Source organism: Perca fluviatilis, chromosome 12, assembly GCF_010015445.1.
Source record: "Perca fluviatilis chromosome 12, GENO_Pfluv_1.0, whole genome shotgun sequence".
Lineage (NCBI taxonomy): Eukaryota > Metazoa > Chordata > Actinopteri > Perciformes > Percidae > Perca > Perca fluviatilis.
Genome location: NC_053123.1, coordinates 9371268 through 9515446, shown reverse-complemented (window position 1 = coordinate 9515446; position 144179 = coordinate 9371268). Strand labels below are relative to the sequence as shown.

Sequence of the window (144179 nt, the reverse complement as noted above, 5' to 3'; positions counted from 1 at the left end):
ATCTATCATCTCTTCTGCTTTTATTAGTTTTATTAAGACATTCATGCAACAAGCAGTGATAAATCACAGTGTGGATTTAATTTAATGGAATTTCTAGGTATCTTTGCTTCTTTAACTGACACTTAATTTCAGTCCAAAGCTTTCCTTTAAAGGTCCCATGACATGGTGCTCTTTGGATGCTTTCATATAGACCTTAGTGGTCCCCTAATACTGTATCTGAAGTCTTCTTTCCTAAATTCAGCCTTGGTGCAGAATTACAGCCACTAGAGCCAGTCCCACAATCAGCTTTCCTTAGTATGTGCCATTTCTGTGTCTGTAGCTATTGAGGAGGAGAGAGGGGGAAGGTGGAGAGTGGGGGTGTAGCCTATACCAACTGCCACTTTGCTCGTTTGAAAGCCATGATGTCTCTCTCTCATGGGCGGGCCAAATTCTCTGGGCGGGCAAAGCAGAGAAAGGGGAGGTAACCTTGCTCCTTATGACCTCATAAGGAGAAGATTCCAGATCGGCCCATCTGAGCTTTCATTTTCTCAGAGGCAGAGCAGGATACCCAGGGCTCGGTTTACACCTATCACCATTTCTAGCCACTGGGGGACCATAGGCAGGCTGGGGAAACTCATATTAATGTTAAAAAACCTCATAAAGTGATCTTTTCATGCCATGGGACCTTTAAGTTAACCTTTAATAACATAAAACATTGGCTGTCCTGAGGATCTGGTGCCACTGCTTTAAGTCAGATCTTTTCTTTCCAATTTTAAGGCTCAATTAAATACAAATATATGCATTATCAGGCCATGTTCAGCAATGTGAAAACTCTAAGAAAGAAGCTGTTTCTCAGTCTTGTGGTGCATGCATGTATTGTCCTTTATCGCCTGCCAGAGAGGGAGTAGTTTGGGAGGTGGTGGTTAGCAAGTTGAACTTGCTTTGTGATAAAGACGATTAGCTCCCCTTTCCAGTCTGGGGAGGATGTTAAATATTTTATCAGTTTTAGAATTAGACTTTACAGTGGATTAAACTTGCCACGCTCAAGGATATTCTACATTTTATGAGCAGGGACAGACTGGGTGAAAAATGGCGCAAAAATAAGATAACAACACCTTGCATAACATTGAAAATATGTCAAAGTAGTTATAAATACTGAAATATAGTTTACAATATCAGTCAGTATTTTCTTAAAGACAAGATATATATACAGTGTGCAGAAAAATGCAACAACATTTCAAGCTCCACTGGATGAAACTGAGTCTCTGCCCTTTACGTACTCATTGCCTTTCTTATTATGTTAGAGCAAATTGTATTCAACACACACTCAGAGGTGATTTAAACTAACTCTGATCACCTGTTCTGGAACCGAAGACTCTGAGTTCGCCATCCCGATGTTAGTCAAGTCACAGTTCAAGTTTAAGTAAGTTTGTTAAAGCTGTTTTCTTGAACAGGCCCCTGTGCCATCACTCCAATGCTCCGGATACTCCAGATGGCCAGCCCAGCTCTGGTCTGACTCACTTGATACGAGCATGTTGGTAGTGCCATAAGTTGATTAAGTGCCATGTGCTGGCATGGTGAACTGGTGGACAGATTCTCTCGTAAAGCCCATTTTATCCTCTGAAAGACTGGAATAGAGCAGTGAGGGCAGAGAGGAGGAGATGGAGGGAGTTAGAGAAGGGTTTATCTGGTCAGGACCCTCCAAATGTCACCCACTTTCTTCTCTCCATCTGTCTCGCTGTAGCTGTCTTCTCTGCAAAATTTGTGAAACAATGTACAAAATGTCAAACACAGTTTCTACAGTTGAGGTTGAAACCTGTGCTTCTGCAGATACTTGGATGATCGGTCTAATCCGGCATGAGAAGTGACGGTTTGGAGAACGAGTGAGGGATGGAAGGAAGAGCTAAACAAGGATAAAGAGTGCGACAGGATGAGGATTAGCTGTTGTTTTCTCCATGGCCGATTTGGTTGCGTGTGTGTGTGTGTGTGTGTGTGTGTGTGTGTGTGTGTGTGTGTGTGTGTGTGTGTGTGTGTGTGTGTGTGTGTGTGTGTTGGTCTTTGATAAACATTTGGAATTATTTTCCTAAAATCCATAAAATGATTATTTCATGAGACTACATTTAACAGTAACAATATTTCATGATTTGATACAAAATTCCCTTGCATGATGTAAGTGGAGTTTATTAACATTGTGTGTTAACTTTTAACCAACAGTGGTCACACTAGCCAGACGTGGGCTACTTCTTCACTGTTGGTTCAGGTGCTCCTGCTGCCTTCACTGACTTTATTAACTAGGCTCTCAGACGTCTCTTCTGACACACAACAACACACACTGCTGTCCTTTTGGCAATTCCCGTTGCATCATAGCAACTTTGCAGAAGCATGGATTCAAACCCCTTAATGTTATGGCAGGCTTGTACAGTTAGCAAAATATAAAGGGATAGTTTGGATTTTTTTCTGTGATTTAACACCCACCCATCCACCCCGGCCACCTCCCTATTTTGCCAGCCGCGTTCTTATACAGAAGCAGTCAATGTGGTGCAAACAGCAAAAAAAAGTGGAATGCTTACGAATTACAGTGCTTAACTTTTCGTAGCCTTATTTCTGAACCATTCGTTCAAAAGAATGGTTCAGGAGAACAGGCTTCTTAAATATGTTGACTATGACTATTCTGGTTTTCCCACAACACAACTTTTGTAAATACACCTTTTAAAACCTGAACTAAAACAACAAGGAAGAACAGGGCTTGCCTGGCGAGGACTTGCTTGTCATTGAAGCAAGCAGCCATCTTCACGGAACAGCGGCTGTGTGAGTGAGTTTAACACAACACAACCCCTCTAGAAGTAGGAAAGACATGCACTCATCCAGGCAAGTTTAGTCTCATTCTCTAAATGCAACATGCAGAGAAAAGGAAACGGGGATTATTTGTTACCGGCAAGGCTAGTCTTTAGTAGCTGTGTGTCTTTGTTATACAAGCCCAGGTCAGCTTAGCCTTGTAACAATACATATAACACACACATACAGTATCACATAGACTATACACAGTCTTTTGGGTCTTTTGTTTAACAGTTTGCCTGTCTTTGTTAATGCCATTCTGTCTGTTGTATTGATGCCATTCTGTCTGTTGTATTGATAGACAAAAATAGGACAAGGTGAAGTGCTTATAATTTCAGTGTTTTCATGGCAGAATGTGAAGAGAGCTGTAACAGTAACATGGACAGCTCAATTAAGAAGAAAATTAGAGCATACAAGGTCCCCTTGTCTATTTGTTACTCTGTGTCATTGTAAAGAGCATGTTTTGTCAACAGGGCTTTATGAATTAACATGACCTTAAACTTTTCATTTTCAAGGATTCTATTTTTTTAGCTATTTTGCCAGTTTGACATTGAGTTAAATTAAAATGAAATAACAAAAACAACACTTTTAAATGTTCATACTATAGCGTAAAAATCATCTGTATTTAAAACCAGTGAGTGAATGTGGATGTGGGGAAATATCTTACAGACAGAGAGGATGGCAATGGTAAAACACTACTGGGAATAGAAAATAGTACCAAGCCAGATGAGTGGTTTTGGTGTTGTATGTAAGAGATTCAGGCATCTTTACTGTATCTGTGTGTGTGTGTGTGTGTGTGTGTGTGTGTGTGTGTGTGTGTGTGTGTGTGTGTGTGTGTGTGTGTGTGTGTGTGTGTGTGTGTGTGTGTGTGTGTGTGTGTGTGTGTGTGTGTGTGTGTGTGTGTGTGTGTGTGTGTGTGTGTGTGTGTGTGTGTGTGTGTGTGTCCATTTGTATGAACAAGTGAGAGAGAGATCACTAGAAACTGTTTCCGTGTTGGGACATGTAAGTATGACAAACAACAATTTACGGAAAAAATAAGCCATTGACGAGAAAGAACAATGAAGTTGCAGAGGAAAGATCAGAGTTTGTTTGAGGTTAGGATCTCATTTTTGTTGACAATCCTTATGTGGATCAACTATAAGCTCTGAGTGTGTGCTTTGCTTTGAAAAGAGGACGTGACGTGGGGGTTTTGGTGAATTTGGGTAAAACCGGCAACAAAGCCACTTCACTTGTGCCAAACCACGTTTTGGTGTGTGCTATGATGAAAGGCCGCTGGCAATGGGCACCACTCTTTCTCATGGAAACTGATATGGAACTAATCTGTGGAGCCTAAAAGCATTTGAGATGGAGTGAGCTCCAGAGAGCTTTTTAAATAATATTCATCAGTGCTCAACCACACGAACACACACTCACACACAGAACACTGTCTCCGTGGATAAACGTTTTACACTCCACAGTCATAAGAGATTTTAAAGCGCTAGATTTGCAACAAGCATTTAAGAGCACTGATGATACTGAGAAACATTTTTATAGTCAACAGGGACTTAATTAATTTTCCAGAACGTGGCGTCCATCGCAGCTCTGCTTTGTGAGCTGATTCTGAAATGCAAATAAGCTAACAAGCAAAGTGTGACATTATTCTCTGTGTCGTTTCATTTTTAAGCTCTGGAGCAATTGTCCATTATTCACTTGAATGAATGTTGCAATGTGATAAAGTGACTGACCAAATTATAGAGAGAGAGACACACAGTGGTGAGTCTAAAGGAGGAGCCTTAAACTTCTATTTGTATTACACTTTTTGTTTTGCAATATTGTAAAATAATTGAACAGAACAATATGTTTTAAATGTGCTTGTTGAGGGTTTATTTAGTATATCCTGCATGTATGTGTGTGTGATGATGGACTAATGTTGCCTTATTCATGCTGAAGACTTTGAGTAGAGGCAGGAAGGAATGAAGGTTTCCACTGCGGTCTGAATGGAGAGTCATCAGTCTTCTGTAAGACACAAAAGTGTGTGTGCAAGTTTGTGGTTATGCATAAACATTTGTTAGACTTCTCACACGCCTCTCATCACAAACACTTAGACATGCATTTACACACATGCAGAGCAAAGACAGAGTCCAGAGGGCAAGAGACATAAGCAAGCCTGACAGGTACGTTAAGAACAAGTTGTCCAGTTAACACTAAGTGTCTTTTTTTTTTTAATGTGTCACTCGATAGTCACTCTTACTTCTATTTCTGTACGTGTTGTTTTTATCCATAGCTCAAGAAATACTTCTCTTTTTTTGTGTTGCTAAGTCGTTAAAACGTAGTTAGTTTGTGGCTTGTGGAAACGAAAACATTCACAATTGCTGGAATAAACCCAGCAAACAGATTTTTAAAAGTGATTGCTTATTGGAACAGACAAATGTTTAAAAGGAAAAATAAGCCTTTGAATGTTATATTACAGACACAGATGCCCCTTCGATCAACTTTGATTGCTGAATCCTGCCTGTGGATGAGGATGTTTTTCAAATTTAGGTGTCTGTTACATATCAGAAATCATTGATTTTGGAGGTAGGAGTAGGAAAAAGTAATCACATTTCTGTTTCATTGGTCACAGTTGCAAGCAGGAAAGCGTGATTCTCTTCTAACTACCATTATAGGGCTAGCCAGTGGACCATTAAGCCAACTCATCTATGACTTGCACACATAAAAACTAATTTTTAATATCCACAAATTGACACTGCCTGCCCCTGCAAGCTGATGAGAACTATGCCATGTGTCCAATTATGGATGCTTATTTTTCATAGCCTCATATTTTGGTGAAGGTGGAGGATGTGCATTTCATGGATCTTTTCAGCAGGATTTCTGCTCTGTGTTAAAATATACAGCCTACATGCTCCCCTGAGAACCACACTTTTATCCTTCACACAGGCATTTTACACACAGAGACACATAAACAGAACATATGTGCATATGTATATCTATACGCAGGCACAAACACACATACACACGGAGGAATCTGTGTGTTCACTCACATCTAAATACAAAAGCGTGAGAAATGGTTTTCACCTGGTGTGGATAGAGTTTCATCCTTTCAGCCATGGGAGTTTATTAGCTGCTTAAAACATTACCACAGAGGGAGTTTCCCTGCGCTCTAAAGTGCTGCATTCCATGCAGTATGCACACACACACACACACACACACAGAACAGGCGAAACCAAACCTTTACTTTCCATCCTTCTGTCTCCATCAAGCCAATCTCTCTTTTGCGCTATTACACCAGCATACACACTCCACCTTCCTCCTCCTCTCTCTCTCTCTTTGTGCCTCTTTCACTCCCTCACTCACACTTGCAGACACCCACACACCCCTGTAGGTGTAATGTTACAGTGCAACCAGCCTGTTAACATTCCCGGGCCAGCCGCTGAAGCTTTCCAGATTGTTCTGTTTATACAAACGCGGTGGAGACAGGGAGGTAAGGGATGGAGGATTGAGATTGCAAGGCGAAATATGAATAAACACACGTGTGCAAGCGTGCACCAAATGACATGAAACGAAACATCTATATACACAAATGGAGTCATACACAAACTGTGTGCCATGGGTGTGTGTTTTCACGTGCGTGTGTATTTCCAAAAACACAGACACACACACACACACAGCTTTTGTACATCCTGCAGAAGGACTCTCAGCTATCTCATTATACTGTTGAAATGTCAGCCTCGTTAAAGTGGCCGATTTGACTTAATTGAGAAGCAGAGTGTAAATAAATGCTTCAGTCCAGTTTGTTTTCACTGGTCTCTCCAGCACTCTGCTCTCATTCCAAACCAATTCCTTAAAGAACCCTTCACTCTCTCTGGCTTTCTTTATTTACTTCTTTTCTCCATCTTTTGCCTTCAGTCCTTTTTTCACTCTCAATTTGTAATGTCTTCTCTCTTCCTCACCCTCTCACAGAGGACAAAAATCAGAATATTACAGCACTGACTTTGATTCTTAGCCTTTTTTTAAGCAAAATGCCCTGAAGATGGTAAATGGCTTTAACTATTAGGAAGGGGGCAGTTCATGACTCTTAATTTTATTTTATTATTATTATTTTTATTATTATTTAACATTTTGGGTTGCACGTTTGGATCTCGCCTACACAAACCATCCATAAAATATGCACAGTTACACAAGATTTAAAATAGATGTAAAAGCACCCACAACTCACAACTCCATATACCAGGTTTAAGATTTTTATCTGGCACTCGTGTTTTCTGATCTTTTTAACAATTATTTAGAGCAAGAAAATGTTTCTTTAGGCTCATATAATGCCCAGTTTGTGCCTGGCATATCACTGTGTATGTTATTTTAGACTGTTGCATTCATACATCAACATACATACATTTTGAAGACATTTCCAGACACAGAAAATGAAAGATGTGCTTCTTCCCGTAGTCATCTTTGTTTTGTTAAAGAGATAGAGTCAGACCTTCTGAAACACTTTACTATCTAGTGGACAGCTACATTGAAATTAGTGTTAAAGGGATACGCCACCGTTTGTTGAAATAGGGCTTATCACGGTCTCCCCTAGCAGTAGATAGGTGGGCCAATGCATTTTTTGTGCATGCATCGTTTTAGTCCGGTGCAACACTGGCAGCGCCGCCGCTAGTTAGCTTAGCATAGTGAATGGAATCCTATGTTGCCGGTTAGCATGTTGTGAGTAAAAGTGAGCCAACAAAAGACAAAAAAACAACCTAATTACTTGCACTGAGACAAAAAATGCGTTGGCCCACCTATCTACAGCCAGGGTAGACCGTGATAAGCCCTATTTCAACAAACGGTGGCATGTTCCTTAACAAATGACCTGCTATGCTTTTTTAAGTTTGCCTTGTGCAGTATAAGGACAACATATCACACCTTGGAGGCTTACATCTGTAACTCATAAAAGTCTTAAATAAAAAAATTTAAATAATACTAGATATAATATTAGAAAAATACTAGAATGCCCTATTTTATTTTGAAAACGCCTTTTTAGATGGCGTTAAGGACAATTGTATAAGAATGTTTAATTTACCACCCTTTTACAACTGCAACTATACTAAAAGTGATTCTTATCAGAACAGAAAGGGATGGAGGAGTGATTTTTTCCCCTGCTTTATCCTATTTCCCCCCATCTAAACGGATCACTTCCCATCCAAATCCCATTCCAATACTTCCAATCCAATTTCAGTCCTGAGTTATTATTACTCATTTTGTGGGATGCCCAAGTGGCCCAGGGGTTAAGGCAGCGATCATGAACCGCAACGTCCCTGGTTTCAGTCCAGCCGGGATCCGTTGTTGCATTTCATCCCCTATCGCTCTGTTCCCCCCTCTTTTTCCTGTCTTTTCTCTAATGTCAGCTACCTCATTAAAGCATAAAGTGCCCAAAATAAGAAAAATAAAATGATGAGTGTAAATGGTGCTTCCATCCACTTTCAACATATGAATGCTATTAAATCTCAATGATAAGGCACAGTTGCCTCCATTCATCCAGATTTTGTTTAAAGTTACCCATTCTCCTAATTTTCTCTACCTTCTTTTTGCTTAGCTCTCCTCCTCCTCTTTTTAACTCCGTCCAGCCTTCCTTGCCTTTTTTCCCTTCCATCGACTCTTATCCCTTTCCACTTCCCCTCTGTTTATTTCACCTCCTAGAGTTACTTGCTACTGCTCTGACATACACTGAACCTTCTCTGTCTGAAACAAACACTCGCCATGAAGCAAAGAGACAAGAATGAATGCTCGATTGCTCGTTCATGCTATACACAGACCAACTCGTTGACCCTTGCAACCTCACAGACTGACAAGGAAATACGTCTTACGCTCAGACACAAACAGAGCCGTACACTCTCTTAAACGCAGGCCCAAATGTCACACTCCAAATCCTCTCATTTCCTCTTTCCTGTAGCTGGTCAGTCAGGCGTGTGTGACACTCTGAGAGTATCGATAGCAGGGGCAGGTTAAGTTAGCCCTCTGAGACACACACGCACACACACCCATACACACAAACATTCTCTGACGGCCACAGGACAAGCACACACACACACACACACACACACACACACACACATACACACACACATAGGCTTGCTTTCAGATATATGCACACAGGCCCACACACTTCCACCCCTGTGGTAGCTAGAGATGTGGTTCAAATCCTGCCCATTAACCCTTAACTGATACCAGCGCCTGAACCAGGTGTGTGCGTGTGTGTTTCCTGGATAGTCAACAGTACATTTCAGATGTGTGTGTGTGTGTGTGTGTGTGTGTGTGTGTGTGTGTGTGTGTGTTTATCCAGACAGGTTATGGACCGTTGCTCTGAACTGAACCCTGTACTACTGCCCAGAAAGCGGTCATCACCTGTGGAGGGTCTGTCTCTCTCCATTATTTTGCTCTAGCTCAGCTCAGTGTGTCCATGTCTGAACCTGTTTGTGCTCTTAATAATTTTTTTTTTCATTCATAGCCTCTAAAGTTGTTAAAGTTGATAACATGTTTTAGTTACAAATGCATGATTTAAAATTTTCCTGTAGGTTTAATGTAAACCTTTTACCAAACTCCCCCCCCGGGGATCAATTAAGTATTCTATTTGACTTTGATTAATTGATTGATTGATTGATTGATTGATTGATTGATTGATTGATTTATAAGCATATCCCTTTATGGTATCGTTTAGTGCATCCCTGTGGAGGCTGGGGGCATTGAACCCGAGTGGACAATGTTCAAAGTTTCCATTGCTGAAGCTGCGGCGAGGAGCTGTGGTCTTAGGGTCTTAGGTGCCTCAAGGGGCGGTAACCCACGAACACCGTGGTGGACACCGGTGGTCAGGGAAGCCGTCCGACTGAAGAAGGAGTCTTTCTGGGATATGTTATCCCAGAGGACTCCGGAGGCAGTTGCAGGGTACCGAAGGGCCCGAAGGGCTGCAGCCTCTGCCGTGAAAGAGGCAAAGCAGCGGGTGTGGGAGAAGTTTGGAGAAGACATGGAGAAGGACTTTCGGTCGGCACCAAAGTGCTTCTGGAAAACTGTTCGCCACCTCAGGAGGGGGAAGCGGGGAACCATCCAAGCTGTGTACAGTAAGGATGGGACACTGTTGACCTCAACTGAGGAGGTAATAGGGCAGTGGAAGGAGCATTTTGAGGAACTCCTGAATCCGACTAATACCTCTATGTTAGAGGCAGAGCTGGAGGATGATGGGGATTGTCGTCGATTTCCGGGCGGAAGTCACTGATGTAGTCAAACAACTCCACAGTGGCAAAGCCCCTGGGATTGATGAGATCCATCCAGAAATGCTCAAGGCTCTGGGTGTGGAGGGCTGTCGCTGGTTGACACGTCTCTTCAACATTGCGTGGAAGTCTGGAACAGTGCCAAAGGAGTGGCAGACTGGGGTGGTGGTTCCCCTTTTTAAAAGGGGACCAGAGGGTGTGTGCCAATTACAGGGGTATCACACTTCTCAGCCTCCCTGGTAAAGTCTACTCCAAGGTGCTGGAAAGGAGGGTTCGGCCGATAGTCGAACCTCAGGTTGAGGAGGAACAATGGGATTCCGTCCCTGGTCGTGGAACAACGGACCAGCTCTTCACTCTCGAGGATCCTGGAGGGGGCCTGGGAGTATGCCCAACCGGTCTACATGTGTTTTGTGGATTTGGAAGAGCGAGTGACCGGGTCCCCCGGGAGATACTGTGGGAGGTGCTGCGGGAGTATGGGGTGAGGGGTCTCTACTCAGGGCCATCCAATCTCTGTACGACCAAAGTGAGAGCTGTGTCCGGGTTCTCGGCAGTAAGTCGGACCCGTTTCAGGTGAGGGTTGGCCTCCGCCAGGGCTGCGCTTTGTCACCAATCCTGTTTGTAATATTTATGGACAGGATATCGAGGCGTAGTCGGGGTGGGGAGGGTTGCACTTCGGTGGGCTGGGGATCTCATCGCTGCTTTTTGCAGATGATGTGGTCCTGATGGCATCATCGGCTCGCGACCTTCAGCACTCACTGGATCGGTTCGCCGCCGAGTGTGAAGCGGCTGGGATGAGGATCAGCACCTCTAAATCGGAGGCCATGGTTCTCAGCAGGAAACCGATGGAATGCCTTCTCCAGGTAGGGAATGAGTCCTTACCCCAAGTGAAGGAGTTCAAGTACCTTGGGGTTTTGTTCGCGAGTGAGGGGACAATGGAGCGGGAGATTGGTCGGAGAATCGCAGCGGGCGTGCGGATATTCCATCTCTATCGCACCGAAAAGAAAGAGCTGAGCCAGAAGGCAAGCACTCGATCTACCGGTCGTTTTCGTTCCTACCCTCACCTATGGTCATGAAGGCTGGGTCATGACCGAAAGAACGAGATCCAGGGTACAAGCGGCCGAAATGGGTTTCCTCAGGAGGGTGGCTGGCGTCTCCCTTAGAGATAGGGTGAGAAGCTCAGTCATCCGTGAGGAGCTCGAGGAGCCGCTGCTCCTTCGCGTCGAAAGGAGCCAGTTAAGGTGGTTCGGGCATCTGGTAAGGATGCCCCCTGGGCGCCTCCCTAGGGAGGTGTTCCAGGCACGTCCAGCTGGGAGGAGGCCTCGGGGAAGACCCAGGACTAGGTGGAGGGATTATATCTCCAACCTGGCCTGGGAACGCCTCGGGATCCCCCAGTCAGAGCTGGTTAATGTTGCTCGGGAAAGGGAAGTTTGGGGTCCCCTGCTGGAGCTGCTCCCCCCGCGACCCGACACCGGATAAGCGGACGAAGATGGATGGATGGATGGTATCGTTTAGTTTAATTTAGGTATAAAATGGCCAATGTCAAAGCATGTGTGAGACAGAAATAAGCGACACATACATTGATTGTATAAAAGAAGTGGACCACCATAACGTCACCCATTGGTTTGTGGACTACCGGTTTGAAGCCTCAAGTTTTGCATTTTGGCCATGGCCGTCTTGGATTTTTGGATCCAGGAGTGACAATATTTGGGTAAGAGGGTGGAGCCAAGTTATCAGCTAGTGCTAGCACTTGCTAACTAGCTTGGTTAGCAAGGTCCATCTTTAAAGGTGCTCTATGTGATGTGACGCGTTTTTTAGGCTACAACATTTTTTGTCACATACAGCAAACATCTCCTCACTATCCGCTAGCTGCCTGTCCCCTGAACACACGGTAAAAAAACGCGGTCTCTGTAGACAGCCCAGGTTCCACAAATGGCAACAAAAACAAACTGCGCCAACCTGCCCCACGAACCATAACAAACAGTGTTCCAGCCAATAACCGACAAGAAGGAGCTGGTTGAGTCATGAATATGCATTGTGGAAGTAGCCTACGTGCTAACGCTGCTGCAGTGATGGCTCAACCAGCTCCTTCTTGTCGGTTGTTTTTTACAGTGTGTTCAGGGGACAGGCAGCTAGCCCATAGTGAAGAGATGTTTGTCACATCACTTAAAATGACGTAGGGTAATTTTCTCATGGGCTTCTTTGCAACCAGTGGAGTCGCCCCCTGCTGGCCATTAGAGAGAATGAAGGTTTAAGGCACTTTTACAAACAACAGTTTGATGAGTAACTCAATAATTGAATTGTCTGACACAAAGTGACCTTTCAATTCCCTGTGTTTCGTTATACTGTAATACTACACTGACCTACATCTTGCTTGCTTGCTCATCCTACTCTAAACACACATGTATTCATTTTTCATTTTCATTTTTACACTTACATTTAGGCACGTGTGAATGTTGAGTAACATAACGAATTGATGAAATATGCAGATGAGTACAAAAAATTACACACATGCATGCACAGTATTGATTGCTCCATATTGCACGGATCACCATATTGACCTGAATAACTTTGTTATCATTGCCACACACACACACATACAGTATGGATACATGTTACTTCCAAACACAGACACCTACAGTCTGCTGCAGGCAAACACACATTAAGCATATATACTGATACATCTTTACTTCCATACTGTCTTACCCTCGCTATTTCACTGCCCTCACTAAAATCACTTAAACTTTTCATGTTTACATTTTCCTGACAAGTGGCTTCTTGTAATTGTCTGAGTAATGACTTTCCTCTCTCAGGACAATGTTATACCATTCCAACAAGTCTTGGATGGATGGTTGGGAAAAGGTTTGTGACATCAAAACTAGAGACTGCCTGCTACATTGGAGACTGTTCTGGTTTGCATGCCGTCTCCTACCTTCTATGAATGCTCTAACTTGAACCAAGTAGTTTCAGTTTCCTCAACGTACTGTATCTGTACTATAGCTATAGAGGCAGATCAGAACATGTTTATATGGTTTCTATTAGCAGGCACTGTAAGACAACCTGTTTTTTTTCATTTAGGTATGATGTTGCTCTCTTGTTCTTGTTGTTTTCATATTAAAAAAAAGTAATAACTAACTTTGGCCATTCTCACATTTCAACCTCAGAATTAGAATCAGAAAAGGTGTATTGCCACAGTAAGTGGCAATAAATCTACTGTCCTCGGTCCAATAAAGCCTTTTAGAAACCCACTGGATTATTATTAATCCACAGTGGTAAAGTCTAAAACAAGTTTACATTTCAAAGATACAAAAAAAAGCAACAAAATAAATAAACCAAACACCACAGGTATTTTTAAGCATTGTGATTATGTATGTGTAACTATTTTGTGTCATATTAAGGTCCAAATCTTTCAAACACAACGTCTCTGTCACTTTTCTTTCTCAGTTCATCTCTTTCGTCTCTGCTGTTCACAGAAAAAAAATCAATAAGTCATCTTATCCTGTTTTGATTTACATTATAGAGAGATCCTTAAGTGCTACACCTTCTGGACATCAACTGTCAGGAAGGTGTTGAATAATATGAATGATCAAATATGCATTCCTTGCTATGTTGCTTTGTAGTTGGCATTGGTTTACATTGTTGTGCACCAGTGTTTTAGATGCCCTCCGCCTTAGCAAGCTGTGTGTAGGCGGAGACAAAGCCACTTACTAAGCCTGCTACTCTGAACTGAATGTTAACATGAGCGAGGGTACGAAGGGTTGTGTGTTTGTGTTACTCGGGTAGATAGATAGGTAGACACAGTTGTCTAATTTGTGTGTTTGGGGTCTTGCTTGCATGCATTTCTGTGTGTGTTTAATAAATGAGGAAGGGCAACAAAGGTTGAGCGCAGCACTTGCTCCCCAGCTGGCTTCGTTGTATCATAGCAACTCCACATGAATAATAATTATAAACACACACACAAACAAACACACACACACACAGTAGTAATGAGCCATTCTTCTCCAGCCACTCTGCCTAATCTCTCTCAGCTGCTTCTGCTCTGTGCTCTACACTGAGCTCCAGTTTACAGTAAACATGCATTTACTTTGGCTGAACCCTAATAATGATTTAGATTTTAAATTATTTTGGCATTTTAGCTTTAATGAGCTGCAGAAAGCTGTCTGTACTGTTTTCACCAAAAAGAAAGGTGGTTGTTTTAATGGCGGTTATATAAAAATGTATTACTTTTCAGTCAGTAATGAATATTGATTAGTTGTCCAAATGTAGAATTTAATTTATTAGCAAATGGTGCCAGTAGAAATATGAACTTTGTGACGTAAGATTAGGGGGGTACTGTATCCAACCATTTCTATAACTTTCTGAAACCAGCAATCCACTTCACGACATGATTGGCACATGATTGGATTTTTTTTCACTCTCTCTTTTCATTCTTGACACAACTATTGCTGTCACTTTGTCTTCCAGTAGAGACTGTCGTAGAAATGTGCACCTTTATCCCCATTCTTTTTTTGTAAACAATGTTTATTAGTTTTCCACTTGCCCAGACCCATCCCAATAACACATAATGAAAGCATTACACCAACAATAACGTATTACTAACAAAAGATGAATAAGTAAGTATGTAGTACTCTCAATGCCATTCCTGTCTCAAAGGAGATACTTAAGAAACTATAAGATTGTTGCCTTATGTTACGGCTCCTGCACACTGCCTGCGTGTCATGAGCGTGTCATCTGCGTAGTGTGTCCATTTTTATTTCGGCTCCCATGGTAACAGGTTAGAGCTTGCACACTGCCTGCGTGACGCACGTCTGAGGCGCGGCTCGCGAAAACACATGCATGCTAGAAATAGGACCGACGCTTATTTTTCACGCGACACGCAAGCATGTTTGAAGCATTTCCAGGCAAAATAGAATATGAAAAGATGTTTATATGTCATTTTGACACAAATACATTTAATAAATGAAAATACAATAAATCTTAAATGTGGCGATTCCGTCCTAAATATGCTTTTAATCATAAAAAGACCCTAGGTTGCATTTTGGCGAGAGTTACGCTTTAAGTAAAAGTACTATACCACACTGTAAAAATACTCTGTTACAAGTAAAAGTCCTGTAATGAAAATGTTTCTTAAATCAAAGTATGTTAGTATCATCAGGAAAATGTACTTAAAGGTGCTGTAGGTAGGATTGTGACTTAGCCAAAAAAATGGACATGCAGTCAGACATCCCTTGTAGGCCTATATGTTGTTGGGTAGTTTGAGTATAAAATATTGTATTTTATAAACTACATGTGTTTTTTAGAAGTAGAAAGTAGCATGAAAAGAAAAGACTCAAGTAAAGTACAAGAACCTCAAATTTGTACTTAATTACAGTTCTTGTACTTAGTTACACTCCAACACTGCACATCTAGGCCTATTCCTCTTTCCTTGTTTGAAGTTTGAAAAGTTCAAAATGTTAGTCTTAGGTTTGAGAGGGACCTGGTGGTTCTGTCCATCACATGTTTTACTTATTTGCCTGCATTTCGAAATACAATTATTAAAGCTTCCTTCACATTCATACACTACACACACTTAGTAAATGTGTCTGGTATATTGTTGTCTGAAATTATTAATATTTACTATACCCGTCCTTTGGAACCTGTACCTCGAGTGAGGAGAGGGTTGGAATTGTATCCTCCATATTTAAACGATAATGAACGGAATATTTTCACTCCGCCTTCCAGTTTGGAACAACTGGAAACACTTTTTGATTTCCAACGTGGTCAGACAACATGTCATATGAACTAGTTCTTCTCTGGCATAGTCCGGCCCTTACAGTCAGGATATTGTTGGCCTCTGCTGCTTTGATTTAGATAATTTTTTTAGTCTGTCCTTCGCAAGTCCCCTTACCTAATGGAAGTTCAATCCTAAACTGTTGGAGTACCTCTTCAAAGGATTACAATGGCAGTGAGTTTCTTTTTGAGAAAGAGCAGGAGTCACCCTGCTTGTTAAACATGTTTATATCACTACGTTTTACTATGGTCTGCAAATATCTGTTAAAGACATCCCTTTGGCTCTTTCTGGATACAAGAACAGTACCAGGAATGTAAGGTTCATTGCTGTTTTCTTCAACAGTGATAAAATGGAAGTCAATAAAAGTCATTTGGACAGTTGGATAGACAGAAACGAGTGAAGCAGCACTCACACTGTTTACACTGTTTTCAATCGGTCCAACACAAGTGAAAATAGCAATTTAACTGTGTTCTTAAGAGTGTGTGTGTGTTGGAAGGAAAATAGTAGTTGAATGAAAAGTGTTCTTTTACTGACCCCGCTGCCTATCTGTTTGATTTTCTGCCAAAGCCTGTAAACACACTTTGAACAAAGCCAAAACATTTAAAAGAAATCTGCTATTTCAGAAGTTAAACCAGCAGCTGCAGTTCAGCCATGGTCAGTTTCTGCCAGAACAAATAGTACTTAGTATTAGTTGTTGACAACTGTTATTGTTTAATGTTTTAAATGGCTGATTTTTATTTCTAAATTGTGTAAAAATATGTTGAATACCGCAAATGTATGTTGGCTGGATTATACATTTTCTCTCTGTCCTCCTTTTCCCACTTCCCCAGTAACCCTCTCTCTTCCTTTTCAATCCAGTTATTCTCAAAAGTAAAACTATAAAACTAAATGATTGTTTTATCTTGGTCATGTGTTTGTGCCATGAACGTACTTGTTTAACTGGTGGTGGTTGTTGTTGTTGTTGTAGTAGTGTGTGTGTGTGTGTGTGTGTGTGTGTGTGTGTGTGTGTGTGTGTGTGTGTGTGTGTGTGTGTGTGTGTGTGTGTTTTGTGTTTGTGTTTGTGTGTGTGTGTGTGTGTGTGTGTTTGTGTGTGTGTGTGTCTCTTTCCAAGTCAAATAAAAAGGTTGGGTCAGAGGGCTGGACGAGCGGGGACTGTTCCAGCAGTCAACATGACAGGAAAGAAAACAAACCCGTTTCTTAGAGAAGTTGGGAAATAAAGAGAGAAATCAGGGATTGTTTGTCTCTCACACACACACACACACACACGCACACGCACTCGCACACACTTCCTTCTTTTAAATACTTGACCTTTGCTCATCTCTCTTTTCATCTGCTGCTCTCTCCATCTTTCTCGTCTCCTCCTCCCTTCTGTCATTTTGACACCCAAGTGACTTCTCCACCTCACTGTCCACGCTCTCTGTCTGTCCTCCCACTCTGTTCCAGGATGTCATACGCTCAGACTGCACACACACGAAGTCCGACACCACAAACACACAAAAACGTGACCCTGTTTAATAAACAAGCAACAGAGTGTGTGAGCGTAAGGAAGCTTTTAGTGGCGCCTCTTATCTTGCTTCCTCTCAAAACACACACACAAGAAAAAACACTGCCTCAAATATTGAATGTCGTCTTTGAGAGTCGCTCACCCTTCTCTCTCTCTCTCTCTCTCTCTCACACACACACACACACACACACACACACACACACACACACACACAATCCTCATTCTTTCCCTCTCAGTTACAAACTCCATCCAGCAACATGGACCGGCTGTTCTGTGAAGTGGCTTAATGAAAGAACCCTACACACATGCACACAGGCCCAAATACACAAATGCACAAACAGGACCTAATGTGTGTGTGTGTGTGGGGGGGGGGGAGTCTATTATATTCATAAGTTAGTCTGCAAGTTTTTGTATTGAATTGAATGTCACAGTGTATAATTAGGTGTAAGGTTTTCATGGATCCACTCCTGGTAACTGAGACTCAAACCAGGACCAAATTATATTCAGTCTAATTGGGTCCAGGTAGGAAGCTGTTCTTTTGCTGCAGGTCTCAGGTCTGTGTGCCAATATGTCTAACACTCGAGTGGATCCAAGAGGACTCGCTATCAGCTCTGATCATGTGGTGTGTCATAGTCACCGCGGGTGAATTGTTTGGAGGCGATACGGAGTGTGAACCGTCTTAATTCTTTGGACATAAATTGCTACTCTTTGACTGCTAGTGTTTCTTAATTGAGTAATGTGTGAGTCTGTGTGAGTATGCTCACATGAAGTCAGTTAGATATAAAAATGTTTTTCTTTCAGCCCTCCGTCCTCACTAAGTCAGCGTTTTTGTCACCTAAAAATTGAGCTTTTCCAAAGCCAAAGTCTCCAGATGGGATACATCTTAAAATGACAGGTAGGTGTTTGAACTTTCTGTGTCTTCTAATGTTCTCTGTTATCATTATCTCATGAAATAATGATTTTATCACCACAGTGCAGCATCTTTGAAATGACTAGTAGTTAACTTGTACTATTTATGAGCTGTGTCTCTCCCACTCCTGGCTAGATGTGGGCTTCGATGCCCATTTTTTATTTGACAGACGAAGACTTAGCAAAGAGACAATGAGAGATTTAGCCATTTTCCACTGTAGGCAGGTCTCTAGAACTCAACCTGGAAACATTAATGTTTCATGTTGACCCAAAAAAATGCTTTTACAAAGATTAGACCGCCTTATGTAGATGTAGCCTGGTGCATACAGTATCTGTGTGTTTACATGTATGTGAAAAGATTCAGCAGAACATAGACAATTGTTTTCACTTAGATGTGTTGCCATGGAAATTGCTTCAAGCTCCTGTGCTTGTGTGTGTGTATGTGTGTGTGTGTGTGTGTGTGTGTGTGTGTGTGTGTGTGTGTGTGTGTGTGTGTGTGTGTGTGTGTGTTGTTCATTAAGCTGATTATAGGTGAATTAATTGATGTGTACACCGGGAGAAGACACAGAAAGAGATTAAAACCAAACCAGAAAGAGGATATGAGAATAAGTAAAAATGAAGGTGAGGAAGAAAAGAAAAGAAATAATGGGAGGAGAGGGGGGAGGGGGTGGGGGGGTATTTTCTGCTTCTTTGAATCCAGACTGAGGCCATGCCACAGTAATGTGAATAAAGTTGAAAGGGAAATTTATACTGTCAAAGCTTTCTGCTCATTAGTGTTTTCAGATCATTAAAAGTTTGTGGTCAACACAAAAATACCAATACAGAATCTTCAGTGTATTACATTTGTATTTAATATTAGCAATAGCAACTAAATGGTTACTGCCACCATCTGCTCAATAGATAAATAGATACATATTGTAGATGACCCACTCAGTACAGTTTTAGTCAATCACACATTACAGGTTTGTCATTGTTTTTTTTACCAGCCGCCGCAACGATTCTGGTATTGTTTTCACCTTGTGAGTCTGTGTGTGTGTGTGTGTGTGTGTGTGTGTGTGTGTGTGTGTGTGTGTGTGTGTGTGTGTGTGTGTGTGTGTGTGTGTGTGTGTGTGTGTGTGTGTGTGTGTGTATATCTGTCTGTCTTCATGGAACAATGTATTGTCACGCGGATAGTGTGCAAAGTGTAACGGCTATCGCGCGGTGACAAAACCTGGCTGTTGCAGTTAAGTTTAGCCGACAAAAGGTGACCGCCATGTGGCGACGACAGTTACGTTTAGGCACAAAAACTACGAGTTAAAAAGATCGTAGTTTGGATTAAAACATCGGTCCCCCTAAATAGTACTCCCGGGACACGGAGACACGTTTCCTGGATGAAAGTCTTGTGTTTTCCTCGGGACACAAACTCTGCTTCCCCTGCTTGAAAGCCCAAGTTGTATTACCCACCCATCCACCCCAACCTCCTCCATTTGCACAGTCAATGTAGTGCGTACGGCAAAAAATACGTGGAATACATACAAATTACAGTGCATTACTTTTCGTAACTATAGTATATACGAATGGTTCATCATCCAGTCTTGTGAGACCTTTAGTGGCCATAATTGTGACATGAGCAAAGGAGGAAGTCATGTGACATAATATAAAGAGCGTCAAAGTCTGCGTAAGGAGGAGGTTGGGGTGGATGGAAAGGTCAAACAAACAGGATTTTCAACCAGGAGACCGCTGTTCGTGCCCCGTGTGAAACCAAAAGTAGACGTACATTACACTATGTAACATACGTAAGCACGTAACAAACTTACTTATTTTAACCAAACTATGATCTTTTATGTTGTCAGATGGATTGGAGCATATTCTGCATCAACTTGTTTTAGGACTTATTGAAGTTATAGTATGAATGTCTCTGGTGAATATTCAAACCCAGGATGCCTTACTGTACATCATTTCTTTTACACTTACTGTATGTATTTTAGAATTGCAGCTTTGGTCTCTTTGGAAGCTAAACAATCTTGACTAGAATTCATGCATTTCCATTGTTTAAATGACACTTACACACACACATACAGTACATACACCCCCGTACGTACATACGTACACCACTGGTTCACACAACTGCAGTATATATAACTCACGCTGCTGCAACTGTAGTTGCTTGGCAATGTTCTGAGCTGTGTTCCAGAAAGAAACAGAATATGTGTAGTTCTAATTCCTGTAGATATATTCATAGGAAGCACAACAGGTTGAAAAAAATGAAACAAAAAGTGAAGATTATAATAGAAGGACACCAAAAGGCATAAATTGTTTGTTTGTTTTTTTTGGGGGGGCTGACTTTTAGCTTTTGAAAGAGTGAAATAAATATACATAAAGTATATGAGTGGGACAAATGCATTGGCTAGTGACTGATTTCATGAATATGGCTATACATCATTTGCTGTGTGTGTTTGTATGTCTAATTCAAACGCATACAATCTTACCCATGTAGAAATGAGTGTTGTTTGTAAGAGGGTGTTAATTGATGCATTCTCTCCTTTTGACTGTTTAATGGAAAAGCACTTCTCATTAAACTGTCACTCACAGATCTGTGCTCATGTGTGCGTGGAACGAGAGAAAGAAAGGAAGATGTGAGCAGGTCATTATAATACAGTATGAAAGGAGAAGAGGGAGGTTGTAAAAGGGGAGAGGAGAGAGCGAGCGCAGGAGAGGTGCAGAAGAACAGACCATTACAACAATTAGTGTGCCATTTGAAAAGCTTTCCTTCACAGCCTTTTGATATTGAAATGAAACAATGTGTCACTGCAGGAGGCTGTTGGCCAAATTAGCCTAACAATACATTAACTGACACGCACACACTCTCGCTCTTCATCACCTGTGGAGGGCTTGTTTCCTTCTCTCTCCCAATTCAGTCACTTCATTTAAAGCTATTTAAATTCAATTCCATTTAAATCAATTAGGTTAAATACATTTCATTTCAACTCATTTAAGTGTGCTGCTCTGATTTTTATCCCTAATTAGTCGTGTTGACAAAACATAAAGACAACATGATTAAAAAACAAAATTTTTAGATTAAATCAATTTGCTTTGGTGTGTGCCCAGTTTTTCTAAACCTAAAAGGAACAATAACCAATATTGATTATGATTTGTAACCTTGTCAGACATAAACTCCACTCTTAATACTCTCTTAGTGGTATCTTTTACAAAGTGATTGTAGAATTGTACACGGGTGTTGAAAACACACACACACACACACACATCACACTACTATAGATAGGTGAACAATACACTGCCAAGCAAGCTGTTGATCTTAAAGTTAATATACGATACAACATTTTAAACATATTCCAAATATTTGAATCATGTATTTCATCACCAATGGTGGAATAAGTACTTTGTCATACTCTGTTACGAGTAAAAGTCCTGCATTCAAAATTATACCAAAAGTAAAAGTACTCATTATGCAGAATTTAAGAGTCATATACATTACCAGTCAAAAGTGTGGACACACTTTCTCAAGTGAATAGGAGTGTTTGTTGTTGATTATTAGTATTATTAATCTGAATCTGTAAAGTAACTAAAGCTGAATTGTAGTGAAGTAAAAATTACAATATTGTCCTGGGAGATGTAGTGGATTAGAAGTATAAAGACGCATAAAATTGTAATATCAGAAGTACCTCAAAATTCAATAAAAAACAGTACTTGAGTAAATGTACTTACTGCTTACGTCTGGTGACCATTTTCCAAAACTAGGATGGGATCTGTGGAGGCTCATTAGAGAAAGTTGCCACACCTGTGCCGAATGAAACTTTGTGACTGATTGGGAAAGAGGCTGATCCGAGGCCACACCCTGTTCTAGGGAGAGGCACTCAGTATACATTACGGGGCTCCTACCCTGCCAAGCATACCATTATCGTGCACTCATTTCTGAGTGGTGGGTGCCGTTTACATGCTGGAAGAAGATTAGACGTTAGTGGGTTGCAGGGCGAGGTTCTTAAAAACGGGGCTGGTTAGCTTGGGCGGGGAGCGAGAGAGTGTTTGGCTGCTTCTCAGCATGAGGATGAGGCTGTCCTTTGCCACAGGTTGGAGCCTCACTGGAACGACAGCCCCCCTCCCCCCACCATTCACTCTTACTGTAAAAGAGCCAACACTCAGACTTGTTGATTACCACCATCACTGCTTTTATACTTGTGTTAATCTTCATAAAATGGCAGATTACACACAATCTCATGCACATACTGTTACAGTTTCAGTGTCAAACCAACAACAAATATGACAACACTGTTAAGTACCGAGATTTATACAAAATATATCAAATATACTACTCTATTTCCCACCGCCGTGAGACTTCTTTGCTGAGAGAACGGTTGATGACAGCTCAGGAATGGACAAGCTAGCTAGCCATCTCTCGGCACCCGCTGTCCTGCTGGTGGGGAGTGAGGCAGGCTGATCCAGGAGGGAAAAACGCTGTTTTGTTGTATGTATCATAGCAATGGGTTGTATATCTTGTTTCTGTTTTAGAATGATGAATAGATAACCGCTGCCTGTTGGCATGGAGAGTTGTTTCCTCTCACGCAGGCGCAGAACGTGCTAGTTGGCTGTCGACTGTAGTCTTTGCAATGTGTTCAAATGCAACTTTTTCTCCAAGCCACAGGTGACACGAGGCGACCCTAGTTCTTTGCCATCTTCCTAGTGTGTCAGCACCTTAATAGTTGCAGCCTTTCTATTCATAAAAGCGCTGTAATGTAATCTGTTGCTGAAGAGAGAGCTTTACCAAGAATCCAAGTTCTCAATAATCTTAGTGATGAGTCTATACTCTAGACTGTTTGTGTAAGCAAAAAAAGACTGTTAGTTTCCTCTGCAAGCAACACTTATCCATACTCACGCTCCCACATTTATATACTTTATACACTATTTATGTACTTTTCCTGTGGCTGTAGTATTTTTGTTTGGAGGCTTAGCAGTATAACAGACAGAGAGAACATGTCAGAGTATAAATCCTGTGGAGGGACTACATCTCCCAGCATACCTAGAAGTTCATAGGATTTGAGAGACGCTGTTGGTGAAGAAACTGTGTGTTTGTTCTGCTTCCATTTTTGCCACTGCAAACGTGACAAATGGCAAGATGGATAACTAGGTGAACAACTTTTCCATAATTAATTTCTGGGTCTGGGTTCCATTGCTTCCACTGCTCACCTAAATATAGGCCACAGAGGTTATTGAGACAGATAAAACAGCCCAGTGTTTTAGCATTTTCTCACAGCAATGATATGCTTGTGTGTGTGTGTGTGTGTGTGGTGTGTGTGTGTGTGTGTGTGTGTGTGTGTGTGTCTTCAGTAGTCATAACCCATTAGTCTTGATGAAGTGGGGCAGCAGTAGGGGGTCACACCAAGAGACCAACTGTGTTTATTAGGATCTGGGTCCAGCCATTGTTTCAGCAGGAGAAAACATTGGTCTGTATGGTAATGTATGTTTTTGGTGTCTTTGTTGTTTTGGTAACGCTCCTCAAAAGGGTCTCATAAGATCAGATTTTTTGGTGAGAAGGTTTATGTGAGTTTTGTAGCATTTAGCTTTACTGGAAAGTTGCTTCCTCTTGTTCTCTCTCCCCCTTTATGTCTTTCTTTTCTTACAAGACTTGCTAATTAAATGACACCTTGTAGACTGAATTACAGAACTGACTGCCTGGCCACCTGGTTTGGACAATGACTATTTGACTATATGCTTGACTTATCGACTGGCTAACTGACCAGCTGTAAGACTAAGTGACTACTAACACCCCCTGCAGAAGCAATTCTTCACTGACCATTTGTCTTTTGTCTGTTTTATTACAGCACCATAAAACTCTGGAGTGAGAAAAGAGCCCTAAAACGATCAAGCTGTAAATAGAAAAGCTGTGTGTGTGTGTGTGTGTGTGTGTGTGTGTGTGTGTGTGTGTGTGTGTGTGTGTGTGTGTGTGTGTGTGTGTGTTTGTGTTCGAGAGAGTGGAGAGAGAGAGAGAGAGAGTGAGAGAAAGACGCTTCATTAAATCCTTTGTATTTCATCCTGTGCCTTGTTCTAAGGCTGTCCAGAGCTATAAAGAGGAGAGAAAGGCAGATGGAAAAGAAGAAACATAAATGGTTGAGCTACAGTGATCTTTTCCATTCTCATCAACGTTTGTCTTGTCAATAAATCTGCAAAATCTACCCTTGAAAAAAAATGCATAGCTTGTTAGACATAGAAAAAGCTAAAGGAAAACAGAGAGGATTGAAAATGGGAGGGAGAACATCAGAGAGTTATGAGAGAGGCCGTTTAGAGGAAAGAAGCAGACACAACTGAGAGAGAGACAGAGAAAATGGGTCAATCAAAACCTGTACAAATGTTTTATGTCATCCAATAACACAAGTATAGGTAATATAAAAAAATCCTGAAACAGCAGATATCTTTGGGAACTCATTCAGTTAGTTAGTTAGTTAGTTTGAAAATACACCTTTTTGTGGTGCATCGTCTACTTCGCCTCATTTGTGTCAAATTGGGATTGGGATTATTACTGCCCCTTGTTGCTGATGCCACTTTAACTTTGGTTGGTTTTGGCAGTCCCTGAGATTTATTCCGCCACTGGCCACAAAGGGCAGTAACGAACCAGTTAAAGCCACACACTGTTTGGCTAAGGCTCAAAAAGATGAGACTTTTGCTTAGTTTGAAGTGTTTTTAAGTGAATATGCTTGGCTATTTACAGAGAAAAGACTTGAAGGTTGAGCAGGACTAAGTAATTGGTTTGGCACTGTACATCTGGTTAATATGCACCTCCCAATAATGCAGCACATGACACACAGTGTCATAATGCAATATGTCATACATTAAAAAGTCTTCAATATGCAGAGAAAAAAAAAAATAAATACTGACATGCACAAACCAATGTATGCACATGCATTCACCACACACACACCGTACACAAACCTGACTATTGTCACATTGAGACCAGGATCAGTGGTCTCATATGACGATAGCAAAGAGCAACCCCGAAAGAAGACTTTCCTAATCAACACTTTTCTCTCTCTCTCTTGCACAAACACACACACACACACACACACACACACACACACACACACACACACACACACACACACACACACACACACACACACACACACACACACACACACACACACACACACACACACACAGGAACCCTAGCTACACAGCTTCATAGTATTATTCTTTTAATCCTTTAGGACTGCTCTGTCCTGGTTGAGCTATTTATAATAGACAAATTAGTGAGTGACAAAGGTGTTTACAGCTTCTGTGTCTTTATATCAGAGAGAGGGAAACAGGGTGAAGGTGGAGAAATAATAGAAGAGGTAAAACATAGAGAAATATGGTGGAGCGGAGGAGGTAGAGGAGGAAAATTACAGCAGGACAAACAAAGCGAGACGGAGAGGCGATGATGAAAAAAAAGAAAAACATAAAATAATGATCACAATGAAGAAAAAGGACAGAGGGAGTGAGGATATGTATGTTCTGTATGTGTGTGAGAGCAAGAAAGAGAGGGAGATGTATGGCATTTGCTCCATGGCTTATTGGTTATATAGCAAAAGGCATTGATATATGGTTTCCCACAACACAAACACACACAACCATATTTACTTTATCCAAAACCTGATTAACATAGCAGTCAAAGAAACATTTTGACTTCAGTGACATATGCAATCTATAGATCTAGGTTTTTAATAATGCAGTCATGTCAATAAAAGCTTTTAATTTTTTTCTGTTTTTAAACAATGTGCTTTGATTCTTCATTCCTGCTCTTGTGTTCAAACAAATAATCCTACTGTGTCATACATAACTAAAGACAGCCAATCATTTGGGCAGACAGTTATTGACAGTGAGCTTGTTCAGCCATTGGAATGTAGTTCAGCTCATAAATCTTAAAAATAAATATGATACTGTTGTTCATATATGTTTTTATTGTTCAGCAATGGCGCCTGCAGCCCATCAGCAGTATTTGATGATCTATGAGTCTTTGACCCAAATTTCGGCTTGATGGATTAATGATCAGACATGATCACTCATGTCCCCTGTTAGCAATCTAAAGGTGACCTGACACCAGCACATGTTACACTCCCATGGACGTGTGTGTGTCTGTCTGTCTGTCTGTCTGTCTGTCTGTCTGTCTGTGTGTGTATGTATGTGTGTCTGTGTGTGTGTGTGTGTGTCTGTGTGTATGTATGTGTGTGTGTGTGTGTGTGTGTGTGTGTGTGTGTGTGTGTGTGTGTGTGTGTGTGTGTGTGTGTGTGTGTGTGTGTGTGTGTGTGTGTGATGACTGTTAACGCACTTTAGTAGGTCTGGGAAATGAAACAGCTGTTGGACCCCCCTCTATCTCTTCCACCCATCTCAGACGCTGTCCATCAACCAATGCTCCTCAATCAATTAGTGTCCTCTAATATCTGTGCGTGCGTGTGTGTACATGTGTGTGTGTGTGTGTGTGTGTGTGTGTGTTTGTGTGTTGGGGAGTGGGTAGTGGTGGATGCGGTCAACCATCTCATTGAAGTGGCAGCTCCAAATCAAATTTGTGGGCCAGAGCAGCAACCCCTCATTTCCCTTACTCATCTTTCCTTACACACAGACCCCCCCCCCACACACACACACACACACACACACACACACACACATACAAGCAGATACAGAAACACAGTAGACATGTTGGATGAAGACATGCAAGTACACACATTCACACAGCTAATAGAAAATATACACACACATACAAGCAGACGCACAAACACACACCCTGAGTCCAAAATCTGGTTATTTCCTCATTGTAGATTATTATGGTAATCTGAGGACTCCAGGTGCTAAATCTACCAGCTGCAGGAAATAGGATTTTACTAGAAGCAATTGCATCCATCCATCCATCCATACATCCATCCATACATCCATCCATTCAGCTATCTATCCATCTGTGCGGCTAGCCATCCGTCCATCATCCAGCCAGCCATCCTTTCCTCAGACCTAGACTGAGAAAATAGGATTGCAACTGTGTATTCCTCCCTTTCCCTCAATCCTCCATCCATTCACATGTCCCTCTATCTCTGTCAGACTGCAAAAATAGGATTTTCCCTGGAAGTAACTCCAATTATTATATCACTCCCCCTTCTGGTCCTCGTTCCCTCTTCCTCCCTCTGTCCTATAAATAAAAGCGTAACTACAACTGTACTGTATTGTTTTCCTGGTAACTCCCTCCTTAATTCAGATCATCACAGTGGTAGTCCTCACGTTTGTCATTTTTATATTTTGGTTTCTGTAGGTGGAGTTATTTACAGTATCTGCAATTACAGCTCGCACTTACTTCCCACTTCTGCTTGTATTTATTCCAAACAAAGACATGACTTCCTGTATGCCACAGGATGCATTGCCATTTTATTATAGCATAATGAATAAAGCAATATATACTTACATTCATGTACATATTCACAGATGAAGGCAAAATAGGACTACATCCTACATCCAACAATACATGCCTGCTTCCCTGCTTCACCCAGGCTATTTCCTTTTCTCTTTTTTCTACGTTCACTCCTTCCAGGTTATGTTCAGACCAACAATAGTTTGTTTTTAATTAAAAAGCTTCTTACAGTTTTTTTTCTTATTTTTTTTTTTTCGATTGGTCCACAGTGTTGTGCACGTTGTGGTTTAAGCCATGGGATAAGTGTGTAGAATTTTGAAAACTGTGTTCAAGCAATGAAAAACAAAAACTATAGTTTGGTCCACATGGACTGCTGCTATCCAGACTGTAGTTAGAGTTTTGCACATGTGACTCCAGTTGTGACCACTGTCGTTTAGAAATAAAAAAAAAACGTAAGTGGGTTTACATGCACTTAGGTTACCCGGTTACTGTCGGCTTTCTCGAGTAAGCTGATTTCTTAAACGTCGTATTAATGAGAAATCTGATTTCTGTAATAGGGGAATCAGCCTAATTGCGTCCAGCACATGGACCCAGTGTTCCCCTCTTGAAATCTGAAACGTCACGACCCGCGTGCTCCCTGTTAATGATGGGCTCATTAATCTATGTTACCCCACACCAATTTACTTCCTCTTCAGCCTCCTTCCATAACACAACAGTAATCAGTTGTAATGTATTTTTAAATACAAGAAGACCAAAAGAGCAAGTATAAAACAACATGCTCTGTACAATGGCGAAACACATATACTGTAATTATGTTAGCAAAGAATCTAAACTCTATCACACGGTATTGTGAACTGCTGTGATGTGTTTTGGCTTCTGATAAACCTATGACCTTGTGTCACTAAACTGGACTTCCTCATTTTTATTTCATCTCCTTACTGGTACCTGTAGCAGTACTCCAACACCAACACTGCCTTTTCATTTATTTTTTTATTTTCAATTCTATCCTCTATAATCTCTATATCCTCGGTATTTCTCTCAATCTCCTTCACCCCTGCACCACTTTACATTAAATCATGTGCAGATACAGAAAAGACAAGCCATTTTTTTATCCCTCGGTTTTGCCAACCTACCATCCCGTCTCACTCCTCCTACCGTCAATCCTTTCCTCCAATCCTGAGTATGGTTGCATAAAGGTCAAAATATTTTCCATTTCAGTCCCCTATAGGAGAGGGAAATGTCACACGTACTGTATATGAGCTTTACAGCTTTAGAAAAGTGTGTGTGTGTGTGTGTGTTTCCCTTCTCGCTTTCTGTCATGCTCATGGCTTGTTGTCAACCCTAACCCGAACATGATCTTTGCAACTAATAGTCCCCAGGTAAATAAAAAAACAAGCTTAAAACAGAATTATCTTTGTTAAATTCCCTAATTGACACCCTACTGTGCAAAAAAATCTGATTGTGTGTGTGTAGAAACTAGTAGCTATGCCTCCTATAAGAAAGTGAAACGAGGAAGAGTTGGAAAGGGCGGTGTGGAGGGTGTCAATTGAGGAAAGATAAAAGTGAAGTGAAGAAAGGCAGAGGAAAAAGCTCTATGCTGTAACATGACACACACACACACACACACACACTGATGCAGTCTGTGTAATCAGCCATCTAAGGGGTTAGAGGCCATTTTATCAGTGTTAGGTTTCCTGACCCGTCATCTTATCAATGATCAGAAACCACTCTGTCTCCGCATTTTGTGTGTGTGTGTTTATGTGGGTGTTGGTGCCGTGGGTGTGATTAAGCCATTACTGATAATCCTATCACTTTGTGTCATCTAAGACAACAAGGGATTCCCCCGCAAAAGAACCACTGTTATTGTGCTTTCCACAGCCCGAGGGATCCACTCCTCAAACAGCCAGACACACTCACACATGTCCCTGAGGCTGTTGTTATTGATAATGTCATTATTAACAGGGAAGGATGTGAAGATGCTCTCCATCCTGTCATTGAAAGTATGTGTGTGTGTGTGTATGTATGTGTGTGTGTGTGTGTGTGTGTGTGTGTGTGTGTGTGTGTGTTTATGTGTTTGTACTACATACTGGTGACCAGTGACCCGTGATTCACTGTACTTCCAGTGTTACAGTTGAGTGACTTGCCCATAAACAGGTCTGTCTTTTGTTTCTCTTTAACAATACCACCATACATATGACTGTACTGTCTACAATTGGAAGGTAGTGGATCGTGAAAACGGGAGTACGTGCATGTGTGCGTACGTGCATGCGTGCGTGCATGCGTATGTGTGTGTTTCCCATACACTAAAGTACAGTTAGTTCCAATTACTGAAATCCTATTGCTGGTGCCTTAAATAGAATGATATAATAGAATGAATGATGTGAATAATGAACTGATCTGAAGTTAGAATAATAAAAGAGTGAAGAGTAAGAGGAAAAAAGAAATCCCTGTAATCAGTGATGACCTCACTTAGTGTCTGTTTATTTCCAAAGTGCACAAAGATTGTTGTTCTACTAGGATCATAAAAACCTTAAATAACTAAAGCTGCACCCAGATTATGAAACCTTCTGCTGTTTGCCACTTTAAGAGTCCTATGTTCGATTAATGTGGTCAAAGAAAACAAGGTGGGACAACAACCAATCCACTGTGTTAAAAGAGTCGAGGTGGACATACTTTCTTAGATAAGCTGGCCTTCAAGGTGGAACAAAAAGCTGGGGATGGAGAAGGGCTTTTATAAGTGGAATTAGTCTTAGTCTTAGTCTAGTCTAGAAGGACCAGAGATCAATGATCAGGCTGCAGGAAATAAAATATGACATAGTTCAATTCAATTACATGGATTGATGATGAACAGAAAAGCCCATCAGTGTGCATTTATCTGCCCCAGTTGTTCAGAACTTGATCCTGATTTCAGTTACACTTCCACCTCTCCTGTGAAAGCCCAATGCCTGTAATTGCAGCCAATACCGAGGTGATCGCTGTGGTTTAGCAATTCACATTGAATTACTCACATTGAGTAGAAGAAATATGATGAAAGTGGAGAGTAGACTTGGAGCTCTGTCCATTTTTACACCTCTGCACACCTGGCCAATCGCTAACGAAAGTAGGCTATACTGACTGTTCAGTATAGCAGTTTGAGCAGTTTGAACAGATTGTCTTTTTTAGAATTTATAAACCCTCATATTTCTTATATTTATCCTTCAACTTCATCACAAATTCCGAGCAGTTTGAACAGATTGTCTTTTTTAGAATTTATAAACCCTCATATTTCTTATATTTATCCTTCAACTTCATCACAAATTCAAAAGGAAAAGACCTGACAGTGGTCACACAAACTAAAAGTTATCTCCATAAAGTGCAGTGCAAAAACATCAGCAGTGACCGCTTTGCATGAAACACATTCAGTATAAAAATTATGTTCATTTTTTTACCAAAGAAACATAAGCAAAGAAAATTCCAACTGCAACTCTTAGAAAGGTCATTTCGACAACAAAAGTTAAATGGCCATTCATCTTTTAGACTTATAATTACTGTTCAGCTAAAAGCCAATTCATTTCTAAATATGTCAAACATGAGCTGTGAGAACATACATCAAATTCAACAACTAGTTTTAGAGATATGTAACCCTTAGCCCACAGTAAGTTATGAACCCACATTCAAATATGTATTGTAAAAAGTGAGATTTCCATGTCTTTTTTATTATAAAGCAGCTTGAGGTGCTATCTAATAATGCAAATTAATAATAGTGCTATTAAATATTGTGTTTTTTGAACATTAAAGCATGTAAACATGTTCTAGTAGAAACCCAAAATACAAGTATGAACCTGAAAATGAGCATGATATGGGACCTTTAATTGCAGTCCATTTGAAAAAGACTTTGATATCACTTTGATACCTACTCCAAAAGTAGCAGTAACATTTCAATTACAAGCCTTAGACGACTAGTTACAAAGTCAGTTTGCCATCTTTGCAGCACCTGTCATTTCCCCACTGAAGAACACTAAGCTGCTAACTGCTGCTGCTGATGCTGCGCTACCAGCCGAGTCGAACATCCAGAGAGGACATCCTTATCTATGACCACACAGAGAGAAAGAGAGAGAAGACACAGCGAGAGAGAGAGAGAGAGAGAGAGAGAGAGAGAGAGAGAGAGAGAGAGAGACGGGGGGGAGGGCAAGGAAAAAAAATACGGTAGTAGAAAGCAGTAAATGAGAAAGTCAGACAGAGGGGAGACAAGAGAATGGTACAGGATAAAAGAGGCAGAAAGAAAATGCAGAAAAAGTGTGAAAGAGAGGGAAATAAAGAGAAAAAGGAAGGTAAAGATAGTTTGATGATAGAGAGAACAAAAGGGAAACGAGACATACAGAAGATATGGAGAGATAAGAGAGAAAGCTGGACAATAAAGTTATTAGAAAGAGCAAACATTTTTCACTGACTCTGCTCAGCTTTGACAGCGCACTGTGATCCCTGGACACTGCTTGTTGGTATGTATCCATGTATCAGTGAATGCCTGTGCTTGTTTATGTGTGTGTGTGTGTGTGTGTGTGTGTTTGTGGCTGTGTATATATTTGTCTCTCTCTAGCACCTCTGTGTCCTTGCTAATAGCTTAGTGGACTCCCTGCAGTCTCCACCGGCTGTACTGTGATTATCACCACTTAGTTGTGCACCCACACAGAAATGCACACATGGACATCGTATGATAGAAACAAATGTCCACACTCATGCACGCGTAAACACACAGCAGGGTAATACACAGAGTTTCCTTCAGAAACACGGGAAACTATATGTTGTCAGCTCCATGTGTGTATGTGTGCGTCTCAGATCTATTTGTCTATATCTGTACTCTGCTACTGTGTGTGTGTGTGTGTGTTTGTCTGTAGCATGTCTCAGCTCTGCTACAGCAGTAAATGAGTGTGTCAGTGCAGCCCATGTTAACTGTTGACACGCTAATTTACTGTGGCTTCCCGTAAGACCTGCTCAGTAATATGGCTTATTGATGAGGCCGCAGGGAGTGTGTATGTGTGTTGTGTGTGTGTGTGTGTATTTGCATTACCGAGTGTTTTCAGTGCTTGTGTACCCACACCGGAGATGAAATATCTGCTGCGCTACAGATAAATATGGCCAGTCCATGGGTGATGTATGCAAACATAAATATTTACTCTCTGTGTGTGAATGTGTCTGTTCGTGAGACACTTTGATAGCTGTGGGTCAGGTGAAGAGTGAATTTTTATTTTTTATTTTGTCGTTGTATAGGGGGTATGCTATTAGGTAGAATATTGTTTTTCCAATGATTAGATATGTCTAACTCTGCATTTGCTCTAAATTTATGACACTAGAAGAGAAGAGGAAACATGATCGGTGAGCTGGGAGAGATCTTGAACAGGAAATTGAACAGTGGTGAAAAACTGGACGAAATGCAGCCACAGCAACATCCCTGGAGTCTGGAGGTGCCAACAGGTTGACACTACACACACTTATGTGAAAGCTAAAACAAAAAAAAATGAATATACAGAAGAGAGCTTCCAACTATGCACTCAGAAAGACATCTTTTAACTCTCCGGCATGCAGACACATACGCAAACATTTATTCCTAGGCACACACGCATATGCGGAGAAGTGAGGAGAGGTTGATGGATGCAGAGCCGTTGGTCCCTCTGAGATCACCGCAGTCTCTATGTGCCATTAACCTCAAAGATGAATTGGGGGAGGAAAGAGGCATTAAAGTGGTAATCAGGAAGATTGGGACAAATCTCTGCAGACCGGTAACATCTTGGTGATTACTTTGGATGTCCTAACATTGAACTGATGCATGCACGTACAGACACACACGTACACACATGCACGTTGTTAACATCAAAACAAAGTGTACAGTGTAGTATTTTGATATTATTTTGTAGTATTCTAAAGGTGTTAAAAGTCCTCCAAAACCTGCGACGATATAGGTTGTTTATTTCTTCCCTCTAATATAACCCACAGGAGCGTTTTCCATAACGGTCATGGTTTTGCATGTCAACGTAAAATGATTGATATTTGTTACGTTACTGCACTTCCGGTTACGCTTATAAGTGAGTAAGCAAGTACCTTGACACATTGCTATTATGATGGCGGATTTACACCGTAATATTTTTATTTGTAATCTTTTGCATGTTTGTGTGCTGCTGCGCTTCCCTGTGTGTGTGTAACAAGCATAGTGTGCACGCGCTGTGCAGCCTAGGCACATTTTACTAATTTGCTGTTAAAATAACAATGAAATTAAAATCTATTGACTTTAGACCAGGTTTTTGTTGGTCAATGGCGCGATCACTTCCCGCTGCCTCAAGATAGCAATGCGCCAAGAATGCACCTGAACACACCTCCCTGTAAGACCAGCACGCACCATGGGCGCAAAGATGGGCGCAGGTGCATTTGCTATTTAAACGACGCGGGCGCTGGACGGAAAATTGACAACTGCCTCGGTCTTAAACTAGCAAAGACACTTGCGTTGGGCTTTGCGCTGCACTGCACCGGGTGCAAGATACAGTATATAGGGCCCTTTGTCTGTTTACTTCTTGCTTGCTTCCATCATAATTACTACAGCCACTAGAGGGCATTGCCACTATAAACGGAAATAGGACTCGTTATTGCTGCTTGAACAAACGACTTACAGTATGTGCGCCATTCTCAGGGGAGGACCGTCTCCAAAATACAGAACCAGAAGTTGCAAATATTGTAACAATTTTATTATGTCACATTTCATTTTAATTTTATCCCTAGTTGGCTGCTGAGCCATCGTTTCATATGCCTGACATTATAATTACAGGAATCCTTAGAAACTGATATTGTGGTGAACAAGGTGAAAGCGAGCAGTGACTTCCTGCAAAGACTCCTCGTGTTTTAAATAGCACAGTTTCTATTTGTGAAGATTTGATTGGAGGTTACTTGCAATATAAGTTCAAAGTGGATCTTAGATGCTAGCCGGCTCAACTGCAACTAAGAAAATGATAGCTCAGTGCTGGCTCCCCCCCCCCACTCGCTTTGTATAAAACAGTGGTTGGCATACTTTCTGGACATAGTTATGCTTGAGCTCTCTACAGCAAGGATTAACAAAGCTAAATCATCAACTATCAACCTATCAGGCCTGATGACATCAGCGCCACAAGAACTAGAGGAGAGTGACTAGGCAAGGTGTGATTTCTGTTTGTTTATTTGTTTTTTTGTTTTTTATTCTTCCTCGAGACCGCAGAGGGTGGGGGGTGGGTGAGGGTTTTTGTCCTTGTTCAGTTTTTATTTTTTTATAAAAAAGTGGATCTTAAGATTTGAAGGTTTTTTTCTACAGTAGTTTTTAAGTTGATTTTCAATTTAGTATCAACATGTTTTTTTTAGAATTGGGTCAAATAGCGGATCTTATTGGTTTGTGGTGTGCTTCCAATGGCCTGGGCTGGCGTCATTTCGAGGGGCTTTTAGAGGAGATTTGCTTTGGGGGGCCCTTCACAAAAACACTGATATTGCTGATTTCTTTTTTTTTTTTTCGTTTAAAAAAGAAAAACAGCTTTATGCGTGGGGGGTCTCAAGTCTCAAGGCAGTTGGTCTGCATCGTTTAACTCCCAAAAGTGAATCTCATGTGGCCCCTGGAGGGACAGAGAGGTGGAAAAGGGAGTGGAGAATGGCAATGTGTGGAGAGAAGAGAGGAAAGGAAAGGAAATGAAAAGAAGGACAAAAAATGGGTAAAAAAAAAAAAAAAAAAAAGTATGAGTGAACAAGGAAGGGAAACTTATGAATGAACAGGTGGCAAAAATGACAGATACACAGAGATAGTGCCGAAAAAAACTTTGATGAAATGAAAGAAATGAATGCATAAAATGATTAATCAAATCAACAGAACCAGAGAGAGTGATAGAGGATGCGGTGTGTTGGAAAGGTGTGGACAGGGCCAGTAGTGCTTGTCGTCAGGCCAGCAGACAAGTTCTTCCCCTGACGCAGCGCAAGGATCACCTTACCCTCTACTGGTTTCACAGCTCTGTTGCAACACACGCTCGAAAACGTTTTCATATGCATTTGTTTTTTACTTTTTTCCATTCAATGACTAAACCCAGTAGTGTCAGGTAAGAAATAAAGTTGAAGAAATACAACTTTGGCACACAAGGGGTCATGCTACCTGTCGAAAATCTAGCTGTAAGACTGCCGATCAGGAGATGACCATACAACCTTTGAGTAGAATATCAGCTTCATAATCTGGCAAAACGCATCACTGTAATGCCAAGTTAAGATGTTTGAAAAGAGTGGCATCACATAAACATAGTCCTACAAATTCATCTTAACATGCGATGACATAAGAACTCTGCACACTGTAAAAATGATCAGGGTGGTCCTACTTAAAAATGTAAATTCAATTGCTGCCTTAAAAATGTGAGTAAAGCCAACATTAAGAATAGTGTTGTTTCAACCCACAAAGTTAGATTATAGAATATGTTTAATTAATGATCATTTATTGTTTGAACTTGATACTGTGATTTAAAACAACTATCAATACTACATTGTCCACTCAAGGAAACTTGCTTCCTCTTGTCAAGCAAAAATACAATTGTATGCTATTTCAACTCACGAAGGTAAGTTAGAGAAGATGTTTAATTAATAATAATTTATTGTTAGAACTTGATACTGTGAGTTAAAACAACCATCTATTTTACATTGTATATTCAAGGAAACTTGCTTCCTTTTGTTAAACAAACATACAATTTTACACCATTTCAACTAACTGTATTCATACCAACTGTCTTTTCAAGTTAGGTGTACTCATGTTTTTAAGGCAGCAATTGAACTTATACTTTCAACTTAAGCAGACTAATGTTTTTACTAAAAGATCACACACTGTAATAAATTTCATGGTAGTTTAACTTGGAAATGCAAGTTCACCTGCTGCCTTGAAAATCGAAGTGCACTCAACTTGAAGACTGCTTTTGTTTCAACTTAGAAATTAAAGTTAATGAGGTTGATGTAACTACAGTGTTCTAGTTTTGTTAAAGTTGTTATTTTAGTTGATTTAACTTTTTATTACTTGGTTTAACTTCATACTTTAAGTTAAAACAAATAACTTACTTTCTTTAATAATGCAAGAAACCTTCCTTGCCTAGTATAACAGACATACTTTTCTGCTTTATTACAGCTCACAGTTTAAAGTTATACTAACAAATCCACATTTATAGCAGAGATAGTGCAGGTGCTTGAGTGCAGCCACCCCAGGGCCCCGTGTGAAATAGGGGTCCCTCTAAAGCCACTGATTTTGCGTCACTTGGGCTAGTGAAGTGACACACCGCAGATTAACGGCTGAAGGAAGCCTATTACTGCTCAACGTTTTGCACCGTTGTACTCCAGCTCTTCTTATCAAACATAACAGTCACTTAACTCATGGTTACAAATGTAAACCAGCACAACAATGACAATTACCAGGCAACAAAACACTACATTCTAAGCACACGTTTAATAAACGGAATTCATAGTTACACTTGTATTTCGAACAAACTGCAAACTTTTCAGCAAATTTTAACACAACTCTATTTACCGACTTGCATCATGGGAATTGACCAACCAATGACCCAATTGCACCTGACTGCAGTACGTAGATTGGGGTTGGGCTAAATGTGGGTGGAGCTAAACGTTTGACTTTTGAAAAGTACTTTTCAAGTGCATTTCAATTTGAGAAGAGTGAAATGCCAAATTCACAATTCACAAGCCTTTGACAGGTACTCCCTCCTCCCACTAGTGCTTTCTTGTTTGCCACAACACGTGTTATATTTTAGTAGAAATTTGCAAAGGCTACATCACCTATCTGCGGTGTATAATTAATTTATTGTGTCCATGCTTTAACTATGCCGTGAAGACAGATTATTTTAAACTCGAAAGGCAACTCTTTTTTGTTGCAACACACACACTTTTTTTTTCAACTGATAACTTACATACCCAAGTTCAATCAACACATACATATCTGATAAAAAATTTAAATAGTCGACCCAATGAATACATGCAAGTTTAACCTTCAAAAACTCATAAAGTTGAGTTCAAAATCCAAAACTTGTATAAGCTTTGTTCAGTTAAAAATAAGAAATAAGTGGACATAACTAAATGGGTCTGTACTTTTTTACAGTGCAGGTAGTTTCCACTCTGGTAGAAACACTGTCTGTGAGCACAAGCAGCAATTCTGTCCATTTCCCTAAAATGGATTCTCAGTTGTGACTTCTGGGAATCCCAGTCCACTGCTTGGCAAGCAGAAAAAGGTGTCATGGATTAGCATATCCTAGTTTCACAACATACTGTTGCAAGTTATACAAAAGAATGTGTGAAGGGAAAGTCCAGAAGGCATGGGTCCATGTGGGTTGGTGTGAATTCAGAATGATTCTCACAGGTTATGGCTGACTCTTGCTGTCCAAAGTCTCCCTGCCAACTTGTGGATACTAAGATTTAACGTACTTTTTTTTTTTTTTTCATTCAGCGTGCTCTGTTCCCATGTGAAAGCAAACCTTGAACTACAATCTTACACTATTTTAATTATTTCACTTCACTTAAAGACTGAATGCCTCTCTGTGGAGTAACGTAAACATGTTAATCTTTAAACACCACTACAAAAACTTATGTTACAAAAAGGCTGTTTTTCATTCCTAAAAGGTTGACGATTTCAAAGTCCTATATTGTAAAAAGTGAGAGAAAAAGTGAGAGAAATGCACACAGCCCTTATTCAGAAACAGTGAGTTTAAATGAGCTATCAGGACTTCTGTACGTTTGTTATGTCACAACTACGTATACTATATATTGAAAGTGCCATTACAGTCATTCCCCGGCTGCAATGACGTTGCAGAGAGGCTAAGAGTGCAGTTGTGGAAGACCCGGAAACATTGAGCAATCAGAGCAGACTGGGCTTTTTCTGGAGAGGGGGCTTAAAAAGAGACAGCCGCTAAAATGGAGCATTTCAGACAGAGGGTGAATACATTTATATTCAGACAGACCGTATAAGAAAGATAATGTGTTTTTTTGAACATCAAAGCATGTAAACATGTTATAGTAGAAAATTAGCATAATATGGGACCTTTAAAGGAGTTTAATATATAACTCACAGAGTGGTGTGTCTACCTGATCTCTATTGGTCAAAATGAGACATTTCTAACAGCTCAGTGGAATGTTATATTGATATTAGCATGTGATTGCTCTATGCTCTCATCACTTGACAGATTCCAGTGGGCCAGGGTGGGTTTAGTTTCAGTAGAAAGACACAGGATGAGGGGAGCAAGCGGGGTAAGAGGGACAGGTTACAGGGGTCACACGACTAGAGGGACCCAAGGAATGAGTGACTGTTACTCTCTCTCTCTCTTACACTCACCCAGGCATGTCATGGAAAAAGAACTTAATACCTTCAGACCTCCAGAGATGTTAGGAAGCATCTGAGTGACAGTTTGATGATGTGTATCTGCGCCTGTGTGTCACTGTCCTGAACTGAAACCAGTGAATCACCTGCCTACTGGTAATTGTAGGCCTGTTACAGTAAAAGTAAAACTGATCAGGACATGAGATTATAACTGATTAACCTTCCTTCATTCCTCCCTCGGTCACATGTTGCTGTTTAAGATCCCTTGTTTTAGAGAAATTTGTGTCAGAAAAGTTCAAGGTGCTATAAATAATTTTCACATGACGTTAAAAAAAAGAAGAAAAAAAAGCCTCGGCAATCGTGTGACTTTCTTGTCATAAAAGAAAAACAGGTTTGAAAGGGATTTCCTTCCCACGAGATAACTCAGTGCACAACATGATTTTAACTGAGCGGTCAATGGGGAGTTCAGCTGTGTCATTATGGCCTATATGTGTGTGCATCTGTGTGTGAATGTGTGCAGGGTGTGTCATGGGAAGGCACTGCGAGAGCCATGGTTTGGTTAGTTTTTTAGACCACAAGCTTTGGTGTCGTACAGGCCCTAAAACACACCTCCCACTGACATCCTCCCTGTATTATACTACTCAGAGAGAGTGAGAGAGGGAACCAGAAAAAGAAAGAGAGGGAAATACTAGTTTTAGACAGCAAGTGTCCAGAAATTCAGCCAAGTTAAATGCATTTTTCCCATGAGATTATCCCCTGGCTATTTGCCATTTAATCCTGTTTGTGTGTGTTTGTGTGTGTGTGTTGTGTGTGTGTGTGTGTGTGTGTGTGTGTGTGTGTGTGTGTGTGTGTGTGTGTGTGTCAGCATTGTATTGCTGTCTATATTGTCCTTCCCTTATTTAGATTCTGTTTGCTACTGACCCATGTGCCCTTGGTTAACAGCTTTTTTTCCCCTGTCCTGCAGATAAGTGTGTGTGTGTGTGTGTGTGTGTGTGTGTGTGTGTGTGTGTGTGTGTGTGTGTGTGTGTGTGTGTGTGTGTGTGTGTGTGTGTGTGTGTGTGTGTGAGAATATTTGCATCCAAGAGCTCAACCATCATTACCACAATGGCTGCAAATAAATCTGTCTTTTTCACAGAAAAGAAAATTATGTTGTTAGTTAATCAAATAATATTAGTAAAGCATTTTTGGTAATTATTAATTAGATTCCGTTCCATTTTCATTAGTTTATACAGTACATGCACATGGTCAGTGTTTCCGCAGTAATGCTGTAAACCAGCACCCGGTTCCTTTGAAAGCTCCCAGCACTACTACAAAGCTCATAAAGCTGTGCTGTGGGTCTCCCTGTTTTCTGCCTTTCTTCTTTCCACCTCCCTCTAGTCTATATAATACTAGACACTGAGAAAAAGGTGGGGGAAGAATAGAGAGAGAGAAAGAGAGGAAATAAAAGAGGAAAGGATGAAATATCTAAAAAAGAGAAAGGAAATAAAGCGGAGGGAATGGAAGAACGACTGGGAGAAAATTGGTATGGGCCTACATGAATCAGAGGGACAGATAGAGAGGGTGAGGCAAAAAGAGAGAGAGAGAAGAGAGTGAGAGGGGGATGAAACTGCTCTTTAATCAGTGAGGGGCTATATGGAGGCGGGCCGAGGTGCCTACTGTAATCCGATACACGCTCGCTCGCACGGCGTGCACGCACACCGAGACAGGGGACTGAGTGAGCAGTCCTGCTCACTGCTACAAACCCGGCGGAGATCGGAGGGGAAGGAGCGCACTGAGCGAGAGAACGAGAGAGAGACTGCGAGAGAGAGAGAGAGAGAGACATATCCTGAGCGTCAAGGAGAGAGAGCGAGAGAGATAGGAAGGAGCGGGGATAGAAGAAAGTGTTTCAGCGAAGAAAAAGCACAGTTTGCAGGAGGAGCGCGGAGAGGCTGCACGTTTATTTGCTCCGGATCAGTTTTACGCACGCACGCTGGAGCTGCCTCTTCCAGGAGATCTTGTGTTATCTTTTGCGCAAGAACGGACAGTATATTAAGAAAATCGTCGATGGGAAAATGTTTTTTTCTTTTTAAATCATATGTCCTTTTACCAAGCAAATGCGCAATTGGGAATTGGGATATTTTATCGAGACGAAGAGGAAACACTTTTGTTCATGTTATGTCAAACTTAATAGTCCTCGGCAAAGGTTTCTGTTGGTTCGTGGTGGTTTTAACCAATGATTTCTACTTTGTTTGAAATTTTTGATTTTGACTGTCAACAGTGTCAGTGAGGTTTATATTGCCACGCGCGTTGAGACTGACGGGGAAACGGTGCTGCCGACTGTGCGCACAGCAATGGATTCTGAGGCTTTAAATATGTGTTTAGAGTAGATATTGCGCAGATTTCAGATCCTTCCGATCTTTAAAAGAAGAAGCACACGTGGACAAAGCTCGTACAAATAGTGCACAAACTTTGCGATATTCTTGGAGAGCCCAGTGAACGCAACCCGGCATTTGTGTTGGATGTTGGCCACTACTTGTGTTGCGCCTCAAAGAAAAAGAGAACTGTGAAAAGGGAGAGGAAAGGTGGACTTTGGACTGCAGCGTTGTCTCAGATAAACAAAATAAAACCACAGAGGAGGAGAATAGCTGTTTTTTTTTCTCCACATCCGAGGGAAAAAGATGGATTTATTCATATGGCTTTGTGGATGTTTACTGGCTTTTCTCTCGCCTTCAGCAGTCCAAGCAGACGAAGGAGGTAAGTTTGACACTTTTGCTGCCTGCTCAAATCACACTGTCACACGTAGGTGTTAAATGGAAATTTAACCGCTTTTTTTGAGAGAACATGTTCCCAATCCACATCACAAGTATGGAGTCTATTAAACTCATTAGAGATGAGGTGTTTCGGTAAGCAAAAGTGGTGTTCCCACGTCAAGCCAGAATGCGTAATGAAAAATTAACATTTTAGGGACACCAAAATCATTACGCATTTTGTGACTGCAAGGGCTACCTTAGCCTTTACCCCCTTAATACATAATGCGTTGATAACCACAGTGCCGAGGGACACTGATTGTAGTCCACAGTAGGAAGGAGATAAGCTACAGCATGTCCAGTTTTCTTTTAACGCAGCTTTGCCTCATATCGCGGTCGGCATCAGAGGTGGAAAGTAAAATGAAAAAAAAAAAAAATAAAGTATGTAAACGACTTGTAATGAGTCATCATCGTGAACTAAATCAGTTGTTGTTTTCTCTAACACAAGCCTTAATTATATTTTGCATCAGGGTTAATGCTTGATATCGCCCGTTTCTATCCGGACAACTTTGTGACAGATAAACGGTAATATTATCATTAACGGCAACGTTTTCATCGCCCCGCTCCACTGCTGGTTTCACTCCGTCCTATAATAACTGAGGCATGCTGGCTTGGTATCAATATTGATTTTTTTGTTCTTCTTGAAAAACATCTTAAACATGCTGCCGCTTAATCAATGGATGCTCTCAGGAGAGCCGTTCAATAATGAAAAATCACTATAATGTTTCCCTATTATTCCTACCGGGACTAATGCCAGTGCCAGCTTTGGTCAGTAAGGTGGCTGCTCAGTAGAGTTAATATCGCGCTTGTGGTAGCCTGTCTCGTGCGGTGCCACGATGGTGAAGTCTCATAAGATTCCTTGAAAGATTTTTTACCTCGACGCTTGCAGCTTCATGCAACGGGGCACCCCCGGCTGTGTGAAGAGGTGGCGCTGAGTGTGACCGGGCTCCTGTCTCCGTCTATCGGAGGCCAGCACCGGCGCTCCACACTCACGGAGGTCCGAGGCTGCGGACGTCTTGCACTTCCCCAGTCCGTGCGCACCGATGGGGTTTGTGGATGCGTTCTGATGTGAGAAACGGTGCGATTTACCCTCGATTAAAGGTGGCAAGGCAAAAAAGGGTACGCTCATTGGTCTGGTCTGATGAGTTACGTTACGTTTTTGTTGTGCGTAGGCTATAAACAAATTCAAATTCAGCAAAGGGAGAAAACTAGAAAACTCTTCGAAGCACCGATCTTTTCTGCTACACAGAACAGAGAGGTGTTTTAGTTGGTTAAAACAAACCCCCACGTCGTGACTCCCGTCATGTAAAGTCATCAATACTAAAATTCGCTGAAGCGGCCACAGTTTTGCGTCTCCCTAGAAGTGTCTCAGCCAATGAGAATTAAGAACCAGGACTAGTTGTATTATAAACCAAATGAGCTTTAAGAAAGTAGAATTCATAGCCTACACGATTTCACAGTGATCACCTTCATAGATTTAGAAGCAACAAAAAAAAACCTTGTCTATGGTTTCTAATAGCTATCTATGAAAAAAAAAGACAGAGAAATTGGCAGAATGATTTTTTTAATCTCACCTCAAGGCCCACTTTCTGCTTTGAGATCCATTTGTGTGTACACAATTGACAAAAGAGGGAGTTGAGAAAGTGGAAGCTGTGGGGAAGTTGGTTGCATTCTAGGTTTTATTGATTTAGGGCTTATTCAGGAGGCTAGCTGGGGCTTTTGCAGATCTCATGACTTGGATTGAGTGGCCCTTCTGCCAAATGTTGTTTTGGAAAGTAACAGCATACAGAGAGCACAGTGGAGGCATTCTTTACATCACACTACACCGCTCATCTGAGAAGATACAGTATGTGCCCTGCCACTGCAAACAGATGATATGGGTGATGTCACCTCTAAGTGCTTAGATTATCACAAATAATTGATAACTGCTGAGATTGTAAAATCTATAGTATTTCAGAGACGACCCTATCCAGACAATTGTCCACGTATACATCCACAGCCGAAGTAGGAAGTATAGAGTCAGGATCTTTTGAAAAGCACACATACCGAGACCGGGGTTTCTCTTCCGCCTCCTAGCAGTAGTCATCATCGCTTTTTTTAACCATGACCACAATCTTTCCCAGTAACAAAGTAGTACCGCTTTAACCCATTACCACCACTACCTTAAGCTCCCTTTTGAGATCTCTCCGCTGGTACCTCGAGAACCACTGGAGCACACACACACACACACACACACACACACACACACACACACACACACACACACACACACACACACACACACACACACACACACACACACACACACACACACACCCACGCGCATGCTCAGCACTAGGCTATGCATGAAGCTTCCTCAGCAGTAAACTTTTATAGATGCCTCTGCTCTGCTGTCTCCAGAGAGATGAGCAAGAAAAGCATAGTGAGATGAAGAAGTGTGTGTGTATATATATATATATATATAAAGAGAGAGAGAGAGAGAGAGAGAGAGCGAGAGAGGCAGGAGGATGGGATGGAAGTACAGGGGGAGGAAGTTACAGAGACAGAAACAGGCAGAGGGAAGCTGCAAAAAGAAGTGAACGAAACGGAAGAATGATTTTTAGCCCCGCTGTTTGATCCTGTTTCTTCATTCCGTTTGATCGCAGCTGTGCCTGCAAGGGAGATAAACGGACATAATTGGCCACTCAAGACCAGCTGTCTGCCTCTATAGTGTATCTGCTGAAATATGCTGGATGATGAAACAGGCTCACTGTGATGCACAGTGAGAGAAGTAAGCTGACAGTGGGGTGACTTGCCCACAGGTATGCACTAAGGACTGGTTTATGAGTTTTTGAAAGCTTTAACCAATCCAATGGGATTTTTAAAAGTCAGAAACAGAGGGGAAGATATTTCTTGTCCAGCTTTTAGGGTGAAAAAGTCAACAACTCCACCTACACAGAGGGAAATAACGTTGTGGCATCACTTACTAATTCTGCAAATGAATGTATTTCGGTTGTGCATGCATACAACTAGACTTTTGTACTCCATGTATCCTAACTGTGACTGGACTTCCTAATGCATTAGTTATTTTCTAGCCCTGAGCTTTTGCCCCACATCTAGCACAACCTGGCGCTGTGTTGCCCCGTGGGGGCCAGCTTGTAATAATTAAATGTTACATTGGTGGAGGTCATAATGCCTTCTATGCTTCAATTGGCCATCAATAAAACAAACCATCCATGTTATTTGTTCACAAAATGGGGTTATACCCTGTTTTAGCTCACTACATAATGAATCAACTCACTGCCTCTAACACAGTCGTATTATGTAATTACTTTGCTTTAGAAACATAAAGTTATTAGCCGGAAATATTACAGATATTGTATTCTATGAAAATGAATTTAACTGTTACTGTTTGTGTTTTCCGTGGATAATTACTCAGTGCATATGAAGATTGGCAAGCGTACTTCAGCAAAGCTAGAAGTACATATGCGTATAATGGCAAGTCAAACAACAGAGTAGAAAAGAGTGAGTCAGTGAATGCTTATTATTAGGAGCAAAAATATATTGCAGCCGACTATAAAAAAAGGGGCAATTAGTGCCTCTGAAATCAGCTCATCCATACATGTTTGTTTCCCATATTTCCCATATCTTCTCATCATTTTCTATGATTGTTTTTTCCCCCCATTGAGTCGTTCTTTATTACTGCTGTATTATCAGATGTGTTTAGATGATTCCCTGCTACAGAGGGCCAGGGAAATCTTTATCAATATGGCTTGCAAACTTCAATCCCAGCAAAGCACACTGAAACAATGAAAGAGAAAGAGTGAGCAGCAGAGATGGAGAGTAGGAGTAAGGGGTGGAGAGAGCAAGGAATCGTGAGCATTTGGTAGTGCCAAAAGAGAGGGAAAAGGTGAAGCAAGGGAGGGAGAGAGCAGGAGAGGACATTAGTGAAATAAGAAGAAAGCAACAGAGTGTGAAGCAGTAGTTTGAGTGGAGCCACCTGCAGTAAACCAAACTAGATTTATCCCTCTCCTCTGTCGAGCACAGGAGGGTTTCTGGCCAAGGTAAAGCATATCATTAATAAATACTCTGATAATAATATAGGTAAAAGATATAATTTTCAAAATGATTATCTTGAGAATGAAATTACATTATAGTTAAAATTGTGATTTAGCTTCTTTTTCAGCTTCCACTCGCGTATTAGAGGCCATTATATTGAAACCATAGAACAGACCAGACAGCTTTGTTCACAAAGAGGTCATGCCATTTAGTAGCCGACTCAAATTAAAACATTTCAAGCAGTCCCTCTTCTGTGATGGTTGGATTTAAATCTTTATATGTGACAACTGTGAGTATGCTAAACTGTGGCAGGTGACACTTTGCTGAAGACCTTTTTCAAAACTAATTTCATTTTAATTATCCTGCAAGGTAGCAGGTGTTTTCCACCAGGTTTCAGGATTAAGGGTTATCCTCATTCATCTAGTGATTCGCACTGCCGTGTTTTTCCATTTCCTTTTGGCTTTTAAGGTAATTTCTTTCAAGAAAATACATTTAAATAAGCCATACAACTTTAAAAAGAAAAAGAAAATTGGGAATCAAATGAGAGGACATTAGTGTTCCCATCATTAGAATAATAGTGGTTGAACACCAGAGCGGCTGGTCCACTGACATCAACAACCTAGTTTGCAGTGAGTGAATAAACATTAGGCAAATTAATCTTCGGCACAGTCTCTCTCTACCTCCCCCTCTCCCTTTCGTCTGTAAAAGGGAAAGGACAATTAGTAGGTCCAGCAGGATTTTCTAATTACAGTTATCATGTCATTAGTAAACTGTTAGTATTGTCTTCATTGGCCATTGGTAATGACTGAGCGTAATTACAGAGGAAGGGGAGATCAGTGTGTGTGTGTGTGTGTGTGTGTGTGTTCTTGTATTTGTACACTTTGAACCAATGTCCTCAGGGGGAAGAGGAGATCATGGACATCCTTCAAATGAGGACATTTTGCCTGTCCTCACTTCTTTTATAACCTTCACCCACACACAGAAAAACGTTTGTGTGTGTTTTTGTGTGTAAGTTAAGCCTTCTGCGTCCTCAGTAGTCCCTCCAGAGCAGTGCCGTGTGAGGCCACAGGTTGTTTTCCTTCTTCTCTCTCCCTTCACGCTGAATCATCCTGTTGTTTTTCCACTTTTCGTGTCACTTCACCTCTCCTTTAATAGCGCGCTCTGTCTCCTTCACCACACCTCCCCGTCAGTGTTTTCCCTCGCTCCGATTAAGAAACCTCCCTCACCTTTCTTTTGCCCCACTTTGCACGGTGGTAAATCTTTTTATACTCTTTCATCCACTTTTTTTTACTATTCTCTCTGACTCTGTCAATCTATGTTTTCTCACCATTGTTCTCTCTGCCTGGAAGGGAATAAAGCTCAACTGTTGGAAATCCATTCACATGGTTTGTTAGGGTGGCTTTATTCATACAAATCTTAAAAGGCTTATGTATAGCACTAAGTAGGCTGCTTTTACTATTTCTTTTACAATCGATTCAAGGATTATACACGATTTAAGTTCCACTGATCAACACACATTAAGAAACATTTGTTAATTAAAACCTGAAGATGCAGCTAGGATTGTATTTGCATGCAACAGTATACAACATTGTTTTAAGTACTTTTTTGAGCAAGAAGAAGATTCTGAGGAAGACATTTCCAAACAAGTTGTCCCAAACAGGATGCCAGGAACCTACTGTACCAGCACCTGTGTTTATTTAACCTTTATTCACATAGAGTGGATAGAGCATACAGGTTCTTTTACAGCAAGGCCCTGTTAACTGATGAAGCAGGTACATACAGAGTTGTAAACTACAAACAGCATAGCACTTGACCTCATGTTCGATGGTATGATTAAAGGTCATCTTGAATGCATAAACACAATGTCAACTGAAGTTAATAAGGAAGATATAGTAACCTAGGGGCCTTCATGCTCTACAGGACATCAAAAACAGATAGTAATGCAGGGGCCCTTTTAAGGCTCCTGTGATTATAGTTGATAGTGAGAGACTGTCCTCCCAAGAACAATAACAGAATGAACCGTTTCAGGGAGTGCCCCAAGATGACATATGTTTACGCTCAAGTCCCAAAGCCCAAAGTTATAGAGGTCAGGCCGTAGGGTTGTCACGTCATAAAACAGATTTGTCTTTCAACAGTGATTTGTGACGGTTTTGAAAGGCACCGTTGATGTCATCCTGCCGATGATCATGCGGGGGGGGGGCAGACAACATTTTTTGAAGTTTAATTTGGAGGACTGGTTGGATAGTGTACCTGAATGGTGCATAGTCTACACACATTTCCATTTATTCTGATTACCACAAATTGTTTATCACAGTTAGCTGTAAAATTTAAATATGATTTGTATTTTGTGAAGTAATGTCTGTGTGTGTAATGTGATGTCGTAAATTGTATTGTCCCACGACAGATTGCAGGACCCCAGGAAGAATAGCTTTTTAGCCTATGCTGGAGCTAATGGGGATCCAAACAAAACAAACAAACAGTAAAGATGTGGACATCGAGGATAGTAGTCCAGTTTGGCTGATCAGCCATGGGAGCATGACTTGTCCCAAACCAATTCATTTAACCTACAGTGCTTCTTCTCTTGTCATACTTGGACGATATATCAACTTTTTCCTGTTACACTGTTCTTTGTTGTCCCCTTTCTCACACTGTTCTCCTCCAGTTAGCTTTCCACTTACTGTTATTGATCTAAAATCTTTCTCTGTACATCTTCTTTTGTCCACTGTCATATTCTCTCTCCACTCACTGAAGCCCCCATAGATCAGGCAGTGTCTTTTTTCCTGAGTTAAGAAGCCTGTTTTCATGTCAGTTCCTTTTCTGTATCACATACTCTAACTTCTGTTTCAATGAGTCCCTGTCTCTCTTCTCTCCATTTTCCCATCACTCCTTTTGTTTCTCAGACCCTTTGTAGTCCTCCGCCATCTTTCTCTCTGTTTTACAGACACACACACACACACACACACACACACACACACACACACACACACACACACACACACACACACACACACACACACACACACACACACACACACACACACACACACACACACACACTTGCACACACACTTTTCTCTCTGTAGTTTTCCACTGTGGCTTAATGCAGGGCACCTGGAGAAAAGCACTACCCCACCTGTTTGTGTGTCTGTGTGTGTGCGAGAGTTGTTTTTTTCTGTCCAGTGAGCTTTCCTGAGCTGCTGACTTTCTCTTTTCAGATGATGAGAGACAGATGTTCTGGCATTATGCTCTCGTTCTCTCTTTCGTCCTGATCCGCCTCTTTCTTCTTTTCTTTCTCTCTGTGTCTGTCCATTCCTGAGCTTTCCCAGGTTTCAATGACTAAAAGCTCCTTGGTTCTGATCCAAAGAAGACATTTCAGCCTGTTATTTTCAGTGTTTCTCATATTCCCAGAGTCACACAAAAGCTTTTGGCTACAAATGCATCTGTATTTCTACCGTTTAAGGTAACAGTGCCGGAAGGGTTTTGTGAGTAGTTTATGATGCTGGTGCCAAGCCATCCTACCGAAAATGCATTGTAAACAGTAACAAATGCATAGAAATCAATGGGGAAATTAGCATTTTCCCCTTCTCAGTCATTGATGCAAATGCTCAGAAGATATTGATTGTTAAATTCAGGGTCCTGTTTCCAAAAAAAATTAGGACGTGAGACTCACTGTACTGTTTTGAGTATTGGCTCTCTGGCTCTCTGGTTAGCATGGTGAGACACCGCTTCTCACCTTCATACACAAACACTTACTAAAACCACCAATACTTTCATTTTTGGCTCTGGCCAATGGAAATAAATACGGAACATGGTCCAATAGCAATGTCCTCACAGCCTCCCAAATCGATTGCAACAAGCTGAAAAGTGTCTCTTTAGAGTCAAATCAAACTCCCTACTCAAAGGGAAAATGAATCTATAAGAGAGCTTAGAAACCAGGTCAGAACATTTGCATTTGGGGCCAACAAACAAGAATTAAGTTCAATTTTGCAAAGCAGCTCCATGTGTAAGCAGGTGTGTGTTTTTCTACATGTTCGGGACTTAGTGCGACAGTTTGTGTCCCCCTCTGTGCGCATGTTGCTGTGCATGTAAGTTTTTATCACATTTCTGTATGGGTGCATCTGTGTGTGTTAAGGTATGCACATGTGGGGAAAAGTTGCTGAATAGGTGTTATCAGGATGCAATACTAAACGCGGCAGAGAGACATAAATAATGCAGTGACCTGTCTTATATTCCTGCTTGGCTGCTTAGCACCGTTTACTGCTGCTTATTTCGTGTGTGTGTGTGTGTGTGTGTGTATGTATGTGTGTGGTCTGAATTCAGTGATTTCTAAGCCAGGGTAGGATAAGTGATGTTCAGCGGTTTGTTTTTGTGCATTTTGGTTTTTTGTGAATATGTAGTCAAGAGGAGGGAAGTGTTTGTGTCTTCTGTAACAAACTGAGACAGGGAACATGGAGATGTGTGGATATTCCCTTTCATTGTATGTTGCTATTGTCTTATAAACTTTATGTACCGACCCACCACAGACTAGGGCAGAGTCCAGCATTAAATTACAGTTTTAATCTTATTACTGCAGGTTTGGCCATCATTTCATCATTGGTTATGATAACATTTGTACTCACCAACAATTAGCTGAGATCTGGGAATGCAGTGGCATCTCTAAAATGAAGTCCTATGGGGCAAATTATGTTTTACAGTGAGACTCAAAGCAACTGTAATGCTCTTCTTTTCTGTCTGTCTTCCTCTTTTTCTCAACACCTACAGTATCATCTTTACTGCAAGTTTTTGCTTCTTCTTCTCTCTCTCTCTCTCTCTCTCTCTCTCTCTCTCTCTCTCTCTCTCTCTCTCTCTCTGTCTCTCTCTGTATCTCTCTCTCTCACTCTCTCTGTCACTTTTAACTGTTTGATAATTCTTGACATGAATTCAGGTTTTCTCCCAACTCAGCATCTCCTCTGTTCTGACACATGCACACAGACATTACACTTTCTTCCCAGCATGCAGGTCAGGGTGCTGTAGTGTGGAATACTAATCAGCATTGTTATAGATTTACCTTTGGAAGCTGTATTTTATAGTATAGGCAGACATAAAGGCAGTTAGCTGTCCATCCTAAATGAAAAATGTTTCACTCCTTCTCTAGTACACCGGTACTGTGGTAATGTGTGTGTGTGTGTGTGTGTGTGTATATATATATATATATATATATATATGTATATATACACATATATATATATATATATATATATATGTATATATACACACATATATATGTATATATATATATATATATATATACATATATTTGTGTGTGTGCATCGAACCAAAAAACAAAGAATATCGATATTTACTTTAAATATATTTAGTGGCACTTGCAAGAGGATGTGATGTCGTTTATGCCCTCATTACCTCAATGTGTGTGTCACTTTCTGCCCTGTTAGATGTGATAATCGTTGACTGACTTTGTGTGTGTGTGTGGGGAGATTGATAGACCCTTGAAGCAGAGCAGACACAAAACTTCACACGCACACACAGTGTCTGCCTCTCTATCACACCAGCCGTATTCATCAGACACTTGGAGGTGCTGTCTTCATCGGCTGCACGCCAGAGGTGAAGATAGGAGAGGAGCAGAGAGGAGAGGGCAGTTAGTTTGAGTAAAAATGTAAAAAATTGCATAAACAAACACAGTGAAGCATGCTAAAGACATGCTACCACATTTTATCAACAGGAAATGTGAGAATAATTTAGATACATGTGTGAATCTTCAGCAAATTCTTAAAACAAGCTTCATAAAGGTATGTTTTATTGTACTCGACTGACTTAGATTGTACAGGTGTTCGTGTTATTGTGTCTACCCCCCCATTGTGTATCCACTGGCTGGTTAAGGAGGCCGGAAGTAGGTTTAAAGGTCCCATGACATGGTGCTCTTTGGATGCTTTTATATAGGCCTCAGTGGTCCCCTAATACTATATCTGAAGTCTCTTTCCCGAAATTCAGCCTTGGTGCAGAATTACAGCCACTAGAGCCAGTCCCACAATGAGCTTTCCATAGTATGTGCCATTTCTCTGTCTGTAGCTATTAAGGAGGACAGAGGGCGGGGCAAGGTGGAGGGTGGTAAAAAGTAAAGTAGTCCTCTTTAAAAAAAGAATGAACCATCACTGTCTCTTTCAGAGTTTCATCCAGGGACTGAAGCTAATGAAAACACATGTATACTCTTCTCATTTTAAGACCGATCCCAACTAACCAACTAACTAACTAATAGCAACTAAGTATGCATTATGAGTCCCAAGCAATGGGTTATTAATCAGTTACATTTTTCTAACAACCCTAGATGTTTCCCCCATGCTTGCCCTCAGCATATCTCAGATTTTTTTCGTTAGAGACAGTTAGCTACGCCGTGTGCTAAAAGTGGTGTTTGGCTGATGCTGCTGTGAGATTCCAGAGTGGTTAAACACTAATCCAGGTGGTGCTGAGATGAAATGCATCTGTCTGGGTTACATAGGCCTTGTAACTCTACTCCTGTATTACTGTATGTCACCAGGGAGATTGGAAACAGATAGGAGAGGAGATAGACATGACTTGTTGGCTCACAGCATGACGGCGGAGGGAGAGACAGACAGAGGCAGAGAGATGGAGAGAGATAGAGACGGGTGATCATTAATTGCTTGCAGGCGGTGTGAGGTAGACACCAGATATAGATGCCAAAATGTCCATCACTTTGTGTACTGTGTGCTGAGATCTGACCTCCACTTTTATCCTCCTTTGCTGACACTGAAGTGTATATGTGTCAGTCCATGTGCATGCACATGTGCTGCCATGATTTAAAACAAAATAGTGAGATTTTTGATGCTGCATATTTGTTTTTCCCTTTCCATTTGAATTTGTTTCGATGGTAGTGTCTGAGAAAGTGTTTATGCTGTGCGTGTGTGTGTGTGTGTTAATGTTTGCATGTGTGACTTCTCTCAGAGTAGGTTTACAGTAGCCAGTCTATTTATAGTGTTAAAATATGTTGTGTTCTGCTGAGTAGTTTGACTTGGCTATGTCACTGCACTCAGCACAGTGGCAATAAATAACGTCACAGCACAGCGGACTAGACGGTTCCACAGACCAAGAAGTAACACAACTTCTTCACACAAATTTACAGATTTTTCTTTGTTTTTCTTTTGTTTTTTAATGACGCAGGTTTCTTCAGGGACATGTAGCCCTGATTAAAACAATAAAATAGACCATCAGGAGTTTGATTGTGAGTTTGTTTTTTCTATCATAAACAGGAAATTATCTAAGGGGTTGCTAACCGGCCAAATTCTTCCAAGCGAGCAGCCGACATTCACAGATGCTGTTTTTTTATTAGCATAACCTCGTCCATCGTGGCCTGTATTTTGCCTGAAATATTTATTGAAATTCATCTGCTTGGGTCCAAATGAACAGTGTAATCACAGTTTTGTGCAGAAATAATTCCTTGGGTAAAGTAGTTCTTTCAAAGTAATGGTCAAATGATATAACAAACACAAAGCCCAACGAACCAAGACTACACTTACGATATGTTTAAATTAAGTCCTTTGTCTGCAAGCACCAAAAGTCATAATATCAATACTTTATATTTTATACTTACATTAGATTGGTGCAGTGTTATTTGGTGGATGTTAAATTAACAATCAACCTTGGTTTTTGAGTCTCTTGTGGCAGATGGTGGCTCATACTGTGTCATTATATTGGAAGTGCTTGGACTTAACAAAGAGGGTACTCAGTATATCCACCATGATGGTTTAACTTAAGTTTTGCAGATGTTAAACAATGAAGAAGTTCAGCTCATGTAGAAAGTCTGCACAGTCCATCAAAACAGGGCAGGCAGCATGGTGTACAATAGATGCCATAGATGTAAAACAGTAGAGTTGTGTGTGTTATGCCGTCGGGTGTCATAGATATATGAGTTACCCCATCTGTGTCAGGGTACATTTGCGGCAGTGAATGAGTGGCATTGTTTATGACACGATGCAGACGTATGACTGCTGACAAGTGGATCCGCTCTGTGACAGTAACTGTGGCATCTGGAGGGCTCCTTCACTGTGTGTGTGTCAGTGTGTCGGTCTTCATGGGTCAGAATGAGAGTCTTTGTATGTTGTGATGCTGAGTTGCACTTTGACACATAGACACATAGACACACACGTCTTTGTGTCTCATATCCTGTCTCTGCAATCACAACTCTTATCTGCATTTTATCAGTTTTCAACCCTTTCCCCAGTGTGAAATCATGCTTATAATATAAAATATATATATATATATATATATATATATATATATATATATATATATATATATATATATAAAATAATATAAAAATATGCAATAATAAAAAAATAATCATTTGAATGAGTCAGTCATGATAAGCAAACAACATCGACCTTGATGGTACTCTACACTTCCATCCGCTGCTGTGATGGACGTTGTTGTAGTTGCATATTGTTATTGGAGGTTATTGAACATGAACTTATTCATTCAGCTTTCCTCCTATAGTTCCCTCAAAAGTCTCCCTTCATATTCTCTCATTCTTTTCGCTTAGCTATTTTATAACTTTGGGAAACAGTAATCAATTACCTTTGTTCAATGTGTGAACTAATGTATTAACCTATGGGAAAATATTACATATACTCAATGATTTTATCAAAGCATTTTTTTTACATGTACAGGCATATTTCCATATATTACACAACATGATTTAGTGGATCAAAGCCACAGAAAATAAACATGTTCCTGCAGCCACTCGACCTAACTTGCATGTATGATGATTTCCCTTTCTATCTCTCTCTCCCCATCCAGCTTCTGAGCCATGCGGTGGCTATTTAGATGCCAGCGATGCCGGCTACATCACCACCCCCGGCTACCCACTGGAGTACCCACCTCACCAGAACTGTCGCTGGGTCATCACAGCCCCCGAGCCCTCACAACGCATCGTCCTTAACTTCAACCCACACTTTGAGATCGAGAAACTGGACTGCAGGTAAAGATATGATGGATGGATGGATGGATATATTGGATTGGCTTGGATTGGATTAGGTGGATGGATGGATGGATGGATGGATGGATGCATGGATGGATGGATGGATGGATGGATGGATGGATGGATATATTGGATTGGGTGGATGGATGGATGGATGGATGGATGGATGGATTTTAAAGTCATGGGATGGGCGGCAAACAAAGGGATTTGTAGGAAAAAAGTTAAATAGAGTAAGTTAAGAAATGGGAAGATTGAGATAACTTGAGAGGTTAGATTGCAACTAAGGAAGGATTGGACACTAGGAGAGTTTTGACTACAATAACTAAACACTTTTCTCTTACTGTCTCTTTGGAGTTTCTGACTCCACCAGCCTGTCTCTGTGTGAGAGTTGGTGTATTTGGTGTTGATGTATTTGGTGAACTTCAGCCCACTCTCCTTCTGTTTCTCTGGCTTCAGCCATCCCATAATATTCACTTTGGGACCTCCCTCAGTCCCCTGTCTCTAATTATCAAAGTCTAATTACAACACATGTACTGTTCCAGGATGGTTTTCACACATCGGAAGATTTAACACAAATTAGAGGATTTGGTGTCCATCATTGTTTTGGGCTGTTTGGCTTTGGTTGCACGGTAAGACTGGAAGAGAGGCAGGCAGGTCTGCAGCATGAAATGAAAATTCGGCACACAGAGATCAAGAAAAACAAACAGGCATGCTGGGAAAACGTGTTAAAATGCTGGCAGAGAGGTATGAGACTGGTTAAGCAGTGAATCACATGTACGCTTACTGAAAGAGCGATAGACAAGCAAGACGTTTAAATAACAAAAATCTTAATAATAGTAAAATCAATTTGTATAGTTTACAAGGTACATTAAAGAGTATTATGAAAAAAAAGAGACAACAAACGGGATAAGAAGGGGCATGGAGCAAAAAAATTTAAACATTTAAGAATCATGCTATTTTTTCCCAGTAATTTAAGTTAAGTGAAGTCATCTTTATTGGAAGAGCCAAATTTACTTATAGTACAATGTCTCACTGGGCTAAGCACATTTTAAAAGCTGAAAGAAATTTTTGGAAATGTTATCAAAAAATAAATCCCCTACCCACAGATAACTTGTGAAGATGTCTGTCATTTGCCTTACCGTAAATAAAACTACTGGCCTTCCCTCATCTTCGTGGTACCATCATGACACACAGTAGAGGAGAGACCACTGGCTCTCAGCAATCTAATGGGAACTAGAGGGCCACAAACCCACTGACACAGGCAAGAGGGCAGAGACACACACGCGAGCACACACACACTTACACTTTTCCCCCCTCTCCAGTTATTTCTCTGTTCCGGTCTTTCCCCTCCAGTTATTAACATTTCTGCTGTATCAATTATAGATAGGTGAATTTCCCCACTCAGATGTACCAAAATCATTCAGACATTTCTTTGTTGGAATTGGAGCATCAATATTTCACCGGCTGGCTGTTTGTTGAAAGGTTGAAAAGGCCCGCTGTACTCCGCTCTGTTTTGCTTTACTTTCGCACTGTGCTGTGGAAATGGAAAACATACTTCTCTGTCTCCCTGTCCTCGTCATTTTTCAGTTTTACTCTACAGAATCAGTTTAACAGTAATATATGCTTTTTTTTTTTTTTTTTTTTTTTCTCTCTCTCTCTCTCTATCTACCCCTCTCTTTTCCTCTCCATCTTTCTGTTTTCCCATCTCCCCTCCACTCCCCCTGCTCCTCTTTCCTCTTTCTCTTTCAATTTCGTACATCCATTTAAAGTCCAGTAGTTTCCCAGGAGGAGGAAATCAGCTTGAACTGCTAGAAACAACAGGCTCTGATTTATTTATTATGCTATACACATAAAGTGTGTGTGTATTTGTAGTTGTTCTTAGACTTTTGGTATGTGTCTAAACATTTTCTTGGTTTCACTTTGTTTCAAGTTACACTATTCGAGAAGTAATTGTTAAAACATGCAAGTAAGAGTGAGATATTTGCAGTGTTGGTGGTAACATCTCAAGTCGAAATAGGCTGTCCTACAGCGCAGAGCTATTTAAGTCTACACGGGCCCAGCGCCTGGAGTGTGTGTCTGTTTGTGTGTGTGTGTGTGTGTGTCTGTGTGTTTGTGTCTATGTGTGTGTATGTGTGTGTGTGCAGGGGTAGGCTGAAATTGAGCTGTTAGGTTCAGAGGGCAAAGAGACCAAGGAGTCGAAGCAGAGGGTGTGTGTGTAAGTCTGTGGGGGGTAGACGTATGTGGTCACCCAGTGATTGTCAGCAACAACCCTGACACACATACCAGTGTCTTTGTCATGTCTCTGTCTCCGTTTCTGGATGTCAAACGTCTCATTTGCCACTCTTTTTCTCTCTGTCTCTTACTTTGTATTTAAAAAAAATTCTCAAATTATCAGATTCATTGAATAAGGTCATAAGAACATTATCCAAACTGCTGTTAATTCTCAGTTTACTGAGAGGAGAACACACACACACACACACACACACACACTCAGCACTTTTCTTGTTGAGATAAGGCAGTCATCTGTGTTTATAGACAAAAACTACATTATGAACAGGCAATATGGTTCCTCCGTGTATCTGTTTATCATAAAAAGTCATCATCTGTGCCTCACGAAAACATTTATTAACACACACTTGCACAAACGCTGTTTTGAATCTGCATGCTCCGGTCAGACAAGGCTTGTTTTATTATCTCACTACGTTGAAGCAATCTAATCTATTATGGTCCTGATTGCAATTTAAGGTGGTAATCTGTAATCTATAAGGCATCACATTTTGTCAAGCACTCGGCTGGCACTGCAGGCAAAATCGATGGAGAGTTGGTCGGACAGATAGAGATGTTTTCATTGAGATTCATATACAGTAGCAATTTAAGTGCCACGTGAGACAGCTGGAGGAAATGAGGGAGATGAAAAGAACACTTGTACCCCCGCTAAGATCAGTATAGCCATGGCCAATCATGACTCACCATGACTTACCATTTCCCTTCACATGACAGGCACTATGTTACCACATTAGTCCATCACTGGTGGCAGGTTTCGGTTATCACCCAACAGCTGCATCTGTACTGTTTGTGTGTTTCAGGGCTGAGTAGATCAAAATGTACAAGAAGGACCAGCCCTGTTTCCTAAAAATGACTTTCTCATACAGCTAAACTGCATTCTCAGTTACGTTTCGAGGGAAATGTGTCCCGGATTAGGATTTTTTTTTTTTTATCGTATCTCTTTTTATCGTATCGACTTCTAATCAAAGTCTGCGTAGGGAGGAGGTTGGGGTGAATGGATGGGTCAAACAAACACAGGGACCTTCACCCAGGAGACTGCTGTTAAAAGTAATTTTAATTTATGTACATGATTTACCTACTTAATTTAGTTCACGCCTATGTAACCTTAACCTTACATATGTAACTTAAGATACGTAACAAACTTAGGCTACTTATTTGAACCCAAACCAAGATATTTTCCTAAACCTAACCAAGTTGTTTTAATTCACATTTACCACGTGTTTAAACTGACTGTCGCTGGTATGAGGATGTGTTAAAACAGGATGTGTTCCCTCAAATGCTGTTTAGTTGTATGGGAACATATTTTTTAGGAGACATAGTTAGAAAGACTGGTACACAAACAGAGGAGACTATGTCTGTCTGTGCCGTTTCAGTTGATGAAAGTTCTCAGGTGTGCAACTGTCAAAGAAATGTCTTTTATTTAATCTGAAAAAGCCTTATGTGACTTTTTTTAGTTAACACATCTTAGCCTCTACTCAGTGTGCTCTGAGGAGAACTACGTCAGAGAGTGTATAGTGTTTCCACTGTAAAGTCTCTCACTTCAACAACTCTTTCTGCAGTTATTTTCAACCCTCACTTCCACTCTATCACTGTAAGCATGAGGCTTAGTCAGCAACTTGAAGGAATAGTTTGACATTTTGGGAAATACATTTATTTGCATTTTTTTTTTTTTTCCAAGAGTTAGATGAGAAGATTGATACCACTGTCATGGTATCGATCTTCTCCTCTAACTCTTGGCAGGAAAGCAAATAAGTGTATTACCAAAAATGTCAAACTATTGCTTTAACCTTGCAAATAGCAGTCATCAACATTTCAAACTCAGGTCTCTACACAGCAACAACTCCTCTTGGAGTTGTTCAAGAATGTATTGGAGAGAAAAGCCCCACTTTTAAATGATGAATATTTATGATGCAAAATCATCTTGTCCATGTGGCAACTGGCAACATAGTTGAGGTCAAAGAACTGCTACAAAATCATTTTTTAAAGTGTGCAGTATGCAGCCTTTTGCAACAGCGGTTTGTTGTGCGCTTCACATTTTCCTCTTAGCTCACTGCACTGCCCTGTCTGAGAAAGCAAGATCTCTATTTGGAGTGTTTGGAAAGAACACACACACACACACACACACACACACACACACACACACACACACACACACACACACACACACACACACACACACACACACACACACACACACACACACACAGCTGCTTAGAGAAAAGTGCAGTGTCAGGGTCCGTTGAGGGAAGGCTCAAATCATCCTGACAGCTACCTCTCTCTCTCTCTCTCTCCCTCCCTCTCCTCTCCCCTACATTCATCTCACCCTTCCTCACCTCTCCCGCCCCCTCACCACTGCCCAATGGACCCCATCTATCATCTTTCATCTGCTCTTGTGCCTTCCTCTGTCCCACCTCCTTTTCCCTCCGCCTCCCTGCATGCCTCTTTCTTTATCACCTCTCCTCTCCTCCTGCCGTCCTCTTATTCAACCTCTCCTTCCATCTAATGTCTCCCCCTATTTCCTTCCCTTCCCTCCTTCGCATCTCCTCACCTTCATCCTTCCGCAGCGTGCCAATCTTTTATAGGCCAAATCGTTATTCAGCATCGCATATGAGAAAACACAGGCAGAGATCCAAATGCCACACTCTCTGTCTCTCTTCCTCTCTTATTTTCTCATCTCCCTCCTTCTCCCCTTGTCTCTTCTCTCTTTATCATTTATAGACTTTCCTTTCCTCAGCCTATATCTGTCTTCATCCTCTTTTATCCTCCAGCCTCTGTCTATCCATCACTTAAATCCCCTTTCTATATGTCTGTCTCTTATTCTCATCCTCTTCTCGTTCTCCACCCTCTCCACTCTTCCTTTACCTCATATCACACCCATGTCAGATGCTGTCTTTAATATTGATATGAGAGAAAACACACACACACACACACACACACACACACACACACACACACACACACACACACACACACACACACACACAGACAGACAATATAGTACATATAAGGATCACATACACTTGCATAAACATGAGACAAATACAAATACACACAGAGGTGCGAGCATTTTTTGGGCCCTCAAAAAACTCATATAAAGTTAAAACGCACAACAAGCGGATAGGCACGTAGGCAGTTTCACGTTTATGTGGCTCACACAATAAGTGTGGAGTAAAGCAATAAGTTAAGAAGTGATTTATATGACAGAGAAGCTGGAGTCAACGATAATGGTTTCACTAATGATTTAGACCTTGTCTTTGTACTCTGCCTCAATCAATCATTTAACATCATGCTGGGTCAATTTTCTATCCTCCTCTTTTCCTCTCCTCTTCTCTCAGTAATGCGCGTTTGCACAAGTATCAAGTGTAATCTTAACCAACTGTTTTACTATGAAGCTTGTAAAACATACTGAACATGCATTGCGATAGAAATCTTGGAATATTTGAATGCACACATACAGACACACCTTACAGGCAGGCAGAAGTCCTGAGCACATGAGAGAAGAGCAAAAGGTAGAGTGATGTGATGCGACAATGTCCTTAGGGCATAAGGGCAAAAAGAGAAAGTTTGGGGGGAGGAGAGGGGAGATGAAGATACTTTATATACAGACAGAGTAAAAGAGTGGAACAGCATTCGGTGTGACAGTGGATGTTCAGTTACCAGCTGTGGGCATTTAGCAGCTGCTTGCATGTTTGAATTAACATCACAGTGAATATACCAGCAGGAGAGCCATGCATCCAGACAAGCATCCCAGCACTAAGCTGAAACACAATGTTATTAGAAAGCTACACAGAGAGGAGGGAAGAGAACACCTTGGGACCCAGATGGTACAACACAGTTTAGGTTTATGATAAATCAAAATCAAACTTTTAGACACATTACATAGATGCCTAAATATAGATGCGAACCATGTTTTTTCCTCCTACAGTAGTGATTGCATTGCCTCATTTGTTGCAAGGAGAGGCATCATGCTGTTGAAACATAGTAACGGAACTTAGGGTTAGTAAAACATCAGGTACTGGCTTAGAATGAGTCACGTAAAACTACCAAAATACGGAAATAACATGACAGCATGGACGTCATTGCGTAACTGACTAAGGTCCCTAAAACTCATAGGTAAGACTTGGTTAATTTCTAAATGCCAGTTGACTTTTACTTTCACATGGGACACAAACTCCGTTCTCCTGAGTGAAAGTCCTGTATTTGTTTTGACTATCAGAATTTGTCTATCAGAATATAGACACAGCACTGGGCTGGGTCCAAAATCATTTGCCCATTTACTCATTTGCCACTTTCTGTCTGTTAGACCCTCAATAGTTTACTAAATAGTGAGGAGTAAATTAAGATTTTTTACTCTGAGCCTAATCATTATCATTTTGCGTAGCACACCGGCAACCTTCACATTATTAAAATACGGCGTATTGCATTCTTGGGTTGTTAGCAGAGCGGAGAGTGTATACCATGGGCCCTACTTAAGAAAAAGGGAGTGACTCAGGACAGAACACTGGGGTTACAGAAAAATGTCTGAAATTTGAAGATTTGTTTAGCTCCAAGGGGGTGATTTCAGAAAATCCTCTCTCTCTCTCTCACACACACACACACACACACACACACACACACACACACACACACACACACACACACACACACACACACACACACACACAGACAGGTAATGATGATAATATCAGTAGTCTAATTTACAGACACTCCCTGCGGCCCTGAAGGTCTGCCTGATCAATGTCTGTTACTGTAATGAATGTGTGTGTGTGTGTGTGTGTGTGTGTGTGTTTGTGTGTCTTTGAAGGACTGACCCTGATCAATGTGTGTTAAAGCCATAATGGGGAGTCGATTGGTTGTGCTGTACTGCTGGACACACACACTCTCTTACACACACACACACACACACAAACACACACTGACCATCTGTAGTAATAGGCCTATTACTTGATTACAGTGAAGTCAGTCATCTTCCTCACTCTCTATTAACTGCTCCAGTGACAGACTGACTGCGCCTTTTTTGCTCTACGCAGGTATATGAATGTACTATATTTGCCAAGGGCGAGTGTGTGGGTCATACTCATAAACCTGAACTAATGCACACCAAATTAAAACACACATTTTTAGTGATGCAGGGCACCCATTGTCTTATCCACAGGTCCATGCCGGTCCATGTTACTATAATTCAGATACGGTTGATCACAATGGGCAATAACGAAAATCAGTGCATTTTGCGTTGCGTCATTCGGAAAGGAAGGAAAAAGTATGTATGTAGAGTCATAATTTACTGTTTCAGTTCCTCTAAGGAATGTTTGTTTGGGGCCACACATGATTTAACTTCTCTGTCAGAGAAATGTCCTTGAGCAGATAGAAAAGTTGAAAAAAACAATACCAAATAAAAACATAATAATGAATAAAATTGAAATTTGGACCAATTAATTATCTATGACAGTAATGTTTCAATGGACTGACTTTCATTCTCTTTTTACAACATGACACAAATTACTACAAGTCTGGCCTGTTTCAACCTCTTTTTAGTGTGTGTGTGTGTGTGTGTGTGTGTGCGTGTGTGTGTGCGTGTGTCTGCAGACGCTCTGTCTACTGCTAAGGGCACCCCTGATGTTTGAAATAAATGTGCAGGTGTAAGAACACAACTCCTGACCTAAAGAGAGAGAGAGAGAGAGAGAGAGAGAGAGAGAGAGAGAGAGAGATGGAACGTGTGAAAGGCAATTAAGAACAAGGCAGAAGAGAGGAGGAGGAGGGAGGAGGGGAGGAAGTGCATCTGTATCCAAACCTTTTCCTTGGTTCATGTCAGACTCGCTTTGGAGAGCTTTCTCGCTCATGAAACACCCCTGCCCCGAAAACACACACACACACACACACACACACACACACACACACACACACACACACACACACACACACACACACACACACACACACACACACACACACACACACACACACACACACACACACACACAAACAAGCACACATGGATATCTCATAAGCTCAATTGTTTTATTCAGCTTTAAGTCTACTCCCTCAATCTGTGCTTACAATCCATAACAAATGTGTGTCCTTCTTTGCAGCTGTAACCTCCCGTGTTACACATATTGGAACCAACATTTGTTTTTTCATCATTTCCTTCATGTAAGCAAGGGAAAAAAAACATATTGTACACTCCTTGTTAACGAGGGAATTTCGGGAAAAGGGTGGGAGAAACAAATTCACACTTCTTGTCATTTCCTATGGCAAGACTCCGAAAACCACTGATTGGCTATGGGGGAGAGGAGAGATGATGGGATTAAACAGTTTGTTGAAGCTGTGTACCTCCCACACAGAGACAGATTAGAGGAAACCTCAAACCCTCCCATAGATCCATCTGAGTGCATGGCCACAGGCTCTGCGTGTGTGCATCAGTGTGTTTGTGTGTGAGACAGAAAGTTTGCGTGTTTGTGCAGGTCTTTTGCGTATGTGTGTGTGTGTGTCTGTGTGTGCTGACTTGGAAGTAGCTGTGTATGTCTTTCAGGCACAGAGCTGTAGGGAGGGAGGAAGGGATGGAGGGACACCTGTCACTGTCTGTCTGAGGGGAGGAGTTGGCAGGGTGAATGCAGTGTCATGTTCTTTCTCTCTGACTCTGTCCACACTGTGCCGGCTTGATTTTAAATCTTTTTCTCATTGTTTTGCCACACCTGAAAATAAAGCTTTTTTAGACAGCCTAGATGAATCTGAAAAATGGAAAATGATTATGTAAGGCTGCTCAGACACGGTTAGTCAGAGGCTATGAAAAGTAATGCACTGTAATTCATATAGTATGTAATGCACTGTAATACATAATATCATTTAATGCACTGTAATACATATAGTATGTAATGCACTGTAATACATACTGTATGTATTCCACGTATTTCCAGTCACCTTTTGTAGGCTAAACTTAACTGTAACGACCGCTAACCTTAGCTGTCACATGACCGGTCGGCTGCTTTTGCATACATTTTCGCACAATAGCCTATCATACAAACCCGTTCATGAGAATGCGTTGAAAGTTAAGTAGTGAACTTTCTGCCGGCTCTATCCCACTCTATGATCACTCTCTTCTACTCTCTGTCAACATAGCCAATCACACGGTACATCTGTTGTTGTTATTACCCAGTTTGGCTCTATTAAAGTTCAGTAAAGGTAATAATGGAGAGCAGGAGGGGACAAAATGGATTTAATCAGCTTAACAAGGTAACTGGGCTGTCTGTCCCACTCCTCACTAGATGTTAGCTGTGATACACAATCTTATTGGTTTTCAAAAGGAATAGGATAAAGAAGAAGAGATGCCATTTTCCCATGTTCATTTTTCAGAACCCAACCTGAAAATGTAGGTGTATCTACAGTATGTAGCTATCTATCTATCTCATTCTTCATCTTCACTCTCAGCGTTTTTAATAACGGGTCGTTTTAAATTCAAATATTCACAAATTTTAATATCGTCTTTGTCCCCCCATCTCTGCCTCCTCTGTCTCACCCACGCATTGGCTCTTGGCCACTGGTTATACGCCTGACAGCACATTACAGAAAGCAAGAAAGGAAAAGGGGACAGAAAAAGATGAAGAAAGAAAAATGATGGAGTCAAAGAATGATCAAAAAAAAAGATAGCGTTGAAAAGTGAAACAGTGAAAAGTAATTAGTGAAAGAGTGAGCCAGGAAAAGGAAGGAAAAGAGATCTTGTCAGGATACGAGTAACCGTTAAACAAAGTTGTCATTTCACAAAAGAGGAGGAGGAAACTGTCACTGGGATGAGGCGTTCTCTTGGGAAAATATGACAGGAACTGCAACACGTACACACACATGCACACACACACACACACACATACACACACAGATGCACACACACACATGCTCACTGTGCAGTGACAGCTTGCGTCATAACTGGGGTGTTAGTTCCACGCAAAGCAGACACAAAGCATGATGGAAGAGTGGGAAGTGTATGACCCTTATGTCAGGAGCTTGCTCACCTGTCAGAAAAACACACACACACGCACTTGGGCACACGCACACACACACACACACACACACACACACACACACACACACACACACACACACACACACACACACACACACACACACACAAGTCTGTATTACTATCTTTGTGGGGACATATCATTGACATAATGCATTCCCTAGCCCCTTACCCTAACCTTAACCATCCCAACTGAATGCCTAACCTTAACCCTTACCCTCACCCTAACCATAACCTAATTCTAACCCTAATCCTAAAACCAAGTCTTAACCCTCAAAAAACGCCCTTTAAACTCGTGGGGTCCAGCATTTTGGTCCCCACGAGGCTGTCCCCCCAACCCCCAAAGTATACTGTAGTCCCCGGTTGTTGGACCCAACGAATATAGTAAAACAGGTACACACACACACACACACACACACACACACACACCCTGACACTTAACCATAACAGATAAGATCTTTATTGTGTATAGACACAAAAGAGTGTGTGTGTGTGTGTGTGTGTGTGTGTGTGTGTGTGTGTGTGTGTGTGTGTGTGTGTGTGTGTGTGTGTGTGTGTGTGTGTGTGTGTGTGTGTGTGTGTGTGCGTGTGCCCAAGTGTGTGTTTTGACTTCTGGGATCGGGAATCATAGTCCGCATACCTGTATGCTAACAAATAGTGAAAAGATTAACACCCCTTTTTATATTTGTGTATCGTAACTGTAGCAGTAGCAACAAACCACCATGTGTGGTAGTTCCCTCTGACCACAGACTTCCCATGGTACATGAAACTTGCTGTCATAGGTTGAGCCACCGGGAGCCCTTCTGTGGCTGGTTCATTGTATTTATATAAAAATAAATCAATGTTGTACTTAAAGCATACCGCTTAAACTGTATGGAACTGACAAGACACTTTGGGTTCTTTGAGGTCGAGGCATGTTCATTTGATTACTTTAGAGAAATGTAGAAAGCCTCAATATCGGAGCAATTAGAGGCACTGCAGTCAGAACTGATCGATATGATGTGCAAATAAAGTCCGGCCATAAGAGAAACCCTAATTGAAATTTAATTCTCTGAACTCGAACTTTATGTCTTCATTCATGTCAAGTTGCTCAAGGAATTTCTTTCCAGGAAGCTATTTTAGAGCCAGGCAGGTGTGTCTTTGGTATCCAGACAAAGAGGCAACACTCCTGCTGTGGGTCTGAGACGGGACATTTGTGGTCAGAACACATGAAAGAAATGGGAATGAAAATACATTTCAAGTCAGAACCTTTCCTACAAATGGTCCTAGGCAACCTTTCTGTCTTTCTGTTTGTATTTGGCTTTTTGTGTGCAAGAAAACTACTATAAACAAGTTGCAGCACTTGATGTGATGTGACAGAAAAATTGTCACTTTAATGTCAGTTGTTGATATTCCCATAAGCATGTAAGCTAAGATAAGCTAAGATAAGCCTTTATTGTCTCCTTTAGGAGAAATTCGTCTTGGGCATTCGAGAGAAACAAATGGCGTTTCTCTCGCGTGTTTAGTCTTTGTGTACTGATGCATCCTTGTTAATTATAATCCATCTATTTCTTCATTCAGTACCAACATGTTTATTTAGGCTATTTCAGTACAGTCCTTCTATAATAGTCAGTAAAAAATTGAGATATTTCTAAGAAAAGAAGAAGGGGAATTCTGAAGTGACCTAAATCCACTGTAAAAAGTGGAAAATGTGAATTTCTCTGAGAGCGGAAAGCCTCCAGGCTGACTTACAAACATTATTGAATAAGACCCGGGCAAAGATGTAAACTAGAGTAATTTGTTCCACAATAATCCTTTTCTAGCATCAAAGGCTGTAGGGTGCATTCGTAGTTCAAAAAGCTCTCACACTCTGACTTTGACACAAGTGTAACATAAAGGACAAGTCACGTGTGGCACATTTTCTTGTTTATATCTACTTTCTTGCACAATAACACAAAACTTGTTTGGCTATCATTTCTTCTGAAAGCATTACATTGCATGGAAACTGGTAATTCACTTCAAGAATAAGTAGAAAATAAAATAAGTAGAAAATTAATCAAATTAGCTTGCGTTTGGGAATCAGTTTTATTTTGAATTTGAATTTATTCATCTTAATCTAAAAACAAGCTGAAAGGGAGCACACATTCTTACATTAACACTTTACTTTTGTTTATATTATAATATAGTTATAATCCATAAAATGGTGCTCTATAGGCCATAAAGCCCATAGCAGTTGGAGTATACACTCACTTATTGAGTGTATACTTATGGAATAAAAAAAAAAGGTTTTGATTTCTATTTTGCCTTATGCAGGTGGTTCTTTTCCTCCTCCACCATCTGTGAACTGCCAGTGTCTCGTGCTGCATTCATTTGAATTGTAAACACCTCTGCTTCTGCTAATAGTAACTGCTTTCAGAATAAGTCCCTCTAGCCACTGATAGATGCAAACAATTTGCTCATTGCTTCCGTTTTGTAGCCAAAGCCGATGTGATGCCTGCCAGATGAAAAAACAAATGAAGAAAAAAGAAACTAATAACATCAGAGGCAAAGCAGCTTGGAAGGCTTTAACAATATCCTCTTCCTCAAATTAAAGTCTTGTCACCCGTCTTCCACAAACACCTCATCAATACATTAATTAAATGTCTGTACATCAAGCATGTACAATAGTAGATATTTAGCACTGTAGGTTATTAATGCCCCTGTGGATTTGCATTTCACTGAAAGTGATATTTACTTTCACTGTTTCCACGAGCTGCAAATCTCAGGATAGTAATAAGTAGCGTAGTTTTTTGTTAACCACAATATATATATGTATGCGTGTATTTATGTATGTATGTATGTATGTGGGAGGGAAGGTATTTAATGATATTTGTTTGATGTTTTCTGCAGGTATGACTACGTAGAGATCCATGATGGGAACTCGGAGACGGCTGACCTACTGGGGAAGCACTGCAGCAACATCGCCCCTGCACCAATCATATCGTCAGGGCCCTCACTCCACATCAAGTTCGTATCGGACTACGCCCACCAGGGGGCGGGCTTCTCGCTGCGCTACGAGATCTTCAAAACCGGTCAGTGGATGCTACTGTTACTTTTGATACAGACAAGGTAATAGAAGCAGGGTAGTTAGGCATAGTTTACCTTTTTAAATTATAGTCAACTCCCAAAGTTCCTATATGATAATAAATACTGAACTGTATATCTTGCGGGAAATGTGTGTCAAATCAGGAGTACATGTTAGATTTTTAATAGTGGTGCAGCCGAAAGAAGGCATTTTGGGTTTTGATATTTCACTCAACATAGAGATAATGACGCAGTGAAACTGGCAGACACAGATAAACATGTGTGCAGAATATTGTTATTTATTTCTTTATTTGTATTACATAGACAGACAGTAGAAAATTGACAGAAAATAAGAAAAAGTCAGACTTGAACAGGGAATGCTGTGATGGTCAGCGTCTTAAACCTTCCGACTCCAAGATGCCCCAGTACAGTATGTGACATTGTTATATAGATACTTTACCTGAAGTCTATATTTTGAGAAAGAGGGACATTATCCCTGTAAATGACCCTCACACATGGAAAGACTTAACAAAAGTGAACAGGATTTTAGAAGGATTGCACCTTTACAAAGGCTATTAGTAACTGTATTACAAGCTACTTATAGAGGACTCAACATGCTTCATTAGGTGACCAAGCCTCGTTTATCTCCCTGGTGTGGGAGAGAAAGAGACGAGAGACACAGCAGAGGACCCTTGAGAGCCCTTTAGACTGTCCAGGCGAGACATCTCTCCCCTTCATGGCACTTTGTGTGTGTGTGTGTGTGTGTGTGTGTGTGTGTGTGTGTGTGTGTGTGTGCATGTGTGTGTGTGTGTCTGACATGGCTCCCCTTCACGCTGCCATGGGTCAGCCAAAGCGAGACCAATTGAGATCAAGGGCAAGTGAGACAGAGGGGCGCATAGTGTCGGCCCCACAGCCATCTTGTCCCGTTCCCCCTGAAAGCATTCCACACATGCCCCCTTAATTGAGTCCTGAGCCCTGTTCCCCTGAGACACACACACACACACACACATGCACAGAGGGCTGAGGTTACTAACACAACACGTGCGGTTGTCGTGTTTCTCACTTGCTGGCACTAGCCTGTTGGGATTTCTTGTGTGTGTGTGTGTGTGTGTGTGTGTGTGTGTGTGTGTGTGTGGGTGTGTTTTGTGCCTGACACAGTCCACCTGATGGACTTTAAAACAACAAGGGTGTCAGTGTTAACACCCGAGCACCCTAGGGAGAAACAGAGAGAGACACAAACACTGAGAGAGGTTTGTGAATAAATAAATTGATTACCAAAAATAAAAACATAAAACATTATTATAGTAGGTTCATGGAAAGCATTAAGATGAAGTCTATGTTTGCGGTTGCTGTAATAGAAACAATAGTTAGTAATTCATCGTCAACATTCAGTTCACAATTTCAGTACGTTACTATTGTTTATGAAAAGAGTGAATAAAGTTATGTCACATGTAAAAAGTTTAGGAACAAAGCAAAACATTTTTCTTTTTCTCTCACAATAGAGATTATAAAAAAGGTATTGTAAATCCAAGGGTGGTACAATTTCCTTCCCAAATAAGAGCATGCAGTCCTTGAGATTAAAACATGAAAGCAGCCATTGTTGGAGTTCAAATGATTTCACATGACCACATCGGCAGGATGACATCATTTGCCTTCCATAACTGTTACAAATCACTGTTGCATATCTGTTTTATGATGTGACATTATTCTGGTTAAAGTGTGGTTAGCTTTAGGAAAACATCATGGTTTGGGTTAAAATAAGTACTTAGTTAAAGGATCTTCGAGATAGTAACTTTGAGGTTACAGAACAATCGTAGTCATTTTCAAAAGAAACCCACGTTGTCTGTTGCTATGGAACTGGAAACCGACAGCGGTCTTCGTTTGAAGTCGTTGAAGTCTGATGTTTTGTTCCATATCCGACTTCTGCTAGAGGCTGCTGTAGGAATTTGGGGGGCATATGCTGAAACGACGATTCTCTAGGTTTTTTTTCTTTCGGTTGGATGGTCTCTATTTAGAGGTAATCCTACCCAGTTTACCATCAACTACAGACATGATCTCTGTTTGTATTGACAGCTGCTTCGATTGATAAGTTATACATTAGCATATACTGGACTTCCTCAGTTTGTCTGTGTAACTTTGTGTGTGTGGTTGTCTGTAGATGTGTATTTCTGTGCCCAGCCTTCCCTGGCAGTAATAATGGAGCCGTTTGGAACACTCAAGCTGTTGTCATACTGCTAACAAGATCTTGTTATCCTGGAAGGTGCAGCAGAACGTCTGGTTACGTGGGTGACTAGATTTTGTGTGTCAGGGTGTATGTGTGTGTGTTATACATACTGTATAGCCTCACAGTAAACTGTCTAAATATGTATCTGTCTGTGCTACCCCTGCACATTCTGTTCTGTTCAACCTGCAAAGTCTCTCGTGTATTTCCCCGTCCTCCACTTGCTGGCAAATATACTCTCACTACTTTAAATATGGGGAAAAAACAAGGATAGAGTCACTTGTAGAGAAGAGGTTTCAAGTACAGCTGTACTTTTTGTGGTATAATCTTTTTTTGTTAATTAAACCTTTTCATCAACTTTTTCAAAGTTCATTATTTCAGCTCTTTGTATTTATTGTTTAATTAGAAATTATCAGTTTCTTTTTGAAAATGAAAAAAATGTCTAAGAAAATACAATTTGGGCCGCAAACAGTAGTTTAAATTAATTTGTATAATCACTTTGTGGGACTCATTTGACTTTTCTCCATATTTTTCTCTTAAATCCCTGTTACAGGAAGTATTTTTTGGGACAGGAAACAAACGTTTGTATGTATAATGTGTGGGGAAATTATTTTAAACCAAGATGCTCTTTTTTAACAAACCCGGTGATTTTCTTTATTAGAATCCTTTAAATCTAAAACGAGTAGTCTTGTTCCATTTTACTAGCGTTGGTAATGGTTTTGCTTTTCTCCTCATGATTCCTTCATCCTTTGTCGGAGTATTTAGGGGGCGGGGGTCTACTTGGGTGAGTGTTTTGGAATGATGAAAGGGTGTGTGTGTGTGTGTGTGTGTGTTGGAGGAGATTGTCGCCCACGCTCTGGGTGTCCTAATTACTGGACCCCTCAAAGATTAACAGTCTAATCAGTCTGGAAAACGGGCACACATACACATATACAGAAAACCATTTACCATGGAAAACATGTACCTACAACACAAAACCAATAATGTGTTTTTGTCCATTTTACAGTCACATTTGCAGAACATATAGTACACACATATAGAGCTTGTAAATATGGACATATAATGCATTGATACTAAGATACACACAAACAAAGACATGTGCGTGCTAGTAACAGACATCAAATCTTAGGACTTGGACTAACTAAAAAATACTAATAATAACACAAAGAATCACATAAACATGCCACACTTGTTTTTGTTTACAGCTCTATCACTATGGCTACTGTAGTAAAATTCCAGCCAATAGGAACACAGCCACTAGAATGTGGCAACCAATCAAAATTCACTGGCTAGGCACTGTGCCCCCAGCTGTTATTGTGACCCAGAACTCTCCAGACACACACACACACATATGAATGCACTGATGCTGACTGGACGGTTACTCACAAATGCAGGGCAGCTTGCATGACTGCACGCAAATGTTAACTCCCTTACACACACGCACACGCACACATATTATCTATTTTTGTCACTTAGGAGGACATTTCATCGACTTTCAGTTATTCCCTGGACACTTATCCTAACCTTAACCACAACCTTAAACATCTAACCTTAACCAAAAACCAAATCGTAACCTTATTTTGACAGTTTACCTTGTGGGGAATAGCCTTTGACCTAAATGATAAGTGAGTCTCGATATTGCAACAGATTTCTGTGAGTAACACAAACACACACAAACACACACTCCTCAGGCGGTGTAATGTGGACGCTATCGTGACAATCCTTCCAATGACTGCTGTTGTTTACATTCTATCAAATACCCTTAGGCACTTCCTCTCTGCCTCTGTCCGACTACCTATCAAGCCAGTTTATTACACCGTCTAACCAATCAGAATGCTCGCTCCACCTTCCTCTGGCTTATCATTAAGGAAAGTGGATCCAGATCTGACCCAGTGAGGAGCAAAAGGTGCTCTGCGGTAGGGCTAATGTAACAAATGCACAATAAACTTAAACCTAAATTACAAATGTAATAGTTTTCTTGGTCTGCAGTGTAGCATATTGTGCCATTTTGAAATACCTTCACTCAAACAGTGGTTTTGCTTACATCGCTGTTTATAGGATATTTTTCATTCTGCCACCTACTGATGGAGATTTTAAAATTGGTGTAATGTGATAGATGAATGCAGAATGTTTCTTTCTGTTTTCTCTTTCTCTAAGATTTGTTTAAATTGGTTTGTTTGTTTATTAATATTAGAATAAAGCAGTTTGAGTTATGGCAGAGTGTTCTGAGATATCAAACTCAAAAAGTAAATCTGAAAATGTTTCACTGATTTACATCATCAAAGCAATGCTGGTTTAGTACTTTTAGCAAATTGCATTTGGGTAGCTAAAGGGTTGGTTGTCTTGTGACAGTTTGATTTCATATATCAGCGGTAATTTGGTTGAATAGGGAGTTTATTGTGGAGGGAAATCCCTGCTGTGATTCATTGACAGAAGCTGATATGTAATGTCAGAGGAGCTTCACCAACACGAGCCTCCAACTTCAATGACACTGAGGTAGAATCTAATCACACATATGGAAAAACCAAGCTGTGGTTTTGCAGCAACCACTGAGCTGTGTGTGGGCCTGCGGTGTGTGTCTGTCTGTCAGTGTGTATGTTAATTCTCCAGTGCATGTGCGTGTGTGTGTGTGTTGGAGCTCGGAGGGAATAATTGTGGGTTTGATCCGACTAATAGCCCATTGGCATGAAAGACAGTTTGAATGAAAGTAGATGTCTGTATGACAGCTTACCAGAGACATAGACATAATCACACACACACACACACACACACACACACACACACACACACACACACACACACACACACACACACACACTGACAGACCTTGTCTTGTCTCCCTGAGATCAGTGAGCCATAAGCACCAGCGCCAGATCTACCCAGCAACACACACATGCACACACGCGCATACACACACACACACACACACACACACACACACACACACACACACACACACACACACACACACACACACACACACACACACACACACACACACACACACACACACACTTCCTTACCCCAAAGTAAAACGTGTTTTTTTCACACTCATCCAATTCAAACAGTTGGGAAGTGAGGAGAAGAATAGGAAAATGAGACAGAAGGAGGAAAGGGAACCATGGAGCTTTGGAAGATGAAAAGATGCATGGGATTAGGGTAAAAAAAGAACAGCAGGAGAGAAGAGGGTAAGAAAGATCAGAAAAGAAAAGGAGAGAAGAGGGGGAGATACACAATTTAAAAAAAGGAAGGATAAAATAAATGAGGAGAAAAGAGCGGGACATAAGTCATAGAAAACAGAGATGTACAAACAGATTTCGTACAAAGGAGACTACAAGCACTTTTGAATATTTCAAAAAAAAGTGTACTACAATCCTTTTTGGGTTTTAGTTTACTTTGAAAAATGAAAGAGAATGTGGAGAGGGGACAGACCGGACAAAGACAGGAGAAAGGAGGGCACAAGTGTTTTTGCGATGTTCATGAACATGAAGTAATGAGAAGGGTATAAAATTGCTGCCGGCAACAGAACATGTCAGGCGTTCACTCTACACACCAACCCACACGCACACACACACACACACACACACACACACACACACACACACACACACACACACACACACACACACACACACACACACACACACACACACAAATGCTCATAGTCACGCAGGCTGGTGCTATCCAGCAACTGACTATGCAGGGGGCCAGACGTAAGGGGAACCCCGTGAGAGACACTGTCTGTGTGTGCGCGAGTGTGTGTTTGCTTGTATCTGAGATCCATACATGAGGAGCAAGGTCAGGATAACAAGCAATTTAGACTGGAATGTAGGACAGAAAAACAGACAAACAGGGATATTTCAAGACAAACAGACAATATCCGTCGCACTCAAAAATAGATGGTTGCAGTGGAAAATGGATGAGGACACAGATGTATGACAGGCATTCAGCAAAGAAACCAAAATAGGGAACATGTATTTGGTGTATTGTAATTTCTGCAATTGTAAGCATACCATAAACACAAATGACTTTGATTTTGGCATGCATGTTCCTAGACTGCTGCTGTGCAGGATCAGTCAAATTACAGAATGAGCTTATTATTTAAAATGAAAGTAAAAGGAAAGGAAGGGTGGATACAGTAAAAACAACATATTTTACATTGACAAAAGTTTCTTTTATCATTATCATTACTATAAATACAATTTAAAAAAAAAAGTGCATGGACTCACACAGACACATGCAGACTTTCTGCCTGATTCTGACAGCATCTTTCACTCTGCTAACTTACTGACTGAGTCCATCCACATCCTGGTAACAACCTAGTTTCCATGGAGATCTCCGGCGAAACTAGCCATTTTAGTTGTGGACCAAGTTCCTTATTGACAGCTCTAAAAGCCCATTACATTTACTCACAATACTTAAGTAAGAAAAAATACATCCAACGCCTAAAAAGACTTTTGGTTGCAGTTATAAGCACAAAGTGGAAGCTGTTATGCAGCCAATGCAGCTGTAGACAGGTTGTTACATATACAGTAACTGTACATGGACACACTCACACATATTTAAATGCACTTTCCATGCCAGAATACACACACTCTCTTAATGTGTTCTTACTTTCTCTTCATTTACTCATGCAAGCACGCAAGCACAATAGCAGACACCCAAACACACTGGAGAGAAATGGGTTACCATAAGAGGTTTAGACAGTGTATGTGTGTGTGTGTGTGTGTGTGTGTGTGCACATGATGATATCTAAAGCTTCTCATAACTGTTAGACCACCAAACCATGATACTGTCAACATATTCTACATCTGTCTTTCCTACCCCTATTTTTCTGTTTACATGTTTTTCACTTGCATATCTTCATTTTTTTTCTTTCTTACTATCTCTCTCTCTCTCCTAGCTTAATTTTATTTCCCACTGGTTTTCTTCTCTCTCTCTGTGTCTTTATATGTTTCCTTCTGTCTCATTTTAACTCCTCAATCTCTCTGTTAATACTCATAGAGCACTGCCTCTTTTGGGGTTGAGGTTGCCTTTTTCTCAAGTGCTGGTAGGGATACAGCATCTTGCTCAACAGCACTTTAGACACACAAGCAGATGCATTTTTCTGTTAAGGACACCCAAACTTGGGCTTTTTGGCACTCAGTATGTTGCTCCCTGGCTTGTGCTCTGCTGTATCTTTGTCTTTACAGATGGAACAGTATTAAACGGTTACAGTTTTTGAACTTGAAAAGCCTGCTCGGCAAAATGTTATGTTATGGTTTTTAAGGTGCATATCAATAACCTAAATGGCCATTTTACATCACTCTTCGCACGTTTGGATACATTTTTTCATGTGTACATAAAACTACCTTTACTTCAGCACACAATTTCAGACTACAGCAGCCCTAACTAAGCTCTAAATACTTCATGTTTCCCAACAATCACATTAACTGAATTTAAAGTATAAAAAGTGGAGTCAGAGATAATTTCACATAGCCAGACTTCTATCAGGTCAAAGAAGATGAGATGGCTATACTGGGAGTTATGAAATTGTGTTCCGTCTAGTCAGTTTGAAGGCAAGCATTGCATCAGAGTGCCCTGGATAATAGCATTAGTTTGAAGTATATGCGCTAGAGCTGTCAATCTTCCTCTATAGTACCATTACCATTTTTTTTTTATATTCAAATATTTAATGCTCAAATGCATCCTGTTATTATGTATTACACTACTCAGGCTTATGCATTGTCGATGCCACTGTAAGCATGTCGTTGTTGTTACATGTTTGTCCACTAGAGGGACTACTAACAATAATCAGAATCAGAATCAGAAATACTTTAATAATCTCAGGGGGAAATTATTTTCGTTACCACTCCAGGTGGGAAAACAACATATATTATCAAGAATAGAATAAGAATAGCCTGGCCTTGAAGGGGACCTATACGTCATGGCGGCGGCGCATTGCTCGCAACTTTGTTTACATTCATTTTCCACCACACACACAACACAAATCAACAGAGAACTCTGTAATTAAACATTATCTAACAAGTGTAGTGAAGCGGCTCTGTTGTAATGGCTAACGGTGCTCGGTTAGCACAATGACACCATGTTAGAAAGCACAGCCGAAACGATTTGTCATAAACTAGGTAGCGCTAGCTAAGTAACAATAGTGTTAGCCACGATGCTAACGGCATTAATAACTAAGCCAAACAGTGCTGTCACTACTATTTTAGTAATTTATAAGCAACCTGTTTCTTGCAGATTGTCACGTTACTGAGAATACAACTATTAGAAGGTAATATATGAAGTCGAAGCTAACTCTGATGGCTGTAGGTAGCTAAAATAAACTTTAGCTGTCTCCATGAAGCTCCCAGCTAAGCTAACGTTACTATAACTCGCGACGCAGGAACTAGCTAGCTAACTAATGTTAACATAAGCACTTTGGCTTGGTAGCTAGCTAGATGTTGATTTTTAAGTCATGTTAAAACGTATGTTACGTACGTAACGTTAGCTCTGTGATGTTGTACTAACATTACTCGGTACGTAATGTTAGCTTAGACCTCACAATGCCTTGTATTTCTCACTCCCGCTAACTTATTGTTCATGAGACGTGACATGAGTGACACATGCGGGTAGGCCAAGGCGAGAAGAGGGAGATTAGCTAACGTTAGCGAACATATTTATAAAATAAAGTCACAACGAGTTGTAATTTAAGCACTCGTATAGTATTGATTTTGTTTTACTAATTGAATTATATTCGACTTTCGGTATTAGTTCCAAAAGCCCTAATACGCGCACAGTCTATGGTGTCAAACTGCTGTAATATATTTTCTATTCAACAGGCTATAAGTCTCTTAATTTACATTTTATGTCTGTGTCTTCATTCCAGGTTCCGACTGTTCCCGGAACTTCACCACTCCCTTGGGTCTCATTGAGTCGCCGGGCTACCCCGACAAATACCCCCACAACCTGGAGTGCTCCTTCATCATCATTGTCCCTCCCAGCATGGATGTGACCCTCACCTTCCTCACCTTTGACCTGGAGAACGACCCCCTGCCGGGCGGAGAGGGGGACTGCAAGTACGACTGGCTGGAAGTGTGGGACGGGCTCCCTGGAGGTGAGACATTGATCAACTGGATGTGTTTATGCATCAAGATCATCACTTGCCAATGGCAATGATGCTGCTGGTTAAGTTTTGATGGAAACGTTAAACAATAATTTAACCATTTCACGAGTCGAATCACAGAGCAAAGTTAAAATGGTGTGCACTCTATTCTGCCCTGCCTACATCATTATTGACTGAGGTGGAGTAGCAACTATTTTAGTAGCTATGCGTTGGTAGATGAAAGCTCAGCTTACAGGCAGGATGTTGGTACCAGCTGTGGAGAAACAACATAACTTTCAAGGGGAAAATAAAATAGGAGTTGCTGAGAGGAGGGAGAAAAGGTGAGAGGAAGGGGGCTAGGATATTTCTGGTCTAGCTGCGAGAAGGACTGGAAGAGTTTGCAGGGACAAATCTAAGGCACAAAGGCCTTGGATCTTGTTTCAAGAGATGGAAGAGGTAGAAAGGAAAAGAAGAGCAGTGGAAGGGCAAGGGAAAGGTCCTCCACTGTTGGGAAGACAAAGGAAGGAGAAGCTGAGAGGAATAGATGAAGGCCAGAAGAACTCTGGTCGGCCTTCAAGAAGAGCACTGGGAGAAAAGAGAACTTGGATGGGTTTTGAAGGGAGTTCAGCAAGTTGGAATGGAAGAGGAAGTAAGATTCTTCTCAGAAAATAAACCCTTTCTGTATTGTATACTATTTATACTGTTTTGATCATTTTATTTGTTATGTGATACTTATTATTTCCATGCCGTTTTTAGTTTTACAAATTGAACAATTTAACTGGGGACATTTTCAATTGCTTAATTCCCAAATCAAGGTACATGGAACGTATCAAGCAAAGACTAAAAACACCATTTACAGCAATGAAGAGCAAACAATGGTGCTTTTCTTCTTATGAATAACTTTGCTGTAAATATGAATTTAGCCTGAGGAGGGAAGAAAAGTCAGATGGTACTGTACAAAGAAAAGAGGGCGGTTAAATGAGGATAGGAAGAAGCCACAACATCTTTACTCCTTCTTTTCAGGGAATAAATAGAAGCCAAGAGAGGTTAAGCAAAGTTGAAAGTAAAAAAAAAAAAGAAAATGACCAGAAAGACAAGAAGAGAGGGATGGAAGAGAAAGAGAGGATGAAAGGCTCCTGCTTTGAGAGATGGAGAGAGACTACAAGAGGGATAGCAGGATGAAAGGAAGCAAAGTGAAATGAAGTGGGAGGGAGGAGGTTGAAAGGGAAGGAAATATACAGGATGAGATTTAGATTTAGAGGTGAAGGACCAAGTTTCAACCTTTGCAGGCGTGTAGAGTCCTGATGCGGAAGAGAGGGCAAGAAAAAAGACACAGGGGAAAGAGAATGACATTGTTTGTTTCTTATAAGGCTAAAATGTTGGTGGAAGGGGGAGAAGTTGAAATATCTGTTCATTCAAAGGAAAGGGAGAAGAGGAACAGATGATAAACAGCCAGAGATGTCAGTTCTAACGAGAAACCAATTAAGTACAGAGAGAGAAAACAAGAATATGTTTTTTGCGTGCCATTTACCTTCCATGTACTGTATGTGCATGGGTATGTGTGTGTTCTGTGACGGGCAACTCAACTGTTTGCTCTCACTCCGATCCATCCAATAGAGAGGTCACAGGGGATTGGTGTCATTGTGTGTCTGTGTGTGTTACCACATGCTGTATCTGTTTGCATGGGTCAGGCAAGTTTAGACGCTGCTGAAATTAAACTCGTAAACACAGAGGGAGAAAGAGAAATAAGACTATTTGCTAGATTATTACTAGGCTTTTGCCTGTAAGATAGAAATACTAATTATTAAATCCTCAAAAAATAAATATTAAATTTGTTGGACCAGAATTGTATGCAACAGGGGTAATTTATTTATAGAAATTATCTTGGTGGATTTGAGATTCTCTTCTCTTCTTTTTTTCCTTTTTCCTCACTACCATCAAGAAAAGAGTTATTACCATTATTTGCTCAAGATCCCTATTTTAAATTTCCACCCATTCCAAAAGGGAAGAAAAAAAATCAATTGCACTGATCGATTGGCAGCTATTTTCTTTCTCTTCCTCCTCCACAAGACTCCTTATGTGTGTACAGTATCTGTGTGTGTGAGAGATGAGTCAGGGATGAATCTACTATCTGTGCTCCCACTCCTTCACACACACACACACACACACACACACACACACACACACACACACACACACACACACACACACACACACACACACACACACACACACACACACACACACACACACACACACACACACACACACACCCAGGGCTCTAAATCAAGCATCTGTTTGTGTTGACATGTGTGGTATTAGAGAAGAGGACAGTAGAGGAATCACTTAGATCCATGGATGTAAACACACATATACTATATATAGCACACATTGTAAAACCTTGCCCAGTCCAGAGATAGAGTTGATAGATGAAGGGAGGAGAGGTGATATCACAGAGTGATAGAGATAATAAAAGAAATGAAAAACAAAAGTGCCATTAGCAAAGGACAGAGGCATAAAGGGATTAAGGGATAAAGGGATTGATAAAGGAATAAAAAATGAATAAATCATATTTACACCTGGGTGAGTGAGAACATTGTAACGTCTTGCTAGAGCATCATGAGTTACACAGATAAACCAGCAAACGATGGCGAATTTTAACACACTGAATGCATATCCGATACTTGTTGTCCGATCGACAGTGGGCCCTCTGATTGGTCGATACTGTGGGACCAGGGTACCTCCTGAGATCCAGTCATCTACCGGGATTCTCTCTCTGGCCTTCCACACTGACATGGCTGTGGCTAAAGATGGCTTCTCTGCTCGATACAACATGACGCACAAGGAAGTCAGTGAGAGTAAGTTTTCATTTTTTTTAATACTGCGTTTTTAATTATTTTTATTTTTTTTTAAAAATAAATGCTCAAGTATTGGTGTAAATGTCTTCCTCTCCTGCTTTTGCCCTCTTGTAGCTTTCCACTGTAGTAATGCATTCGGACTGGAGTCAGGAAAGATCACAGATGACCAGATCACAGCCTCGTCAAGTTTCTACGATGAACACTGGCTGCCACGACAGGCCCGACTAAATTACCATGACAACGGATGGACACCCAATGAAGACAGCAACAGGGAGTACATACAGGTAAGGGTACTTTGGAGACCTGGAGATGGAGATTCAAAACTTTCATTCAAAATGACTCTATTGACAGATGTTCTTATGGGTCCATTGATTAGGGTGTCATGGCCACATCAAAGTATTACAGCTGAAATCAATGACATTTGCAATCACTCGCATGCTATGGCCACACAAATCCTGAATTAAAACTGAGCAGTACACCTAAGGATGAACAGGTGTACATTGAGTTTAACTGATCTCTTCATCTCTGTTAAACATGATCTGATGGCACACCTACTCCTCAGAAGGTGAGGTAAACCCACGCCCTAGAAATTACTTTACAACTAATTTGCAACAGCAATTACGTTTTGAAGGAAACCTAATGCTGTCCGGATTACACACTATTTAGTAATATATATAAAAAAATCATTTCTAGGAGAAAGGACTAGGTACACGTAGCATTTTTATTAAAGTGTTTAGGGGTTTCTTCTTTTTCATCAGGATGTGACACAAATCCAAGATCCCACTCCTGAAATACAGAATCTTATTCTTGAAAAAGTTGACTCTGTCTAAACTAAAAACAGATTGCACTCCTATTTTAATAGCACCTTTTTTCTTGCGTTGACATGTCACACGTAATAACTCCAGCACAGCTATATTTGTGTCAGCGTGTGTGTGTGTGTGTCTGTGTCTGTGTGTGTGGGAGAGTGAGTGAGTGAGAGGTGTAGTGATATCAAGGTTTAGCAGCTAGATGCCTGGGTAAGGCATTGTTTCCCGTATTTTATCACAGTGCCAACTTCCTGCCATCCCTGTGCCAAGCGTGAGTTATGAGGCTGTCTGGGTGGGAGGGGAAAGGGAGTGTGAGGTTCACTCACCCCTCAGACAGAAATGAATTCAAATCAGCCTGCAAGGCACTCTTCAGTTAGACGCCTTCTATAAACAACAGATTATCTTGTTGGGTGTCACCTTCCTGTAGCCTTGCAAAGACTGCCCACAGGTTTTACTTTACTCGTTGTCAACAAGCTTTTTTGGAAATAGGCGTACTGTCATGTTATATATAAATAGTCAATGTTATCAGTTTGAACCCTTCCTGTACCCAATGTCAGATGCAGTCTTCTCTATTTTGTAGAATTTTAAAAGCAAGTGTCGAGAACCAGAAATCATCATCATCGCCTTTTGCCATCTGGTCAGGTTGCCAGCTGCTTAACTCTCAGATTTCCTGACCAAAATCTTGCAGCACAAGCACACCCACAATAAAAGCAAACAAGAATTAGGCTTTCTTTTGTGCGGCTAACATATTCCTTCCTCTCGAAAGCCTGTGATTAGACAACCCAAGATGTGCTGCTTCTAAGAAATGATGACACGTGTGTTCAGTTAACAGCAAAGGAGGCCAGTGAGGGATCAGTGTTTTGCTCAAGGAGACAGGAACCAGGCAAGCACCTCATCTGTTCATTTGTAAGAACAGTTACACAATCGCAGATAGCCACAGATAGAATAGAAGCAGTAGTTCTGATTGTCAGAGCTCTACCGAGGCCAAACTCTGGGCCAGCAAACACAGGAAGGGACTGTGGCCAAGAGTCAGCATGAGGCCAAGGTCCCATCAGTCTCACACTTCCTTCCTGTTTCACCTCAACTGCAGCTGACAGCTCACTCTCTCTGCCCTCCCTCTCAAAAATGAGCTAACATTAAAGAATTTGCTTGACATGAATCACTAAAAAGACTCTCCATATTTTTTCAGGATTTGTTTTTTTCTGACGTTCAGATGGTCCACACTGTAACAAATAAATCCATAGAAAAATGAATAATGTCCTGGCAGAAAATTAACAGTACCTTTTCCGTTAAGTTTACGGACACTTCTGTTAATCCAAATCGAGAAAATTCTCTAAATTCAAAGTATATTCTCTGTACCTTTAACAGACATTTCTGTTAATCCAAAATTCAAAATACGGAAAAACACCTGTGAAAAATCATTACAGAAAATTCCTTCATATTAACACAGTATATTAACTCGTATTTCTACGGACTTTATTAATAGTGAATATACTCTGCTCAGCCCATGGAAAGACCCTGATTCTGATTATATTGTTCGTGACACGTTCGATCTTTGCATGAAATTGTCTTGACAGTTGGCTGGAAATTAAGCTTCTACTTCTTTCATGTTGTCTTTCTGTCTCTCTCCGGTCACCGGTGTTGTGGTGGGGTCGCTGCGTTCCACAGAGGCTCTCAGCTGTTCCTCTGCGTTAACACCTAGCAGAGAGCAAGGCCCCTGTGTGTGTGTGTGTGTGTGTGTGTGTGTGTGTGTGTGTGTGTGTATGTGTATGTGTGTGTGTGTGTGTGTGTTTATGCATATGTGTGTGTTTGCAGCCTCGTGTCTTGACAAGCAGCTGTCATAAATGCCAACATGCCTCTCCTTCTCGCATCTTGCACCCCCTGGTCTCTCATGAGTGTGTGTGTGTGTCTGTGTGTGTGTGTGTGTGTGTGTGTGTGTGTGTGTGTGTGTGTGTGTGTGTGTGTGTGTGTGTGTGTGTGTGTGTGTGTGTGTGTGTGTGTGTGTGTGTGTGTGTGTGTGTGTTAAAATGTGTGCCCATGCAGCTCAGGCATGTATGTGTTGCTATGTTGGCTCAAGGGCCACGTGTGTGGTTTAAATCTCTCTCTAGGGCACTTTCTCTAATGTAGCTTATGCTGTTGTTCTTTTTGATTCTGTTCTATTATATTCTGCTCTATTCCATTCTATTCTGGACTAGTCCAGTGGGGTGTGGTGCAGATTGATGATGTGAATTCTGGTGGCACCGTTATTCTAACAACTCTGTGATTGATGAGAAGCCCTTCACTTAGCATCTCTCTCTCTCTCTCTCTCTCTCTCTCTCTCTCTCTCTCTCTCTCTCTCTCTCTCTCTCTATCTCTCTCTCTGTCTTTCTCTTTCTCTCTCGTCTTTACCTCCTCTTCTTTTTCTCTCTCTCTTATTCCCTTACTCCTCATCCCTCCTCTCCTCTTCCCATCCAATCCTCTCCTCGGTTCCAGACCATCGATTAGTTGTCTTGGTGGATCCCTCTCTGGCCCTAAGCGTACAGGCTTGTGTGTGTGTGTGTGTGTGTGTGTGTGTGTGCTTGCATGCGTGCGCGTGCGCGTGCGCGTGTGCGTGTGCGTGCGTGCGTGTGCATGTGTACATTGGAAGTAATCTAAAACACCTGTCTCTCTGACAGATAACAAACGCAGCATTTTACCTCCCCTGGTGTTTTGTACTATACCCCAGTAGGAGGCACAGCCAGTCACACACACACACACACACACACACACACACACACACACACACACACACACACACACACACACACACACACACACACACACACACACACACACACACACACACACACACACACACACACACACACAAACAACAAGCTCTGATTAATCTAGAGGTTTCAACAGCCCAAATGGAGGAGAATAAATGTTATAACCTACAGTAGAACCATACTCATCTTCTGCTCTTTATTTGTCTGCAGCCAATCGTCTCAAAACCTTGTTCTGTAAAGTAGAGGCTTGGATCACCAGTCACTGTCACAATGTAACATAATTCATGTAAACTGAGGGCTTCAAAATGTGAGCTACTCATGTTAAACAGTTGCAGGTGTGCTGTCTTCCCGGTAAGGAACTGCAAATATTACTACTATAACCTTCAACAAAGTCATGTTAGACAGACACAAGTACAAAAACAACCCCAAAAATATATGTATAAAAGTCCCCTTAGCCGTGTTTAAAAATATATTATTATATACAATATAATCTCTTGTTGCTTAATATCACTTACAAATTGAGAGTCTGAAAATATATTTTTTGTTACTTTCCATTGCATTTTTAAACAGCTCTGTTGTTCTGCGCGATCTACTCATTTTGGGCACTGCGGAGCAAAACAAATGTGTATCTACTTGAGGGACCTTGAAATGAAGGAGTTTGAAGCTGGCTTTCAGCACACAATGCTGTCTATGTATAATGCAACACAGCTAGCAGGATGCCAGACACGTAGCTTAGCATCAACAATCAGGATGGGGAGGTGATCATGGCTATTGTATGGGCGGAAATATAAATGAGCCCCAGGTCATTATTGATCTGCCAAAAGAGAGGGAGAGAGAGAGAGAGGGAAAAGGAGATTTTTTTTTTTATACACCCAGTGATGGAAGAAGTATTCAGATCTTTTACTTAAGTAAAATTACTAATATCACACAAAAATACTCTGTTACAAGTAAAAGTCCTGCATTGAAAATGTTACTTAAGTAAAAGTAGTTAAGTTTCATCAGGAAAATGTACTTAAAGTATTCAAAATATAAGTACTCAATGCAGAAAAATCCTCACATTTTAAGAACTGGAAACGATCCATACAGTTCTGTCAGTCAACTAAGTGTTTAATCGGCTAATCAGCTGGACTGGGAGGCCTGTATATTGTTGGGTAGTTTAATTTACAATACAACATTGCATTTTATAAACTACATGTGTTTTGTGTGCTAATCTTAATCTGTAAAGATTAATTAGTAACTAAAGTTGTTAGATTAATGTAGTGGAGTAAAAAGTACAATATTTCCCTCTGAAATGTAGTGGAGTAGAAGTAGAAAGTGGCATGTAAAGAAAAGACTCAAGTAAAGTACAAGTACCTTAAATTTGTACTTAAATACAGTACTCTTGTAAATTTACTTTCCACTACTGTATACACCAGACACTCCTTCGAAAACCAGCTGATTGATCAGGTTTGAGCTTGTGCGCATTCTTTGATGTTCATTATTCATGATGTTTTTATTCTTTGATAAAACTTCCTCTCTCCTCCCCGCCAACAGGTGGACCTCCATACCTTGAAGGTGCTTACAGGCATCGCCACGCAGGGCGCCATTTCAAAGGAAACTCAAAAGGCTTACCATGTCACCACCTTTAAGCTGGAGGTCAGCACCAACGGAGAGGACTGGATGGTGTACAGACATGGCAAGAATCATAAGGTAGGCTCAGACTCATGCACAAACAGAAGCACACACCGCACACGCACACACACACACACGCACACACACACACACACACAAACACACACACACACACACACACACATATTCCTGTCTTGACATGGACCGCTAAGTAGTCAAGACGAGAGAGAAAGTCTGGATGCTCTTAGGTGACACACATGCCTCGACATGCACATGGAAGAGGCAGAGGAACATATGAGATGGAATATATGCAGCAACACTTGACCACAAGCCCAAAATTCAACCGGTGTCTGCAATTACAGTCATTTAAGGGTTTACGACCAAGCCAGAATCAGCACACGTCTCCAAGCTCCAAGTGATACCTTACATCATTGAATGCAGCTACACTTACAGTAGACTGCACAGTCTGCTTTTCACATCCCATCTGGTTTCTGTTACTCACCGGTCAGAGTTCTGCCTAACGTCGACCTGGTTGGACAGGTTTCTTAGCTGTTTCTCTCAGTGGTGTTAAAGCATGATGAATCATCGGTGAATGTGCTGCAGTCTAGAATCGAAGCAGACGGTACCGAGCGTTGTTAAAATGGTTGCAACTGCAATTAAAGTAGAGGAGCGTTCCAGTGGTTTTGGCTGTTTTTTCCATCACGGCCGTTCTCCCACTGCGATAGTGGTCACATATGTTTGTGCTGCGGTCTAACGCCACCACGTCTAGCTTTGTGCTATAAACCCTTATTCCTTCATTAATACATGCACACACACTCACAGATGCATGCATACAGTTCAAATGCTTCTGCATTTGAGAAAGAAACCGGAGATTCCGTCTAACCATCTGGGGCTAGTCTGCGGACTGCAGATCCCGTAAGTCTTATAGATGTAGCCAAGTCCCAGAGAAATGATGGATGGCTAAAATACAGGGAGTTGTAGAGAAAAAATATATATAAATAAAGGGACAATAGAAGAAGAAAGGAGGTAAGTGTGAGATTTTTTAAAATCCTGTTTATGCCTATTAAACTTAGTCGATGGTTAAATTGAATAGAACATTGATAATGTAATAAATTGGTGCAGTATGAGCAAGTAAATTCAACTCTTTTTAACTTATCACTCAACCAACCAACCAACCAATCAATCAATCAATCAATCACTCAATCAATCAATCAATCAATCAATCACTCAGTTAGTTCGTCATTCAGCCAGTTGTATTGTCAGTCAAATAGCAATATTCTGCTGACACCAGACTATAAAACAATAACAATCCAATATGCAAAACAGATTAATAATTGTGTTTTGAGGTTAGTTCGTGTCACCACCCATAATCCCTCTTGATTCCTCCAATAACCCTGGAAAGCTGCTTCAGCGCTGAATGCCTCAGGAGACACAGAGGATTGTGTGTGTGTGTGTGTGTGTGTGTGTGTGTGTGTGTGTGTGTGTGTGTGTGCATATATGTGTGTGTGTGTCTATCTTTGAGGAGGAGGAGGGGTTTAGAATAAATCAGCAGCAGCTTCTGGTAGAGTATCCCTCCCTTGTCTTCCCTCCACACACACACACACACACACACACACACACACACACACACACACACACACACACACACACACACACACACACACACACACTCACACTCACACTCACACACACACACAAAACCACAAACCAACTGGTAACAGTCTTTTTGAGCCCCCCTGGTGAAACAGTCTGTGCTGTAATCTGATGGTTAGATCAGGGTCATCATCTCTGTACTTTATGGATATTAACCAGATATACTGTATGAATATTTTGTCATCCTGATTGTCCATACTGTAATTTTACCATGTTGGTCTATTCTGTACACACAACATCTATTGCATGCCTGTCCGTCCTGGATGAGGGATCCCTTCTCTGATGCTCTTTCTGAGCTTTCTTCCATTTTTTCCCTGTTAAAGTTTTTTATAAGTTTTTCTTTTTTTTTTTGTGGAGTTTTGTCCTTTTTCGAATCGAGGGTCTAAGGAAGGTTGCTGTATGCTGTACAGATTGTTACGCCCCTTGAGGCAAATTTGTGATATGTGAAAATAAAATTGACTTGAATATACTATATACAGGCTTACAATTTGGTATTCATGTCATGGTGCTTCCTCTGTCCTGAGAGGGAGCGATGAAAGAGGAAGCAGAGTAAAGGTAGAGCAGCGAGAGCTGAAAAAAGACGAAGAGAGCGATGGTCATTTATCTGATGATGAAGCGATGGTGTCAGCATCTTGGGGGCTAATGTCCCTTCTCAGCTGACATGCCGCAGACAGTCAGTCAGCATCGGCCTTGCCATCCTAACTGTCAACTTTTGGGCAGTAAGTGAGAGTCTGTCATTTATGTTAAAAATACATATAAATAACTCAAATGTCAATGGCCAAAATAATCTTTTGGCAGAGTGTTTTATAGCTGGGGTGTGTACAATGCTGTGTCTGCATTCACAGGATAATCCAAGGAAAATATTTTCATAATTGAGAGCAGATCCTAGATCATTTTATGATCAGTTGTAAGCGTGTAAAAGTATTTTCGGAACTTAAAGCACATATAATGATTTATTTTCTACTTTAATTCGAGATAAAGTAGTTTTTCTACCAATGCAAGGCATATATAGAAATGCCCTAACTCCTCTCTGTTTAACTTGTTGAACCTGCTCTGAACTGTCCATTCATCCATCCATCCATCTCTCGTCTGACATTTTCATTCACTCACCCCTTTACTAGTTCTCTCAAAGTCTGTCATTCATAAATACTCCCTCCTCGTCTACACACTCACTCTCTTCACATCTCCATTCACCTTATCCTTCCACTCTTGCACTCTTTTCCCTCCCTGCGTTTTCCTCTCCCTCGACACTCTATCATCCCCCCCCCCCCAATGTTCTGAGAAAGTCATCATGAAATAGACAGGCATGTTTATGTTGCTCGAACAAATTACTTTTTGTGCTTGGCTACAGCAATGGTTTGGTGTGTGTGTGTGTGTGTGTGTGTGTGTGTGTTAATCTAGAAGAATTATTGAATTCATGTTTTATGAGCAAGAGGCATGAAAGGAGGACAAAAATTAATGGGAGCCACATGGATATTATGAAAAGAAAAGTATGAGCATAGCAAACTGCCTCTGCTCCTGCGAACACACACTCCTGCACAACACAACAGCAAGAACACACACATGAATGCTTGTTGTATGTTAACATTATCCTCGGATGAGTAACTCTTAATAAAGCAGCCACTGTGCACACAAAGACACACACTCTTCTTTTAAACATCTGGGAGCCAGCCCATAGGGGGCGGCGCCACTGTCACACAACATCATGATGATTTGTGTGATCTGTAATGTATTTGATAATGTCATTAAAGGCCTGTTGTGAACCAGATGGCACATATGGAATATATGTTAACTTGTGGGAGCGTTTTGTGGGGAGAAAGAGAAGTAATATTCATACAGCATTTGTTCCTACATTCTCACAAATGACAGGTACTTTTTAAGACGTTCACTAGATAAAGAGGGAAAAGGAGCAGACAGATGGGCAAAGTATAAGACGGGGGAATGCAGGGTGAACAAGATTATATTAGAAATCATCATTGCAGAACCAATATGCTGTGCCGTTTATCTAGGATTAGTTGTGATTCTTAGGCAATTTGTTTTTGAAGTTTTCTTTTTCTCTTTTAATCCACAAGAGTTTCTTTCTTTCTCTGTTCCTGTTTTTACTTTTGCGGCAGCCATTTTTCATACCACCTCTTGATGATCAGGTCATGTCAGATCATTTGACTCCTCATGTAAACTATCATGAGAGCACTAACGTGAGCATCATGCAGAAACAGGAAAAAAGATAATGACACTATCAGTATAACTTTAAGCAGTGCTCAGAGTTGGCTGTGGGCCTGGGTATGGGAGGTTGCCCACATGCTGAGAGAAAAGTGGCAATTTTCAGTGACCTGAGGTCTCGACGATGTTGTCTTAGTTCGACTCCTCGTCTAAAAGAGTCTGAGACCTTCTGCTGGTAGAGGTACCTTTAAGCATAACGCGGTACAAATGTCATTACGTAGCCCTCTTGAATTGCTGCAGGCAGAGCTGTCTGTGGCCATTACAACACTGGACCTCAGCCAAGACCAAAACCTCCTATTCCCACCTTAATCTGTGGGAGCGAGGATGGATGGATGGAGAGAGAGAGGGATGGAGGTGGGAGACGTGGGTGGAATCAGAGGGAGGGAGATGGTTCGTGATGAGAGGAAAGTGTAGTTTGAAAGAAAGAAAGCAAAACACAAGCAAAATGTCAAGCAGTCAAGCATTGAGCTGATAGAGAGAGAAGAAACTGAGCTGTGCAGAGGGAGGAAGAGAGGTGGAAGCCGAAGGGAGTTAGGTTCATAGGGGAACAAGTGAGTGAAGGAAAGAGGCAGAGAGGGGAAAAGAAGTGTTCACAGGGGAACCACGGAGCAAAAGAAGGAAGGATGGACGGATGGACGAAGGCACGGAGGAGAGGAGGATTAATGAGAATAGCAGACAAGGGTGTTGACCACAAATCCCTCTGGATAGATCAGGGGTCTCAGCAACACAGACTGTAAGGATGTCAGGAGAGGGGGAATTAAATAAAACGACAGAGTAGTGGAAGGAGGGAGGTGAGGGAAAGGCAGGAGGGAGAGTGAGGTCAAAGGAGAGAGGGAGGAAAGAATTTGTGACAAATGGGCAATGTGACAAAAAACTGAGAGAAAAAGAGAGGAAAGGGACAAAGGGGGATATTATAAGGGTGCCATGTGTCATTCGGTTTGTGAGATTTGTGGACTGTGCTGTCGCACATACACCAGGATTCAGCTGTCAAACACAGGTCACCTCCTTGAAGTCTGTGTGTGTGTGTGTGTGTGTGTGTGTGTATTTGTCCTTGTGTGATGAAATGAGAGGAGATGGGGGGGTGTTTTACTATTTTATAACTCTATCCACACACACACATAGCGCGGACATTTGAATAATTCAGCGTGTCTGCGCTGGTCCTCACTGGCTGACTGACTGTGGCCCTGCAGGCTCACGACACAGCCACACACACACACACACACACACACACACACACACACACACACACACACACACACACACACACACACACACACACACACACACACACACAGACACACACACACGCACACCTGTTCTTTTCTTTCCCATGAGGTGGACATATTCCTCGTCAGGCTCTTTTTTTATCCTGTAGTTACACGTTAGCCCTGGTTAGTCTCCTTTTGACTACAAACCAGGGGCAGCTACACAACGTGTGTCCTTCTGCCCTGCACACTATTGATATTCAGCACAGTAGGTGTGTGTAAATGAAGGAGAAAATAGTATTCACTCCATGTCTATTACCTCTGACCTTTACTGAGAGATGAAAGTGGCATTGGAATTGGGAAGATTTCGCTTGCTTTGAATTGTTCTTATAGAATTTGCTTGTCTGTGTGTGTGTGTGTGTGTTGTGTGTGTGTGTGTGTAGTGAGAGAGAGAGAGAGAGAGAGAGAGAGAGAGAGAGAGACCTAAAGCTAAGCATCTGTTAACTCCAGTGTTCCTGGTGTCAGCTTGCCTTGTCTCTTAACACAGGCGAAGACATCGGACCATTAAAAAACCTGCACAAAACAGACACACACAAACGCACACACACACACACACACACACACACACACACATAATAACCTGAGCTGGGTTGCGGGTTCAGTCCATTAGCTGATTGTTGCAGAAGCCTTTCAGAAAGAGACTGACGGTCAGTGAATTTAAGTTGAAGACCTCAGAGATACATATCCCCTTCTACCTCCTCACTGTGGATTCCCACTGTAGAGCCAAGACCTGGACGAGAGGCTTTTGTTTACAGTAATATATTGTAAGAAAAACATTTTGTTAATAAGTGTGTAGTGCGATACTACTATGACTATTTAACTGCATGACAACATATGCCAATTTACAAAAGGGGACAACCAACATTCTGCAGTGTAAGATATGCACTGTGTAAAAAACATATTTAAATGTTGACACGGTCAGTTTACCATTGATTTTGAATATTAAAGAGATTTTCTTTACAGTTCTTATGAAGATTATCAGTGTGTGGTAAGATCTGACAGCAATGAGTGCTGGTCTTATCATGTTTTCAGCCTGCTACTAATAGGATTTCAGTTTACTGACAAAAGTAAAGCAGCAGTTGTAGCAGTAAGGTTTTCACCAAGCAGAAGCTGAAATACGGTTGCAGCTCTGTCTGGTAACCCTGAACAAAGCTGATAATAGAGAAAAAAAATGAACAGCATGTATACAGAAGTGTCTGCCACACACACAAACATGCCATCACAAATTAATACTGCTGGTAAAGGACACTAGCAAGGTTTTACATACATTCACACAAACACACATGCACAAAAAGTCAAAGACTCACACTGTATGCACATTCTTATGTACACATAAGGCACATACATACAAGTGTGTGTGTGTGTGTGTGTGTGTGTGTATATATGTGTATATGTGTATATGTGTGCGTGCACACATGGGCTGAGGAAAAGTTTCAGTGGGCACCAAGGGAAATCAGAAATCACCCACAAGCCCCCAACTCCTTAGAGTGGGACTTCATAATTACACTTTTACACACCGACACTCCAACACACACACACACACACACACACACACACACACACACACACACACACACACACACACACACACACACACACACACACACACACACACACACATACTTGTAATTACAGTCCACTGCCACAATCCCATTAGGTCTTTTGGGGCCTTTAGGCATTTTTCCATCATTTAACTGGTCACAGTTTCTGGTATTAAGGCCATTGTAAGGGCATGCGTTCACTGCATCTGACTTTGTATCATACACCCAGTGGGTCATGGGTTCAATTCCCAGCTGGCCTAGTAGCCCACTCCTGTTCCCTTTCATCCATATTTTGTCACCCCTGACGGGTCATGCTGTTTAATGGATTGGGAACAGGAGGAAAATAGGGAATTTACACACAGGCACACACACTCTAAAAACAAAAGCGAACATCTATAAATGAGTACCCAAGCAAGTAATTGAGTCTTTTGGCTCTGTTAAATGAGCTTTACTGCTCTCTGTAATAAACACATTATGCTGTGTTTTCAGCACTGATGTAACATAATAGAAAGAGTGTTAGAGACACAGAGGGAAGGCCTTTGAGGTTCTCTAATGAAACAACAGGATTGATTTTTTTCTTCTTAAATTTACATCAGTGTATCCAATGCATACAGTGTATACAGCGGTCATCATGGCAGAGAGAAAGAGAGAGAGAGAGAAAGAAAGAGAGAGACATGACTGTCAGATAGACAGAGATAAAAGAGACAAAAAGAATGCTTCTGGCAATGTGCGCTTGCATTCAGTTTCCTTTCTTCATCTTTATTTGTGTGTGTTTTCAGAGGAAATTACTTTGTGTGTGTGTGTTATGTATGGTGGGGAGTGTCGGAGCTCAGAGGGCACTTTATGAGAGTGTGTGTTTGGTGGTGTACGTGTGAGACAGTATCATGTTGTGTATGTCTGTGCGTTGAGGGGCGACAGTGTATGTTTTTCTTTGCTCTCTGTGCTTGAATGAGTAAAGTTGATGTTTTCTTGTGTGTGTGTTTGTGTGTGTGTGTGTGTGTGTGTGTGTTGTGTGTGTGTGTGTGTGGTTAAGTCAAGAGAACGTAGTGGAGGATGCTCTCTCACATACTTACACCCGTGATTTATTACACACTGCATGCCCTAAGACTGTGTGTCTGTGTGTGTGTGTGTGTGTGTGTGTGTGTGTGTGTGTGTGTGTGTTGGAAAACCTCTGCACTCATTCCTTCCTTTTTGAACAGAAGCAATATATTCACTGTCTGTTTATGTATGTGAGCACATCGAAGAGGAAGATTGTAATTTTAGTTCATTCTTAGTTTGTCCTGAGCATAAAACTGTCCAGTTTGAACCATATATATTGTTGCTATGGATCCCTGTTGTTTAATAGTCTGTCTGTGCACTTATTTAGATTGTTTAAACTGTTGACCATTAAGTTATAGTTGAGATGTCCATGTTACTGCCATTACTTCATTCATAAAATGTAAAGGGATTTCCAAAGTTACTACAATTCTTTCAGAGGTAGATGTGAATGTCTCTACCAAATTGTATAGCAATCAGTCCAGTAGTCATTAAGACATTTCACTCAAAGCCTCAAATGTGAACATCATGGGGCACTAGAAGAAAAGTTGGGAATTTGTTCTTTTGGCTGGATGCCAATCACCAAAGTCATAAGGAGACATAATCTGGGAACCATACATTTAAGGCAATCCATGCAATAGTTGTTGAGCTATTTCAGCCTGGACCAAAGTGGTGGACCAACTGACAGACCAACTGACTTAGCGTGGCTAAGATCTCAACATGTGAACAAACTGTCTGAACCATATCAGGGTTAATAAGGCTTCTCCACTGTCCTCGCCTTTTTCACAGAAAACACAGGAAACTGTTAAATACATATATCAAAGCAAAACAAATTGTAATGATTTATGACTTTGCAACAGCTGACTTTATCCTTTGTCCTGTTGACCAAGAGGATAAGTGTCCATAAAGTCCGCTGTGTCCCTGTGTTGTCCTTTAGAAGACGCTGAGGCAGCTCAGCTCTGTGTCGCGCACTGTGCCCTCTGCCCTTCCTGTCCAGAGTAGCAAGGGAGAATCCCTACAGCCATTATAATGTAGTATCATTAAATTATGTCTGTTCCTCTCTCTGCATAGGTTTTCCATGCCAACACTGATGCCACAGAGGTGGTTCTCAATCGGATCCCACAGCCGGTCCTGGCCCGCTTCGTACGAATCAGACCTCAGACGTGGAAGAACGGCATCGCACTGCGCTTCGAACTCTACGGCTGTCAGATTACGGGTAAGAAAGATGAAGCGTCTTCTTCTGCAGAGTTTCTCAGACTTTTCTCCTCATGGGACTCACTCTTGTGAAAACATGGTAGTGGTCTTGCCAAATTTAATACCAATGATATACTGGCTTTTACACCGGGTCAGAAGGTGGGTCACAGCAAACATAACTCCCTCAGAAAACATTGCCTGAAAAAGAACAAGCAAGCAAATGTAAAAGTTTTTTTTTTTTCCTCTTCATTTATATAACCTAATGATAAACAATTCAGAAATGTGTCCATCCATCAATCCATTCAATGCTTCTATTCATATTCTCCTCTCCTTCCTCTCATCTATTTCTCTGTCTTTCACATGCACACAACACACCCACTCTCATGTGCACTCACACTCTTGCCCTCGCTCTTTCATATACATATCCTCCCTCTCTGTCTCCCACTCACACAACACACACACACACACACACACACATACACACAGACTCAGTCCTAATAGAATAATACTAGAGTGTGATGTGTGGGTGATAACATCAGAGAGTAACAGGCTCTCAGCTTTCATCTGCAGCCCTGGCAAACAAACACGATTTCCACCAGCATAATCAGCTCAATACTATAAATAGATAAAACTTAATTAGACTGGCTGTGTTTGTGTGTTTGTCTGTCTGTGTTATAGAAATGGTAAAAGAGAGAGTTTCAATGTGTGTGTGTGTGTGTGTGTGTGTGTGTGTGTGTGTGTGTGTGTGTGTGTGTGTGTGTGTGTGTGTCCCAGCTGCACTGTATCATTATTGGGTTAGAGCCTCTCTCTGTTGCCATCGTAGTGACCATTGAGAGGGACAGATATGCTCTTATCTAGGAGGGCTATTTCAGCACCCACACAAATCGCAATCACACCTAAACAATATGATACTGCTTGTGTGTATGTGTCCCTGTGCGGTGTGTGTGTGTGTGTGTGTGTGTGTGTGTCTGTGTATGATAAAGAGACAGAGAGGGAGAAAGCAGACAAAAGAGACAGGGATGTGGCATACATCATGTATCTTTGCCTGTGTTCTTGTCTACCGATATCCTATTTTTTACCCTATTTTAACACCTGAAATTGCATTATATATCACCCTACTTTTCTCACTATACTCTCAGCAGTGAGAACCCATTCAATGCATCTTTTGGCCGTTTCTGTTTCCCCGTGTATTCCCCATCTCCGGTGCCTTGTAATGTCTGCAATCAATCACTGGCCTGAGGAAAACACTGACTTTATAAGCAAAATTGTGAAAGTTTCAGACTACTTTGCCTTTTGTTGAGAGAGATGACAGAGTGTGTCACTTTAGAGGAAAACAGAGTGACAACACTTTCAGGAAGATATGTCTATAACCTACAGAGAAACTTTATAACCAAACATACCCTCTAATAGCTATGCAGTATCTTCTCTTTTCTTTTCCCTGCACATATTGACAAACACACACCCGAACACACTGCCAGGGGGATGTGATAATGTCCTACACAGGCCTATAAAGGCAAACATAAAGCAGTCAGTCAGTGACATGTCATTAACTTAAATCACACTTTTATGTCTCTCTCTACTTTTTTCTCTACCTTCTACCTATCTCTCTTTCCTGTTTTTTTTCTCCTTCCATCTCATTCTACTTTCTCTTCTGTCCTTATATTGCCTTTGCTGACAGCTTCCATTCCCACTTTGCTCTCTCTGTCTCTCATTTTCTCCTCCCTACCCCTTCCCTTAAATCTTCCCTTTTCCCTGCTTCATTCAACTCTTTGTTCCTCCTTCCCTCCTTCTCTCCTTCTTTAATCTCATTTTATGTTAGCCCTGCAGCACATATCAATCATTTGTTTTTGGCACATCTATCATTTTTCTCACTAGGCTCATGTAGTGTGCGGGTCAAGCCATACGTGTGTGTGTGTGTGTGTGTGTGTGTGTGTGTGTGTGTGTGTGTGTGTGTGTGTGTGTCTACAAGTATCAGCTAAGTAGAGCCTTAATGTTGTACTTTACAGCTTTTGTAAGACCCTGTTATCAGGAAAAGCAGTGTGTGTGTGCACCCATGTGTGGGCTTAGCATCAGAGTGAAAGTGTGTTTCAACCTGCGTGAGAGACCTTGTCTATTTTATTGTCTATGTATATGTGTGTGTCTGTGTGTGTATGTGTGTGTGTGTGTGTGTGAGAGAGAGTGAGAGAGAGAGTGTGAGAGAGAGAAAGAGAAAGAGCTTAAGAGCTCTCATGCTGGTGTGTGATATCTAGCTATTTCTGCTACTGTGATCTCCAGAGATCATATTCTCATCCACTCCCACTGCACTCCTGTATTTAAAAAAACAAAAAAAAAGCTGGAGTGCAGCTGCTCAAATAGATAGATGCAAAAAGAAGAAACATATAATAAATACAATAATAAGAAAAATCAGAATCAGTTTTCTTGTCTTTTATAGGGCTTGAGGGAGCATGGCTTAGCTGTTGCTCTTCATTGTTGATTCATTATTTACCATAGTGAGGCGTGTTCGCAGACGTCACAGCATTAAACATTCATCTCCATGTGGACCTGAAGAATGTCACCATCAATCAACGTCACCCTTCACCGTCAATCGGCTTTCTCTCTCCTTCTTTCTTTTCTCTTTATCTTATTTACCCTCTCTATTCACTTGCTCTCTCTCCAGTCCATCCTTCTATTTGACCTTTTGTCTATCTCCTTATCTCCTCCTTACTCTTCTTCTTCACCTTTTATCCCGATTTCCTCCATTCAGTCCTCTTCCTCCCTCACACCCTCTCTACTTTTATCCCATTCATTTTTTCTATTTTCAAAACAAAATGGTCACATTGTTTTGTTCCCTTTGTTTTTAATTTTTTTTTATCATTATTCATGGCAATATTCTGATGCTTGTTAGACTTAAACACATTTGTCAGAATAATAAACAGTATCCCTTTGATCTGTAGCATGCTCTCGTTTAGTTTTTACATTTGGGATATCTCAGGCTCAAATTCCCATGAAGAATCCCCTTTGGAAGCTCGGTTAAAGTTATGCATTGTCTTTGCGGCAGCAGGAAGGAAAAACAGAAATAGTTGATGGAAAGCAGCGGAGTGCAGTGTTATAATTCAAGTCACAATCACACAAGAGTTTTGCTCCAAGATGAGATCAAACAGTGATATTAAATTATTCCTGACCTTAAATTCAAAAGAGTTTTTTGAATTGTTAGATGTTTAGCAATGCAGCCATCTCACGTAGCCAGACTAGATTCAGAGAACAGAAAATCCAATAGACTTTAAAGCATGATAATAATAGGATGTATATGCCTGATAACTTCCATCACTCCAAAGCAGCTTTTCGATTGAATAGCTACCTTCCTGGCAGCCTCTAATTTCATTTCACATTTTCTTTTCACAGACTTGATATAACATCCATCACAGTAAACAGTTGGTTAACTTTTTTGTCAATTTTATTTTTATTACTGTGTGGTAGTACACTGCAGAGACCATTACAAATATATATTTCTTGTTGGTTCATTCGACAAAGCTCCAACATCAACCCAGTATCCTTTTCCCATCAGACAACTCATAAATACAATGTTTTTTTTGGCAGCTGACTGTCAAATGTTGGATGCTGTACTGATCTTTACACTAAGAGAAAGCAGTGGAAAGGTTTCCAAACTGTGCTTAGAACTGTTTTACTATGCAGTGATTACATTCTTATTCCATTCTCTCATTGTGTCCGGTCCAGATGCGCCCTGCTCAGAGCTGCAAGGCATGTTGTCTGGGCTGCTACCCGACTCCCAGATCTCTGCGTCGTCCATGAGAGACATCCACGGCTCCATGGGGGCAGCCAGGCTGGTGGCCAGTCGGTCAGGCTGGTTCCCCAACCCGACACAGCCCATAGCTGGAGAAGAGTGGCTACAGGTACATCACCTTGTCCTTATGACTGATCTTGTTGTTGTTTTTTTACAGCACAGTATGTGTTCTACAGAACTGGTTGCTTGTTTTTCATTATAAAGGAGACTGTAGTTGGAGATGAGGGGCTACAGGTGGGGTTCATTCTACTGCATCAGAAGGTTGTTAGCTGGAGCCTCTTCGCTGGTTCTTCCTTACATATTCTTTGGGGAGAACTTCCTTTAAGTAAACTGTGTCAACAGTGTGTCATCCCCTCCAAACAAAGACAAATACACAAACCCGAAACAAACCCATCATTTGCTATAGCATCTGCAATGGCAAACACTGTTGAGCAAACAAAATCACTGAAAAAATTCATGCTGGACAAACGATGATATCGATCCCATTTGGGGAGAAAGGGCTGCTGGAATCAGTCGTACCAGAGGATAATGCAAGATGTAGGAAAGCTAAGAATAAACCATATGACAAAATCAAGGATCAGAATGCACTCAGCCAAATGCAAAGCAAGAGATTCACACAGTGGACAACATTTTGAGCCACTGACTAGCTTTCATTTCTGAACTGACACAGTTCATGAAATACGAAAAAAAAAATGCACACACAAAAAAAGATATAGGCTATAGAAAAAGTCAGTTAAAGATTCACATCACGATACAGTAGACAGGATAGAGCTGGAAAGGGGTATGATTCTGTTGTGCAGGGAGTGAGCTAACAGTGATGATTATGTTTGTCTGTGCTGCAGGTGGACCTTGGTGTGCCCAAGATGGTGCGTGGCATCATTACCCAGGGTGCAAGAGGGCTAGAGGGCAGCACCAGCGCTGAGAACAGAGCGTTTGTCAGGAAGTACAAACTGGCGCACAGCTTGACCGGCAAAGACTGGACTTACATCACTGACAGCAAGACTGGGTTCGCTAAGGTAAAGGAGGGGGGCTGTGTCTGTCTGACACATACAGTACATATGTACTCTCCTTTCTCTGATTGTCACTGTCACTTCTCCCTCATTTGATGGTTTATTTATAGCTGTCTTTCAACTCTATCCCTCTTCGCTCTCTCTCTGTCTCCCACTCTTTATTTCCCTCTCTGTCTCTCTCTGTCTCAGCCTTGTCATTTTCAGGGGGGTGCCATTTTTATTACAGCCTCAGCTCTGATAATAATTCAATTTAATCACCTCACTCCTCATTCTCGCTGCTTCTGTCTTTGCCTCTCTCTAAGTCCTCTGTGCTCTTTCTCTCTCTGCTTTTCTCTGTGTCTCATCCTCCTGTTCACTCATCCTCTATTTGTCTCTCATGGGTGTTAATTAAAAATGTCTTTCCTGCATCACCACTCAACACTGCTGGCAGTCTAACGCACTGCAAGACAGGGCACTTTAAACTCTGTTCTCCTTTCTGACTCCGTCTTAAAACGCTTTAATAGTACTACTGAGTGCCAGGCTTTTCTCCTGATGCTAAAATCCTGTTCTCTCTCATCTGCCTGCCTGTCTTTTTAAATGAGCATCCTGGGCTTTTCATCATATGTTTTTTTTTTTTTATTCTAGAAATGGGTTAGACAGAAAATACAATTCAATTAATGAAACTAATATTACAACTTTCACAGCCCACATTTTGAAGGGATTGGTCTAGTCAGTTTTCAGCTTGTAATAAATCTTGTTTTTGCCAGAGGCTGCTGCAAGCCTCCTCAAAAAACTTACTTGAAAATCAAAGGAAACACAGTCTCTGTTGTTATTTTCATGACACATGTCATACTGTGCTTGGAAACAACGCTGATTAGGAGTGTTAAATGACTTTGAGATAGACAGACTCACGATTTTGCCTTTGTTTTTTTAAATGAGACGTGAACAGTGGAGTGGTGAAATGACACATTTAACTACCTCGGCAGCGTTTACGTCTTTCTCCATTGTTCCGGGATACTCATCCTCAATGCTGTCGTTACCACAGAACAATGTATCAATGCACCCACTCTGACAGATGCCACATATATCAAACAAACATGGTGTAAAGCTTATCACTCATCATGATGTATCTTAGGCACGTCTTAGACAGCCTTGGCTTTAAGACAAACTGGACAAGCAGTGAAACACATTTTTCCCTTAAACTGCAGCAGGATCTTACTGTACAGTGACAGTCAGAGAAAAACAACTCAGATCAGCGGAGCAAGCTCCAGAACATTGCCATATTTTCACAGTGGCTGAAGTGAACTCAGGAATGTCAAAATTGGCAGGAAAACATCCTTTATATTGGACGGGAAATGTTGTAAAATGAAAATAGGAAAGCACTCTCTGATAAACATCAACATGCCTTTGCCTCCCTCCTCTTAGATTTTCGAGGGGAACGGCCACTACGATACTCCAGAGGTGCGGAGGTTCGATGAGATAGTGGCCCAGTTCATCAGAGTCTTTCCGGAAAGGTGGTCGCCTGCTGGGATCGGCATGAGGATGGAGGTCCTCGGCTGCGACCTGCCTGGTAAGAACATGCAAGATAACAGACGTACACACAACACACACTTCCAGAGAGAAATGTACACACGCAACTCTCACACTCACAGCCATTTAAACAAGTGAACTCACAGCTACAAGCTTGCAGAAATGTACATTTGTGGACAAACATTCAAATGCAAAAAGATAAATACATAGACACATTAATAATAGTGTCTTTGCCCTCCTTTGTTTATAGAACCTATACATAAAAAAATGAATTAATACAAATGATCCCCCGACTGTAAACAAGAGCAATCTTTTCCCAATCATACATATATCATCATAATTGTTATGATACTAATGCATGTACGTATACGTTACGTGATCCACGAGCATAATCACAAACAAACATTAGTGACGTAAATGTGCTGCGTAAATCACACCATTAATCTCTTTGACGTCTGCAATGAGTGTTTATTATGTGTACAGTTGGATGTGTATTTATGAGGATTTAGAATGTGTATGCTTTCTTATCTTTTATAATCTGCCATTGTGTTTACATCTGTGTCTGTACTTAGAGTATAGTATATGTATGTAATGTTTATGCTTGATTGCGTGTGTGTGTGTGTGTGTGTGTGTGTGTGTGTGTGTGTATACTTACTTACATGCATTCTGCATAGCGGTTGAAGTTAATCATCTTGCCCTATAGGAGGTATTGCAGCATGTCTGGACAGGGATTAACATGTCTAGGTCATGGGACTTTTACTAATAGTGGCCAGCTGTGTAGTTGTACTATATTGTGTTCACAGCCTATTATGTTAATAACATGTAGCTAGTGTGTAGTGAAGGATTAGGTGCAGTGCATGGTCTGCTGAATATTGGTGTTCGTGATCAATTCATGATCCACTCATGGATTTGCAGAAAAAGTTGTTCAAAAAGAGTGATGATTTGGTGTAAAGATTGATGATGGATGCAGAGCATTAGTTTATATGTTTCATTATTGAGCTTTGTAGGTACCTGTTATTATTACAATATCTTACTGGTGTATGGTGCTTGTTAGCTGTGGCAGGCAAATTATTCTCAGCTGCACAATGACGACAATAATAAAGCAGGCCATTGTACCAATCTCCCCACATTTATTGCTTAACTTGAGCAATAATATATAGCAATATATTTTTCTTACTGTAATATCCTATGTAATGAAGAAATCAGAGCCCAGATACAGTCTGAATAATGTCTCAATAATTCAAATGTTTTCTTGACCGGACCTCTATCCTTAGTTGTAAATGCCCTGTTAAAAATGCTTCTGTTACGGCCATCCTCCTCTCCTCTCCTCTCCTCTCCTCTCCTCTCCTCTCCTCTCCTCTCCTCTCCTCTCCTCTCCTCTCCTCTCCTCTCCTCTCCTCTCTTTTCTCCTTCATGTGCCATAAGATCGTAGTGCTTTAGTCAGGTTGTGACATGCGAGAGGTGAAGACAAGAACAGAAAATGACACGTACCTGTTCCCAGTGGACGTGAAGTGGGCTGTAGGCTGCAACTGATGGCCTGCTGATAGAATTCTGTATTTCTCAACTGTGTGTGTGAGTGTGTGTGTGTGTGTGTGAGAGAGAGAGAGAGAGAGAGAGACAGCCCAAAGGGAACAATATATCCTAGATGTGTCAGGACTAGCCAAGAGGTCAGTGATGATGGGGAGAGAAGGGACATGACCATGACTACATTACTGTAAAAAAATAAGATTCAGGCATAACATAGATATAATGTCAATCAAAAGTGATTTAAATCAACACTTCACCTCAGGGAAGGCTTTTACTTTGTACAAGTGAGTCATGTGATTGATATATCATGTAAGATTATCTAATTGCAATACATACAATAGAAAGATAAAGCACTCAGTGGAAAAACTGAACCTCTAGTGAAATAACACGTTTCTATTCATCCTTCAGTGTGAAATGATGGCTTTGTTTGATTGCAATTATAGCCCATTTCCTTCTGTCTACATCTATTTTACCCTTTGTCCAATTGAAGTTTGTGGTTTCAAACTCAGCTCTAAATTCACTCCTCCCCCAGTTAACAGCATCCGTAATGAGAGGACATACAGTAAGAGTTGGCATGTTTAAACATTTTTTTTCTGGTGAAAACTTCCCTTTTTCATTGTGCGTTTCAGGTGACTGTTAAGTGTAAAAAATGCATAAAAAACCCTCAGGGAAAAAAAAAGTAACAGTTAAACATTGACACAAAAAATTATGGCTTTGTGCCGGACTATTGAGCTTGCACATATTATATATTATGAATGGCAGCAAATTATTTCTTTTGAATGGAGATAAATGTGCCCTAAATGTCCAATCATGCTGACTCTAACCTCTAACCTGTTTTATCCTGCCCATACACATTGCTTGTTATTGCGCCTAATGACATCATGCACATCATATCTGCAGCCATCATCTCTGTGATCACAGTGCGGATCAACCTCTTGGCTATTGCAGCTTTTGTGATTGTCTGCTGGTCTGGCTGTCTAGGTCTGCATGCCAGATGTTTGCCTTCTGGATGTAATCTCTGCATGATAACAGTTCATTCCCACTTTACACCGCAGCAACTGCTCCTGCTGCCATCCCTAAATACCACAGACAATCACACACTAAGATAATTCTACATCTTAGTGGCTTAGAGCAAGTTGATTACGTGAAATTTCACTTTGTCTGGTTTTGAATTGTCTCCACGCTAAGTGACGTTAGGGTAATAACACTGAAAAACACATGATCTCACCCGTCATGCAATCACGATCATTTTGCTCGTGCTATAAATGAAAACAATAAAACAGAAAAACACATCTGACTGAAGACAAAGACTTTGTTTTTCTTCTCGATAAAATATTCAACAGAGAGCATCAGCTTCAGTCGACTGAACACAGCTGTTTACACATAAGTCGCAAGTGCACAAAAATGCACACACGTTCAACTGCCCTCTCCTATATTTTCAGACACACACACACACACACACACACATACACACATGGCTACAAAAGGCCTAACAGCACCTTTCCATCTCCGTTCTATGAGTAGAAATCCTACGTATGAGATTGTCTTCCATCCATTTCTCTAAACAGGCAGCATTCAAAATGATTCAAGCACTGTTTTTCTTTTCTTTTCACTAAGCATGATATCCTTGAGATTTCCCCATCACCCTTTCTCCCTTTAGAAACTAGAATTGTAGGAGTTCCCCTTTTCCCCCCAAAAGCTGCAGCGTATACAATCCAGCCACAACCCCACCTGTCTCAGCGCTACTCAGGAAGTAAAGCAGTGAATTAATGAATTGATGAATAAATAAAAGGAGACTTCAGAAGTGTAAGGCAATCACATGTTCGCTGACACACTCACAGACACACACAGGCCAGCCTGCAGTGGATGCAGCACACAGAATGGCCTTTTCATTATTCAGTAGTTGGTTTCAGACCTCCTTTCCCTGACATAAATTACAAACCTGGACCTGATTAAAATGTTTAACATCCTATAATTTATACCCATATTTAGCATTCCAAATTGCCAATCTACTGCCATACACCATTTACTGAAAATAAGAACACAAGCATCCTTGCCCTCTCATTCACAGTTTCCAAAAGTATTGTGCACTGTATGTGTGTAGGCAGCATGTTGTTTTGCTTAACTCACTAGCTTATTCATTGTTCAAAAGTAGAGACAAAGTCATTCTGATAGTCAATCATGAACCTCATATCCTCTAAACAACAGCTTTAACAAACATACAAAGAAATGGCTTTTCCATTACTGCCCCTTGTTGTTTTTGTATTTAAAATGAAGCGAATTGACCTGTCTTCAGGGCTGTAGAACAATTTCCTCACATGGGAGAAACAATCTCAGCACCCAATTACAATGAAGAAATCCCAAATGACGGATACAGGGTTTATTTGGGGCACACAATAATGTAGTTTAGCATCTCATTATATTGCGGCAAAACACAGCCTGAGTATTATTGCAGGACTCATTCTGATCATGCACGCTAGCTGTGGAGGAAACGTGTAATTTAGGTCTTGTAAATATTGAATGTGAATTGAGAGCTGCCAAGCTGCCGGTTTTGTTCATGTTTTAAATGACTGACCTATCAGAACATCTGCTATGCTCTCATCTCTTTCACTCCCCACCTAGTTGTTGTAGTTGTTGGCAGGCAGGCAGGCAGGCAGGCACATATGTACACAAACACACAACACACACACACACACACACACACAAAAAAAAAAAAAAAAAAAAAAAAAAAAAAAAAAAAAAAAAAAAAAAAAAAAAAAAAAAAAAAAAAAAAAAAAAAAAAAAAAAAAAAACTGTTTGGCATAAAGACAAAGGTTTGTTCTTAGTTGTGTAAATACATGCTTAGGTTCTCATCTCCATTGAAAACTGCAGTGTTATGGGTGGGGTACTATGGGAAATTAACAGAGAGACACTGAAAAACACAGACAGACAGAGAAAGCGGCTTTGTGTCCGGTGTCTCAGAGTGGCTTCCTTCCTCTGCTGATGGTACTGCTCTTTGGATCATGGATCCTCACTTGTCACGAAAATCCTCAACACTGCCAACCAGATTCTGACAGACATTATGCTTCTTACCTCTGTGTTCCAACAAAACCACAATAATCAGCTCACATCATTCATGGCTGATGGCTTGTGTCAGTTGCTTTTCACTAGAAGATTTGGCCTGAGAAGTTAGGCCAGTTACAGCAAAAAGGTTGGCCCGGTGACTGGCAGCGTGTCAGTTTAAATCTCCGGATGACATGGGGAAATACCTAAAAAAACCAGACAGCCGTCAGTTCTCGAAAAGACATGGTTGTATGTGACAAATCCCAGTGCAAAGGTAGATTTTTATGAATGTAAAACGGTATGTTGTTGGAAAAGCATACTGCGATCAGCAATGTGGGACCTGGAAAACACACACACACACACACACACACACACTGTGTGTGTGTGTTTTCCAGGTCCAACATTGCTGATCGCTTTCACATGTGAGTCATTGCTCCAGTCCAAATACTTTCATGTTATTGGTGGAATGTGTCCTTACTTACACCCTCTTTCCTCTGCTCTTCCTTCTCCTGTCTTGTCTCAGAGATTACAGCAGTGTGATTATAAAAACACTACGTTTACCAATAATGTCAACAATCAGATTGCAAAATAAGTATTGAATACATTCATAATTTTATGAAAGAGGTATTCTGTAAATGGAATGCATTTTATTTATGAGATTATATAGCCAAGCAACAAGTTTAACTTTTATTCAGTGTCGCAGCCAAAGTTATTCAAAATCTACTGAAAGACACCATAACAAATGGCTGGGTAGCAACAGAGTGGCTTGCTTTAATAATATATAAGATAATTTGCCTGCAGCTGATTCCATTATTTCAATTCATAAAGTTAAAGACCTGACCCTGCTCTTTTATACTGACACGTATGAACACTTTAGAAGGAATGGAAAATAATGTTAGAGAGGGAGGTAGCGTGTGCAAATGTTTGTGGCTTTTGCAGTACCCACTCCATCTCCGCCCATTTGACTCCCTCCCCATCAGAAGAATTTAATCACTCATGTCTCCTGCCAAGGCTCCTGTAACAACCCCACCACCACCACCACATACACACACACGCACGCACGCACACACACACACACACACAACACACACACACACACACACACACACACACACACACTCCATTTCTTCTACGTCTTAACCTTCCCTTCTCCCTTGACCTCATTACCCTTATGGATTTGTTTCCCTCTCTTGCTCTCGCTCTTCTCACATTGTTTCTACAGACCCTCTTTTTTTTCTTATCCCTCACCTGTCACAGCCTTTCACATTCAAGGCAAACAAACCTGTTGCCAGTGCTATCTATACTTCATAGGTTTTGAAAGCTAAAATTCTCCCACAAACAGTAAATGTTTAATGACTCCAGAGCCGAGCTGAACCACAGCTCAAATATTGTACAATTTCCAAACACATGGTGTAAAAATGGAGACACTTAGTTCCTGAAGGGATAACTGTTTGGAGTTTTTACAGGACTCAATCAGTATGATGAGGCCAACCACTGGGGCACTTGAGTGATGAGGGAATTACTTGCCCACCACAGCAGAAGGGTTCAATGCTTGGCAGCACTGCCTTTGACTTGGTCGTACGTTTCAGCAAACATAATAGGCCACACAAACAGAGATGTTCCAGTGTACAGTGCCTGAAAGTCAAGCACACACCTAAAGGAGTTATTTCAAACCATATACAATCATGCCCTGTTCACTTCAGGAGGACAGTTACGTTTATCAATTCCAACTCTTCCTTCTTGAGACATCACACATGGAAAAACTCAGGATTGGGCACTGGTTCATTGTGGCTGCATGTGTGTTTATATGTGTCTGAGTGCAAAAATGCTTGTGTTTTTCCAATATAAATATTTAGGTTTGGCTCGCCACCTCTTTGCAGTATTTCCCAGATATGCCTGCCTCCTTTTCTCTATTTCCTTATTTATGTATCTATCCATCAACTGTAGGGTGTTAGGCCTAATTTCCACTACATGGTACAGCTCAGCTCGGCTCGGCTCAACTCGACTCTATCCTACTTTTGGTACCAGGTAGTTTTCTCGATTTCCTTTTCCACTGCAGATAGTATTTTGGGCATTTAGCAGATAGATTCTTATCTGATCGTCATAGCGACGCAACGAGAAACTGCCGTGCCATCATCTTCAACGGGACACAAACAAAAACAGCGTTCTCACGCTGGATCCTTTCATTGGCAACTAAACAGAGGAACATCTGCTCTTTGTCATTTGACCACAGTGTGGTTTTGCAGTCTGACTTTTTTTTTTTTTTTTTTTTAAATCTAGGTCGACTGAATTAAAAAGAATTGTGGTCGATATTGATGGTAGCTTGACTATTTAGAAATGGTGAGTTTGTGCACAATGTTTCTTGCCAAGTGACAATTCTGGTGACGATTCTCTCTGACCAATCAGTGGGCTGCAGTGTTTTAACTCCACCTTCTAGTATTGACTTAGCTCGCTTGGAACCTCCAAAGTACCAGGTACTATCCAAACTACTAGTCAATAGAAAACCAAAAAAGAACGCTTTCAAGCGAGTTGAGTCGAGCCGTGCAGTACCATGCGGTGGAAATGCGGCAATAGATCCATTGTTGTTTCCTCCTCTTAAACTTTGGGGGAGAGTCCACCAGTTAAAATTCAAAACACAGAATAAGAGCCCGCGATCTTTTTCAAGTCGAGCCTTTTACTGTAATACCCAGACTAGCAGTAGACAATAACTGCTAAATCTAAACTAAATCTGCTATCAATATTTTCTTGAAAGCGAGATGATACATCTGAAGTTCATCCTGAAACAATAGATTTGATTTGATTTGATTTGACAGAGAAACACATGTAAATGTTTCATCCATGACCCAAAATTGTCATACAGTCTGTCAATCTACCTGAAATTTATTATTGCCAAAAAGTACTGATTGGGCTTTGGAAAGTGTTTAAACCATATCCTTGTTAATATATTACCGCTTGGTGATCTAGAAAGCTTTCTTTCTTTTCTCCAGAGCAGTTAATGACATACTTAGCCTAATGGCTTTTGCTGCACTTAAACTAATTTCCTTTGTAGCTGACTACTGTTCACTGATGTAGTTAGCCATTCATTGCCAGCAGCTTATTTTTATCATCTTTTATCATCAGTTGTTGTCGTACTTAGCTTCACACTTAAGGCTACAATTGCAGTCACATACCTTGTGGTGCTTTGTTGCACAATGGACTAATGAGCAATTCAGTCTGTAGTTTCCTGACATAAAGAGCTCCTTTGCATCTAGTGTCTCAACTATGTAGCACATGGCTCTGCTTTTTAGCCACACTTTAGGCTCTATTATTGGTGGCTTTTTAACTGCAGTCATCTGCTTGTTCTTATGCCACATTTGACTGGGTTACAGAAATTCTCCTTTCCCATCTACCAGGCATTAAAACTTGTGGTCCAGTGCAGCACTTGCTATAAAACCTGTTATTATTGGTAGCTTGCTGTACAATGGGCTAATTAGGCATTTGGTCTCGAAAGAGTTTCCCACTCTAAAAAACTTATTTTCCCACCCACTCATCTACAAAAGAGGGAGCCATAATTAGTCCGGCACTTTAAGCTACATATAAATCAAACCTGCACTTTTGGTTTTTAAGTACTGTTGTATGATTTGCCATTCAGATCACTGGCAATGATTTTCATCCAAAAACATTTATGTTTTCCACCATCAAGTCTCATTTGATGCCATGCTTTAACATTTACCAGACCCATTCTTGTTAGTGCCATAACTCATATTTCACCTACTAGTCTCTAAGTTTCCTTTTACTAAGAACCTTTTACTAAGAACTCATTTTCTACTCCATATATGCACTTTTAGCATATAAACATGTAGTTTTGATTGTTTCTGAGTCTGCCATTCATTCAGTCAATCACAGTCATTAGGTAAAGGAAACCCCTATCCACAACCATATGCACCATGTCACCAATTATTTAAGTAGTGACGACGTTCTCTCTTCCTCAAACATGCACACACGCACGCACATACACATACACACACACACACACACACACACACATATTGTGTCAGTAGTCATTATTTAGGCTGACAGAGGTAGATTTATATCCAGTGCTCTTTTCATAATTGAACAGTTTTCGTCTCTCTTTTTCCGCCTTGCCCTGCTCAGTCAGCAGCTTTACAATGAGCCCTTGGGCCTATGACAGTGTGTGTGGTTATTTGTGTGTGGTTAACCGAAGCGAATACCTTCTGTTTCTCAGTTTGAGAGAAATAGATGGAGAGTCATGGCAAGTTGCTGTAACTCAGCGGTGTGCATGATGACCCATCTTCAGAATACAGATTGGTGTTTCTTTTGCATTCCTGTTTGAATTCTTATTTTTTTTTAAACATGACTGACTGTGTCATCATTCTTACTTTTCCCACACAAATGACTAAACACATTTGTCAGTGAAACAGATAAAAGAAAACTGACCTGCAAAAAGACAGTAGAAAATGTAAAAGTTGAAAAGTGTATTGCATATTATTAACTACAGTAACACATTTAAAATAAGTTGCATTATAAAGTAATTTATTCACATTAGTTTGCTGACCTTTACAGTAGCTACAGAAAGGGACCTGATGGATAGAAATAAGACCGGGGAAGGAAGATGATGAAGAGGATGAGGAAAGGGAGAAATAACTGGAACAAAATTAGATTAGACGGGTGGAGAGAGATGGAGTTAGAAATGGAGCTGTGAGTGGTCACTAATTAGGAAAATGCTGGTGAGAGGTTAAAAGCGTTATGTTTCCTTCTCCATGTCGCTCTCTCTCTCTCTCTCTCTCTCTCTCTCTCTCTCTCTCTCTCTCTCTCTCTCTCTATGTGTCTCTGTCCCTCTTTCTCTCCCTCTCTGATCGCCATTCCTCTCTCTCTTCCTTCCATATGGGGGGCTAATTACAGTGGTAAAGGGCACCAAATTAAAACAGCTTAATGTCAGCAGCTGGGAGCTGCTTATCCAATGCTGATATCTAATTCTGTGTATGAACGTGTATGTGTGTGTGTGTGTGTGTGTGTGTGTGTGTGTGTGTGTGTGTGTGTGTGCTATGTGTGTTTTGGGACAGCAGTATATGGCCACTCTGTTTGGGCTTACATAATAATCCTGCATACTTTGACTGTGAGCAGACTGTGTTAACAAGTCAATAAAGTTATGCACATACATAATGCACATTAGAGCTGCAGTGAACTCAAAGCTATTAGCAAAGGCTAGCAAAGGTTAAAAGTTCACACTAAACAAGACACACACTCACGTATGCATACAGATCACCAAGTGACCCATGGAAACATCTAGAACAACCAAACAAGCTGTAAATCAACACTAGTTTCAGATTTACGGACCTGGTGGTTAGAACCAACATAAAATAACACCAGACAGAAGGAAAAGCACAGAGAGAAGCGCTCAGAGGTTGAGAGGAGAGCGAGAGGAAATCGTAGGAAAAGAGCAAAAGAAAGAGACGCAATCTTAACAAAGAGAGAGAAAGCTCTGCGGGCAGACAAAAGCTAAGGACGAGTGGAAATCAAAATATGCCTCAGGGAGAGATGACAGAAAGAGAGCGAGAGAAAGAGTTATGAGGAAGAAAATTGCGGTTGTGCTAAAACAGAAACAACACTAGATAGGGTTACACTTCTATGCCGGAGAGGCCAAGAAAAAGAGAAATTGACATTGTGTGTGTGTGTGTGTGTGTGTCTATCTGTCTGTCTGTCTGTCTGTCTGTGTGTGTGTGTGTGTGTGTGTGTGCGTGTCTGTCTGTGTGTGTGTGTGTGAGAGAGCATTTGTGTGTATCTGTGTAGAAAGAGCTTTCTGTGGTGTTGATGGTGGTTTTGCATGAAACTGGTCACAGAGAGAAGAGATAAAGAGGGAGGGGATTTGGAGAGCTGAATGACAGATGTAGGGAGGAAAGAAACATGAGAGACAGACCATGACATGAATGGCAGAAAATAAAAGAGAGAAAGAAGTAAGTTCTAAAAGTAATTTGACTAGAGGTTTGTGGCGTCAGCCTTGTGCCATGCAAGCCAGACAATCTTCTGTTCCCTTACGTCAACATATAGACTTACACCAGTGTGTGTGTGTGTGTGTGTGTGCGAGAGGGTGCTGGTAAAGCATTAAGGGCCATTTAAGGAATCTTAACCAACAGTAGAAAACTGCTTATTAAGACCAGAAAGTCTTGGGATTTCACTGCCATACCCCACAGCTGACGTATGTGTGTGTGTGTGTGTGTGTGTGTGTGTGTGTGTGTGTGTGTGTGTGTGTGTGTGTGTGTGTGTGTGCGTCCGTGTGTGAGGGTGCTTCTGTTTGATCAATCATACACTGGTCGCATGCTGCTGTGCACCAAGGTCAGTTTGAGTGCAGCATCTATCATAGCGGTGTGTGTGTGTGTGTGTGTGTGTGTGTGTGTGCGTGTGTGTTTGTGTGTGTGTGTGCGCCAACCTGCAGTAGGTAAAATGAGCGGTGTGGCACAGTCCTCAGCTGAGTGCCAGCTCAGTGTGTCAGCTCACTCTGTCACTGCCGGGATCATGACAAACTTCAGCTTTAATACACAGTCCTGGAAAACGTCTGCGAAGTGTGTACAAACATCATTAGTTACCATATAATATCTTAATTTGTCTTTGCTCAAACATCGCTGGTGCACTGTGAGGTGAAGCAGTAGTAGAGCAAATATTAATATTTAAAAGCTTAGATTTGGTTATTGTAAGTCCAGTAGTGTCTCTACTTTTTAGAGAGTGAATATGTTGTAAGATAAACATAATTAAAGCAAATTAACTCACTCCAATGCTTGCATTACACATAGAGTAAAGTGTGATGTAATATATGTGTTACTGCTCATTAGTATGCTTACGTGGTAGCTGAATATGATTGTTTAGAGTTGCTTGGTGGGTTTAGCAGCATGCTGCCGGTGATTAACATGCTAATAAGCGTGACATGTTGTTTATGGTTGTTGTTAGCTAGGTTGATGTTAGCTGATGATAATAGCTGGTGGTGTTATAGACAAAAGTGATTATAACTTGTTATGGAGGACCACTGCAGGGCGGAATGATAGGGCAAAACATATACCGTATACTGGGCTTCCATAGGAAAAGTCACCCAACTTTTTTTGCACATTTGTGTATTTAATTTTGCTGCTATGTCATCCAATTTCATTCTGTTGTATTCTATTCTAAGAAACTAATCCTTTAGTGTTTTTTTCCTGTTGACAGAAACCACCACTGTACCTGACACTGTGACCCCCACCCTGCCCAGAGTTGAACAGACCACTGCTGCAATGAGGCCAGGTAAACACACGCACCCACACTTTTAATCCAAGTACTCTTGCATCGCCACACTCACTCATCATGCAGATTTCATGCAAGCACACATTTTGTCTCTGTCTCTCGTCACACACACACACACACACACACACACACACACACACACACACACACACACACACACACACACACACACACACACACACACACACACACACACACTCTTAAGGTCAAACCTGTGATGTCATCCTGCACCACAGGGCCCCTGGGCTTTGAAATCTGTTAGATTCAAGAGTCCCACAGGAAGCTCTGTTTGAGTGAAAATAAGCTCTCACAGCCAGGGTCTCTCATCTTCATTCACACACACACACACGCGCACACACACACACACACACTGAGACTAGGATTTTACAGCTATAGGTTAGCGATTGTCAGGGAAGTAGCCTTACTGGGGTAAAGGTATAGTGAAACAGTTTAAAATGGTCCCTGTTTATATGTTTAGTTGCTACATAACTGAATAACATTGAATTAAACAGAATACAGCATCATTAATACCAAGTGCATTTTATAATGCTCTACTTTCTCTATTCTATATTGTCATGTAATTCTTTCTAATTTTCCACGATTTCTTATTTATGCTTTTTTTCGCCTCTCATGTCTTTCCTTTTGATTTCTATCCACACCCACTGTACTGTACTACTTTCTCTCTGTCCGTTTTCTGTCTGTGTTCACTTTCTTTTATCCTCTCCACTGATTCATCTGTCTAGCCCATTCTCTCTTTCCACATAATATCTCTTTTATTTGTATTCAGCATGATTCATTGAGATGTCATATTTCATGAGCACTATTGCCAAAACATCTAAACACAATGGGAATCTTAATAAAGAGGAACCAGCCAATATAGCATTAAGTCACATTAAAGTGAAAAAAAACCCGAAGAAAATAAAGTTTGAATTTGATATGGTGCTAAAAGCAAAAAAAAGGTGATTATTAATAATCAGTTATATTATTTTATGATATAAGTTTATTATTACTATATCATATGCCATATTTAAAAGTCTTTATTCACAATCTGTGTCTGTGTGTCTCTTTTACGCCCCACAGCCACCACTCCGTCCCTGTCGGCTGTGTGTGACTTTGAGCAGAGCTTGTGCGGCTGGTCGGCTGATCCCCAGTCAGGTGTGAGCTGGTCCCTGCACACAGCCAGCAGCACTGCCACTGGACACGGCACACACGGAACGAGGCAGGATCTGGCGCTGGGATCAGACAGTGAGTACCGATTTGTTGGCGATCACATTGGTATTACGTTTTATAACGAGACCTTTTCTAAGTAATATGAAATCGTAATAATTGAGAAATTGTTGTTGTTTGTTCTTTTTACACTGTATTACAAGAGTTTCAGGTCTGTCAATCCCTAAATTATGTGTCATCATTAACACAAGTGGAGCATGGGAGAGAAACATGTTTTTCTGTGTTGAAACAATAACACATTATTTGAATCACTTCCTCTGCTGTTTCAGCAATTACATCCAAATAGCATTACCAAAAAGACACGTACTGTACATGTTTATGTTGTGGAAAGCCAGCTTACTGTAACAACAAGCATGTAAAGGGACAATCCACCGATTTTCCACATGAAGCCTTGTGAGACTTTAGAAACTAAATACACAACATAACAGCGCAAAATGGTTTGGCAGTAAAACAACAAAATGTATTGGCAAATATCAATGAAAACACTCATTTATGCTGCAGCAACTTAGAAAGGCTTACACCAAATTCCTGTAAGTCTGATACATACTAATATTAATTCATAATATTATGTTTTTGTACAAAGAACCTAGTAATTCATCCAAAGAAACCTGGCTTAAATTTTTCTTATACTATGTTGATTCTTGAATAGGAATACTTATATAATATAAGTACTTACTTAAGTATGGAATTATTCTGATCTTTGATCGGATACATTTATCTGATTGATCATCATCAAGCTTTCTGACTCACACTGTACAACTTCCCATCCAAACTCTTACTCTAACCTGCCACCAGTACTTTTGATCGTTTTAAAAACTCCACAGGGTGAGAACCCATGAGAACATTTTTGTCAAATTAAATATTCAAACTTGGTGAAAACGCTTATTCAATTCTTATCTTTCTGGGTATTCTTTATTTCAAGACATTTCTTATTTTATAAAGACCGAAAGGAAGCATCGTCAAGTTGGGATGTTTGAAGACTTTTATAGCTAATTAAGGGCAAAGTGGTTGTCCTGTGGTGGAATATTACAGATCCCAGCTCTGGGAGGAACCACTGACAGCAACTATGATGCAAGGATTTCACTCTGATGTGCTAAAAGTGTATACGACCACTTAATTGGAGTTTCGTTAAAAAGAAAATTAAGGTTTAACACTCTCACTTTCCCTAACCTAGTTTGTTACTTTGTTATCCATTTTCTCTGTTCTTTTCTACTTTCAGCCTCCCTTTTAATCCACAACTTTCTTTCTCTTTTCTTGGACCCCACATTTTCTTCATGTTCACTTTATCTCTGTATAGTAGATAGCATCTCTCGCTATCTACTGTCATTACCTCACTTCAGCCTCTTACTTTGCACTTTCTCTGTCTACTTTTTCTTTATTTTATCCTACATTTTGTCCGCATATTTCCGCTCTCAGACCCTGTCATTTAATTTCTTCTTGTTACCCTTACCATGCTTTTTTCATTCCATTCTTCCTCTATAAGTCATCCATCTCTTTTTCAGCTCTAACTCATACTACAGGATATGATTTCTGTATTTTCAAGTCCCTTTCCACTTCCATCCCTCTCACTCCATCACTGTGATCACCCCTTCTTCTCCTCGCTGACCTCTCTCCTATTTCCCCAAGTGGTACTTGCCTTTTTCAACATCTGTCCATCTTTTATAAGACAGCAGGAGGATAACCAAGACTGTTATATCCATCATACACATTGACTGACTCACTTACCTCTCCACGTCTCTCTCTCTCTCTCTCTCTCTCTCTCTCTCTCTCTCTCTCTCTCACACACACACACACACACACACACACACACACACACACACACACACACACACACACACACACACACACACACACATACTGTACTTACACCCATAAGGCACACACACATTGCCCAAAGCGGTCTGATAAGTCAGATGATGGCTTTGACAGAAGTGCTGCCTTAGCTCTTCAGCTCCCCTCTGGCACTACACACACACACACACACACACACACACACACACACACACACACACTTACACAAACCACTCAAGGTAGGACTGCCTGCGTATTAAACACTCAAGGTGTGTGGTTTTTTTTCCCACACACACACACACACGCACACACACAAACGACCTTTCCATTCACCAAGGTTTTCTCCGTATCTGTTGAAGCCATCCAGTTTCTGGTTGACTGAGCAGCTCCTTTATAAACAGACAGGGCCGTGACATAAGGCAAGGCTCTACGTTGCTGGCTCTACATCGTCTGTGCGTGTGTAATTGACATAGCGTCCCAGTCTCTGTGTTAGACAGCAACATGACATTAAGTCTTGTTCTACAGCAACATTAGCGCGGCACCCTGTCTGGAAGCTGTCTCGATATGCAAATCAAATTCCCAATCCCTGACATTAAAAGCCCTTTTAGGGTTTTAAAAGAGAAAATCCGACCCGAACAGAGCTTATAAGTTATTCTTTTGATCTCAAATAGGGCAACACTGCAAATCTATACCCTGTGGAGATTTTCAGCAAAAGAAACCCCTCACCCTATAAGTTGTTGGAAACAGTTAAGTTATTGATAAGGAGAGGAAATGAGAATAAGGCAGTGTTGAAAAAAGGTAAAAAATTATATCATAATCACTTTCTAACTCCTGATGATATCACTTTGAGTTCATGTGATTGATGTAACCCAAAAGGTGTCACTGAGATCCATAATATTAACCAACAGCTTATTTTTCTATGATCTTACCTTGCCACCCTGAACCCAAAGTTTTCAAAGATGTTTGCTGACATAACGGTATAATTCAATATAATGATCCAAAAGGGAATATTTGATTACGTGAACTATACTAAAGTATACTAAAGCTATACATCTATAGAATTTGCAGTAGTTGTTTCATATGCTGACCGTAGGAACTGTACAGGAAGAAATCTCTTACATAAGCAATCTGCATGTAATTATGCATGATCATTTGGTAACTACTGTGATGTGTATGTGCGTGAGTGCAGGTAATGTTACTACTTGACCCAACAGTAGTCCAGAGTCTGAAGGTGTATTGATCAGTTTGGATGAAGGAGTACAAGAGTGAAATACTTTTTACCAGCAATTAGCAACCTGTCCTAACTATGTTTTTTTTATTTTTTTTAATCAACACAGTAAACCTTTGTAATCTACATATCTGAAAAAGTCACAAAATGTTCATAATGCAAAACATTATCTTACAACATAGTTTTATTTGTTTCCCACTCACAGCAACTTAAGCATGATTTGTGTGTTTTAGTGTTCTAGTAGCCTATTCCACAAATTCCACATAAGTGTACTTATTGTGGCAATAAATCCTTTCCTGATTCTAAAACTATAGTACATGCACATGCAGGACTCATGATTCAATCTCCAGCCTTTGGATGTCAAAGTCTCGTGAAGTGAAGAAATTAATCCAGGCAGCAATTATGTTCAGCAGACAGGGTTGATCCTTAGCATTGAGGCAGGATGCATTTTCAAAATGTTATTGAAATGAATGCAGCATGACCATGAATGCAGCTCAGTTCTAGTAGACCATTGAAACTACTGGAAGCTATTTGCTTTTTTTTGTGGTGTCATGTTAGGAATCAAAAATAGTAGTTCACAAATAGTTCACTGTGTACTCCTTCTGCACTACTTCTTTGCCCATGCTCACCTTTGCCGTTCAGCCCTGTGTAGGAGTGAATGTACATACAGTACACATAGTATATCTCTACACTTAAACTCGCACACTGCACATACCTATATAAATGCTAAACAATGAACTCATACTCACACACATGGCTCTGACTGACAGATGAACTCACACACGCACATGCAGGTTCAAAACCTAAACAAAAATACCCACAAATGAAATATGCAAACAGACGCCAACACACACACACACACACACACACACACACACACGCAGACACACATTTCCCTCCCTCCCTCAGAGCCAATTCTACATCGCTGCCTATCTCTCCCATGGAGAGTTGTTAATTAATTCCCTCCCTTTGTACGTTCACCAAGATCAAACGAGGAGAAACAGAAAAACACTGCAACTTTCTCTAACTGTACTTAATGAGCAACGGTAATTGAGGTCCCCTTTTTCATTGCCTCCAAGTGAAGAAACAGAGTTACCTCAACCCAAATCCATTATTCATTAAGTGTGATGTGCTGCAAAATCTGCCGAGGGAGGGAAGGAGAAAAGAGTTGAAGGTAGGTAGGTAGGAAGACAGATAGATTTCTTTGTTTCCTCTCTCATCTTTCTTTTCTCTCTCTCACCCCTTATGAGGTGTCACACACAGCGTCTACTGTATGTGTCGATAAAAAGACTATTTGCAGCTCCAGCAAAGCTTTTACTCTGCGGCCATAATAGACAAACTAGACAAACAACCAAACACAGCAGCAAGCTAATGATTATGGTCCTGTTTGGGTTGGGAATCACTGAAGCACTGTCTCTCTCGCTCTCTCTCTCTATCTCTCTCTCTCTCTCTCACTCACTCACCTCTTTCTTCTCTTTACCATCATGCTTTCTGCTCATCAATTATTTGCGCTGAAAGGAGAGAGAGGAAGTGAATTAGATGTAAAAAAACAAACAAAAAACTGATAGAGTGAGTGTGTGTGGCACACAGATACACGACAAATTCACAAGCATTGTGACTGTATTGGTATGATGGCTGTGCTGACTGAGTAGCAAAAACGGGAAGAGCAACAAAACGAGGCGTCAGCATTCAGAATGATTAGGGCTTTTCAGCCTCTGTGTGTGTGTGTGTGTGTGTGTGTGTGTGTGTGTGTGTGTGTGTGTGTGTGTGTGTGTGTGTGTGTGTGTGTGTTTGTGTGTGTGTGTGTGTGTGTGTGTGTGTGTGTGTGTCCATATCCATTAGCGGCCATGATGAAATGGCAGTCTCATTTGCGGTTTAAGCCTCATACCACAGAATTATGGTGGTAATGCCTTAAATGCTAAGCAACCACATCCCACTGCATTACTACATCATACTGTACATTGGGCCTGTTTCACCAGCAAGTAGGAATCTGCTTTGTGCAGCAGCACTGTCACAAATCATGAAATTCATTAAAATGGAATCCATTAAATGAATAAAATGCAAATAGCTTCATATTAACATCCCTATGCTAAAAGTAGTGATGATGAATCAGTTTAAAGGCCACTAATTTATCATGTTTTACAAGTCATTAATCTGAAATACCTTAGAATAACGTAGCATCTGCCACCTCTTTAAAACCATCTTTTAATTTCCTCCAGATTTCTCAGGAAACTACCTCCACCTGGATGCAGGCGCCCATACCCAGCGCAAGCGAGCCCGGCTGATGAGCCCCGAGGTGGGGCCGGAGCAAGGCCCGCTCTGTCTCCTTTTCTACTACCAGCTCCAGGGGGAGGCACAGGGGAGCCTGAGGGTCCTGCTGAGGGACAGCGACCAGGAGGAGACGCTGCTATGGGCTCTGAAAGGAGACCAGGGGCCTCACTGGAGGGAGGGTCGCACCATCCTGCCCCAAAGCCCCAATGAGTATCAGGTAGGTGTTGTTTTTAAACTGGGAACCAGTCATTTACTATCATTGATCTTTGCTGCACATAACCAGGGACAGAAACACAGTCTGCAGTTGCAAAGTGTATGATTAAGGAACACTTTGAACGCCAACATGAAAGATGAACGCTCCTGTTAAAATATTTATGTATGGTAGTTTTATGTCTATTGATGGCTGCAGCAGCTCATCTGGGGTTTATCATCCACTGTTTTCACTGATCACTTAATTGTAACTGTTCATATTTAATAAAGAAAGAGCTTATTGTGATATATCTCTCTCCCTCTATCATCTAGGTGGCATTTGAGGGCTTTTTTGAACACCCTACCAGAGGCCACATCAGAATAGATAACATCCACATGAGCAACAGCATTGAGCTGGAGCAGTGTACACGTAAGTCCCATAACCTCATTTATCAAGATGTCAGCTTTATTCTCTCAGTCAGTCTGTCTGTCTAACTAACGATCTGTCTGATTCTCTCACTACTCTACACCAGACTGCTTATTCCATGTTTTTACCTGAGACCGAGCGAGAGAAATGGGTTAAAAAGGGATAAAAACTCATAATGTTTCTTGTTTAAATACATAGCCACACACACACACACACACACACACACACACACAAATATATTAAAAAAAGGAAAGTAGGCCACAAATGGCCTTTGGGCATGGATTCCGCTTTCATTCTCTCTCTATCCCTAGCCTTGTCTTCTATTCAGTCTGGACCATCGCTTGGCCATAGAGCAAATGTGTGTGCTTGCGCATGTAGTTATTCTGTGAATAAAATGCTTGAGAGATTCTGTCTCTCTCTCTTACACACAGACACAAGCTGGTCAATGAGACTACTGTTAATAATGACTGGCTTCAATTATGGAAGCTGTGTTATTACTGTAACAGAAAAATGCAGACTTACCTGAACCCCACAGCCTCAGGATTAGGTTTTAAATGTCCTTGTTTGACAAACATCCCACCCACCCGCACGCACACACACACACACACACACACACACACACACACACACACACACACACACACACACAGTTTGCTCTCTCTGCTGTGGGAAGTAATGGGAATATTATTGTCTTTTAATGTAGCGGAGCAGCCCTTCACTCAGCAGAGCAAGACAATGATAGTTAGCCTGATGTGAGCACATATATTGGCCTACACATACACACACATGTATAATGACTACCACAGTTGTTTGTCATCAATAACCATGACACACGAAGATACACACACCCACACACTCTTGTAAACTGGCTTCCCACATTTCAAGCTGCTTCTCTTTCAACCTTATTTAATTGAGCCTGGTGTTAATACGTCTCATCTCTGTCCAACTTCTTTTTCATTTACATTTGTATCCACCACAATACAAACTGGTGAGGTCTCCATGGGATGATGGTGTGTTTTAATGAGACCTAGAGTACATTTGTGCAGATTTGTTAAATGGGAATTAAACCGATTTAACACATAAAGATCAGTTTACTAGTCATGAGTTTGTGCGCTCTGGCATTTGTAATGTTGTAACTCTTTCTGTGGGTATGAGTCTCAGATGCCAGTTTTTCCTTTTCTTTTTTTCCAAATTTTGTGAATTACACTTCTCAGCATTCCATACAGTCTTGGTAAATATTACACTGATCATCCAATAGGAGAGCAGCTATAATCACAGGTCAGAACAAGACTCTTGTTACTGAGGGCTTTACTCTGGGGTGACATGGTTACCCCTACCTCTTTCACTTTTCCAACCAATGTGTTTCCCCCATTCTGTTTTTCTTATTATACCATCACCCACTCCCTCGTGCCTTATCTTATCTTTTTTTTCTTTTACCCATCTTCTCTCAACACAGTGCTGCAACTTATTTACTTGTGCTGCCATTTTCTCTTGTTTTCCCTCTGTTTTTCTCTCTTTTTCCATCTTCTCTCTCTCTCTCGCTTTCATAATAGATGTTGTATCCTCCGGCAAATAATAAACAGCAGTACATTTCAGTTCCTCTTCCCATGACCCTTTAACTTACCTCCACCCTTCCTTCCCATTACTCTATTTCCCTTCTCTTCATCCTCCCCTGACTCTTTTCACCCCTATCTTCTATCCATCAACATCTTTTTTCCTCTCTACCCAACATGCCTTCTGCCATTAACACCTTGTGTGTCACCTGAAAAAAAGAGAGAAAGAGATAGAGAGAGCAGTCACAGGAAGTAGAGACATAGAATGACAAAGCAAAAAGAAGAGAGTAAGAGCAAGTCAAAAATGACAGACTCCCAAAGCAAGAGAGACATTCAGGGAGGACACGCTTCCTGTCTTCCAACCAACCCTGTCAGCCCACGCTTTTTGTCTTCCTCTCTTTGTCTTTTCTCCATTTTGGAAAAAATGTACTGTCATCCAGGAGGATTTATGGGCCTTTAGACTCCTATATCATCTCGGAACTTGGCAAATCTTTATTGATTTTCTCAAAAAAGGAGTAAGTCATGTCATGGAATGCTCATATTTTATCCTTATGGTTCAGCTCATTCTTTACAGAGTGACACTGACACCAAGGCCTGTCGAGGCTAGTGGATGCATAATACCCTCTCATTAACTGTATAATGATGTAAGCACCACTTTTACATTGAAACTCTTGAGATGAAAGTGATTGACAAAACAGCATAATATTACTTCCTTTTACAGTAAGCACAACGTTAAGTGTAGAAAATTATTCCTGAAAGCCGAGAGTAAAAAAACTTAAAACAATTGATGAAATCCAAAGTTCTGTCCCGGAGCAGCTCCAGTGAACAGGACTTAAAATTTGTGAACTCACATTGAGTATGAGTCATCTGAACTTTAATCACCAAATGAGATTTATCCTACAGTGGTTAGCCTTTCATTGCTTTGTCACGCATATCAGCTACTAACCATCATCACTAACATTTCTTTTTCTCTCTCTTTCTTTTTCAGAGCCTTTCCCTGCCTTAACTCCTGGCATAACCAGTAAGTTCTACTTCTTGTTCCATTTGTACTTCATATGCCAAATGTCTGTGCTTTCTGCTTGTTGCTAAGCTCAGCTCGCAGCACTACACTGGCCCAGAGTAACCTTTTTAGTGCATAACATATGTAACATACACCTGAAGCGACATAAACCACACTTATTCTGACTGAAAATTCTACCTTTGCGCAATTACATCATTTCCAATCAAATATATGGTTTGTGCGTTATAGAGCGACGTATAATATATCAGCGTAACTAGCACTTTTACATTTCAAAACAGTGCTTAAGACTGTGTCAGAGTATACTTTATTGATAGAGTGTAATATGTGGACTTTAATCTCCTTTAAGAAAGAGATAATGACAACGTTGCAACTTGATGGAATGGATCCACTGCATTGTTCCAGCATGACTCCCTGCATGCTGGGCTGATACTCTTGGTTATGTAGTTTGTTATGTTCCTCGGTGAGAAAATTACTATTTTGCTACTACACAAACAAATAGCTACACATGATTATTTACTACAACGGCAACGTTGGCAGACTGAGTACCATCAGGGTGTATTTGCACACCCCACAGACGGATACGTTTTTAAGTCTTTAATGGTGTGCACCATGTTGTTTGTGATCTGTCACTAGTATGTAGCCTATGCAACACAGTGAGTGTGACTATAGTGTGCACAGACCCACAGTGAATTACTGAAAGTTACTACTTCACTAACAGTGTTCCTTTTATTATTGCTCCTATGGTAAATTACTTGAGTTTGAGTTTAGTTTATTTATCCAAGGGGACAGCGCAAATTAATAAAACACATGATTTCCCATGGGTTAAAAAAGCCAGAATTAGCCAAAAGGCTATTTTTCATCTTAAAATATGATTTAGGAATGAAAACCATACTGTCATGTCCGAACTGCTCAGTCAAAGTGAAACAGTCTGGTCTTTCTCAGTTTGGTCTGGTTTCTCTGGTTATCAATGAAACTAAAAGAAGTAAGCAGAACTTTGTCCAACCTGAACTATTTCCTAATTGTAGAGAACAGCACACTCGCTCCTCATTCATTCTTACTTTCTGATGTGCTGTCACCATGTAACACCATACAAGGAGCCTCTCTTTTTCCATTTCTTTACTGCCTACTACTTCTTATTCCCCTCTTCTGCCCCTTTTCTTTATGTTTCTCCTCCTCTCCGCTTCTCTACTTTCATCTCAACCAGTCCTTTTCATTCCCTTCCTACCTTCCTTCCTTGCCTGTTTTCAGTTTCTCCTCTCCTCTCCTCTCCTCTCCTCTCCTCTCCTCTCCTCTCCTCTCCTCTTGCATAACTCTGCTGTTGATCCCATCTGAATGAAAGGCAGAGCTGTTCACCATCCAACTTCCCATTCTCTCCTTCATCCTAGGCCAGTCTGAAAGCAGATAAAAAGGGCTTAAACAGATTATGCTACCAAATTGTTTTCAAAGTCTGGGTTGGGACCTTAAACGCTAGACTGCATTTGTTTAGAGACCCACAACATATGATCACTGGTATTTTTAAGGAGCCTGGGCCTCGTCGACACTGAATTTTAAAGCTCAATCAAAGTTATTAAAAATATAGTGTATTTGACCAGTATTATATGAAGACCTTTATGATTTTATAGATGTTTTTTGCATTTGGTGATTAGTGTCCACATTGATCATGGAACACCAGGTGACTGTAAAACTTGAGTATACATCTATTTCTTTAATTGCGTTTTATGACTGTACTGTATTACTAATGCTGGGTGCTTTATTTAGTCAGTGTGTGTGTAAGTGTGTGTGTGTGTGTGTGTGTGTGTGTGTGTGTGTGTGTGTGTGTGTGTGTGTGTGTGTGTGTGTGTGTGTGTGTGTGTGTGTGTGTGTGCGTGCGTGCGTGTGTGTTTGTGTGTGCATGTTCCTAGTGTGTGAATAGATCAAAAACATTCTTTGAATACTGTCAGATACGTAAGCAGCACAATTCAATTCAATAAAAACAAAAATAACATTCCCAAAAATAGTAAAAAAGCCTAACTCAGATAACTGTACTCACCTGACCCATACGCTAGGTATTTGACCTGATGCTTTTGGGTTTCTTAGATTATTGGATCCCGAGCATGTATCATATGACTCGCAGCATGAAAACAGTGTCCGTTCCAGCATACGTGTGTTTTCATGAGACTGAGCCCCGGAGAGAAGGATTAAAGTCCTCCCATGGGGCGCCGGTGAGCGAATGCAGTTGAACCCTATTCAAGACGTACTGCATATATTATAAATATATATGAACTGAATTGAATATATATAAATGCCTCAGTTGTTATTTAGTTTGTGTCTTTAAGTGAGTTAGTGTCTGGGTTGTGGCTGTGGACTGCAGGATTTCTGCCAATATCCTGCAGGTGAAAAGGAGGTTGAAACTAGAGTTTGAGTAAATTGTCATAGACAAAAAATTATTGAAAGATCATTTTAATTCCATTCATTTACATGTAAATCAACATGTCGAATCGACTTCATCCCTAGTGAGGAAGTGTGACTGACTTGGTCCTGAGTGTCCTGTAACTGAGCAGGGCTCAGGGCAACCAATGGATTTTAATTGCAATCTACCTAGAATCTTCTTTTATCTATCAAATGACAAAACAAATACAAATACATTCAATTAAAAAAATCAATTGACCCAAAATCTTACATTAAGGGACAAACTCGAGGAGAACTGAAGTGAAAATTGAAAATGTAATGTGCAATAGCCTGGTAACATGATGCTCGGCTAACACTACAATGGCAGCTTCATTGTGGTGTGACGTGAACTAGTGTGCCACACTGTTGGGTTTATGTATTCATGGCAACCAAGGAGGCATTTGGCTTCTGAAAAGAGAGGGCTGGCGGCACACTGACCATGCTACACACACACACACACACACACACACACACACACACACACACACACACACACACACACACACACATGCATACATACATACATACATACGCACACGCACAAAGAAAAGAAGCTAATTCAGGTTTCAGTTTGACTATAGAGAGGACATTTAACTACTCTGTAAAAGTATCTCATTTAGGCAAGGCAAGAATTATTGATGTGTGAAGTGGAAGACCTCAAATGAGAAAGATAGTAATTAAGTGATTCAGAAACTCTAAGGTTCCTAAAAAGCCATACTTTTTAGCTCACTTTAGAAGTGGTACTCTTGAGAAACATTCCCCTTTGCTCCCCTTTAGACGAAATAAAGGAAAAGTAACGGTCAATTTTGCAGCCCTAGAAATCATCTGTGTCCTAATCAACTAGTGGGAAGGCTCTCTGTGCAGGCTGCTTAGAGGGCAGCTTTACAATCAAAGTCAATTTTAAATCCTTAAAGAGTACGTCTGAACTTCTTTAAAAGAAATTAAGCTCACTTGTTTCCTTGAGGTTCTGTGTCTTTCTCTGCACCTCCCCTTCCTCTGGCCTTTCATTATTTCTCTCTTTTCTCTCGTCTCCATCTAGTTCTTGCTTGCCCTGGCTCTATTTCCTCTTCCTTTCGCTCTTTCTTTTCTCTTTCACGTTCATACCTTCTTTCGTTCTCTCCCATTTTTTTTCATGTCTTTCTTTCTTCCACAACCTCTTTCTCAGCGGATTTCTTTCACAGTGAGTTGACAGAGTATTGAAGTTTCAGACAAACCCTCTAATGCAGGATTAAAGATATCATGGCAGGATTAGCTCTCTCCCTTCACTTCCCCTCCCTCCTACCCTTTCTCCTCACGTTCTACCACCCCTCTCTATTTCACTCTATTCTTTCTTCCAATAATGCCTTCTCTCTTATCCTTTCTCTACCCCTGTAATTTCTCTCTGATTTCCTTTTTTCGTCTCTTTCTCGACTCCCTTGAATATGATCTTGCCCCGATAAAAGCAGCTGCGTCCCACCAAATACAACCACTTGACACTCTCCGCCCTTTGTCCAAGTCAGCCAGTCACTGCATAATCAAGACTAATCTGAGCGCATGGCATGAGCCTCTGCGTGTCAATGTGAAGCTAACGCTTGTGACCGGTCAAACCAGTATAATTGAAACATATGCATATATGTTTCAATTATACTGGTATATCAGGATATTTTTTTGATGAATGAAGATGACTTACCGTAGAGTATGCAATTGGGTCTTTACATTTTGGTAAAGTGAGCTAAATGTGGAAGCTGACAGTCTGTTTTTTTGCCTGCTGTAGAACATACACATTATGTTCAGTTGAATGCCAGCAGGGCCCAATAATTGCAGCTCACTGCTGCAGTAACTGACCATTCGCTAAGTCCCACCCCCCTTAGTTACGGTTGGTAGGCCTGTCAAGTTTTCTATTCCCAGCATGGCATGTATGCAATATATATTGATGAAAATGGCAGATTTAACACTTGGCATTCTTGAAAACAATACACCCTTGATTTTAGACAGAGGTAGATAAAAGCAGGCTTCCTCATTTCTAGCTGGCTCTCATCAGGTTTTCCAGCTGAAATGGCAGATTTGATGAGCTGTTGCTAGATAGCTAATTAAGCTAAAAGCTGCATGTACTTGCAAAAAGTCATGAACCCCGAAAAAACGCCCCCATAAATCGTAGTAGTATAGTAGTGGTGCCCCCTAGTGGCCGTAGCAATTATTATGGGAGCAAAGCAGGAAGTACGAATATGGAATATATATAGGAATACGAAATTCATTTTTAAAAGTATTTCATGTTAGGAGGTAGGTTGTGGATGGGTCAAACAAACAACAAAACTTTCACCCAGGAGACCAGGGTTCATGTTCTGTTTGGAAATAAAACGGAACTCAAGTAATGTAACAGATGTACCGATTTTTACCCAAACCATGATCTTATTAAACTAAACAGAGTTTTTGGGCCTAAACCTAACCAAACTGTACCGTTTCACAACGTTAACGACGTGTTTTAAAACGTGATCCTCATTTTATCTGGTTTACATATTTGGACAAAAATGCTACGAGTCATATTAGAGGGTAGGAATAAATGGTTTGGAGGATTTGCTGTCCTAACCTGATGATGATCTAAGGAAAAAATAAGTTAGTAGTTTGGGTTTAGGTAGCTAATAAGTTATGTGGATGGTTTTGAAAACATCCTACAAACTCTTAAAATGCAGAGTATGTTAGAGCCCCAAGCACAAGATTCAGCATGTGGAGAAATCCAAAGCTTGACACATCTGCCATGCCTTGTTAAGGTTAATAACCTATGATTTGACAATCACTGTCTTGGGGAGGGGTTTAGCAGAACAGTCAATTAGACAATTAACAGATTTTAAGTCTCCAATGCGGCCTGCATGCCTGCAACCTTCGTCCATAGTGCCTACCAGTAATGTGTCCTCCTGCCCTCCAGGGGGTGCCATGTCTGGGATGGAGCCCACAGTAGACACAGTGGCGGTGCAGCCTGTCTCTGCCTACTGGTACTATGTGTTGGCGGGAGGCGCTGCCCTCTTGCTGCTGATCACTCTAACCGTGGTGGTGACACTGTGCTGCCATCGGTACCACTGGGCGCCCAAGAAGACCAGCGGTAGTCATCACCATTCAGTGATGTACCACAACAGCCAACATCCAAATCAGCAAGGTCACCAAAACTCCTACCAGAACCAAAACCTCAGCTATAATCTGATTGGGAGCCCCACCCAAAACCCCCTGTACCCAGGTACTGGGCCGAGTCTTGACCCAATGCTCACCATCAGACTGGAGAAAGATGACAGCTATGATTCCCAGTGTTGAAAACAATTGGACTACATGTGAATGATATGATTTTATAAGAATGCTTTGTTCAAATAAAGCAAAGAAAGGGTGTGAAAACCCCCTGAAATACAGCCATATTCGCTGATGAGAAGCTACATGAAAGAGACACTGCAGTTCCTGTTACTGATGACTGATCTAATTAACTGATCAGCATGCACCTTTGCTAAACTTTCTTGTGGCTGGCACTGGCAGAATGAACTGCTGACATTAAACTTTACCATCACTGGGGAGAGTAGATGAAAGAACTTCAATTGCCAATTCTGATGGCAGCTGAGTGCCTGATTAAAGTGCCACTTTTCTTTTTTTTTTTTTTGCATACTGGCTTTTACAGATGCACCCCAACCTGAAAATGAATGGATTGTGATCAGGATAACAGGTAGACTGCCTAACAGACTGTGGACAAAACATGCAGTGTACATTGTCACTGTTATAACAATCCTCTTCTAGAAATATTGGAGAAGGATGTGTCTGTCTGGCCTGCTCTGATCTGCAGCTTGGACACTGCCTGCCTCCAAATACCCTGTCTGACACAGAGGGGATATACACACAGGTACAGGGAGATAGAAGTCACAATGTGTGCTGCATAAAGAAACAAGGCTCGTTCTCTAGGTCTGAATGAAACTGCTGTTTATTTGTGCACTAGCCTTTCAGAGAGTGAGAGTGACAGAGACGGATTAAGAACAGAAAAGGAAGAGGTATGGGGAGAATTAGTGCTGCCCGTCCAGCCATGACAGATAGACGGCTACATATCCACCGTGGGTGACTCCTTTTGGTCTGTGAGCAAGGAATCAGTGCTGTGCTGGTCTTTGTCTGGTTTACACGGAGGGAAGATAGGATGAGACAGCTTACATCGCAGACCTATTGTAGAAACAAACACTCTGAGCATCAAGACACAAAGGCTCAAAAGTCTCCAACACATATGCACGAACACTTAAAAACTTTTCTAATAATTGAGTCTTGCGTGTTACCCTGAGTGCATTTTTCATTACATCCTGATATGCCTTTCTTAAAATGTGCTTTAAAACTATTACCTCTTCACCTCCAGAACAAGGTTGTGCCTCAGTGTTAAATTAGAGTATGAATGGACTCTGTAAAGTTTTTTTTGCCTTGAAGTTTTTATCTGCCTTGATAGATAATCCAATGCCTGTCTGTTAATGTTCAAACTAAACATCTTTGTATGCAGTTGTACTTTTCTTTGAAGTCTGTGCAAGTTCAAATCTTTTTGTCTGTTTGATGTTTTTGCGTGACAAATTAATAATTTGTGAAAATCAGAATGGTTTGCCTGGTGACCTGAAAGTGTGGTCCACTTGGCTATGCAGATTTGCTTGTATTCAACAGGTGAGACCAAACTAATGCTGTGAGAAAGAGTTTCTATACTTATGAAGCCTATTAGAAAACCACTGATCCAGGATCACTGGTCAGTTCCTTTAATTATTTTATTCACCATGATCTGTCAAATAAGACTGATTCCAGTGCAGCACAACCATCACACAGATGTCTTGGTGTTTTCTTAATCACCTGTCTAACTTTATGTGTTTGCATTAAGTTTTCACATTTTCCAATGTTTACACGGATGAGTTTGCATAAAAAGTGGTGTGACATGATGCATTTTTGAAGTTGGGTTACACGTTATTGCAATGTTGGGAGTAACATTAGCACTTTTCTGCTTCTTGATACTGGTTTGATGAAGGCTTTGATGATTTATATTTACTGTGAATCTTAATATAAAAACAAGTTGAGTAATGTACTGGTTGTGAATTAAATATAATTTATTTCTTTGTAATCACATGTTACAGTATGCCAACATGTGCTTCTGATGTATAATAGTTATACAATGTTTATTTTTTTATACGCACTGACTATTGTTTTAAGGCAACAGTTATGTTGTTACTGTTCACTGAGATGATCTTGACAACTTTTCTTGACTTTCATTTGATGTCAAATTGTCACGTTGAAGCCATTTTGCAACAGCAAATGTGTGTCCCTTCATTTAAAGCACCAAGCTTCATGTAGGGACACCAAACGGAGGCAAATCAATATGTTATGTGAAAAGTATTAAGATGATGTACAAAAAAAAAATATATATATATATGTATATATATATATATATATATACAGTTTATATTAATTTGCTTGGTTTGCTATATTGACAACGTTTCATTTACGGGATTGTTCCGGTGCCACCAGAGGTGCTGCCGGATGTCCCTCATTTTCGGCTGGTTGTCCCTCACCTTCCGCTTCTTTGCGTTGGCATTCTAAACTGCGGTCGATTTGGGAAACATCCTCCGAGCTAGAACCGACAATCAAATTATATTCATCTTTTTTGTAGTGGTGCAATAGTTGATCCGTGGTCAGTTGATCATCACTCACGGTTCAGAATGCATGTGAACCGCGAATCAATTGCACAGTTTAACCATAATAATAGTGTGAAATAAATGTTTACTGTCGCTGTTACTTAAAGTATACGCTGATGAATCTCTATGGAGGATTGCCGTGGAAAGATACAGCCAACACATATTAAAATCCGGTGCTAATAGAAATTCGACGTTAGAGGCAACAGGAGCATCGCTGCATGTCACGCTAGTTAACACTAATGTTACACTTGGCAGCAGGTAATGTTAGCCTACCGTTAGCTAGTAGCTGGATTAAACACGGTTAAAATGCTGCCAGCTAAACGGTGTAAAAGTGTGACTGTAATTCACTGTAGAGGATTCCAACACCGGGGACGTACCACAGTCTGCCGCTAAAACTATGAGCTGAAAGACACAAACTAGCACTGGTCACAGACGTGATTAAAGGTTGCGTTTACTTAAAACTGGTAAACCTTGTGGTGCATTTAAATTTATTGTGAAATACCCTTTTTGCGTCTGTTTTTTGTCATGTAACAGCAATTTACTGGTGAAAGAAGTTATTATTGTTAAAAGTAATTACATTTAATAAATCATTTAAATTCCTTCCTTTATTGTGCTGAGTCGATAATGTGTCCGATCCGTGACTCAAAACCATGATCCGATCCGAACCGTGAGTTTTGTGATCCGTTGCACCCCTACTTTTTTTTTAAGTAAAATTCTCATCACACACTCGACAGCCATTTTAATTCCCGAGCTCACCTCCCTACGAGCACGTTCCTCCAAAACAAGTTCCTTCCCAAGGCTATTTTGCAGCGGCACCGTACCTGCGTCCGGCACTTAGCGCCACCCAAGACGATTGTGATTGGTTTAAAGAAATGCCAATAAACCAGAGCACATTTTTCTCCCATCCTGGAATGCTGTGCAGACTAGCCAGACCCTCCTCCGCAGCGCCGTGGAGGAAGTCCGGCAATGCGAGACTAGTTGGTTTGGGGTTGAGAAGCCCTGTATCAACTTTAGATCCACATCTGTGAAATTGGGCACACCAATGTGGTACTTATTTTCTGGAATTCACGGCAGTTCACCATCTTGTGTTGCGTGCTACACCCCAACATCATTTTGTTCATGCTCAAATCCCCCAGCCTTTTTATCAAAATCCGCTTGTTCCTATTCTGCTCCTTCCCTTCATCGCAAATCCTTCCAGTAAAAAACACAGGAGGGAAAATGAGAGGCAGAAATGGAAAAGAGTAAAACATCTCTCAGAGGAGAAGGGCCCATTAAGCGGGCCTCTTTCCCTCCAAGGAAAGCGCCCAGAGATGGAGGAAGATGAAAGAAGTAAAAAAAAAAAAAAACTCTATACTTTCTAAAGATAGATTTTTCTTTTACTCTGAGAGGAAGGCTAACAGGGAGGCAGGTTGGGGTTTAGATTGAAGGAGGGAGAGAATTGAAGTAGGAGGGCAGGATGTTTCAAACACAAAAGCAGATGAAAGAAGTCTTTTGGCAGAATAGACAGTGTGATGGAGCCACATTATAGTACTTACTGCACACACACAATCTAACAAACCTGTATTAGCAAAGATTTCCAACAAATTCCGTCACTTAAATCCTTGTTGCATGCGTGTTCAGCAAGTGCATCTACTCTGCAGCTCTCCATATTGACTTATTTCATCAAATTGTCTCATAAAATGTGGTTTTGTGCTTTAGTCAACAAGTATTTTCGTCATTTTATGCGTGCATATCCATCCCCTCTCCCTTCCATTTCAATCGACTTGTGTATGATTTACACATTATGTGACTGACTCTAGCAGCCCTGTGCTGTCACCCAATCAATGTGGGTCCGAAATTCAAACAGAGGAATGATATATGACTGTATTTATGTTGTGCTACTCATGCACTTTTCTCTTTCATTCTCTCTCTCTCTCTATCAAACTTTTTGCAAGATTTGGAAAATGTGCTGGCGGCTCTTCATGCAGCGCTTTTAAATCAACCTTCCCTCACTTCCCTCTCCCTTCTCCATCACTGACTACTTTGAAGCCTTTTAATATTTCTAATTAGTTAATGGAGCTGATTGCATTCATAAAACCCTGCAGTAAGCATTTCTAGCCCTCAGGCCATTTCAATTTTTTTTTCTTTCTGCCTGCTCCTCCTGTTTCCTGGAGAAGTATTACGAGTGAAAGCACTCTAGCAGGTCCTCGGGCCCCAACTGGAACAGCGTACGGTGCCAAAGAGCCATCCATGTCTTTTCCTGAATAAAAAAGCCCCCTTTTTATTCTTCTCTTTGCTAATTGGAGAGTGGAGATAAAATGGGGCTACAGGGAGTTTTAATCTCCTTCCAGATCTGCGTGATGATTCTTCTCAGGATCCTATAGCCTGAGGGCTTTAAGCCAGGATCATTAGAAAGTGTTCAACAGTCGTCCAAAGAGTGTCCGAGCATCCCTCTTTTTTTTATCCTGCTTCTGTAGCTTTCTCTCCGTTGATTTAATGTTTTGTCGATGCCTGTGGTGATTTTAGTTGACTGTGAGAACAGAGAAGTTAGAGCTGGAGGGTCTGTTTTGAGACTACATTTACACAATCAGAAGACCGAAGAGATTAGATGCTTTCGTGTGCATGTACTAAGTGTAGTCTTACATAAGGAGGACATTTCAGTAAGACCTCCAGGAGATATTATAATTTTGGTAGGTATCCCTTGTTTGAGGGCTAACTGCCTATTCTGCACAGTAACAGCATTTTTTTTTTAACATAGAATAACGTGACAGCATTGTTTTATTTAATTGGGTGGTTCAGACAAACATTATTTGAAATCATGGTCAATATCAGCAGGCCACTGCAATTTTTTTCAAGATTGCACGCTTTGAGACGTCCGTCTTGTTGGTCAGAATTTATATCCGACTGCCTGTATTTCACTTCTTTGTTCTCATTTGTCACTTTCCGCCCTCAATTTCGGTGATGTGAAATCACACGTTAGGGCTAAAGTGCAACCACATGTTGAATTTTTAGAAAATCTACCTTGAGTAGTAATTTTTCATCAAATGAATCAATGATGTTGTTATTGTTCTTTGAGTTCTTGTTCTAATAATTGAGTTTTTTTTATTGATCAGAAAGATTTTTCTTGTGGTAAACCTGTTGGAAGCAGCAAAGACTGGTCATTCTGAAACATGGCCTGAAGCAAGGGATGAACATGAATAAAAACAGCTTTAAAGTGGTGAACTGCTTAAACGTTCATCTTTTGCTTCAACCAGCTCACTATTATATTTACTTCTGTGCACTTTCTCTGCCTCTGTGAAGGAAAAACCTTGACTTTTTGACCTGTGCTGGATTTCACTGTCTTGCACTTTAAGCTAATTAAATATTGAACTGCAGAGAAACATAGAAAGCCAAGAGCCACCCATACTCCCATAATCAAATAATAAGTAAATTCCCACAACCAAACGTTGGAGAATGAATACAGTCAATTTAGCATAGGATTTGTTGGTTGCTGTAATGTTTGAATTGATATGAAATTTAAGTCAGTGTCTTTTGTTTATTCTCTAATTGGGTTTGGAAGTCGATTTTGGGTCAATTTAAAAAAATGAAAGATGTGATTGAGTCACTTCTTCAATTTCAAGGAAATTACATCATATATAGTACATGAGCAAATATCTTCATTTCATAGATAACGGGTCTTATTTAAGAGTATTCATCTCTTACTATTATTTACAGACTGAGTATTGGAAGTTCGTAAAGGCTTTTTTATAGAAAGTATAGTGTCTTGATGCCACATGTTAAAATTGTCTCATGGAAAAATGACCTTATCTAACTGAGGAAATGAGGCTCCGTATCTTTTTTTCATATCTACTAAATTAGTTTTTCTCCTCTTGTCTTTTGAATATCTATTAGGATTTCACTTCATAATACGTTTTTGGTTTCTTTGCCCCAGCAATAAATGGTTATCAGCTGCCCATATATTGCTCTATTTTTTCTGAGGATTGTAATATCAATTTCCTTGAATGAAACCAAATTGAATCAGAATTTAGCTTCCAAACCCTTCAAAGCCTTGCACTTCGGCCTGCCTCAAAAGTATTATGTGGAATTTTAGCTTGTTGAATTTCATGGTCTTGGAATAAAAAGAAAATATATTATGGGGAATGTGAAGTTAATAAAAGTGATATTTTTCTATGAAACAGATTTGTGTCTTTTTTCACAGTTAAGTCTCCCCTTCTACACGTGTAGAAGTCTAGCCTGATATCTTCAGACCGTTTAAACAAGATCACTCACTCTTTGAGCTATTTGTGTTTGATTTTCATCTACAAATGTAGCTTGTGTGCTGACAACATAAGAAATGGAGTGATGTTATCACAACTTGTTTTGGACTCTAAAGTAGCTTTACTTGACTAGATGGTTAAGATTAATACTGTTATTCTGTCTGTCTTTATAACAGATCCCAGGCCTATGGATTTCGGAAAAGATCCTGTTTTCAACCACAAGCCCCCCATCAATGGAGGTGAGGTTTCAAGTTATCTTCTACTCTACGCTTCTCTTCTGCTCTCCTCTCTTCTCAGCCTGAGGCAATACTGGCTGTTTTACAAGTATCACCAAAATAATAAAGCAGTAGCTCTTTAAGCAGAGGCATGCCCATGGCTCTTCATTTTACTTGTGATTCCACAAGAAAAAAGCCTGTGGCAACAGTGACAGACAATCTCTGGTGTGTGTGTGTGTGTGTGTGTGTGTGTGTGTGTGTGTGTGTGTGTGTGTGTGTGTGTGTGTGTGTGTGTGTGTGTGTGTATGCGTGAGAGTGTATAGAGAGAGGAACAGTGTGAGAGAGTAACCAAAAGTGTGCATGTGGGCATGTTAGTGTGTGTTTCCTCTCCTCCTCTTTCATGTTCCGTGGTAGACAAAGTGAGACAGACAGCTTCCTCCTGGGCAGCTAGAAAACATCTGTCTGTAACAATCACGGTTTACTTCCTGTGTGTGTGTGTGTGTGTGTGTGTGTGTGTGTGTGTGTGTGTGTGTGTGTGTGTGTGTGTGTGTGTGTGTGTGTGTGTGTGTGTGTGTGTGTGTGTGTGCACGTGCCTGCTTGTGTTATTATCCCTTGTTTCTCCCAGCCCCTTGGCAGACACAAGAAAGGTACTCATCCTTTACCCCACTAAACAAGTCTGTGTACTGTCTGTTTACTGCTTCCCTCTGTGTGTGTGTGTGTGTGTGTGTGTGTGTGTGTGTGTGTGTGTGTGTGTGTGTGTGTGTGTGTGTGTGTGTGTGTGTGCGTGCGTGCGTGCCTGCGTGTGTGTCAGGGTGTTCTGCCATAAAACTCTAAATGCAGTACTTAATTGCGGATTGGCTTGTTCATGTGTATACATTCATTAAGTGGATTAGCATGATTGCTTATGCCAACTAGATGTGCACACTTCAACATTCACAAGACACTCAACACACACACACAAGACACACTGGAGAGCACTGTTACAGCAATTAATTTCATTATGTTTCCAAAGTTATGAAGTCAATAACAACTGGGGTAACAAAATTAGCTGGTCTTTAATATATCGGCCATGAGGTGGGACATTTGCCTCTGATACAGTTACATTTATTTCCTTAAGGCTAGACTATGCAACTGTTGAAAGAAGAAATACTTCTCTTACACATTAACCATTTAATCTTCAAGCAATAATTTGCACCCTTGCTTTGTTCAATACACTCAAGGGTTTTGCTGCTGCAGCCTGGTATGACCAGTAGTTTATGGTGGCTAATTTTATCTAATTAAATATATTGCTAAGTGACATTACTTAGCCAATTCTGACTTTATGCCACTTCTTCCCTACTATTACACTACATTTTAACGTTCACCATTATCTCATAATTGTCACTTGTGGCCACAGTGGTGCTGTTGAGCAAAGGTTACATAGTTTACGCTTTATATATTTTAATGAGTTTTAGCTTCTTAATTTCAAATCATTTATATTTATTTTTTTGCAAATCATTTTTGAATGCACATGTACAGTTTTAGACTTCTTGATGTAATTCTCATACAAAGGTTGTCACAAATCTAAATAACATCAGTGTGGTTTGTGTGTGTATATGTGATTGTAGTAAATAGAAGTGTGCTCTAATGTTTCCTGCTTTCTCTCTAGACTATGTGTTTCCAGGATGGCCATCCTCCTTCTCCACCCCATCCTCCTCTGATGTGGACCCCTCCTCCGTCACCCTGGTGTCAGAGAAAGACAAGGATAACGCCTGGCTGTACACGCTGGACCCCATCCTCCTCACCATCATCGTGATGAGCTCTTTAGGCGTGCTGATGGGTGCGGTTTGCGCAGGACTGCTCCTCTACTGCACGTGCTCCTACAGCGGGCTTTCCTCGCGCTCCTCCACAACGTTGGAGAACTACAACTTTGAGTTGTACGATGGGATTAAGCATAAAGTGAAGATAAACCAGCAGAGGTGCTGCTCAGAGGCATGAAGAGGAGAAGTAGGAGAACTCTGGAGAACGATAGGGAAAGACACGTCCCGTGATCCCAGGTGATAGAAATTTTGGTTCTCGGTTTGGACAAAGCAAACATGAAATGTAAGCACTATCTGTTATTTTAATCCCCAGTGTCCCCTACCTAATATCCTGCTCTAATGTCTAAAGGGGGAAACGGTCAACCCAGAGATTCCCAAACAGTGGGAACTTGATCTCCCCTACATGCTATGAGGCCTAAACTGGGGGAACACCTGATCCCAGTCTCCCCTACCCACAGTACCATATCTCCTCCGCCTGCAGGAGAGAGCCTGCTCGATTCTAAAAGCCTGTGAATGAATGAATGAAGGAATGAATATGAATGACAGATCTACCATAGAATATAACCCACCAGCCACTGGAATGAAGCTAGGAAAGTGATGGACTACAGCACCCATGATAATCTGGACATTTGGACCACAAATGACAGCACAGTCTGGTGTGTTTGGTTAAAATGTCGGTAATGGGATTCTTAATGAAGAAGATGTACCAATGACTGGTACTTTGCAGAAGGGCAATGTCAAATTTGTCCTCATCGGCTTGAATTTGAATGTGGCCAATAGAGACGGCATGCTGAAATCAAAAAGCTCCAGCTTCTGACTGTTCGTGAAGACTTCAGCACCAGTGGACCATTTATCGTGGGTACTTTTTACTGAAATCAACACATATCAAGCGAATGCCTATCCCCTAAAGAAGTTTAAAAGCTATCAAACCACACTACTCAAATTAATCTAGATTTCTAAAGGTGAAGAAGGAAAAGAGGATGAAAAAGGACATTTTCTTTCTGTTTGTTTCTGAAAGTTTTAGATATGAGTTCTGGGACTTTTCAAACGTCCATTTAGCCGGCCATATGGCGCTCGCTCGCTCCTTTGTCTGCCCTCGGTCTGCGCTTTGTGAAACCAGTGGCATAGAAGAGTAATGGTGACTGTTTTTGTTATGTTTTAGACTCGTGTCTGTTTGAAAAAAAAAAAGGTCAAGAAAAGCCAGCTTCAGTTCGTAGCCGCCCTGTAACGCCATTTTTAGACTTTCTTTAGCATTGTGTTGGACTCCATGGTCTTAACTGTTACTTCAGTCCTTTTCTATTTTCACACATGTTCCATTACAGATGATCAGTCTTTACAAAGAGTAGAGGAAAGGTAAAGAAAGACGGTAGACAGAAAGTCAGAGGTTTATCTAAATCTAACATGCTGTTATGGAGTCGTGCTTTAGATTCAGTATTCTAGGGTTTGTCTTTGGTATATATCTATATTTTTTGCTTTATAGACTGTATGATGCCCAAATGATAGACAGACACTGTGGACAAAATGTCAGTGATTGTTTTATTGCAACCTATGGATTGCCAAAGAGCCGTGTATGTGCACAGGGGGTCTGAACAAGTGTTAAAAGAGGCCTGGACTGAGAGTGATAAATCATCCTGCCTTTTATTTACCGCTCTTAGTGTCATCCCCCCCCCCTGAAAGAAGGACACTCAAAAAAATAGAAGGAGAAGGAATGACTAAAGGAGGAGAATGGAAATCGTACCGTCGACTTTCTTGGACACACAATCGAGCCTTAAGCTAACTACAGTATACGCTGTATCGGAGGACAGCCATCAAGGAGTGCCAGTGCTGCTGGAGAGACTGAACAGAAGGACACACACACACACACACACACACACAAAGATATACAGACAGAGAAGAAAAGGAGAGAAAAGAGAGAGAAAAATGTATGTTTACATGCAGGAGAAGTAACCTGTTGATGTCTGAACGTCATAACTAAAGGTTTGTACTCAGATTATCAAACGCCTGGTAAGGATACTGGACCTACACAAATATTCAGGTTACATGTGAACATGTGTGGCCAGCATTATACAGATGTTTCTCCCAAGAATTACATTAATATGCCACTATTTGGTTTCAGCTAAATACATTTTGGTGAAACTTAGCTTGAACTTAAAGGTACCCTGTGGAGTTTTTGACCACTTGTAACACTATGGAGCGATGTTTTCTGTTGATGCATGCACACAAGTATGTAGCAACGTGGTTTCACACTATTCCACTGACTGGCGGTTGGCATGGAATGGAAAAAAGCAACAATTTTCAGCAACGGGGAAGAAGAAGACTAGCCTGAGCCAGACCCATATTAAGATGTTGGGTCTGGGAACTCACCATTGGCAGGGCTCAATCCGAGGGTAGGGATAAACGGTTGTCTTTCAAGTTCCCTCTGCACGCAATAGGATAGCGCTACAACCAACCAGAGCAACGCTAGTTGATAGATTCAACTTTTGCCGTATCTGGTCGGCAAAACTCCGAAAACATCTTCCTTTTTTAAGAATGACTTCAGTGCCGTTCTTTTCTCAAAGAAAAGCTTAACTCCAAGTCTTCCAGAGTTGCGGCCAAAGCCGATTCGAAAGACTGCTTTTCGCCAGCAGCAGCAGCCATCTTTGTTTTCAAGTAGCAGGGAATTTACGCGGAACCGTCGCAACTCTGCCGTTATTATGTTAAGCCCGCCCACCGACTCTATACACGATTCGATTGGCCTGACTGGAGTTTGGTTTTTCCAGCTCGCAAGCCAACGGAGAGTTACTAGACTGACCCTGACTGCAAATTACATTTGCCTCCGCTAGGGTGCGTCTAGATTTCTAGGCTAGAAGAAGACCGCAAACTTGCAAGGATTTTAAATTACCAGTGGGAATAAAGGCTTTGCAATTACTTTTATGAGGAAGGAAATGCATTCAAGACATTTGTTAGACCATAACTTTGTATGTTTACGAGAAAACTCCACAGGGTAACTTTAATGCCCCTCAGAAGTTTTTGAATTAGCATATTGACAAAATGCTTATGTTAAACATATCGCCAACTTTAACATGTTTTCCGACAATTTACACGTATGACGATGAAAACTATCTAACTAATTTATAACTTGAGTTGTTATGGTGATGCTTTGACAACTAAAAGTAATTTCTAAAGGTTGTGGTCATAGTTAAAAAGTTGAAACAAAATCACTTCTGGCGTGATACTGGAGCACTTTGTCAGCATGCCATCCATCCTGACCTCCACACCATTACTTCTGTGTGTGCTTTATCAATGTTTTCCTAGCTGCAAATTAATGTAAATCGTGGGAGACTGTTGCATTGTGGGTACATTTTAAATGGAAACATAACCCATGGCAGCAGACCTTGCATTTGAAGTAAACTATCTGCTGTTAAAGATATCACTTTTTAACTTGCAGACTGTTCAAGCTGTGGTCGGGAACATTTGATTAACTTGTCAGCATAGTCAGTCAAAGTCTTTGTAAGATTCATATGAAAATGTTCATCTGAACAATTGTAGGGCTTTTAGGCAGGTGATTCTCTACATGGAAACATATCCGTAGACTGATGGCAAATAAGACAAACAAACATGTCAGCAGGACAGGTGGACAACACCGTGAGGGAGAGTCAGTGACGCAGACAGAAATCTTAAAAAATGTAATTGGAGGACCAGACGCTGTCCTCTCCCTGTCTTCTTTGTATTTTTCTTTCTCATTGTCATTTTCAATGTCAATCCCAGAAAGACCTTTTTGTGTTTCCTGAAGCTGTGAAGTTGCTGACCTCTGGGGGACAAATCAAAAGAGAAAAAAGAGAGGAAGGAAAGAGGGAAATGAGTCCAACATGTCATGTCACACTTGTCTTTTTGCCTTTCTCTCTCATCCCTTCCTGTTAGAGAGCATGCACGGATTTACCGTAGTCAGGAGGCCTGCTGAGATGAAATAAATGAAGAAAATAGGGGGGTTAGAAAAAAAAGGTGTTGAAAGATGCTCATGGACGGAGAGACGAAGGGAGGGAACAATGGACAGAGCGATAGAGGGATTTCTGTCCATCCCACTGCGTTTTCATTGGACTGTTTTCCAAGTGCCTTGAGCTCTCTTTCTCTCTCTCTTTCTCGTTCTCTCTCTCTCTCTCTCTTTCTCTCTCTCCCCCCATTGCTATCTGACTCTTTCTTTCTCTCTCACACAAACACACACATTAAACAGTGAGTACATTGTGTGCCAATGGCTAAAAATGAACACAAAATCATACAGAAACACACAAACATGTCAACTATTTTCTCTCTCACTCACTCTCTCTCTCTCTCTCTCTCTCTCTCTCTCTCCTGCTAGCTTCAACACTATCGTTCTGGAAGTTCAGATGGTATTACCTCTTTTGTCTCGAAGGATACACACATATACACACTGACACACACACAAACACGTTAAGGCATACACACACCTAAGGCACTGGCCAGATAACTCAAACTGTTGTTTGTAGACTTTGTACAGAAAAAATTCTGTTTTAATGTTATTATTATTATTTAATAAAGGCTAAATAACAAGTGATTTGGTTCTGGGTGTTTGTATTGATTGTGTGTGTTTAACATGTGTGTTTATTTGTATATTTTTTGCTAACTAACTACTACTAACTAACCTCCAAACAGGCCCTCAGCACAGCTCCCCCAAAGCATTTAAAGAGCTTTATTCAGGGTTAATCATTATAGGTTTTCCGACCAACATGTCAGAAAGAAATGCTGTTATAAAAGGAGAAGATGGGTTTAACAGGTTTAACATCCCCACACACATAATAGGTGTTTTGTTTCCTACTGACAGGAGACACTAATCACAGTCCTTTATCAGAAACAGCATTGACCGTTCAAAGTGAGTTCAAAAGTGTTCCGTGAAGTGAAGAGGGAAAAAGTGATTGAGCTGCTGATTATGGCCCAGAATAATTATCTTAATCGCAATGCAAATGACATTTTTAAAATGTGATTTTTGTATTAATACAAATTTGCAAGGCTGGTTTTTCTGCTAACAGGCGCTAGACGACGACCATTCAACTCGAAAAAAGTCATATAACTGTTCCAATGACTCCGAAGCTGTTCAGTTAAGGTAAATTAAGCTAAAAAAACTGCATAGTTCCCCTTTAACTACACACAAACTGGTGGTGATTAGCTGCAAGATCACAATAGGACATGTGTTGCCCACTCATATCATGTATCTGAAAATTACGAAAGTGAGAGTAATGATGGAACGAAAATGCTGACATTTTGGGATAACTAGCTTACGGTTGGACATGACACGTCTGTGTGTGTGTGTGTGTGTGTGTGTGTGTGTGTGTGTGTGTGTGTGTGTGTGTGTGTGTGTGTGTGTGTGTGTGTGTGTGTGCGCGTGTGTTTGTGTCCATTAGGAATCAACACATTTAGGAAGTAGGCAGGAATGCAACTTGATACCACTGTAAGAAGAATTTTAATCTAAAGATGGGTCTTTTTATTTCTAAGGTCCAAATAATGTCACTACAGACTGTCCCACATGCAATGCTTCCTAATTGGCTGTATCTGTAAACAGTATAATGCTAGTTTGATTTTCGCCCTCTAATTAGCTTACAGAGCCCTTAGCAGTGATTTCTCTGCATCAGCATTTCTTCACCTCTTTCTTCTATGTTTCTCATCACTCCTGCCCTCATTTATTCATCGTGTCTTTATCTCACCGTTATTCTTCTCCTCAGGAGACCGACCCGGTTCTCACACTTCCTCTGACATAAAAACACACAAATGTACACACAGATGTGTATGCATACAGGAACGGATGCATCAACATCTCTATCGCGCACTAAGTGAATGAGTCTCTGCACATCAACCGGCTCAAAGTTGAAACCAGTGCTTTAACAGACAGATAGATCTATAGATAGATAGACATTCATTTATGGATACATTTCTTAAATTATTATATATGGTTCAATTGTGCTCAGTCAATAAATCCAGTAGCATTTTCTGCGCATTTTTTTACAATGTCCTCTGGGATGAGGGAATGTTTTCAACACCCCAGAATTTAGAGGGCGGTCTATGATTTGCATTCACACAATGACGTGCTCCAGATCTCATCTTTCTAGAACTTGAATGCAGTTCAACGCAGGCTCACACAAACGCAAGCATGCCAGTGTGAACCTTCTTCTTCTGTAGATGCAAACACACACTTCAGACAGGTCTCTTGTGGTTGGTCTTTGCTGAGAGTGTAACCTACTAACACAGATTTTAACTCTCTGCTTAGCAGCACAAATCACTGATAGCACACACAAACACACACACACACACACATATACACATACACACACATACACACACACACACACACACTCACATACACACACGCATGCACACACACATAAAATGTAAAGTATTTTGGTAATTTCCCAGCTTTGGTAAAAAACAAACATAGAATAGAAATGTCATGGTAACAATCTGTTAGTTTAATGAATCCAAACAAATTAGTTTAACATTAATTAGGACTTTAGACATGTTGATACGCTTAGTACAGTTTTTTTACAATCACTTTGGCACTAATTTCAGAACCTTGACGTCATTTTTCAAAACTCTAGACACAAAACTCACAACCAATGATCAAAATGCACATTTTTCAAAACTCTAACACTTTTTTTCAATTGCTTGGATACACAAACCTAAGATCATTTGTTCATTTAACAAAGATCACCTGTTCGATATGACACAACTTAACATCAAAGTACTACTATTTCAAAAGGCAAGGCACACATTACATTTCAGATGATTGTCTATTCATTCCATTACAACGATCTAACTATCAATCGATACAACTACTCAAAATGATAAGTAACTGTTCCATTACTCTTAATGCATAGTTGTATGGAAACAGACAAACAATATTCCATGTTTAGATCATGAAAGTTTCAAGATAACAAGATTTATTGTCACCAGTTAGCGTGGAGCATCAACCAATTAGACTACATGATCTGTGGATGTAATATTTCATCATCATTCTTTACTGTAATGTACTACTGTTTACTGTATCAGACACTGTTTCTATGGTCCCATGTACCACCTTTAAGACTTTTTACTGTATTGACTACTGCACTGTATGCATGCAGGCCCTTGGAATTGCTTGTCCAATTCTGCCAACTCGTTGCTGATGATTGAGATATATAATTCATATATACTTATAAAGTACTGTATATATATACACTGCTCAGTGGCCAGCAGATCAGACTGGGGTTGTACTGGGCAGCTTCCAGGTATGAATGTGGAACTGTGTGAATGTGACAGGTCATCGTTGCAAATGAGAATTTGTTCTCAATCGACTTACCTGGATACTGTAAATAAAGGGTAAATACAGTAAATAACTATATATATATATACTGTATATATACAGTGCCTTGCGAAAGTATTCGGCCCCCTTGAACTTTTCGACCTTTTGCCACATTTCAGGCCTCAAACATAAAGATATAAAACTGTAATTTTTTGTGAAGAATCAACAACAAGTGGGACACAATCATGAAGTGGAACGAAATTTATTGGATATTTCAAACCTTTTAAACAAATAAAAAACTGAAATATTGGGCGTGCAAAATTATTCAGCCCCCCCTAAGTTAATACTTTGTAGCGCCACCTTTTGCTGCGATTACAGCTGTAAGTCGCTTGGGGTATGTCTCTATCAGTTTTGCACATCGAGATACTGACATTTTTGCCCAT

The 144179-nt window shown here is 40.8% G+C and overlaps 1 protein-coding gene across 4 annotated transcripts; it reads left to right on the top strand.

The window, feature by feature from the left end:
- The first annotated feature begins 40607 nt into the window (after nt 1-40607).
- On the top strand, nt 40608-138918 carry LOC120569925 (neuropilin-2-like). 4 transcript variants are annotated; one of them, XM_039818126.1, is made up of 18 exons: nt 40609-41637; nt 54537-54717; nt 67883-68064; nt 77146-77373; nt 80064-80219; nt 80334-80503; nt 85306-85461; nt 94169-94313; nt 98006-98181; nt 98915-99088; nt 100487-100631; nt 112355-112429; nt 113510-113674; nt 118895-119163; nt 119469-119565; nt 122104-122136; nt 134632-134694; nt 136319-138918. In XM_039818126.1, exons 1-18 carry the CDS (start codon nt 41562-41564, stop codon nt 136645-136647), a joined length of 2820 nt encoding a protein of 939 aa, XP_039674060.1. In that variant the 5' UTR covers nt 40609-41561; the 3' UTR covers nt 136648-138918. The 4 variants fall into 4 exon arrangements, with proteins under 4 accessions (XP_039674061.1, XP_039674060.1, XP_039674062.1 ...); XM_039818127.1 differs by lacking the exons at nt 134632-134694; nt 136319-138918 and adding an exon at nt 127466-128165 and having other exon boundaries at nt 40608-41637; XM_039818128.1 differs by lacking the exon at nt 122104-122136.
- The last annotated feature ends 5261 nt before the right edge of the window (nt 138919-144179 follow it).

Excerpts from the sequence above, each read along its gene's own strand:
- LOC120569925 (XM_039818126.1), top strand. The coding sequence starts at position 41,562 with ATGGATTTATTCATATGGCTTTGTGGATGTTTACTGGCTTTTCTCTCG. Across the intron at positions 80,504-85,305 it reads GCAACAGGGAGTACATACAG|GTGGACCTCCATACCTTGAA; the intron begins GTAAGGGTACTT and ends CCCCGCCAACAG. Across the intron at positions 94,314-98,005 it reads CTACGGCTGTCAGATTACGG|ATGCGCCCTGCTCAGAGCTG; the intron begins GTAAGAAAGATG and ends TGTCCGGTCCAG.